This window comes from Dermacentor silvarum, chromosome 4 (assembly GCF_013339745.2).
Source record: "Dermacentor silvarum isolate Dsil-2018 chromosome 4, BIME_Dsil_1.4, whole genome shotgun sequence".
NCBI lineage: Eukaryota > Metazoa > Arthropoda > Arachnida > Ixodida > Ixodidae > Dermacentor > Dermacentor silvarum.
The window spans coordinates 15,627,601-15,753,264 of record NC_051157.2 but is presented as its reverse complement, the minus strand read 5'-3'; the positions used below and the strand labels follow the sequence as shown (position 1 = coordinate 15,753,264).

Below are 125,664 nucleotides of genomic sequence, written 5' to 3'. Positions count from 1 at the left end.
AATATTTCAGCCGACTCGGCTATCAACAGTTATCTTTTGCATGCCGAGTGTTGGGCTCCCATTGACTTCCGCAAGTGCGTGCAAAGAAGTTCGCTCCAGGTGTTGCACTAGAAAGCATACCGTACATTTCTCCGTCCCGAGGTCCAGGGCTACGTGACTCGCTGAGCTCTTCCAATGGCGATGACTCGCGCGGACATGACAACCAAGGGCACCGTAGCAGGTGCTCACAGGAGACGGACGGACCAGCGTCGCACAGACAGATGACGTCATCGGACAACTCGCGAATGTGGAGTATTATGCAACACCCCCGCCCAAGGGACGCTGCTCAATATCAGTTGCAAAGGCTGCCTCCGCGTGCGTCTCCGTTATTACAGGACGACGAAATATGGTTCGTCGGGGGGGGGGGGGGGGGGGAGAGAAAAACGGGGAAGGAGGTGGGGGTACGAATAATAGCGACCCACTCGGCTTCATACTCTTCCGCAGAACCGCAGAAATTGTTTACTTCAAGGACTCCGGGGGAGGGGGGGGGGGGGTTGTGCGTTCCCCCTCCACCCCTTCTTTTTTCTCCTGTCTCTCTTATTCGGCTCACCTGCAAGGGCGGTTCGTTTACCTTTTTTGTTTATTCATCAGTCCGTCTTCTCCTGGGCCTTGAACGCGCATCGATGAAGGAGAAGAAAGCCGACACTGGCTCGCGTGCGCTACGAAAATATTTGCGAGATTCTGCTGCTCCTGGGACGGACGCAAAATATCTTTATGTGCACACGCTTCTCCTGGCTGTTTTCCAGCAACGGCAAAGTAGAGGAAAGGTAGGCCGCTGGTTCTGGACCCACAGCTCTGCCAAGAAACGACAACGCTGACCGCGCGCTTCAGTGCCACCGCCAGTTTATTCAAGGACGCGCCACCGGTGTTTCCCGAACCGGCGGCCTTGCGGTGTCCCGATACTAGATCGGTCACACACCGAAAGCATATATCACGGCAAATCACAACATTTCGTGCAACGCACTTCCAGAAACACCTAGTCGAGAAAGGCGAGACAAAATGCAGCGCCACCTATGTGTACATAACAAGAGGCCTCTGCGGCGCTTGGAGCTGCATTGTCAGCACACATGGAGGCCCACGTTTCCGTCGCCAAGCGTGACGTGGCGAAAGCACGCGGTCAAGGGCCGCTGCTCGCTTACTGCAGTCGCCGCTTGGCTGTACGGGCTTGTCGGCCCGCTTGAGTGACGTGAGTGTTGAGAGTGCAATTAAGGCTTTACTTTTGCATAAGCACAAATCGCACGGGATCAGGCATCACAAAATCGTCGTGGAAAGTAACACTAAAACAAGAAAGGCACACACTTTGTCGAAAGTATGCCAACGACACGACAGGACCTAACTTGATGGGGGATTCTGTACGTGTCGCGACTGCAGCGCTCACACACTTTCTGAAAAGGAGTTTGTGCTGTCCGCAGTAGGAAGCAATGAGGAGCAGAAAGAAGAGGAGGAGCACGCGCAAGAGGAAAGGCAGGGCGGTCAACCAGACGACCATCCCGTTTGCTACCCTACACTATATAGGAGCAAGAGAAAAGCGGAATAGAAAGAAGAGGGAGTGAGCGAGGAGTGTTCGTCAATGTCTATAAAGACTATAGTATAGGACAGTTTTGCTGCAAAATGTACATGTTGCCTATTCACCCTTTTCGCGGCGATCCCGTGGGCGCTGCCATGTTTGATCACATGGTGACGCGTCCATTGCTTGCCTCAGCTACCTCCGTGTTTACAATGGGTGTACATGACGCCTGGTGCGGCTTAGGAAACCTCCGTTTCGGAAGATATCGTAGACGCTGACTGATAGAACGACACGAAGCTTTTGCCACAACTTCAGAGGACATGTAAAAGCGCTTTCGGAGCTTATTAAGCTTTGTCTAAACGGCGCGAGTAGTGTATATGGTGCTTATTCTAAAAGCGAGGCTAGACATGTCTTCCAAGCTATCCAAACTTTCCGCTTATGAATTAAATCAGGAGCACTGTGTTTTTCTTCGTTCTTTATTTGGTAAATACTTTGAAGCAGCGACTGGCCATGTTTCTGACTCGGTGAAATTCGTCGGTGCGGTCACTATCTGATTATTTTCTACCTAATTGCTCGAGCGTGTGCTCAGTTGCAATAAATTTGTTCTTGCTGCACACAAGGGTTGGAACGCAGCTGTTCTGTACTTTGCAATAGCTTGTAGCAAAGATGTATTACCACTAGTAACTCGCTTACTCCTGTGGATCGTCACGAAACATGCAGATTCGACCATGCGTGTGCTGTCGGTGTAGTCGCTGTCACCCGTGCTTTGGCGCATTGATTCAAATGTGCGCCCATTTTCATATTAACGCGACAGCGTTAAGGGCCCCGTGTCGCAGAAAATCCGGCGTCGGCGTAAGCACCGGCGTCCCTGGCGGATAAAATCATGCCGAACCACCCGACCGCGCAGGCCCTCCGCGGGGCCTTGGTGTTAGTGAACAAAAATTTGTCACAATAAAATCCGTCAGAAAAATGGTAAAGTACGACTTAACCACAACCTACAGACATGGTGGCGTCGGATTGTAATTTGAATGTATGAGAAAACATAATTCTAATTCGAGGAAGCTCAAACACAAACCCCTTTTCTAGCATTTCTACCATATACAAACAGCGGCGCGCTCGGGTAGGTTACTTACGAAAATCCTATCCAGATGGCGCTCGCATCCTCGGCAGGTCAAATTGGGACTTAGCCTGCCTAATGCATTTTGGACACGCGCGCGCGTCGGAGCAATAGCAAACAATTAATAAAATAATAAAAAAGGCCCTAGGGTCTTCACATTTTAATATAAGACGACTTATATTGCCCCTGAAAAAACGTCTTCCCAGCAATGCATTTGTTTAAAAGTGAAGCCGAATTTAAGGGGATCGGTGTAAGCTTGGTCTTTGTAAGCTGGCTTTCCCACGCTATTGGTTGCAGTGAAGCCTACTAAAAAAATGCGATGCGAACGAGGCTCGATAACGCTATCGCGTTCCACTCTTAAAGGCGAAAGCTTAAGCGTCCTCCAATTTTTTCTTAATACGTTGGCGATATAGTGCGTACGTTTGCGTGCTAGTTGAGGTAGATGTGTGTAGATAACGTGCGGGAAACTTACTATGCCAGGAAGCGGCGCTACTCCTTGTGTCATTGTTTAACGAACGCTACTCACTCTTGCCGACGTTCCGGGGTTGAAGTCTTTTCCTTGGAGGTTAGCGATACAACGCTGGCGGATGAGTGATTTTTTTTTTATGCACGAGGAAAGTCGTGCATCGCGAAGAGCCAGCAACACAGGCTGTCCGTATGTAGCAACGGTCCGTGAACTCGGTCGCACATATTCGTTCCATTCCTTAATATGCCAGTCACTATTTTTGCTGCCAACTACTGCACACGTCTTCAATCCATCGCTTCACATTATGCAGTATGAACGGAGCACAGTGCGTAAGCGAAAACCCAGTTGCATTTCCGACAGCTGATCGCACAGAAACAGGGCAGCTAGAAGCGGTGATGGTTTCGTATTCGTGCACTTTCGCTGGGGCAACGCGCGGCGCGCCGCCGGAAGCGCCATCTCGTTTCTCTAGAACAAACTGCTCCGTGAAAGTGTCAATACCGTTCTACGTTATAACTGGTGGCAGCTGTGTACACATACCTGCGCTGTCTTTAAGTCAGGAAGTCTCGTGGATGACTCGGCATTGGTGTGGAAAGACAGAATGTAATATAACGGGGGCCCGTTTCGTCTCGGCACAGTGGTGCTTAAGAAATAAAATGTTGGCATGTATAACGGATTGTAGCTCGAAGTTACAAAGTCCACGCGGATTTCCTCCGAAAGAAGGTTTGGCAGTTAAATAAAATTCCTTCTGTTCTGAAAGGTACATCTGGCACCATTACCATTTCGGCGAGGCCGCTTTTCAAACTGAGCGAGACAAAGAGCGAGGGCGAATCAGCAGACAACTCGAAGTGCAGAAACCATCCATTAACAAAATTAGTTTTGCGGTCACCCGGAAGGTGGAGGTAGATTTATTAAAGAGAAAGTTGGCATCCGCCAATTATGGGTGCCAACGTTTCCTTTCATGAACCTGCTGTCAACCTTGCGGGTTTTTGCAAAGCTAACTTCCGTGATCAATATATTTTGTTCAAGGTTCTGGAAGCAGACAAAGTTTCAAGGTATAAAATCATGGGACGTAACCAAGTGAAACAAATGCAGTTACCAGCGACATCCAACCACAAGTAGAAACCTTGTACCGAAGAGTTTCTTTTCACGCACCTGAATGCGTCTGTCATCTTTAATTTGTACTTCACAAAATCAACACGGGTGCGCGCTTCGTGCATCTCTATTTTTTCATAAGGAAGTTCATACACGTGGCTATATTGACGCAAACGGAACATATTTCACAATTACACACTGTAAGAGCACAAACGACGACAGACATGGTTACAAGCGCGATACGTGAGTATCAAGATGACAGCGCGCAAACCTGAGCTTGAAGGTACACTAAAGATAAATACTAAATCAATTTTGGTCTCGTATAGATCACTCCTTCAAAACTCTCCCTGCGTTTTTGCAGCAGCGAAAGATTGATGGTTGGTAATGATTGGCAGAGAAAATGAAGGCTACTCTCGCCTTATAGAATTTCGCGCCAAGGCCGGGGCATCGACAATGTCCACTGTCGCGTCACGTGTTTCGCGGGTATTTGGGTTTTCTTCGCACGAGAAAATTCCGCAAAAGATGCCACGTTAGGTGCCTTGTTTGTTTTCGAACACTATGTAATCACGTTATCAATGAACACTTGACTATAGTCTAGATAAAATAATGTCAAAATTTCTGAAAGTAACAATAGTTGGTTTGGGAATCTTAAAATTGCGGCGACACCTGACTTTTCATTTTTACGTCGCTCATGGAACACTGACACTCCGTTCACGGTTGGACGGACATGCGTATATGCAGCTCCAGAAGCGTAAATTGCCAGTATATATTAACACAATACTTCTCTTTAGTGTCCCTTTAAGCTGACCAGAGGCGGCATATAGCAGCGACTGTATATAACAACTCTGTATCGAGTCTGGCGTAGACCTCCTCACAATAACAGGAACGAGACACGTAAGAAACAACAGAAAAGGCACAATACGTGTATACAACAATGTCTCCCGTGCAAAATTGCATAGCGGTCACCCGCGATTGGCACATGTCACTAAAGCTAAAGAGTCTGACAGGGCGCGATGAAGCAGTAGCTACAAAGATATGAGGTAATACATAGTACGAGAATTTCATGCTCATCGTGCTTTTCAGCGCCCGAACTATTGGTACAATTCTAGTGACTGGACCACGGCAGCGAGGATTTAACGGCGACTTCGCTAACATCGACCAAGAGTACTTGACACTTGTTTGCTTGAAATGCATTTAAAGTTAAATCTAGCGCCGCCTGTATATGTAGGTAGTCTACATGATGCCACTAGCTATGCCAACTGGCTCTCAGCTTTGCGCCTTGAGCATTCCAACACTGCAGGCACGCAAATAAAGCTTCGAGGATGCATCACACATAATCACGGTTTCGACTGAAGTCCGCGGCGACATTTCACGTATTTATGACCAGTACAGTGTTCGAGGGCAAAGAGGCGCGGTTAACTGCGCATTTACTGTAGATGTCTAGACGCAGTGTTGCCACAGCGCCAGCAACGGCTTTGCCTACAACTCGCAAGCATAAGCGCACATACGCTCTGACGGCATCGTCCGCGAGTGTTATACAGAAATTGTAGCCGCATGTTGGCATCTTGAGCCAAATATCATAGAGGCCACATCAACCCTGTGGGCCAATTAGAGCTGACAAGATGGAGAATTTGACAATATGACGGAATTTGACAGCATTCAGAGTAGCACCCAGAATATGCGGTGCCGTTCAATGTTATAAACACGTTAAAAGCAAGCTAGATCGTTGTGAGAGATACGGCACAACGATCTAGTCTGCTTTTAACGTGCTTAAAGTTTGATCGTGAGTTGTCGCCGCGATGGCTGAGAAAGCCTGGTCTTTCTCTTTCCTTCCCCATTGCTTTCATTTTGGTCCCGTTTCCACAAATGGCGATGCAATGTAGGAATTGTATCCCAGGCCCACGAGGGAGGGGGGGTTTGTGACCTTCGTTCAAAAGGTGTCCCGGCACAACAAAACATACACAAGAAAGGTAACAAAAGATAAAAAGCGCGCACGATGCCCGCGCGTTGATCACCACACCGTGCTCACACATTTATACATCAACGTTTCGTCAGAGGTGTGACCATTCATAACTCGCGCTAACGTGCGGCGAAAAGCGACCGCAGAATGATCAGAACGCGGTGGAACCTCGTCACGAAAGGCGGAAACCGAGCGTTTTCGCTCTTCGCACAGTTCCGTTGGCGACTTGCACGCGGCGACCGCCTCAGAGGTAGTCGGACTTGACCTTGTACGCCCTCTTCCAAATGTCGCACAGGCACACCGTGCTGTGGAACCTGAAGAAGATGGTCAGTGGTGCCGTCACGTGCGTGATGATGGTCCAGGCCCAGAAACCGTAGAAGGTCATCTGAACGGGGTTCGAGTCGGCGCGGCGAGTCTCCAAGGTGTTGATGGCCCACATGGAGAAGTTGCACACTATGAGGAACGTGACCATCTCGCGGCCGGGCTTGCGATTGGCCTGGTCGCTGCTGCTGACGTAGCGGCGCGACGCGTCCAGAATGAAGATGGTCTGCAAGGAACCCTGGATGAGGCAGGCGAGCGCCGTCAGCAACGCCAGCATGGTGTTCTGGTCGAGCGTGAAGTGGCTGCCTATGATGCTGAACATGGTGTACAGGTACAGCCCGCTCTGGGCAACGATGAGAAGGATGCTGTCCAGGTCCGTGTTTCGCAGGCGGTTGTAACGCAGCTCGCGCACTTGGAACAGCGCCGTGGTCGTGGCTAGGGAGGCCAGGAAGTAGACGGCCAGCTCGGCGATGTGGGCCTCCATGACGGCCAGGTTCCGGTACTGCGGCTTGTTGATCAGCACGAAGAAGAGGATGAGGCTTATGATGGACAGCACGAGCACCAGGATTCCCGTGAAAAGGCCCTTGTTGGCCTTGGCACAGTCCACCTGGTAGTAGTGCCGCTGGCGTGGCGTGTGCACGTGTATGGAGCTGTCCGGAGTGTTGGGCACTGGCTGCGTCGAGCCCACGTTCTTCCACATGATGTACAGGATGCCGGCGCTAATGAGGCTGTACTCGATGGTGCAGGGAAACAGGAACGGACTCGCGTTCTGCACCAACTCGCCCATGATGTTGGCGCGGCGGCAGTTGTGCGTATCGTGGTGCAATCCGTGCTCGCCGGCCGACCTCTCGATGCGGTGGTGGTCCTTCGAGTGCGTCTCGTAGTGCACTGGGTTCAAGTGCTCCTCTTCCTCTTCGGACGCTGATGGCATGCGCAAGGAAACGAAGAATGGCACAAGTGAATGAACTGTCAGGTCCTGCGACGGCGGCAGAGCAGTACGAGGCCAACAAACTCACAACAGCGAAGGCGCTGACGAGATACCAGCTCTGTCTGGTATAAGAAAGACGACAACCTCAAAAGTACCAGAAACTAACTTTGCGCAGGGATTTACAGCTTGTGCCAAACGTTCGAAATATTCAGTTCGCACATTGCTACAAGCATAATACTGGTGCGAGTTGTGTACACTACTATGCAACGCTAAACACCTCGGCATCGGCCACAAAGGCGGCCTCAGAGCAAATTGTAGATTTTACTGATCTCACTTTGGATTGCTCGCGATAAACTTTTATGTCAACCTCAACAATCAGCAAGGTAAACAACAATATGAACTTATTGCACGCGCACTGACCAGAGAATAAACGTAAGACTGTCAGCCCATGTGACATCATCTCAATGAGACGAAGACAAATACACCTTATTAAATGTTCTTACTCAGATATGGACAATGTTCACAGTCTCACAATTGTTCACCTGCTCTAAACGGCATTCACAGCCGTCACGGACACAGCACAATGAAAAGCAGCACCGTCACGGACACAACAGAACGAAAAGAAGCATATATAGCTAGTGCATTAAGCGTACGGCCGTACAGTTCGTGAACCGTGCCCACAGAAAGAACGCTAAATTTCGTATGGTGTAGCGGGCACAACCAGTAACTGAGTGATGAAATACGATTCCCGAGGGAGGAAGTTTAGTTGGCCATTCTCAGTGGGAACTTGCATGCATAGGCTATGGTGAAATTAACAGTTTTATCGATGGGTGTGGTCCACTAAAGTTTGTACCTGACTGTGAGTCACTGTTATGCTCGTTTACATCATTTAAAACAGCACAAGTTTCAACGACAACCTTACACAGTTGGGAGTGACCTATTTCATTTCTGAGACTAAGAAACGAACAGAGGTAACCAATGCGATTCATTTCGACAGCACACCACAGGGAAAGGTTGGTCGCACAAAGCATAGCCCTCTGTCGGCACACAACCTGGCAATCACTAATTTAGAGACAGTTAGTGCAGACGTTGTTAGAAAAAAAAAAGGTCGCAGATTCGCCCCAAGGCGAAGCATTGATTGCGACAGTAAATTATTAGACAGCTATACGAAGCAAGGTTAGTCGTTTTATCAGCTGCATAACCTGCTGTAAACATTGGCTTACTAACTAATAAGCAAGTTGTCCCGCGCGCATAGTGCTTGTGCTTAAGAAAGGTGACCAGCTACTTACACAGAACTATTGTACAATATCACTAATCTCCCAATGCTGCAAATTTGTAGAAGATATTATTGCTAACTGTACACGCAAGTTCTTGGGAAATAGTTCTGCATTAATAGAGCACCAACACGGCTTTCGAGAAGGGTATTCAACAATAACGCAACTAATAGCGGTAGCTCACTCGTTCGGTTTATCTCTGATATTTTAGTAAAGCTTTTGACAACCTGCATTATAAACTAATTTTAAATCTTGAAATACTTGGCATCCCTAATATCTTTATCAAATGGATTTCTGCATACCTGACTAACAGGAAGCAGCAAACTGAAATTGGAGGACAACTTTCTGACAGTCTGCCAGTCACGTCAGGGGTACCACAGGGTAGTGTCCTAGACCCCCTGCTCTTCTTGGCTTACACTAACAATATTGTAAACGTAATAACTCCTGGTGCGCAAATTCGAGTGTTTAAAGATGATTGCGTTTTGTTGAAATAATTTTTTGTCCCGGTGATCAAACTGAGCTAAATCCCAACCTGAATAACATATTGAAGTGGTGCAAAGGGTTGGGAATGGTTGATAACACCGACAAAACTATCTTCCTCCCTATTACGTGTAAAACACACACACACACACACACACACACACACACACACACACACACACACACACACACACACACACACACACACACACACACACACACACACACACACACACACACACACACACACACACACACACACACACACACACACTGTGGGGATTGAGGGTTGCGCCGGCATGATTGCGCGCGCTTCGCCTGCTCTGCCATCCCTCGCCATCGTTCCCCGCTGGCCTCCTTCTCCGCCCGCGCCGCCTAACCGGTTCCCGCGGTGGCGCTGCGCACGCGGCGGTTGGCGGTGGGGGCGGAGCGCTGACGTCACGACGCGGCCGGTTGTCGGCCGCTAGCGGGGAAGCGTGGACTTCTCTCCGGGACCAGCGCACGGTACGTTCATGCTTTCCTCACGTCCGCCGACACCTTTGTGACTAGGACTGGAGCTCGCGCACGGTGCCTTTGCCCGTGCGGGGAGCGCGTACTTTGTGCTGATCCTTTCCCGACGCTAAGCCGACGAGCGGTGCCATTAGTGCTCGCGCGAGGTCGTACCTCGCCGAGCCGCACTTGCCGAAAGCCTAAGCCGAAGGATATTGCCCGTGCTCTCGCGAGTTGACCCATTGGTTATCGCCAGAGCAAGTAGCATAGCCGCCGGGACTTTTCCTAGCGGCGTGTCCCAGCTTGAGCCTGTGCTCTCGCCGCGACGTGCTATAGGCGCCTGTTATTGTATTTTCGCCCTGGTGCGGGACCCCTTTGGCTCCCCTCCGTGCGGGCGTTTGTGCAGTGCTGGTGCCGACGGTTTCAGTAAACGGATTCCGTCAACTCAGGGCTTTACTGTGTTTTTGCGTGCGTCGCTCGGTAGCCCCTTGCGGCCTCTGAGCTTGCGCGCGAGCGGTGCTGGAGGCGACGGCTGACGCGGCCCTGTGGCTCGCTAAGCTCGAACCCGCGGTGGTTGGTCTCCTGTGAGACACCAAGAACCCACAACACACATCTGTCTTTTACTTACAAACTTGGTTCATCCTCACTGAAAAATGCTGACAATTATAAATACTTAGGTATTATATTAACAACTAACATATCCTGGAATATACAAGTCAATAATATTTGCTCACCCACCCTTTCGAAAACTCTGCTTCCTAAAACAAACTTAGAGCCACCCCAAACAATGTTAAACTATACTATACCATTATTCGTTAATCAGACCCAAGATGGAATATGCCAGTAGAGTGTGGGACCCGCATACCCAACTAAACATTAAGTGCCTCGAAAGAATACAGACGAAAGCAGTCCGGTTTATGTACAACGAATTCTCACGATCTGACTCTCCGTCAGAAATGGTAGAGTGGTACTGGTCACGGTACTGGTCATACTGGTGTCTCATGTTTTGTGCTCACGAGGGTTTCGACGGGATTTTAGAAGCGCAGGCTCCTTTCCCAAACACATCACCCCTGAAGAAAGCCGAGTGCCAGGGAGCGCTTGTACCCATCTTCGACGAACCAGTGGGTGCCCGGCGGCCGTGGGAATCGAACCCACGACCTTCCGCAGCCGAGGCGGACACTCTACCACGAGGCCACGGTTGTCATTCCCTTTCTTAAAACGCGTCGAAAACCGTTCAGAATTGACCTTTCACTGCTTCGCAACCACGAACTTGCCATAGATCCATCACAGTATCTATCACCCTTACTAACCAGACCCACAAGGCATCATCAGGCTAACTCTCCAACACCTAATTTTGCTAGAACTGACACTTAGAAGTATTCTTATTATTGGAACGAATTAATCCAGACATCTTCTTAGTCTCTGTTACCACACCAAAGTACCATTGTTGCCCCATTTCACACACCTGTTATCGTAGCCCTATTACTGCAAAAATGTAGAAACAGTTTCCGTTGTTGTTTTGTATTCTTTTTATGTATTATGTCTTCGTACACTTATCTTGAAACAGATTCCATTGTTGTTATTTTGTATTTTACGACCTCTGTTATTATGTAAAGTATGTCTGTAATTTCGAAACTGCCCACCTGCTTGGATGCAAAGGTCTGCAGTATGTAATAAATAAAAAAAACTAAAAAAAAACCTATCACGAACACATCCTCACTCGAACACCGCGAACACTCTCTGTTCGAAAGCTGGCGTGGTGAAGAGCGGTAGCAGGAATTCCCCTTCGTGCTGCCTCCCGCTTCAACACATCGTGACACAGCGCGCAACACATCGCCCACGACACCGTCAGCTACCTCAGGTGGGCCAGCCTTCGAACTCACGGCAAATTTCTTCGAAGATAGGAAGCGCGTGGCCGCGCTTAGACGCCTCAGTTGGAGATGAGATGCGTACCAACTTGCCCCCTCACCGCCCCGCCCCTCCAAGCGCGCGCACCCTCCCCGCCTTCCTCACTTGCAAGCGTGAGAAGACACCTACAGCATACGGCGCGCGGCCGCGATGTTATCGCACTTGGACTTTGTACGGAACATCACGGCGACGCTAATGGCAGAAATTCGCCTGGAGGGTCCATAGGATTGCTATCGCAATAAAAACACAGTGAATGCGTTCCATTTAATGTGACTCACGCTAGCACGCAAACAAAATTAAACAGCACGTACCGATGTTCGGTATAGGATTGATGGCCATGGCTAAGAGGTTGGTCTCGTTCCTCTGGATGAAATCCAGGAGCTGGTGCTTTGTTTCTTGAATCAGGACGTGAAGCCACACGCAGATGTTGGCGGAAATCATGTGCATCAGGCCGAACCTCGCGAACGTTGTGAACTTGTTAATGGCAACCTATAAAAAAAAGAGCACGAAACCTATGTAATGTCTTTTTATGGGGAGCTCCAACCAGCTCGCCATAGAGAAACTTCCAGTGCTCAACTGGTCTCCTTGGTTAGTACAGTTATGAGTTGAAAACGCGAACATAACAGGAAAGAAACGAATAAGAACACCGTGTTGTCCTTTATTTTCTACGCCTAACTTTTCAAACCATGAATCATTACCAGACCGCTCAGCCTTCTGTCGTACTAAGTGGTCTCCGCGACCGAGTGCGCTGCATTTTTGTCTGTCTCTATATATGATGTGCCGCATATACTTTTCAAGGAAGTATCCATACTTCGCTCTGTTCCCTCTCTAAGAACGTTCATCGAATTGATCAATTTCAGTACGACCATTTGTAAGTACGACCATTTGGTCGACAGAAGTCCATGCTCACGGACTCTACTCGGGCTAACCGGGCCGGAGAACTTCATCAAACGCACTGTCGTGGTAGCAAAGATGCTTTCAAAGGGAAAGAGAGAGCGTAAATTTCGTATTACACGAAGAACTGCATCTTCGAAGATCGACATCTACAGGAACTGTGAATGTCGCGCATCCTTCATAATGTACATACACCGATGAGAAAAGATGTCCGGATCGCAGGTTTCTCGAAAAAAAAAATTATTCCTTAGTTTCTGAGACGTAGAGCTGAAGTTTTACGAGTGCACTGTGGTGTCTGTATGGTGAAGTTTGGACTGCAGTAGTTAATTTATGACCGCGTTCATATAAACTGCGACGAAATTCACCTTTTATTTGCGTAACCCGTTGGCCGTACACTTCTGCCCCTCACGGGTATACACGTAATAAACGTACATAAACACCACATGTTAAAGGGAGCTCAATGAGCTGAAATATTTAATACGAACTATTGCGTCGTTTACAGTGCACCAAGAAACCAAGGGGCGCCTCAAAATGCTGTGAGCGGGCGACAAGTAGTTGACCATTTTATGCTCATAATGGACAAGCGTGTCTCACAGTTTCTGGAATTCGCTCACCGATAATCGCCGGACTGTCAACCGGAGTTTAGCAACAGACTGAAATTATTTCGTACACGCTGCGACAGACAACGAAGAGGCTTTCGCAAGGTGCCCCCAGATCGTTGCCGTCGCATAGCTGAGCGCGCGGTTGAGACACAAAGGTGGCAGTTAACTCGCTTCATTGCCTTTTCTGTTTCCTCAATCAACAGAACTGGACGCACACACAAACGGCGATACGAAAAATGGGAAAAGCTGTATGTATTCCAATGAGTACGTGAGCAGACCCTCATCGAGCCGATAACCTAATGGGAGAGCTATCACTGGGCGTTTCTCGCAGGGCACACGCGTCAAAAATGCGGGAGCGGCGGCCCGACGTCACGCTCAACACTCCCTCCCTTCACCACTCCTCACATACGCCCGGAGAACAACGCCAGAGAGCGCACGCCCACTTCCGCCAGCATCATAAGAGAGAGAAAGAGAAAGAAAAAGTAGCATCAGCGAAGAAAACGATGTTTCGTCTTCCCCGAGGCATGCAGCTGCGCGAGTTCATTGACGCCGGCCAGCCAAGACGAAAATATCTCGGTTCGCGTAAGGTACCGCGGACGACGAAAACGGTCTAACCATTACAAGAAGGGGAAAGACGCTCGCGAAGGTTTATTTGGCCAAGCCGCGATTTTTTTTTTTTTTTTTGCCCTTTATGTTCACTTTTCGAAGGCGGTCAACAACGTTGCTATTTTAAACCAACGCTGTGCTGATGTTATAGAAAGTGCCGACGCCAGCGTCACTCGCTCGCACGATCGAACAACAAGGGAGTCGGGAGTCATACGGGCGTAATTCGCATAACTGGAGAGTCTCTGCGACGGCCACGCGTAGCCCAGTGCGTGGACTTTTTTTCCGTCTCTGTCGAGAAGCAAACGACGCAGATTCCTGTCTACATTAGGGGAGTTTTAGAAGTCGGGGACGCAAGCTACCGGGCGTACAAAAGAACGCAAAAGAGTACAAAGGCATGCAATAGGTACGACAACGGACATTATTAGCCTTTTGCTTAAGCTTGGGAACGCTCTTTCTAAAGGCCCCTATTTCTGCGGCGCGCTGACACTCCTACGCTGAAATGAGCGACAATAAGATCGAAGGGCTCGATTTTTCGTTAGTTACAACAGTACGAAGAAAACAGACAACGAAACCAGATTAACCATGGGGCGAATTAACTGTTATGTTTCATTGAAATGTAGAAATAATACGGAAAAGGAAGACGAGTGTGGTCGAAAAGACAGCTTGCCCCAGGTGTGAGCCGAATTCATATTCTGCTACTTTACGTGTTTGTGTGGCAGATATGCGACAGGGTAGCGCTTCGCGATTGTCGCGTGTTCACCGAACATCCGGGTACTACAACAATGGTTGTTATAAGGGCTTCCGTACTGCGTCCGCAGTGTCACATTGTCATACAAACTGTGTGACGTCGCTTTGTGCTTAAATGCAAAAAGTGTCAGAGCTTTTAACTGCCGTCGCAAAAAAAAAAAAGAGAGAGAGAGAGAGAGAAAAAATGTGCTAGCGCGCAGAAAAAAACATTGGGGCTATCTGTACGCACAAAGTATAGGAAACACTTCGTCGGCGCTGCATATCTTCCGCGTTACTCAAGAAGCACTTTGACAAAAATAGCAGAGGACACTGTTGCGAAGATTCAGCCCGTACGTCGTGCCTACTTACGTTGCAGGTGATTTAATTAATCACTTCGCAAGTCGTCTCTAATTGTGGATATTTCCTATCTACGTTGTTCCGTGTCACACGGCATTCGCTTGATCGAGATTTAATTGACATCTTGGACTCGTGGCTACGTGCCATTGTTTTACAAGGAAACAAAAACAACAAAGCTACTGAACACAAGTTCCGGGTTTCGGCAACGCTAGCAATCTAAAAATCCGCTTACCCTGGAGTTGATGAAGATGAAGTAGAGCTGAAAGAATGTGAATGCCATCCGCGTGGCCGGCGTCAGGCTGAAAAGAATGTTGTAGCACTTGGAATCGGACTCCATCTCGAAGAACTGGCCGAACTCGAGCCCCGAATAGATCATGCTCCCGGTTCCAAAAGCTGAAAAATAAAAAGGGCAACAATTGAAGATCTTGCTTTTGGCAACGCTATGAAACGAAACAACAAATTGAGCAAGAAAATGAAAACGAAAGAAGGGAATGGTCAACGAAGTGTCGAGGTTAAAGAAGTCAAGGTCGACGTACATGGTGGTTCAAATGATACTATAAATAAACTAGTTGGGCAATGCAGCCCAAAGAAGACCGGGCCAAAGAAAACACGGAACACTAGACGCGCGCTGCGAGCGCTGCATTCAGCGCTCGTCTAGTGTTCCGTGTTTTCTTTGTCCCTGTCTTCTTTGCGCTGTATTCCCCAACTAACTATGAACCAACTGGCCCAAGTCAAAGTCCTGCTTTATAAATAAACGTTGCTTATACCACTCTATTCAGTTTCCTTTTCATGTTCATTATTCACTCAGATCGCATCTTACTGCGTGTGGTATTTAACGCACAATTACGTCGGCCTTGTCTTGTTTAGCGTCGACACTTGGTTGACCTTTTTTTTTTTTTTTTTTTTTCAGTGTTTGACACTATGGAATGCGCTTTTTCAAGACACACACCCAAGTATGAGGCGACGCACTCGCGCGGCCGGCGGCTCTCCGCTCTTCCTGCTTCGTCCTGCTAGGCTTTCCTTCGTCCGGGATGGACGGATGGATAGATGCTATGAGCGTCCCCTTTGAAACGGGGCAGTGGGTTGCGCTACCAAGCTCTTGTTATTAATTTGTCTAATGTCCTACCTATCTTTAAACACACACACACACACACACAATCAACACACACACAAACACACACACACTGAACCCCCCATGATCAAACTTTCTGAACCACTACGCGGAACTTTGTTTTTGCACGCCTCCGTTGTTTGTACGTCTCCAATGGCCTTTTACGCGAAGTGCCCGAACTCGGGCACTTCGCGTCATCTGGCGAAGTGCGCGAAATTTAAGTTAGAAGGCACTTGGCGGAAGCACGGGAGAGGGCGACATCGACACAGGCAATCCCACATCGTTTACGGCTAATTATACTCTTTTTTGATTACATCCTTAGTTTATGACTATTGCTACGTGTTCTCACCATGGAGAGAAATAATTTGATGTCATTTCAATGTTCATAGACGACAACTACAAGTTGTCTAACCGACCGTTCTTTTTCTGGAAGAGGTTACAAGATAACCAGGACCCACATACGCCAAACCACGTATTAAACAAGCAAAGCATAAAAACATACAACATTACGTCCCTTTAGACAATCGGCCTTTGTACAGTGCCCCCACCCCCTTCCTAAAGATAGCTTATTTACATATAGATGATTAAAAGGTAAATAAATGATGGCATACGGGAGAAATATGAAGGGTTTGGTCGCAGTCATCGTAAATGCCTCACAGGTCTGCGTTTACTACGCGTAGAATACGACCACCACGCTATATAGATGACGTCATAACTAGGGAGAAAGATTCAGATAATCAAAGATGACCAACGCTCGCACAAATGTTAGGTGACGAACTTAGAAACGGGCGGCTACAATGTTGACGTTATGCCTGCAAGCGTAATGGCGCACAATTGCGGTCAGGTTCTTTTTTAGGCAAGTTCTCGGTGACATAACTCAGATCGAACACTGTTGCATCGATTCTAAGAACAGTCCCGCGCCGATGAACGGGGTTAGGCTTTCGCGCAATAATTCAGCGAGGCTCCCCACTTGGTGCGCGTTCGTGGGAACCACAACCGAGCAGCGGGGCCGGAGGTCTCAGGTTCCACGGACGCCGGACGCGACTATATACTCGGAGCGCCCGGGCAGGAAGCACGCTTCCCCAAAATCCGCCGCAGCAGCCGTTCGTCAACGTGTCAACCCGAGTGCGCCCCACACCGGTATAGCCTGGTCGCTCTCCGCGCGCCGCTTATTCTCCGCGTTGCCGGTGCCCTTCACTCTCTTCGGCTCTTCCACCGTTGGCGATTCACTTCTATGCGATAACAAGCCAATATAGTTATGCGGTGAATGGTGGCTATTTTCTCGAGAAGTTAACGTTGAGCTACCTGGCGTCATTGGATAATGAGAATTCAGAGCATTTCGTCGTCTGTTCTAAGGTATTCATAGTGTCCTTGTCTAACAGCGCCGCTATGTTGTCAACATAGGTCGGCGCACTCACTCATGAGTGCACTCACACATTTCAAAGGCGTAAGTGTGAGTGCGAGTGAGTGTGAGTGGAGGTGAGTGCGAGTGGTTGTCAACTCCGCGGCACGAATCTCAGACGCGTTACAGGCCAGAAAGGGGAGCCGACCGTTCGTGAGGCCTTAGCATTTTCAGCTCCATCGCCAGACAGTGTTCGTACAGTCGATTTCCTGGGACAGCATTTTCGATCAATGACACTTTGGGCTACTCCCTTTAGCGCACGCCGATTCTCTAAATCAGAGAAAGGGGACGTCACCAGTGAAATTCGTGGGGCAGACACACCACCCGTCGCCGTCACTTTCACATCGCGTGTTGACTGGATGGGAGGGGGCACATTTAGGTGAAGGAATCGGTGGGGGAGGGACAGGGACAAGTTGCTCTGGTGACGAGGGGTAGCCCACTCTAAACAGAATCGTGAGAGGACTTTGCCCCAATATTGATCGTTGTTCGGTTCGTAACTAGCGACAAGTGGTTATAAGGACTACATATCTTTGAACCATGATAAACCTTCTTATAAATATCAAGCCGTGCCAGAAATTGAAATTCCACTTTTATAGACAGCGTTCCTGAACAAGCGTAAGAGACGAAGACAATGGAACACATACGACGTTTGTGTTCCTTTCGCCTTGGTCTTTTGCGCGTGTTAATGAACAGTGTCAGGATGAACCAACTCGCCCATATCAAGGTATTGTTGCTCTACTTCTATCTTGCGCGATGTCATACGTCAATCTAGAATGATTGGCGGGGATAGAATACGGTCCGCTGTGTGCCTCGCGCGACCTGCCGCTATCGAGAACGAATGATAAATAAATAAATAAATAAATAAATAAATAAATAAATAAATAAATAAATAAATAAATAAATAAATAAATAAATAAATAAATAAATAAATTCTAATGTACAGGAGTAATACCTGGGCTACGTGAGCCACCGTATATTGGAGGGCGCCGGATTGATTTTGACGCCCACCTGTGGCTGTTTAGCGTCCGCCCAAATCTCATCATACGGGCGCGTTGTCACGTATCGTCGCTCGCGATGCCGACCTTACCGACTGCACCCAGCCTGAGGTAGAAGCTGCCGGCGTGCGTGGTGGCATCGTGCACGCGCTTCTTGGGCGTCGGCGGGATCTCCATGTTGGTGCCGCGCGAGCTGCGCATGCCCAGCAGGCGGCGCAGCTTATCGCCGAAGCTGTCGGTCAGGTGGTCCAGCTTGGAGTTGACCTTGTCGTGGCGCAGCAGGAACACGTACACGTACAGCAGGAATGCGATGCTGCCGAAGTACAGGTACAGGTAGAAGCCCTGCGGCACAACGAGGCGCTCATTGCCGTCACCGCGCCTCTAACAGCATCGCGTCGAGATGCAGCGGCTGTTTTATGGACGTATACGGCGCTCTCCGGTTATTAAAAGCAGGGGGATAGAAAAATGCGGGCATGCTGAATACGTTGTCGTCGCAGCGGCAGCTCCTAAGAAAATTATGCGATTATCGCTCGTAATATGTCTAATTAATTCCATTAACTAGCTCATCGCTTAAGTTATGCAATCGCACGTGTTGCAAATGCGGAGATGAAGCCTGTCAGTGATCAAGACAAGGTCACTCTGCAGGATTTGTGAGACTGCTGAACCACTTTAGAGATATCCGCTCCAAAAATTAATGGATAATGCATCGGCGTATACAACGCATAATTTCTCCGACGAAACTCGTGGGCTCCGAGATCGCAACGGCGGACCTTTGTAATCTCAGAGGCCACACGAAACTATACAGTTTTCGTCGCATCCGCAAGGGTTGCACGCGGCGCTGTCAGCCAATGCTATTATGAACGAAGGGATGCTCTTGAATGCGACGTCCAACGCAAATGCAAAAGAACGAACGAGAGCGACACCACAACAGCGCGCTCGATTTGCAACAATGAACGGTTGCCAAGCGACTACAAGAGCGTCAAGCATAGCGAAAATGAAGTAGTTGCGGGTGTAACATATGTGCACGGTGTTACACAATGGAACATAAAACAATGAGATGCCGTTTAAAGTCGACGCGGTGGAGCGTGCGTGTGCTTACCTCGTAAAACGAGACGGGTATTTTCTTTGAGATCACTTCAGCAAGCGGGAAGCATATTCCCATGATTACGAGCAGCTTGGCGTAGAGAGCACTCAGCATAATGACCAGAGAGTCCCTGGAAAATAAAGACACAAGGACCGTAAATGCACGTGCCCGTCACATCGGCTGTCTGCACTTTCTCGGTGATGGCGCGAAGCTATTCTGAGCATCATGCCCCCTTTCGTCCCCATCAAGTTGATCGTCTTTCGCAAAGCGTTTGTTGATGATTCGCTTTTTGTGTTTGCTTGCTTGTATGTCACATGCGTGCATGCGCTAAAATATTTTCTCTCTCTGCAGGCAACAAAGTGGCTTCTGACGAGATACTGCACCCTCGTCGGAAACGTTTATATCTCTCTTGTGCATCTCATTCAAGTTACGCTACAATTTTACGCAAAGCAAGACACGTCGCCTGCTCCGACAAAATATTTCCTTTCCGAAATTAATTAACTCATTTATTTCCAGGCTGGTTAAACACCTATGAAAATCACCAACTTTAGAAACAGCAAACTCAAAGAGTCTGTGTACGCTAATGAGCCCTTGGAGTTTACTCCCAAATAGATAACGTCGGCGATAATGCGTATGCGCAGAGCACAGACATTTCAGTAGGCAGGGCCGGTACCATCCGATAACTTCGAGTCTGATATTTCCAGTCTAATGGCGAAGTTCGCTAGACAAGAAGCAGCACATTTTTCTGCTGGCTTTCTAAAGTTAGGCATAATGATTTTTTTAGTAAAACGTACAGTCGGCCACGACACTTTACGGGACTATCGAAAAACTAAATTCCCGAGAAGCCTGGGCACATATCCTCGGGTCCAAGGTTTCAGTCGGTAGTAGTTTTTGCTGCCCACACTTATCTACTAAATTCGATACGCCATGCCTCTAACAAAGCAGAAATTAACCATTTGTCGAGGTACTGGTGTCCTAAAAACGTTTGTGGCCAACTGTATACAAGTGATTCACAAAGCGGACTCGCAAGTAGTCGCGCTGCTTTCGCATTATCAGCGCAACTTCGATAGCGTGCACTCACAGGTCTCCGTGCGTCCGACGCGCGCTGTACATCTTTCCGTTGCTGCTGGTGGGCAGGCTGCAGAGCGAGCCGCCGTACGAGCTGGCGCGCGACGGCGGGATCCGCTGGATGTCGATGGTGAGCGCGGGCTTCTTGCCTCGGGGGCTGTTGCCCGTGCCCAGGCCGGAGTCGTCGCTCGACTTGCCCGGTGGAGGAGGGCACACCTCGGCGCCGCCTGAAAGAAGACGAGGGGCAACGTCAGTACTCCGCTCTAACGACAGAACGTGTAGCTGAAAAAGTAAACGGACTTCACTTCTAAGCGACACACTTCGCGAGAAACGCTCGCTGTTGTGGCGGTCTCGTGGTACCAGATGCCACCGACGCGTACACACACACACACACACTGCGGCCGTGCTAGCGCCTCCTAGAATTTGGCTGAGTCCAATCGGCACTCGACAGGACAAGAAGGCAGAGCGTGTCCCCCGAATTTACACAAGCAAGCGAAAGGGCCGATTTGGCAGCTTTACGGCGACACGGTCATTGCATGGCTTTCAACCGCCACACGCGACCACCTCCGTTTTCGGTGTCGTGATGAGTCTTATTTTTCCACGCCCGAAGCCGCGATGTGCTTGACGCGCGTTTTGAAGGGGCCGTTCAAAAGGTACTGTAATTAATCATTTATGGTACTCTCGAGGAATTGAGGCTCCGTACCGTAATTATAGAGTCGACAGCTACTTAAAAAAGGAAGAAAGCAGGATTTTAAAAAATTCGTGTCATTACTCCTTGAGCGTACAATCTCCTCAGGGCAACAACTAGTTTTCCACTCCGCTCTCCTGCAGAAATGAGATAAATTTTCAAGGCAGCGTAATATAACGCTAAGACATCGGAAGGCATGTCGGAGTCCGAGGATCAGGAAAACTGCATCAGGCACCTAATTAACTGTGTGGTGTGGAATTTTATGTCAGTATCAGGCCCAAGTCACTATGCTTTGTTGCCAACATAAAAAGCAAGAGAAAATACAAGCGAAGTAACAACGAAAACAAAGTTCCAGACGCGTCCTCTGATGAAACATCTTTCTGCGGGTCTCGACGATAAAACGCTCCACATACTTTTCTTTCCTATACTATCAATGAATCTGTGCCTTGAAAGGAAAAGTTGCCATCCGCTAAGATAGCACTAAGCTGCAGAGAAACGCACACGAGGTTCCGAGAAACAAAGCTTTGCCGATTCGTAGAAGAAACATTCACCCTGGCCCGAGGACCCACCGAGCGGACTTCCACAGAATTAGTTTCCTTAGCATCTGTCTTTCTACAGGTTCTTCCTCCCCTCAACATTCCTTTTTCTTTTCACTCATTCAAATAAGAGAGAGAGCAAGGAGAGGAAAGGCAGGGAACAAAAAGGCATTCAAATAAACTTTCTAAAGTTTCTACGATTTTCAAAGCGCGGCTTTCTTTGCTTCTTGCGGCTGCTGGCCGCTGTTGTCTTGTCGATAATACAACAACCTTGGGTCGCTGGGCATGTACCACCTGGTTGGTGCCAGAATAGACAGCTTGGGCCACTGGATGTATATGTGCAACTGGGCTTGGGGCCCTGGGTATGTGAGCATTCTTGGCCGATCTCCCAGAATGGGTGGTGTGTGCCACTGGGTAGGTGCCCCAACAGACAAGCAGGACAAGAGGCAAGCAACGAAGAAGTAGGCAACAGAAAATCGAAGAGGTCGGCTACAGATAAGCGAAGAAGTCGGCAACGGAAGGAGCTGAGTGTGAAGCGAACAAAGAGGGACCAGAGCTTGCAATGGGCGAGGAGCATATTGTAGCGAAGTGACGCAGCAGTTAGTTTTCGGACGCATCAGCTCACCAGGGAGACGGCGATGAAGGGGGATGAGCTCTGGCAGCGGCAGGTGCAGATCGGCAGGTACGACGACAACGCAAGTAACATTTGAAGAAACTAGATTTATTTAACTTGGCATTAACTTGGTTCCTTAAAACTGTACACACGCATATTATACATGAAACGATGTCATACCGATCGTCGACGGCCTGCCTGACCGGCCTGGTCTCCCGAGGTGAAGTGGCGCCGTGGGCTGCTGTGTCCTTGCTCACCCTAAACGAATCAAAACCCCTTCCTTAAATGTGTTTCTACAGCATTCAAGGGGCCCGCGGGCCCGCGGGAGACGCAAGCCTCTGCACCAATCGCCTATTCAAGCCAATCAGGCAAGCCGTCGTGCTCCAATAGGGGCCAGAGTTTTCGGGACCACGCAGACATGGTCGCGACAATAGACCGTGAACAACAAATTTGGCCATGCCTAATGAACCTCCCCCCCCCCCCCCCCCCCTCGATACAACCGAACGTGAAGCGACTGCGCTACACGTGCACACACTCGTTTAAACCCGTTTCGGGATTCCTCAAGGTCAGCCGCGGCATACGTTCTGAAAAGTGAGGTGAATACATTTTCTAAGTAGTTCTTGCTTTTACCTCCTCGTTTATGCATTATATAGGGCCTCGGAGATGTGCCTGCCTCGTGTTCAAACCAAAATAAACGCCGTTCTACGACGACTACATGGAGCATAACCGACAACGGCTTCAGATAAGTTGCAAGGTCGTCGTGCTGAACTCATATGTCACCCGAATAGTCCGAACAAATACTAGGCTAGCATATGACTGTGGAAGAGCGGTGCGGTAGACGAAAGGTGAGAAAGAAGGCGAGAGCCACAAATTACAACAGTCAATCAGCACTCCGTCGGCTTAATATTAAAGTGCTGTACGCAAGGCGTCCAGCGCGGGCACGCACGCCCACGCACCCACACACAAGCGCACGAACTCGAGCACGCACAAGCACAAAAACTTCATAACAGGTAGTGTTGATTTCAGAAAGCGAAAGGCACGGACGAGCACGAAGACGATATAGTGTGTCGTCGCTTCACGTGTTGCTGCATTTCGTTCTGTTCGCAGTGTCCGGCAGCGAGACTTCACGCGAGGCGGTCGAGACAGAGACATCCTCAGGACGACGGCGGAACGTCCGGTGGTTGCGGTCGACGCCGGCGAGCTCAGCGGAAGGGACAAGCTTGCTTACCTACAGTCGTAATCGAAGACGCTCCTTACGTCGCCGAAGCGCGCACGACGAAGTGTCCAGAACCAGTCTCCACAGGAAGGCCCGCCTTTCCACTCCCCTCGTGAATCGGCGCGATTCCTCACTGTCCCCGACTGCTGCTGCTTAGCGTCGCACCCAGTTGGTGCGAGTGAAGCGGGGTGGCTCAGCTAAGGCCAGTGCAGCATGCTGCTGCAGGCGTACGCTAAAGGGTCGCGATCAGTACCGACGAAGCAAGACAAAGAAGCAGGTTCCTTGGCTCAGAGAAAACCTCGTGAAACACTTGTGCAACGAGTGGCTCGTAAACTTGGCAGTCACGCTGTTAAGTCAACTTGTCAAAGCGTAAACTCGACGCTGACAGCGAGAGATTGCATGGCCGGTGACAACGACGGTGATAGTAAGGAGCAGCAAAGAACTCACTGTTTCTCGTTATGCTTTTCTACAACCTTGTGGGAAACAATGAAAGTGTAAGAATTTGTGGTAAAACGACGCTGCTTGTCTAATAGGGAACGGACCACGCGGCCGTCGTAAGGCGCCACTAACACTTGCTTTGCCGTGGTTTCACAACTTTTGCAGTCCGTAAGTGATCCTGTGAACTTCGAACACAAGAAAACTGCCGCCTGTACAACCAGCGGCGTAGCAAGAAATATTATAGGGGGTGGCACGCACTTTACGGAAGACAAGGAGGATGAGGGGAGGGGGCTCTGTAGGTCGTGTTGGCGCTGGGCAAGCCCCATACAAACAGAAATTTCAGGGGATGGGTTACTTGAAGTACTAGTTTGAGAGACCGCTTATAGTGCTCATGTGCATCCTCCCGCGTGCACTCAGTGCTCACTCTCTTCCTCTTTGTATTCTCACTTCGCTTACCCTCAGTGTAGGGTAGCAACCCAGACGCTCGTCTGGTTGACTTCCCTGCCTTTCCTCTTCTTGCTTTCTGTCTCTCTCTCTCGGGAGGGGGGCACTTGCCCGGCTTGCCCCCCCCCCCCCCCCCTTTCAGTATCAGTTCCAAGAAACCAAGCGCCGTCAAACTCTGCCAGACATCTGCAGAAGCTACGCCCCTGTAGCTTTCGCTTCACTGCCGCAGGATGTTGTGCGAGTATTGCACGGCGACGCAGGTTACAGAGCCTAAGCACTAGACCACCGAGCAGCACCGACCTGCGGCCGCATTGGCGCTGTTCCGCTGGCTGGTGGAGGGGAAATTGAAGGAGGCGCTGCGCTGGATTGTGACCGGCTTGGGCCCCGAGGCCTCCATCAGCGGGCTCGTCTCCGGGCAGGCCGACGTGCCGTCAGGGCTTTCCGGCGGTGGCGTCGGCGACGACCGGTCCAGGCCGTCCCAGCTGCGACCATCGAACAGGAAAAGAGTGACGATAAATGCAAGGCAATTGCTGTAAGCTTCTGTCATGCTTCCACCGTTCCTCTAAACTCAAAGGATGACCACCAGTACGCATATTTAAGAAAAGGACGCTAACAGTACGCGGATCATTGCTTCGTCAGCAGTCAATATACCGCAATGAGAAGAACTTGCCAATCACCCTGCAAAGTTGGACAACTGGGAAAGCGCACCGTAAGGACGCAAGCATGCACACACATACAACATGCAATGCTATGTCAACCCGTCAGCATTCGTTCTTCTGTACCAGTAGATTGTGAAGAGTTGTACAGTGCGCTAGCCTTAATTGAAAACAACGCCGACAAGTTCGCGCGACTGTGTTCTCTCTCTCTCTCTCTCTCTCTCTCTCTCTTTTTTTTTTTCGTTATGATTTCTTCAGTAAGTGATGAGACGTAGCCTAAACCATTATACGGCGATAAGGACTCCTATATAACTATCTTCATTAAAAAAAACTTTTTTATCATTACCAGGAAACATCAAAACAATTATGCTACTGCACTGCGCTGTTTTCCCTAAACGACGCGGCAAAATGTAGTATATCAGTGGATGGCTCTGCGTATGCGGACGCACAGCTATATGGTGCAATCACCTCCGTGTTCCATGAAAAAACAGCCTGCTCACGAAACGAGCATCCGAGACAAGCGGCGCCTCACTACTGTTATCAACGCAGCGCTGTATATGGAGCACAGGGACAAGAGAAAGCCTTGCGTTTCGTCCTTTTTCTAGCGACACCATGGTGCTGTGTCACTAACATCAATTGCTGAGATTATCCGTGGCATGGACTCCGAAATCCTAGTGCGCGGCGAAAATCTCGGGACACCTTATGCTCAAGGGTAAGTAGCGAAGGCCTCCCGCCACTAGGGGAAGCAGTACCGCCACTGCAATTTGGCCTTTCGATCATCAATTAGCGTGTGTCGCTAAGAGGCAGCTTAAGCTAGCGTAAGCTTGGTGCCGCAAGAGGCTTCCATAGTGAGCCATACTTAACCCTTTCTCCTTGCTCGAATAAGCTTTGGTACCGCTGGTCTCATCTGCAAGTAAGATTTCAAATTGGTCAAGTATCATGAGACAGTGCACAGAACTCCTACATGCGTTCTTTTTTTTTTTTTTTTTTTGCATTCAAATCTTCTAACACTTGACTTTCCCGCATACACTTCCCCCCATTGTGCTAAGGTAAAATGCGCAGTGACAAAGAGCTAACATGAATGAGAAAACATGACACAGCAGAGATGTCTATACACAAACACCGCAGTTCAGCTTGGAGACGTTTCACGCTCACAGAGTTTTGCTATCGGCGACACTTTATTTACAGAAAGTGAACCAAGGCTCTGCGTCCTATTGCACGCTGCTCCAGATGAAGAGATTTTGCGCGCACACTCCGCGTTTTCTTTGCACATACGTATCGCGCACACAAACACACGCAAGCACCGAGACACTATATTTACAGAGCCTCATTGAGCCATCTGTCGTGTCGGAGTGCTCAAAGGGCGCGAAGATAGCGAGCGCGACGGACGAGATGCAGGCTTCCTCGCTATACAAACGCTCGCAGCTGAGCATGCTACCACACTGTGTGACCCGGTTTCCACGAGCCGATTTGCCGCCCACAATGGCCTTGCCACAGAGCAAAAACAAAAGAGAAAGGATAGTTTTCGGCCGCAAGCATTTCGCAGTCGCACGCGTGCATGTCTTTTTGTTGGTTGTTCGTCTCAAATAGCAAATGGGCTCAAAGGAGCCGCTGCGCTGTGGTATAGTCCATGGCACTATTTCGTTGAGCCGGAGATGAGCGTTGCTCCGGTGGACCAAGACTGCACCATTTTACATGCACGAATCTATATAGGGGAACGCTCGGCGCGTGTCTTGAGTATCGACGGCGAAGTCACACAATCTGAGCGATGGCGAGAAAGACGGTGGTGGAACTACGAGGTGACGATTAATTTGTCGCTAAACGGGCTGAAGTAATGAAAAATGTGGTGTAATAAGTGTCATTTCATGCTCACAGCTACTTCAGATACAAGGATTGGCGTTTCTTTCTCCCTTATTTTTCCGTCTCGCTATTTAATCAACATGTTTATTTATTTATTCTATGAATGGTAATGATTGCGGTAAGTATTTATGTTCCACTGTTAGGACACTTGAGCACGCTGACATTTATCAGGTGTGGATCGGAGGGATTGCCGTACGCCGGTAACCACGGAGGTCGATGGGGCAGAGAAAGCACCCGAATGTCTGCTCCTGCATGCAGCCGAAGAACAACCCACACCCGTCTCGCATTTACATAAGTGTGGAGACGCAAAGCACCCACAGATTTATTACAGAGTTATAGGTTATAGGGAGCGCAAGTCCAATGCACGCCGCTTGGTTTCCAGCAAAAGCCATAGAAGCCTACATAGGGTTCTTTAGTGTACTAATAGTAAGTGGTTCGTTGTGAGAAAGGAAAGATTGGCGGTCCTATTGGTAAGGTGAGAATAGGGGAAAGGCAGTTACAGACGTCACATGAAGGTATCTGCTCGGAAGAAGCGTTGCTTCTGAACAAATCATCATCATTAGCCTATGTCGTAGCAAATCAATTGTACGTAGATGAAATACTCTCAGAGACGCTCATACAATATCTGCGCGCTGTAGTATCGTATGATGGCTTTTTAAAGGACTCTATAGGAAGATGACGTATCACCGAAGTGCTGGCACTCTGACGAAAACACTTGACAGGCGCATGCGTTTTGTGACCACTTGTAGTATCGTGAAATGACCCTACTAAATACTCAATGCCGTCCGAGCTGTCACGAGATAAGTGATGTATCCGCGTGTTGCAGACACGGAATGTTTTTTTACAATACACGTGCAGGCGAGGCTATTGTATGATAATCACGAAGTCCTTCAGACGATTGACGCTCTGACGAAATGGTCAGACCGATTCCTGAGACTTATGCGCTCCTTCAGTAAGCTGAAGTGGTTCTACAAAAGTACTCGATGACGTCCGGATGATAACGAGAAAGAGGACATTTCCGATGTGCGTCGCAGACGCAGCTTCTTTTCTAGAAAAACCTAACATCCGTACAAAGGTATACATATCGCACAAAAAGCTGATAAACCGACGACGAAATGATCCGACAGACTTGCACGGCTCGTGCTAGGTGCAGTATGTTGGGAGTGGCTCGGCAGCAATCACGCATCAACGACATTCGCACGAAGTTAGCAAGGGGGGGGGGGGGGGTGCCAGAAAGGAATACACGTTCTGTGCACTTCAGACAGTGTCAAGGTATATGACCGTGCTTTCCACGGCACAGTCGCACGTGAAGGCATCCGTGTAACTCATCAAGTACTTCATAAGCCGTCCGTCCTCGTGATAAGATACTTACTCTGCGTGACTCCGCGCACTGTGCTGGTTCCAAAGTGAGCTCTATCAATATCACCTAGATATGTCTAGGTGGTGTTGGCTCTATAATGACAGATACCTATCGTATATCTGCGGTTGCATCCGTATAGAGCCCAGGTATACACACAGTGTACTCGTTCGCCGTACCCTCGCTCCTCGAAAGCTCTGCCCCGGTTTATCTGTCGCTATCTGGAGCTGGTACGATCGAGAGGAGGACCCGGGTGTGCCTCTAGATGCGCAAAACTCTTTTCCTTCTGACCTTTGAGCGAAACTGGCCAAGACGTCGCGCGTTTATCTTCATCGCTTTCCGCACCACTTCAGGAGGCGCCGAACGCGTCGAACGATAGCGGCCTACAGAGCAGATCTTCGCGGCGGTCGAGAAATAGCGATGCAGCGCGATAAGGCTCGCGGAGAGCGTTCACGTACGCACGTGCTGTGCGGTTGTGTCTACACGACGAACTGGCGATCGCGTTGCATCGAACAAGATTCGATAGCAGTACTGCGTGTTTGTTGCGTAGCACGTACGTGGTTGTAAACACTAGATATTTGCAGCTACTCGATCAAGCTGAGCGATTCCTAGACGATTACGTCACTACAGGCAGCCGGCCTTTAACAATGGACAGCCCCCCGCCCTACTTTACTAAAGCGCACGAGTAACGACAGCGACATCTGTCGATTATGTAACTGACGGTGTGTGCGAAGTAGGATTCTTTTACTGCGTGCAGTGTACCTGCCCCGGCAATCAAGCATTACCTCCGAAACTCTGAAGCTGCAGAAGACGTTGCTCTCATTGCTCCACCAATCGCCATGACAGCGCTCATTACAATTAATTCTGCGGCAGATATAATACTTAGCTTGGTAAGTGGGTCCATATATAGAAACAAATAATAGGCAAGCACAAAAACGATAGCAGAAAACAAAGGAGACGACGGAAAAAGGTGAGGAGTTGGTCTCTCAGAGACAACAATTTTGTTTTCGTTTCGGTCTCTAAAACAGTCGTACGAATCACTATAGCTGGCAATCATATATCGGAAAATTCGCCGACGCCAAACAACTATTATTATTAGAATGTAACGGTGCGACGTCTTCTGAAGCGGTCGTGAAGCGCATTAGGAATGCGCTAGGCCAGGAGGTCTAATAAGGCCACATATGAGGCCCGGACTGGGCCATTAGTTCCGTTGGAAGTGATAACTGTTATTTCCACCTCCTCCTCCTCTTCAGCCGCGATGCATACATGCATCAGCCCGAGAACACATTGACAGAGCAACGAAGAAGACGCGACGCAGAGGATGACAACGACTGATGTTGCTTATAGTGTTACTGTTACCGTGTCATTTGTCACTTGGTGTCCCCCGCCCCGGTGGCCCAGTGGCTATGGCGTCGTGCTGTTGAGCTCGAAATCGCGGGTTCGACACCTGGCACGACGGTATTGATGAGGGCGAAATGCAAAAACGCTCGTGTACTTATATTTAGGCGCACGTTGAAGAAAGTCAGGTGGTCAAACTTAATCCGGAATGCCCCGCTACGTCGTGCCTCATAATCAGATCGTGGTTTTGGCACATAATAAAACACCGGAACTGAATAGATTTTTTTTTCTTCGCTTAGTGTCGGGCACAAGAAAGGAAGGCGCAGGGCATCTCGTCATCCCTACGTTCTTCGTAATGCCGTCCCTACACGTCCTACACGTTTCGGAAAGATTGCTCATGCAAGTGCGCGCACAAACAAAAAACTTCTCAAAGCGTTTTTCTTTGGTGCCACCATAACGATAAAGTGAATGTGTACCCCACAACACACACACACACACACACACACACACACACACACACACACACACACACACACACACACACACACACACACACACACACACACACACACTTACGAAAACACGGTTCGAAGCGGGTCACCTCACACAAGCCGCTGACAGCGATGCAACATCGCTCAACGCCATCGTGCAACGTGTCGAGCACCGAGGAAACCACCGCCGGTGCTCTCCCCGATAAATCACGATCCGGCAACTCAACTAGCTCAGCGGAGCGCGGAAGACACAGGCAAATCGAGGATATACGGGTGAGAGAGCTTTACCGTACGATAACCGCCACTTTCGCGCAGCGCTCGGGCGATGGCGCACACGTGAAGCCGGCTTTCCAGGAAGACGCACGATTCGCCGCAGGCTCTCGAACTCCCCGTTGTACGCTGGCAGGCGGGGTGCCACCCAAACACGTCCAAACCCCAAGCTAAACCGCGCATTGTGGGACGATGGGCAATGCGCGTTCTTCCGCGGGAAGAAAAAAAAAAGTAATTACAAGACAAAAGCACAAACGTTGGAGAAGGAATCGGAGCCGTTAAAGAGCGTGGGGCAGAGAGGGGCAGTGACGAGCAGCCTGTCCTGCTGGGCGAAATAACCGACGGGCGCCCGCCCTCCCGTGGCTTCCGAGAAGAAGCACCGCGGGACGCCACCATACTGAGCCTTGGCTCAAGTTTAGGCCTTCCTGGACCTCCTTCCTTCGGCTTCTTTCATCCCCTTCACGATTTTCTTGTTTCTTTTTCGGCGTTTGCATCTCCTTCCTTCCTCATGCCTAGTCCCCTTTTCGTCGCTTATGTCCATATGCGCGCTGAAAAACGCGCTCTCTTTGTGGCGAGCAATCGCGAACGTGCCCTCGTCTCGAGAACGCGAAAGCGTCGGATGCGAGAAGCGCGTCATCTTATGCTCGCTCGCGTGGGCGGTGCGCGGCGCCGCATGGATTGGGGAGCACCAGGCAGATTCTCGCAGCAGCAGGAAGCGTTATTCTTTTGACGGGTAAAGTCTGCGGCTTTCAGTCGCTGCATATGCAGCCCTGACAGCGCAGAACGCGACACGTCATCCCGTTAGCGTGGGAAACGCAAATAACTCGTGTCGACGGGACACCTGGTTCTGTTGTGCAGAGTCGCAGAGAGCGTCTTTCAAAGAGCTGAATGGGAACAAACGAAAACAGAAGAAACGAGGTAGACTTACTATGCAGTGTTTGCGATATGTATAGATGTAAGCTCCTCACTAGACGCTATGGCATGGTGGAATTGCAAGAAACAGCGAAAGATCGAACAGGCAGGAATTAGGTTACGGGCAATTCCTGTGACGAAGCCCCGTTTAAATATTGTTACGTGCCACTTCCTTGGAGTAATAGAGAAGACGATGATCGCCGGAACGTTGAGCATTATGCCCCTCAATTCAATTGTGGGGTTTTACGTGCCAAAACCACGATCTGATTATGAGGCGCGCCGTAGTGGGGGACTCCGGAATAATATGGACCACCTGTGGTTCTTTAACGTGCACCTAAACCTAAGTACACGGGTGTTTTCGCATTTCGCCTTCACAAGTTATTCCCCTTCGGTCATCTTGAATATCTATACGTAAATAATCTGTACATAAACGATGCCTTACTTTTCACCTATTTGGCGATCGGTCACAATCACTGCAGAACAAAGGTCTCCCCAAACCACGGACTTATCGTATAAGTTGATCCTTCGTTTGTTTTAATACAAGTTGAAATGAGGCTGTACGATGGGTGTAATTACGCAGCAACGGTGAGGAAAAAAAAAAAAAAAAAGCTCAGCACCAAAAGAGTGCCCATGTGCGAAGACATCCTGGATGCCGACACAAGGAAGTAATTTGCTACATCAAAAGGGAAGGGTAGCAGCGACAGACATCGCTCACCTCCTCGCCTCTTATCAATCCTTCTCGCCCCTGGCACGAGGCTGGCGAGCACGACAACTTTGGCGACGGAGACAGGGTTTGTTAAAAGGGAGCTGGAGGCTGTTTAAGGATAAATTGGAAGTTCGATCAAACCAGGAATGCTTAATCGATCCTACGCTCCGTCCCGCCAATTCCGTGCAGCGAAGCGAAATCTACGGATCGTGCCAACCAATCAAGAACGAGAACCGGATTTACGTCACAGAGAAAGCAGGGAGAGATTTCTTGTCACTCGCTTATCCATCCATGATCCTTCTATTCAGCCGGCGTCGCACGCTAGGAGGTAATCGGTAACCAATGATTTTCCTTCTAGGTTGGCTAACACGACGTACCCGTTCCCTTTGCTGTAGTGCACGGGTTTGGCGACAGTTGGCCGCCTATAGATGTAGAGGATGCCGCGGGTAGGGTGTTGCGCAATCTGCAAACAGCCACAGGCCGAGTATCATGCCGCCTCAGAATCGATTTGTTTAGAGCGTGGAATTGATAGAACTGACCAGACCTAACGAAGGTCAAGCGAAAGCACTCAACCTGGTACAAACGCTGGATAAGCATACGTGCAAAAAGATTTCTTGCCAAAATTTACGCGCATGCTGCTTGAAACCTAAATAATCGGTTGTCCATGTCTCCACATAGAGAGAGAGAGAGAGAGAGAGTATTGAAAGCTGAAGATGTCAGCCCTGCTACACGCACGCGGGCATGCTACTTCAGATGGGGTGATTTAAATGACACGAAGAGGACACGAAAGATAATACAAAGACATGATGCGCATTACGAGAATGTCTCTACCATTATTTAAATAAATTATCTTTCTCTCTCTCTCTCTCTCTCTCTCTCTCTCTGATTTCAGCGCTGCAGATTTTGAGTACTGACTTCTTAGAAATGGTGCAAGGCACATAGTTATAGAAAACGGTATTTTCGGTACTGGGCGACTTCAATTTGACTATTACAATGTGCCCCCTGCAGTTATTAATTAAATATATAATATTCATACTGACGCTTAACGCGTCAATTCTTATGCACACGCTGCTGCTATGCAACTTAATCAGCAAAAATTGTCATATTGTTGTAATCTCCTCTACTGAATAATTTAAGATAGTCACCGAAGAAACACATAGTGTAGCATAGGTTTTTCGATAACAATTACTGGGTCTTTCTGCCTTTCTCCATATAAATTATATCTCCTCGCTACTGGGGCTCTGTGAATCAGACTGCAACCTAGCCGCGGTACCGAAAAAAAAAAAAAAGAGCTCCCTCCGCTATTTTTTTTTTTTTTAAGGGCAATGTTTTTCTTTGCGAGCTACCGCCACTTTTCCGGTTCGCCTAGAAAGCTTCGCTTAAATCTATAGGCAGAGCGCCAACATATTGCTGGACACACGTCTAAACACTCTGGCATGCAGCAAACGACATGTTGAACGTACACCAACAAGCCCAGATTAGGACTCTCGCGCCGCTACCGTAGGAGCCAATGCACGTAAAACGCGCCACGAGTCCACATGCAGCGGGCGAACGCACGGAATAAATCTGAATACGAAAGGAGAATATCCGAGAAACATAAACGCCGTTATACACTTCGTGTGGTGTCTCGCGTTTCACTTAACCCAGAGTACATAGACAGGAACCTAAAAACAAGAAGATAAAACATCACGTAGTTGCTTTGTGCATATGCTATGATGTGTATGCAAAACAGTCCGTCGAAAACAGATACGAAGTTTCGCAAGACCCACAGAGCTACGGAGGCAGTCCGCGTGCTCGGTTAAGCACGGTTGTTTTGAGCGCTTCTTCACCGAGAGACAAACAAGTACGGCAACACTATCGTGTACACCGTTTGTACAAGCCACGCATCACGATAAGACACCAAGGCGATAAACACTCCGCAGAATAGTCGATTCGCACATTCGTGTAATGTGCAACGGTGCCTATCATTGGGAGTCTCACGACTGTCGCTATATGACAATTCATTTTTCTATCTATAGCGACCCCCCCCCCCCCTCTCCCAAGCCAATGTCACCATGGCACTAAGCTCGGCGGCTTCATTAGGCCAATTACAGTGGCGTAACCATGACGGTCAATTGTCTCGACGTTGTTGATTCATCCCGCCACGGTCGCGCCAGAAATATTTAAAGCTGTGTATACGCATAACACAGCATCGAAAAATAAGAAAACAAATGGTCCTTTAGGCGGTAATTACGTCTAAAATATCAATTGTTTATTAACTGCCACGGTATGGGAATTTTGGCTACTGAAGAGCCCACTATCTCAAAATAGAGCTAAAGACCACCCATAAAAAGATAAGAAAAAAAGAGAACAAAGAACAAACACGAAAATAGAGAGCAGCTATAAATAAATAAATAAAAATAATAATGAGAATTAAGCTTTTTGATACTCAAAACCGAGAACACCCTTGATGCCGTATTTATTCACTTTCCGACTTACAAAAATGTGACTGACTAAAAAAATAAATGAATGAATAAGGAATTGCTGTACACATGTGAACATGAACATGCATGGTATAATTCAGCAAGTATAATTCAGGATGCGAGGCAAGAGGAACAACGTAGTGTCTTCCGCTCACAAAAAACCCTTTCAAAATATAACTTTGTAAAAGCGTAGGCGGTACTTACGAAACATAAAGTGTTCTGCCGCGCACCGCTAGTGACGTGGGTCTGGACATGGAACACAAACGGAAACCTTATGATGCAGCACGTATGACATCCCCCGCGGTCCCAGAACAGGTGTTTGAAACACAACCTCGGCGAAAGGTTTTACCCATCAGGACATTTCACAACATATATCGCCGATGTATACAAGAACCGGCAGAAAAGGGGAAAAAAAGAGCTTTGAGAAGGGAAGGGTAGGGGGTGGGATGTGGGTTAGTAGGTGAGAAGTTGAAGATGCTGCATCCGCACAGCACGTACCTCTTCAGGTTGCATTTCTTGTACTGCACGAGCCTCAACAGAGGGCTCGCCGACATGGCTGTGCGTTGCCTGCCTGTTCTTCAAGCGCCGTAAGAACGGGGTTCCCGACGCTGGGTCGGGGGTCGATGGGGCTGGACAACAGTCCTCGTTGAGCACCGTTGCTTACGGTGCCGACCGACCCTGACCGAGTCTCGCCGAAGGGGCGCAGCGTCGGATGTAGCACGTAACGGGGGCGCCGGGACGCACCGTTTGCTTCGACCGCAGCATGACGATGCGAAGCGACGGCCGACCGACTGAACGCGACACACACACACTCGGCTATATTCAGCAACCACCGTCAATGTCGCGCGATTGGTGCGCGGGCAGACGAAGCCGCGGGCTCTTTAATCCTTATCTCTGCCCCGTGGCCGGAGGGAGACAACGACGACGCCGGAGAAGGGAGTCCCGGCGCTCCTCGACAGGCAACCTGTTGCTCGCACCATCCTCCTCCTCCTCATTCGACCGTGCACGCGACCCGTGCCGCGTTGTGCACCTGTGCACGTGAACGCGCGGGCAGCAAGGTGCGTCTGTGCGTACGCCCACCACTCAAAGTCAAGAGCGATGTCCTTGGGGGAAAAAAAACGGAGGATGGACTCTGCGCGACACGGAGACACGTCGTTTGTGCACACCTCGCGGCGGCGGGCCGCCCGCGACGACAGGATGAGGCGGGAGCAGGCGGGAGGGGGTGGGGATCGAGCTTGGCAAGCGCTCGATTGCGGCCGGGGCGTGGGCTTTCCTGTCGAGCGCGAGCGTCTTTTTTGGACCGATAAGCCCTGTATATACGTGTGCTTGTGTGTGCGCGTGTGTGCGGGATGCGCGTCTAATTAATCGCGCGCGGGCTGCTGCGCCCCTACACACACGAGGCAGGCAGGCCCGACGAGTTCTCACGCAATCGCCGAGTGCGTCCGAAGCGCGTGCGGAGCTAGGCAGAAAGTTGAGAGAGAGAGAGAGAGAGAGAGAGAGACATTTATTTCATAGACCGCTGCAGAAAAACAGCAAGGTGAGGAGGGTAGAGAAAGGAGGAAAGAGACGCGGACAAATACCGACATGAAAAACATAATACAGGCAGGAGGCTTGAGTGAGGGGAGTTCAATCTCGTTGTGAACGCACGTGTAATGTGTTTCACGCCAAAATGAGGAAGCCAGAGGGCGAAGAAGAGCCCGCAACTAAATTACTCACTCTCCCTCACTTATTTTTCTTACATATCCACTCCCCCGGTGCTGATTGGACGACGTAAGACACTTTCTGTCACACCCCGCACGCCGCCATTCGTAGCCACTACACGCCGAAGCGAGCGTAACGAATGTGGAATTACGAAGCAAAAACTTCGAAGGTCTACACTTCGTGAAGAAATAAGCTTCACCGCACTGATGTAACCGCACTTAAAGTAATAACGAGTCAGCGAAGTTAACCAGTCTAAGGCCCTTTTCCGCAAAATACGCCGGTGCGTGACGAGAGAATTGCTCAGACTACAGATGACAGTCGTATGCGTTACCCTCTGTCATTCTGTGCCGGGAAATTTTTGAGGTAGAAATAACAAGAAAGGCTTATACAGCGGTACATGATTGCCTCGAGCACGCTCGAAGCAAACGCATTCTACACGCTCAAATTCGTGCGCGAAGCGGAACATCCCTTTAATAACAGCATCGTGCTAGTGCAACCGAGTGCGCGTGACAGACGGGAAATTGTTTCTCTTTTATTTTCTTCTTTTTGTACTCCTGCAAACAAGCGGAGTCGTCTGGCTCACCTCCGGGCTATTCAAAAGGTACCACGCACGATGTGGCGCATATTCGGCGGATTTCTAAAGGCGGGAAGAGGATGGATGCGGCCATTAAAAGCGTAACGACATGCTTTGACGATGTCGAGTATGAGAGCGGCGTACGCAACATTGTGCTTTACGTACGAGAACGTTCGTGCGCTTTGCGTAGATATCAGGCGTATACGCATGTGTAAGTGTTTCAAACAGAGCTTATATAGATGCGCAAAAAGCATCTGGCGTCAATACACGTCAGGAGCGCAAATATATATGTTGGCAGCAACTACACGAGGCGTATTTCGGGCGCATTGCAGGCGTCGCTCGGCGCCGGCGCGTCTAATTTACGTCTCGCTGAGACCGCGGAGTAATCGAGGCCAAATGTGCTCTATAAACCGTGTGGTCATCGATTGGAGCGGGCAACCCTTGGCGCGTATATAAGAGCGCGAAAGCGAGGCGCCGACGCGTAGGCGGGAAATACGCCCGAAATATGCCTCCGTGTAGGTACCACTGCGAATTTCCATGCGCACGAAGCAGCCCCGTGGATATTAGCGCAGTTGTCGGGGTGGGGAGTGTGAGGTCTGACACAACCGCGAGCAACATCAAAAGACGCAGACCAATTGTGTTCGTTGCAGTCGACGGGCCAATCGCACCATGCATGCTTACGCGGAATAGCGCAAAAGGACGAAACAAGCCGGGAGCGTGCGTACACAAACACGAACTATAGAGTGTTTACGCACAAAAGCGCGCGCGCGCCCTGCAGTGTGTGTGTGTGTGTGTGTGCCTGCGCCTCGCCTGTTTCGTTCTGTATAGAGCAAATCCCAGTAAACATGATGCTTAACGAACTACAGCTCGTATTGAGACTGTGGGTCAAGGGCTATCATTTGTCTGCGCGCGTTCCCCGCAATCCCCAAGCAAACCCGCAGCCTGTGTCATCCTTTAAGCCTTTCTGGAAGAAGCTTTCCTCCTCTGTCCGGATACAGAGGTCCCCAAAGAGCTCATTGCGGTTTGTTCGTTCAGAAAGTGAGCAATTGCCACACTTATACAGAGCGACTAATCCGGCCGTCAAATATAGGAGGCCAGGCAAATGAGACCTCGTAGGAGCCTTCAGTGGGTGTAATGCAAGGCTCCGCCAGTGAACCATATTCAGGAAAAAAACATGCAGTTTAAAATAATAATATTAATGAGTCGACTCGCGAAATCACTATGTATTCTTGCAGCAGCTTTCAGTTGTATATATAGTGCCGGTGACCCACGGAGGACCAGCAGATGTATAAAAAGAAGTACAAGGGGGAAATTTAGGAGGAATAAACGAGTAAGCTGTTCTTTTATTTAATCAATATCGTCATCGGTCTATTAATGGACACTGCAGGCTCGAAGATATAGGGCTCCAAGCGTTCTCCAGTTACCTGTGTCTTGAGTAAGTCAAATCAATCCGGCTATGTCTGTAAATTTTCTAATCTGCACCACTACAATTGGGGTCGAATTCACGAAGCTTTTCTTTTGCAAGAACATTTTGCCATCAGCCGGCCACCTTCGCTAATAAGATGTCCAGCATCAGGATTGGCTGGGATATGTTCTTACGGACAATTCTATAGCGAAAAAGCTTTTTGTGAGAACAGGAGCTTGCCCTCGACTATACGTTTCCCTTCCCTCGGCACCCATTCTGTTTATGCTCTATAGTGGACCACGTGTTATCTGCTCCACGCATTACATGAACTTACAAATGCCACGTCTTCCTCTCAACTCTTTTCATATGCCTGATCCCGTCATCCGCCTCATCCAGTCACCGTCACACCACTGGCATCCGTCACCAGGGAACGTTTCCTCGCCAGTTTCTCTTCGAACACAAGGTGCCGCCAACTTCGATGGCGATCGGTTTTTGACTGCTGTGTGAATCGGGCTTTATAACAGAGCCATAAGAAATCGGTTAATTTGATCAACAACTTCTCGACACGTTGTTATAAACATTGCTGACAGAACTGACGAGAACCACCATGCACCGCATGAAATGAAGATTCGGCAATTTTCGGCACACTGGCGAGTCCCAAAAAGTAAAACTTCGGCAGCGGGTGTTGTCGAAAGTGCAGACTGCGGTGCTCCTATGGCCTCCAAAATAAAACAAAGCTAAATGGGCGGCTTTATTAATTAATTAATTATTTTTTTTGGGGGGGGGGTGGATTCGGCTACACGATTTTTAAGTGAAAGCATCAGTGGAGACACAGGAACGTCTGCGGGTTGTCTAATTTTCCGCTCTGACATCTACGCTGCTTTAACGATGCCTCAAACGTCGGCACATGCCCAGAAGTGCGCGTTGTTTTGATTATCATCGCCATCATCAGCGTATACAATTATGTCCACTGCAGGACGAAGGCCGTCAGTGGACATAAATCTCCAATTCGATCTCCAATTACCCTTGTCTTGAGCTAGCTGATTATTATTATGTTCTACCAATATTGAGTGTAACCTCAAATTTACCTCATTTATTTTCGCAGTGGGTTTCTTTTCGATATTATCAGTTAGACAGCGTATGTATCCAGCGTAACACGAGAAATCATTCTTGTCGTGCGAAGTTTTCACTTACACAAGAGCGTGCAGTGGATTTCAGATCGCATTTCGCAAAAACTTGGCCATAGCGGTCCGATTTCTCGCCTCTTTGAACACAGGTTGCAGAAACGTACGTAATAATTTCTAGAAATATTGTATAAAGAACGCGATGACCTCAGCGTGCTTTGTGACGCACGACTAGGCCTACTCGCTTATAGAGAGAAGCTGATAGACCATGATAATCGAGTATGAAGAGGATAGCGAATGTTCATCAACCGTGGAGGCGGAGCGGCGGGACACGCGACGGCTGCGATCGAAGACGCCGATCTCGACGGTTGTGCGCGTGCAAATTCACATCCTAGTAGCACGCGCGGTAGTGCTGTTCCCCCGACTTGTGATTCGTCCCGAGAAGTCCTTCGCAGAATGCCTTGTATACACTTTGATACTCTTCCATGCGCACCAGTGCACTCACACACTTCCCCCAATGTCACCATCCACCAGCCTTTTAGCGCTTATGGCATAAGGAAACTGAGAAAGTGAGGTCAGCCTCAGCTTGATGTTTCTGCACGAGAACTGCGCTGGTTAAACTGGGCAGTTCAACCACAGCGCGCAAAACTTATTGCAATTATGGAGCACGAGGAAAAGAGAAGGAGGAGTAGGAAAAAGCAGTGAGGTTATCCAAAGCTCTACATATACAACAAAAGTCGTGCCCGGTTGGTCACTCTACACTTATAGGAGGGGAAAGGGGGATATACATAATAAAAGAAAAAAAAAAAGACGAGAAAAAAATTCCAGACATACCGCAAGTTCCCAATGAATGCAAACATCATTAAAAAGAGGTATCATTGTGAACACACTCGCCAAGGGACGTTCACTGAAACTCACTAGCATTCGTACAGTACCGTCTCTTTCAAGAAACGCACAGATCGAACGCACAGGTTGGAACCTAAAAGACGCAAAACTTGAGTTAGCGAGATATCAGTATCGACACGTGCGCGGCCACGTCGCCCGTAGATGTTAGCTCGATTTATCACAAGGACGAATGCTATGCATGATGCTTGTCGAGGGAAGAATGTTGATGAGAGGTGCATGCACAGATAATAGCAATAAGACGTGTCTAAATGCATTTAACGTTTATAATGCACCAGTGAGAAGAATCGAGGGAGTCGATTTTTCTCACCAACCACGTGAAGACAACAGACCAAAAGCTAGTTTTTCTACGAAGGACACTGTAGTGGGAAGCCTCGGGTAAATCTAGGCCACATTACTACGAGAGCGTATTTATTAACACGATTAACATTCTTAGCCTACTTCGGCCACATTGAGTCTTGAGTCGATCTAAATAGACTTTTTACGCCTCTCTTCAATCAAAAAAACAAAGCCTTTTCTGGTGCTGGGCGGATTCATAAGCGGATCACACGGATTTCTCAAGCACAGCAGCCCGACACGGTAGCATTGCTCCACGAATTCTTTTCTTTCTTCTTTATTACACGAAAAACAAAACTGAAAAAAAAAAAACAATGAAAATTATTAAGAGTCCCTCATGCTACAACTAAGACGATTTTAAGGCGAAAGCCCGAGCGCCGCTAACTCAGTGACACGACGACCACTTTTTTGCTGAGTCATCTTCATTCCAAACCCACGTTTTGCAAAGTCGATTTTGCAAGTCATCCTTATTTCACCGAACTCGGACCGTGACTCAGCACTTATTTTTGCTGAGTCATCGTCACTGAACACATATTATGCAGTCATTCTTGCAAGTCAGCCTTTATTCACCAAACTCAGACCGTGACTCAGCACTTTTTTGCTGAGTCATCACCCTGAAACCACAATTTAGTCATTTTAGCAAGTCATGCTGTTTTTTTTTTTGCAAGTCACCCTTTCTATGACTCACCAAACTCGACCTAGCCGTAACTGAGCACTCTTTTTGTTGAGTTACTCTCACTTGGACCCTCAAATTTCATATTTTTTGCAAGTCACTCCCCCACTCCATAACCCGTCGACTCACTCTTAATTCACACTTGTTTCACTCTTGATTCACCCTATCACTGCTTGATTCACCTTCATTCACTTTATAATCTCGGTTTTACTTCCAATACATTTGGTTTACTCTATTACTCCAAATTTCCAATTTTCATCACTCTTGATTCACCCTATCACCACTTTATTCACCCTCATTCACTCTCATTTACTCTTCGTTACCTTAGCTCACTATCTCATCATTACCTTTCGTTTGACTCCTATCATCCAACTAAACTCCTTTAATTCACCACCAATTCACTCAATTGTATACCCATCCTTTATCATTACATAATTATCATCATAACAATACTTACACTCATTACTATCATTAATTCTCGGTTCTTGGCCACTTTTCAGGTTTTTCGACCGTTATTCCGTTTTGTCATGCTAATTATCACAATTTAATGGCTATCACGATCATTTATCGATATTTATATTCCTCATGTAATTGCCTATCGATTGATATATAATGGTATGGGGTTTGTAATGATCTTATTGAGTTATCAATTTTTCGTACAATTTTTATACCGATTTCTTGTCGATTTTTGGCTCCACTTTTTCAAGGTCACCTCAAAACGAGACATGTACGGGTTTCGCCTTAATATATTAGAGAGAACATCGCTACGCACTCAAAACTCGGGTAACAACGCACATGCGTCCAACAAGTTCATTCAGTCCGGCCGACGTTTCTGCGCATGCGTACACACTTCTTACGTAAGCTGCACTTTCACGATAAAAGGATCTTGTAGATCACGGGCTTTCGCCATGTCGATCACAGACAGTTTAGATCGCCATAGGCTATAATATATGCGCCATGATTGCTCACGGGTAGCAATGGATTAATTATCAGCGTTAGCATACGTTAGCACCGGCGCGCCACCGGTGCAACCTAGGAGGTCGCGCACTAGATGGCGCAGCGTGTCCAGAGGGAAACACGAGGGAGGAGCCCGAGTTAAGGTCATACATACGGTGCCAAATTCAAATACAGTGTGGCGCTACATTGTTTCAATGCTGATCGCAATAACGCAGAAAGACGTCGTGATAAAGACATGCCAGAACATTTTTATTGCGATATATATATATATATACTCCAAGCGCATTTCTGTCGCCGGCGTCGCCGTGATGTTCCGTATAAAGTCCAAACACGGTAACATCGTCACCGCGCGCCGTACGCTGTATGTGCGCTGCCGCGCGACTGGTCGCGTGAGGCACTTGGCGGGCTTCTTTCACGCTCGGAAAAACACTTTTTATGTAGCAAGTATTGAGCAACAGAAAGCTGTATCGGGAGTATTTCATGGTGCTCTACAATTTTCTCTGACATCTAACTTTAATATTTGAAAATTTAATTAATTAATTAAGCTTAATTATCTAATTAGGCGGAATGCGACAATAATCTGAGTATCTCCGAGCGACAGAAACAACATTACCGCGGCATTTGCATATTTTTAAATCTTAGTGGGACACCCTATATATATCGGGTGTTCAAAATTAAGCTTTTCGGAATTTTTAAAAATCCCCTGTGGCAGGTAGCATAATTCTTATCGTTGAACTGGATTATTCGAAGAGGCGCACATTAGCAGCACAAGAAATCGAAACACATATTCAATTAACAAAAATTGACTAACGAACTTAATTACTTTACGAAACACATTGCAATTTACGAATTGTAGCCGGTGAGTTTGCAAGACGCATACACTTGAATTGAATTTCCAGGATGCATATGCATCCTTTGGGAAATATCTCGAAACTGGTGTCTTTTGACACCAGTTTCGAGATATTTCCCAAACTGTGGGACGAAATACATGGACGTTCCGGTTAATTTTGTGCATCAATGTATAAAATAGCATTTTGGTAAAAAAGTAAGTGGAACAGTGCATTTTTACGGCGAGTTTGATGGCGCACATCTCCAAACTGGTGTCATTCTGGAAATTCATTCCAAGTGGATGTGTCTGACAAGCTCACCGGCTACAATTCGTAATTGCAATATGTGTCGTAAAGTAATTAACTAAAAAGTTAATTAGTAATTTTTTGGTAATTAGTTTAATATGCGTTTCGATTTCTCGCGCTACTAATGAGTGAGTGAAATAACTTTTATTACAGGTCCGGCGAGGACGCGAACTCGTCGCGCACCCGGCTAGTCCCACGTCGGGACCGGCAGGTCTAGCCCACCAGCCCGGTCGCGGGCACACCGGACAGCCAGGATTTGCTTGTCTAGAGCGGGGCTACGCAGAAGCGAGTCCCACTCGTCCTTGCTGAACTTGGGGTATCTCGACCCGCACTCCCAGAGCATGTGTGCTAGAGTGGAGGTCTGCCCACAGGATGGGCAGGCGTCGTCGCGATATACGTCAGGGTAAACTTCGTGCAGAACGGCCAGACACGGATATGTGCCGGTCTGCAAAAGTCTAAGCGAAACAGCTTGCGCCCTATTCAATTTGGGGTGAGGGGGTGGAAAGACCCTTCTGGACATGTAGAAAAATTTTGTCACCTCGTTGTGAGTAGCGGGAGCATCCCTGTGGCCGTAGGGGGGAGGGGTGTCGGCTCTCCTTACAGAGGAAGCGCGGTCGGTGAGGTCGCGCGCAGCCTCGTGAGCAGACTCATTGAGGTTCGGGGGAGCACCCTCGACTCGCGCTACTAATGTCCACCTCATCGAATAACCCAGCTCAATGATGAGAATTGCATATGATACCTGCCACAGGCGATTTTTAAAAATTCCGTAAATCTTAATTTTGAACACCCGGTATTGACCCTTTTCGCGGAGCAGTTTGTTTTAGAGAAACGAGATGGCGCTCATGGCGGCGCGCCATAGCTCTCCTCAGCGACCACGCACGAATACGAAACCATTACCACTTCTACCTTGCTTCTGTGCGATCAGCTGTCGGAAATGCAACTGAGTTTTTGCACAGATTGAATCATGTGGATGGAAGACGTGTGCAGTAGTTGGCTGCAATAATAGTGACTGGCATGTTAAGGAATCTGTGTGGCCAAGTTCGCGGACCGCTGCTGCAACTGTCCGAACGTGTTTCCGGCACTTCGTGATGTACGGCTTTCCTCGATGATACAGAAATTTGCTCATCCGCCAGCCTTGTATCGCTAACCTTCAAAGAAAGGGCTTGATCCCCAGAACGTCGGCAAGAGTGAGTACCACTCGTTAAGCAATGACAAAGGGAGTAGCGCCGCTTCCTGTCATAGTAAGTTTCGAGCACGTTATCTATACACATTTGTCCCAAATGGCAGGAAAACTTGCGCCCGCTCTATCGCCAACGTATCAAGAATAAGTGAATGGGCGCACACTTGAATATATGTGCACTGTATACGCACAATAAATGACGGACTACACCTATGGTGCACGAATGGTCGAAGCTGAATGTTTCGTGATGGTCCACAAGAATAAGCGAGTTACTAGCTGTAATATATATTTGCTACAAGGTATTACAATGTACAAAACAGCTACGTTTCAAGCATTGTGCGCAGCAAGAACAAATCTATCGGAACTGAGCACACCCGCGAGCGATTAGGCAGAAAATAATCAGATAGTGGCAGATAGTGGCCACATGCCATGAAGGCATGGACCAAACGCATGCGTCGCTCCCTGTACTCCTGTCTCCAAAGAGGGGTAACAGAAGTTACACGCAGATTTCGTACATCACGTTTTACACAAAATTCAAGGACAATTCCAGAATTTCAAGGATACCGAAGGCCGCAATTCAATGAGGGGGAAACAAACCTTATTTGTAACAAACACTGAAAAATAGTGATATCTCCTTGTTATCTGTAAGCTCATCAGGTCGCTTTTTATAACAGAACTGATACCTGGGTTAGTTGGCTGAAATGCACGCTTTGAACGGCAGCACAAATCACAGACGTAGACAGAAAAGACGCATACAGAGAAGTACTCAGCGCCGTTCTTCTCTGCGTACATGTGTAGTTTGCACTGGTATTCAAAGTATACGCTTTTTATAAGTTGACTTTCCCCATTGTAATGATGTCAACCGCTTTCTGGCATGATGGTTAGTAGTGTCCGACTTAACCATAAGCCAAATAACGATATACTCGTCGTGCTAAAGCCAAACGGCTGAAACTTACTTTCCGCCGGGCATTTCTAGAGCTTATAGAGCTCGAAAATGAAGCCATGATGGTTGCGGTGTGAGCCAACTATAGCTATACAACAAAATGGTGGCACGGTTTGGTCGCTTGATCTAGCTTTGTCTAGCTCCACGATAGCACATGTGATTTAAACAATTAAGCCTGTTCTTGGTGGCTGTGGAAATGCCGCATTGCAATCGTTTAGCGACATTTTCAAAAGAAAATATGTAGGATTGTTTCCCGAGAGACTGTGTCCATGGCATAGCCTCTATGGGGAGTGTGTTTAACGCACTCCGCAAACTTGCGTTGGGGCTGACTTTCAAACATTCAAATTTGCTTTGAATGTTTGAAAATTCACCCCCAACGCAAGTTTTCAAAGAGCGCATTTATTTTCAAGTTTTAAGGGCCCTTGACTCTGCTTTTACAAACTGAACGGTGTTCGAGGATTTTAAGGATGCGTACGAACCCTGTACACAAAGAGCGAAATTACCCTTGTTTGTACTCTGCAAGAGATCGAGCGGAGTCACCACCTGTCTGTCGCACAATGGCTGAACCACGCATAGTGTGGTATGGCCTCAGAGATCGGCTGGCGCGCGCGATGGTGTGTATGGATGGCGTGTGGTGTTGTCTGCTAGCCACTACTAGTTTAATTGTGCGCGTACGGCGTGTATATCGTTTGAAGACTGCTTGTTCCGTGGTTGCAGCGCAGTCGTAAATGCTGCTATGAATTTTTTGACAATGTAGAGAAGCATGTGGCCTTGCGCTGGATTAAGATCAGTGACTTGAGCGCGCGATGCGTGTTCGTCGCGCCTCCCGTGCATCACAATCATTCCAATTTTACTGCGGAACTGTGTCTTAAGTACATCACACGCAAAAAAGAAACATCTGACGACGTTGTAAACAAATAATATGGTCGCTGCGAGGCCTGAATGCAGCGCTTTAGCGATTACTTGTCGCGATCTGTTGTTCATTCGTCAATCGTTTTATTAAGGAACCACGAAAAATGAACGAGGTGGAGTGAAAGTAACTCAGCCCCGCACGTACCCAGGCGGGGGACGGGGGGAGTATTAAGCGGCATACACCCCTCTATCTGTGCACTCCGCTGCCTTTTTCACACCTTTTAGATGGAGGTATAGTTATCGGCATCTCCTGGGGTGTGAAGGCCAGTTTTCACATTGATTCGGTGCCCGCGCGATTAACTCGAGATGCGTTCAGTTGTGTTGTCACCGTCTATTGCAACGGTCACGCGCATCGCTGTTGCTTCGTTAGTTCAACCTTCTTTTTTAGACTGATCCCGGGACCAGGAAAGGGATTCAGTTCGTAGTCAGCTGGTCTGTATGCTCGTGGAACGAGTTGCGGTCGGAGAAAACGCCAGTTGCGTTTAACATTTCCTTTTGCTTGATTACTTCCTCGAGTGACGGCTCGCCACGACGCTGGCAGATCCTCGGAACCACATACCCGTGATATGGGTTAGCTAGATAAGGTAGAAAATTAAAATAATCCAAAACAGCGTCCATCATCAAACCCTGCAATAACCGTTAAACCCATAAGCAGTATGAATGTATATCCCGTTACCACGTCTGGTTTTTCCCTAATTGTACGGGAAGACGAAGTGTTTCTTCTGTGGAACGCATCTCGCCCGTCTCTGTGTTTTTCTGGACTTCTAACTGCAATTGTGGGGTCTACCGCCCCGCATATCGCGGTGATGGACGGACAAGTTCACGGGGCCCCGCCTGGTTCCGGTTCACCGGCGGGCATCGCTTCGAGGAAGCGAGGCAACACGTCTAGTGAGAGCGAAGACACCGAGCTGTACTCCGCCTCAGGTGACGAGTCCTCGGAAGACAACTTTCAACCTGTCTTGCACCGCAAGGCCAAACGAAGGATCATGAACGCGTCTTCGGCGTCAAGTTCGACCACCGTGAAAAATGCGCCTCAACGATGGCCTCATTCCATCCTGTTCGTGCCGCAGAACACAACTGACAATCTGCGCGTGCTCAACAGGCAAGCACTTTCCTTGTATCTAGAAAACACCGTGCCGAATGAGATTAAAGATGTCAGGCTGAATACAAGGAAAAACATTATGGCGATCGATGTGAAGAACTCGAGTGCGCTGAACACATTGCAGCATATAACGCAACTGGGCAACATCAAAGTCCGATCCATCGTGCCCGCTGATGGTGCCACTGTAACAGGAGTCATTTATGACATCGACAACGAAATTTCCAATGCAGACCTGCCAATTCTCATAAAACCGGCAAGCGAAAACAACGTCATTGTGTACGTGGGCCGCCTCGGCAACACACGTTGTGTCAGAATAACATTCAAAGGCGACTGTCTTCCCTCGTACGTGAAGGTAGGCCACTTTCGCCACCCGGTTCGACCATATGTTCCGAGGCCTATGCAGTGTTTCAACTGCCAGAAGATGGGCCATGTGAAGGGCGTTTGCAGAAATTCCGCAATATGCCCCCGATGCGCCGAACCCCACCCAGAAGAAAAGTGCAGCGCAACTGCTTTGAAGTGCCCAAACTGTCAGGGTGCTCACAGTGCTTCTTCCAAAGACTGTCCACAGATTAAGAAAGAGATTTCTATTCTTAGACAAATGGTGAGAGACAGCTCAACCCACAAAGAGGCCGCTGAAAAAGTCCGACGAAGACGACGCCACCGTCGAAGGTCCTCACGACGGACAACGTCAACTTTTAAAGATAGGTCGACCGTTCATAGAACACAGCCAGCTGCTGCTCTGAGCGCGACAAACGCCGAGGTTGGAAGAGAGAAAACTGGGAGATCTCTCTCTACAAAGGAATGGCCACCTCTTACGCCTACACGACCTGTAGCAGAGCCACAGCAGAAGCCACCTCCTCCAGTACAGCAAGGTGCTGCATCGGATGACTTGCAGAATACAGATAAGCAAGTGGTCGCTCTTCTGCGACCCCTAATGAGTGCCATTCGCGTGTTATTGAACAACATGCAGACACCGTCAGCCAGAAGTGCACTTCAAGTACTGGACGCTCTGAGTCCGGTGCTGGCAGCCCTTGAGTAGACCATGGCTCAACAGCTACTGCCTTTCAGGGATGAGGTCCGAAAAGCAACAATTTTTCAGTGGAATGCCCGGGGACTGAGATCGCGCATTGCTGATTTTCGTCGGTTCGTTTACGCCCATATGTTTCCGATCATTGTCATCTGCGAACCGAACTTATCCCACACAATCAGGCTCTCTGGATATGAATCATTCATGTCATCTACTACTGGTGAAAACAGCAAGGTTATGGTGTTTATTCGTCGCAATCTCACTTACATTCACCAGCCCGTGGCTCCTCATGACGATAATCAATATATATGTCTAACAGTGAAAAAGAAGAAACTTACCATCACCGTTGTGGGCGCTTACCTGTCTCCATCAAGTCGATTTGATCAAACAAGACTACGCGACATCCTATCATCAACTCCTGATCCGTGGGTCATCATTGGGGATTTCAACGCTCATCACACACTGTGGGGCAGTACGAAGATCAACGCGAAAGGCAGACATTTGGTATCCGTCGCCCATGACAATGAACTTTTGTTGTTAAATGACGGCAGTCCTACGTTCTTACGTGGCTCCACGTACAGCAGCTGTCTGGACTTGGCGTTTGTCTCACGAAGCCTCGTCAGACGTGCTGGGTGGTTTGCAGATATAGAAACACATGGGAGTGACCACATTCCCACATACGTCAAAATAAGCGGATTATCTCCTTCCAAGATACGCGATACCATCCAAAGAGTGGACTGGACCAAATTTCAGTCTCTCATGGAAGAGCACTGTCAAGACAACATTTCACATCGTTTGGAAGAGACTATCAAGAGTGCAGTACAAGATACTATGTGCACTCTGACATGCTCTTCGAAGCTAACGGAATTTGATATAGAATTAGAACGACTTCGAGCAATTCGTCGACGTGCTGAACGAAGGTACCGCCGCACGCATGCAATGGATGATTTACGGACCGCCAGACGCATCCAAAAGAAGATCCAGCGCCGGTTAGCTAAGCTGGAATCACAAAGCTGGGCTGCGTTCTGTGAGTCTCTAGACCCTCGCAAGCCTTTATCGCAATTGTGGAGGACGGTACGAGGTCTCCGGACACTGCCCGTGCAGCGGTTTCCATTCAAGGCCCTAGCCCTTTCACAACAGCGACCGGATATTGACGTGGCAGAAGAGTTCTGCGCCAGATTATCCGGCCAACTCACTTCTCCCAACAATTTTCCGCCTTTGAGTAGCTCTCCACCACCGCGAGATCAACGCATGGATCTACCTTTTTCAATCCATGAACTTAAGGCAGCACTAGCTTTGTGTGGACGCACATCGGCTCCAGGACCTGACGGCATTTCTTACAGAGCCCTACGTCATCTGGGTGAGCGCGCAAGCATTGTTCTCCTAGAGCTCTACAATGAATCTTGGCGAGATGGCACGCTCCCGATAAGCTGGAAAACCAGTCGCCTGGTTCCACTACTGAAGCCTGGCAAATCGCCTTTGGAGCTCTCATCGTATCGCCCGATCGCTTTGGCTAGTTGTGTGGGCAAAGTAATGGAGAGAATGATCCTAGGACGCCTGGAGTGGTACCTAGAGTACCACAACATTTACCCAGAGGCTATGACGGGCTTTCGCCGTGGTCGATCATCAATAGATAACGTCGTCGACCTAGTCACCTACGTTCAGCACGAAAAATGCCGAAAGCGTCTTTGCGCTTCCTTGTAAACTGGCCTACACGAAAAACAGCGCGAGCCACCTTGAAGGCACTGCTGCGTTATTTAAAAGACACCGAACTCAGTGACAAATTGTGACTGTACACTGTGTGACGTAGGATGGGACGTTGACACTATTCAACACTAGAACGCCTTCGCAGACTGACAATGCCCACAGAAACAGTTCAGTTGTGTGTGTGTGTGTGTGATTTTTTTTTCTTTCCTTTTTTTCCCCTTTTTTTGTACTTATTTTTTTTTCTCTCTCTCCTGTCGCATCCCTTTACCCCTCCCCCGGTACAGGGTAGCCAACCGGAGATAATGTCTGGTTAACCTCCCTGTCTTTCCTTCACCTTTTTTTTTCTCTTTTCTTTCCCTAATTGTACAGCACTTTTCGTGCAAAATTGGCAACGGGAAACAAGAGCTGCAAGGAGTTGAGAAATTAGGCGATCTACCACGGGAGAGATCCGAGGCAACAGCGAAACAGGAAGGAAAAACTAAAATTTACAAATGTAACCGTTGTCTGTGAAAATATTTACGGATCATTTTTTTTTTTTTAGAAAGGAAGTAGTGAAAACGCCGCCGGAAGTGTAGAATGATTCCGTGTGTTTTTAATGGCGCCGCTACAGTTATAAGTCAAGCCGCCCGACGTAGGCACTTCTCTGCTGTGCGTATGCGGGTGTTTTTCTAACCTTCCGCGGTGGGCGCAGCACGCCTAGAACCGCAGCGTCCTGCGCTCTACGCGGTTGTACGGGATTGGCGGCCACGCATCGTTACGCAACTTCCCAAATAACAATACGAGTCGGTTTTGGCACTATACTTGGTAGAACAGTAAACGAGGGATCCAAAAGAAATGTGATTGCTCCTCAAATATATCTTTTTCTATAATTCCTCCACAGCTAATTCAAAGAACACTATACTAGAAATCTTTATTTTACACTTTCGCTTGTTTACTTGTCCTTACCAGTGTCCTTCCTGCGTTTTTATCCTGCGCGAGTCCATTTGATCTGGTTCCTTGTTTGCCAAGTAAAGGAGAATGTCACAGGTACGCCTGTGAGATACACCTCTCCTTATTTCATTTTTCTTTTGCGGGTTTACGCGCCTTTATGGCGAACCGAGGGCATTATTCACGTGTGTGATAGTAAAGGTACCCCCCCCCCTCATTTGCATATAAAGGTTACCCCCGCCCCCCGAAAAAAAAATCCTGGGTACGCGCCTGAACTCAGCAGTAAGAAAGAAGAATCTTAAGCACTCATATGATATATATAGACTATATATATATAGACTATGATATATATATGATACACTTGAACTTAAGCTCATAATTTCATGACTGTCGCTTATGATTAACCGAGCATCCGTAGCTGTCCCTGGGGTGTCCTTCTATTATGTGCATATATCCCACAACACAGCAATACTAATTTTGCCTCGCATGTGAATTCTGGCGCTTTGGTACTTTGATTCTCCGATACAAAATAGAAGCGGCAAAAGAGTATTACAAGAGGATCGTGTATAACATTGCAATCGTTAGACGCAGAACGTCATAACACTGAGTTGCTGGTGACTATTATAATGCGCTCTTTAGCGTGGCGTTGTTAGCGTCACGGAAGGTAGCGGTCATCTGCTTAACTAAAGAGAACAACTTAAGAAGTTTGGCCCTTAAAATATATTGGACCTTGTTCGCATCACTATTATGCAAGTAATCATGCACGGACAGCTTTGTGCTTAAATGCTACGTTTTTACTGTTACCGCGTTAAGAAGAAAAGTCCTGAGAGATAGAGAGAGAGAAGGGAGGAAGGGCTGCTTATTGGACCCTGGAGAGGCTTGCGTAGCGGAACGCCTAGCTTGCCACTTCGGAAGGGGATGAAGAGAAAATGAAATGATGCGTACATTCCACATAGCCTGCACACAAAATACACAATACACCATACATGCGCAACATGCAAACTGAATAGTGTCTCGTTAAGACCGTTGTCTCTCAGAAAGGTTCAAGGTGCCTTCGTTGCTCCCAGTGTCAGCACTCTTCCACATAGAGACTCGCTTCGCGGTGATACTGTCACGCATCACTCACAAAATATAATCTAAACATAGCTAAGTCGAAAGGCCGCTCGCGCAAAAGAGCGATTAGCCCCACCTTTCACTGACGCAAGTTCGTTAGCTATCGTGATTGGCCAATGCACGAGTCTGTCTGTGTATAGCTCTCGAATAGCTTCCTCAGTTCGGCCTCTTGTTCGATGACACCACGCGCCCCTATATATTTCACACCACCGCAACGTTTCTGTGCGACATGCAGATCAGTGAATGCACCACGCTTCATGATCAGAGCGCAAAAAAATGTCATGGATGGCCAGGCAGGTCCGTGGAGAGAGACGGCGCTTACCGAAGATGAGATCCGTCGCTTGTCCTTGGGTGGCAATGTATTATCTAGACTAGCAGGTTACAGTTAAGAATTTGCGTTGCAGGAAACAGGGTATATATTGGTGGCGCGACAATGTGCACGTGTACGTCATTGTCGTTGCTGGGAATCGGATGCTATGAGATCGACAGACTCTTGGTATCAATCGCGCTGGACGGCGCGCGTTCGCTCACAAACACATCGGCGCGTGCCAAGGGCTAGATTAACCGCCCATATATGCAGGCCAAGAAACCCGGCGACCGATCAGCACAGAGGAAGCGGCTAGTTTCAATCCAATGTAGGGCGCCTGGACGCGGCCTCGTGCCCTTGGTACTCGTTTACAGCAGAGAGCGTCCCCGATGTCGGCCGAGAAACGATTCTCGATCGTAGTGGTGCACCAGTGCGACCACGCAGACCTTTCTTTTCTACCCAAGCGATGCGCTGCATGGCGCAGGGAAAGCGATGCTCTTTAGCAACATTCACTGCTCGGTTCGAGGCATGTGGTGCTTGTGTGTGAAGCTCTAGGTGGTCTTAACATCTTCGTAAACTTATCGCAGTTTACAGAATTTACCAGAGAGAGTGAGGGACATGCGCAGCAACGGTATACCTCGTGACAACGGCGCCAACAGGGCACGAATAAACCCAAAGTGAACTGTGTGAGAACGCAAAGAACTATATTCATTTTACAGCGAGCGATATGACTACCGCGCACCAGGGGTCGCCACAGGTCTGTCGACATTGAACGCCTTCTGAATCGAGAGCAATCAGGCATCAGCCGCAGCTCGCAGCGCGTGCAACGTTCCGCCGAGAGGCCGGAAGTCGCTTATAGCACTATTAACGCGCGTGTGGAAGAGCATAGTAGTAGTAAATGTTATTTAGAAAGAACAAAAATTGTGCGATGAGCTGGGCAGAGAAGACGTGCTCTGTCGTCAAGTGCAAGAACTGCGTATGGGGTGAGACTGTGTGCGAGCTTTATCCACCTCAGCTGCACACTGAGTGTCCGTATTTACGACCGTTCGCCATGCACACCTTTCCGCAAGGTGTGCGCAACAATCTCTATAGTCAATTGCCGGCAACGACTGGCAACCGATTGCCGGCGATGACGTCCAGGCTAGCTCACACCACCTGCAGCAAACACACAACCTTACAGCCACCGCTGGCAATAAATATCACGCGATGTTGAACTTCGATAAGCATGCAAGTCAACGGTACGTCATCCCCACGCAAGCGCTTTCCAGCGAAGTCAAGAGTATAGAATAATAGGCGGGCACCACGAGTTTTCTCTCTGAGCCGAGAATTAAACAGCAAGCGAGCGATCGCTCAGCAACTTGCAACATTTTATGCTGATAGCAATTATATGTACACTCCCGGCGCATTTCTGCCGTCGCCGCCGTCGTCGTTGTCGTGAGATTCCAAGGGCGATAAAATCGTCGCCGCGCGCCGTATGCTGTTTGTGCGAGTGAAAGCTTGCGAGGGTGAGTCGGCGATCGCGGCTCAATCTCGCGCGCGCAATGGGGGGAAGCCAGGCGTTCTGTAGGGAAGCGGGAAGGAAGCGCTCCGTCTTCCGTCGCGCGCAATGCTCCGGGGGGAGGGGAGGGGGGGGGGGGGCGGTACGTTCTACTCCGGGCGGCCCCGGCGGCAGCGTGCGCCCGCCCGCTGTATCTTGAAAGCCATCTGCGACGGGTGAGAGTTCGCCGTGGGCTGTGTTTTCGCGGCTTAGTTCGCGTTGATGCGAGAGGCAGCACGACGGTGAATTCGCTCGCTGCTGCCGCTGCGCTAGCTCACTCCAGCGTTTGAACAGCGAGTTTCCGCGGTCATCGAGTGAGATGTGTTCAATGCTTGCTTGTGCGCGCGTGACACCATGCTTGTTCATTGAGTTAGTATGCCTATATGTTTACAAGTCTATACGGCCGATAAAACTCCTATCCTTATACTTCGTATAGCTGTCACTAATTTGCTATCGCAATCGATGCTTCGCCTATCGGACGAAATCGCGACTTCTTTTGTCCACGCTTACACGGATATATATTAATCTGCGCTAAGTAACCAGACAACCATTCCCAAGTTATGTGACCAGCCCTGGCGACAAGACTTGTGCGGTCGGAACCAACCACCGTGGTCGGAGCAGGTCACGAACAGGCTTTTTCTGCGCATGCACACGTCTTTTACCGAGCGAAGTTGTTGCATATACAGTTGACGATGACAACAGACGCACGGCCGTAACAGCCCTACAAATGCACTGCTGTAAACATTAGTATATAAAGGGTAAAAACAAACATATCAGGCTGGTAAGCCTGATGTTTGCCGGTAAGCTTGGTAAGCAACATAGCCGGTAAGCTTGCACACGATAAGATTGCAGCGCAAATAAAATTGATACATGAAAGGTATACTTACACTGTCTCTGCAGCTTTGGCCACAGCCCTGTGACGTGTATACGCACTCACTGCTCACTGTGGTGGCCGAAATAGCGGCTGCATGGCTAAACCATGCATGGGGCCGTCGTGGCCATTTCAAACAAGTGTGCAAGCGAGCAAGCGCCGATCAGAAGGCCCTGAATGGGGCGCTGTCACGTGAGGAAATATGACGGCGCCCATGTATGGTGCTTTAAATTTAAAGGTCTATATATTTTTTTCCTGTGGCGCCTAAAATGTATGCCCTGAGTTAAAAGTGATTAAAAAGGAATTAATTACTAACTAGAACACGCATAACTATAATAGCACGCCCATATTTTACTTGGCAAGTATTGCAACGACGCCGAAAGGAACAATAACTTTCGTATGCTTGATTTCTTTGATTCCTCCTTTGCGAGAACTAGGCGGCAACACAAGAACGTTCTCAAAGCGTTGTGGTTGAACAAATTGTCAAGAGTTGGCGCTAGCGCTACTTCGCCGTCCACGTATCCGATGTTCCGATATTCTGTAAACTGCAATGCGCATATTATAAAGTAAGGCTCACTGCGGACGCGCAAGTCCCGCAGAGGTAGCACCGGTCCCAGCAGCTACTGCCATGTTCCGCCATTATTTACTCTGCTGAGCACAGCTCCAGAGCTATAAAATACACACACACACACACACACACACATATATATATATATATATATATGTATGTATGTATGTATGTATGTATGTATGTATGTATGTATGTGTGTGTGTATGTGTATGTGTATGTGTATGTGTATGTGTGTGTGTGTGTATGTGTATGTGTGTGTGTGTGTGTGTGTGTGTGTGTGTGTGTGTGTGTGTGTGTGTGTGTGTGTGTGTGTGTGTGTGTGTGTGTGTGTGTGTGTGTGTGTGTGTGTGTGTGTGTGTGTGTGTGTGTGTGTGTGTGTGTGTGTGTGTGTGTGTGTGTGTGTGTGTGTGTGTGTGTGTGTGTGTGTGTGTGTGTGTGTGTGTGTGAAAAATGACGATGCCTAAGTTCGGTTACAATTTTTATTTCCTTTTATATATATATATATATATATATATATATATATATATATATATATATAATGTTGACGAAACATTGCATCAAAAGGCTCAGGCTGTTAAGCGTGAAATTTCTATGGGCTGAGATAACTATGGGCTCCTGCCGAGTTGTCGCACAATTACGCATAGTCTCGGCCCTCTTCACTATGATACGGTGTGTAACCGGTAATCACGCATTACTGAGCGCAGAAAACTTGATGCAGCGTAGGATAAGCTGTCCTGTCTATTCCATCTGTACGCCTATATGGTTTTTTTACCGCGAAAGCGCTTAGGGCCCGTGTCGCAGAAAATCCGGCGTCGGCAACCGGCGTGTGATCGCGGGTGGCGGAGAAAATCATCCAACCACATCGACCGCGCAGGCCCTCCACGTGGTGCAAGGTTTTGGTGAACAAAAATTGAATTTCTCACAGTGAAATCCGTCAGAAAAATGGTAAAGTACGACTTTACCATTCGGCGTCGGATTCACCGTCGGATTGTTTACCAATCGGCATCGGATTGTAATTTGAATGTACGAGAAAACCTAATTCTGCTACGAGGAAACTCAAACACAAACCCCTTTTCCAGCATTTCTACCAGACCTGCGCGCGTCGGTGCAATAGCAAACAATAAAATAATAAAAAAAAGGTGCTAGGGCCTTGACATTTTAATATGACCTCTTATATTGCCCCTGGAAAAACGTCTTTCCAGCAGTGCATTTCAGTTTAAAAGTGAAGCCGACTTTAAGGGGCTCGGTGTAAACTTGGTCTTTGTAAGCTGGCTTTCCCAAGTTCAGTGTTGCAGTGAATAAAGCCTACTTGCCGTATGCGAACGATGCGATGCGAACGGGTCCCGATAACGCTATCGCATTCTGCTCTTAAAGGCGAACCTTAAGCGTCCTCCAATATTTCTTTTTCTGTTGTGATGCAGTACCTACTCCTATGCAGCGCTTCCGATATGTCTTTGATTATCCGTGTCAGATTTACGTCCCTTGACGCTCATCCTAAAGAGCACATTTTGTTTCTCATGCGGACCTTTATAGGGCTGTTGCTGGCCAGTGGTTCTTGAAGGGTCAATATCGAGTGCCCTGTCGCTGATACTTCCGGGTGCTATGCAAGCCGCACTTACAACGACGACTTCGTGCCCTCGCGATGCCACCCGCCACAACACCAGCCTGGTTAACCTCCCTCCCTTTCCCTTATGACATCTCTCTCTCTCTCTCTCTCTCTCGTGCCCTCGTGCGCCCTGAACGACATGCCGCGCCGACCTTGGAAGGGATGTTCCCCTTATGGGCCATTAGCTCGGCGATCAAGGAGGCCGTGTCGTAATCACGAGCACTTTGCCGAGCTCCTGCAACCGCAAAGCCGACCTCTGGGAAAGGCGTGCAACGGCCCTCGCATCAACTGTAAGGTTCTAGCGCACATATATACTATACGCGCTGCGATACCGCGCGTGTACAAATCACCGCCGACAAACGAATTCGCGTTGATTTCTCCTCGTTACGGCTACACAGTAAGTCATGGCATCAAATATACCGCTGTCAGAATCACCTAATAAAGGGCAAAGTGATCGGAAAGCAAGCTTAATTAAGGATATACGTCGAAGGACGCTCCGCGTTGGACCAGTTTGGTCGGAAGTTACACACTCAGATGTTACTGCACAACCCGTTCAACTTTGCTCGTGTGAGGTCAGACTCTACGTTGGTTGCGGCGACGCCTATCGGGCCAAATAAAGAAAGAATAAACTTCATTTTGATTACCAGAGACTTCAGATCGGGTGCTTTGTTAGTGCCTATAATATGGAAAAAAGGAAGCGATCTTGCGGCACCAGCGCGTGCTTACATGAACAGGTCTGCAGCAGGATGACCATACTACGTTCACGAATGGGAGATGTGGTCGAACGTTCGGTTAAATCGCCAATACCAAACACGAAGCTAATTAGGACAAAGCAGAACAGAGTCTCCTTCCGTGAGCCTGCACAACTTCGACTTACACAATGGCATCGGCCGTGCCGAAACAGCTCCCTTGCTTCCAGTGGATTGCCCACAGGTCACGTCGACAGTATGCGAGTACATCGCTCTCCCAAGATGCCCAACCGAGCAGACAGCGGGGGCGGGGTGCAGAGTTCTGGCGCCAGCACGGCGAGTTTTCGACTCATCGCTCCCGGGCGAAGAAGAGCCCTGGGAAAACACGAAGGGAGGGAACCGATGGCGCGTATCCCGTTACGGCCAAGTCGCCAGGAGCATTCCTCGGCTTATCGACTCCCTGCCGCCCCTTTCCCTTCACAAACACTATACATTCTCAGATGAGCTAACGAGACTTACCGAGTCGTACCCGACGTGCCCCCACGAGGAGTGGCGCCAAGAGAGGTCGCGACGCGAACCCCGGCCGAAACGCCCCTCAACGTCGCAACATCTGGACGACAGTTCGTGCGATAGCGAGCTACTGGCCAACAAGGGTCGGCATAGCTGGACACTGCGACAGGAGTTCAGTGCAGCACTGCCCGATTCAGTAGCTGGGGACCACCCACTCCGAGTTTAAAGTTGCGCACATCAAGCAGCTAGCAACGTTTCTACCTGAGCGATATACTTATAGATTACTCATCAAGAAAAGCGCCAGCGTCGACACGATGCCGCGCCCCTCTTAGTGCGAGCAAATCTTACGGGAGTATGTATGTAGCGACGAACCGGACAAGAAGCCGTGCCTAATCTGAAGGGATGATACATCCCAACCAGGGACAGTGCTGCACGAAAGCAACAAGAAGCACCGCATGCGGGCTCTCCCCGCCGGAAACGGTAGATTGGCGCCGTGTTCGCCCGGTCGGGGAGCTTCAAAGGCGATTGCTTTCGAGGAGGGGGGTTCGCCTCCACATGCGCCGGAGCGCAGCGGCCGAGGCTCCCGTGCTGCGGGTAAGGCACGGCAACGCGCCATAACTCTCCGGGAGTTATATGGCATCTCCGCGAGTTGACGCGCACCGGCTATTTCAGAGTATACGCACAACGTGGGACGCGCGTTCTTCGCCATGAACGAGCTCGGTCACGCGCGTCAAGGACGTCAGATCCGCATTCGACGCCTTTTTTCGCAGCAAGGAACTGAACTATTTGAAGCTCAACAAGGGTGCGGCCTCAGTCCGGAGCGCCCACATTTCGGCAAGTCATCGCGTCTTCGTGAACGCTACAGCAACTGTATACTAACTTTGCGTAGGTCCCGCTCCATAAGGAGCTTTTTCGCCTCGCAATGCGCCTCAATATCTTCGCTGCTGAGGACGAGGTCGCGGTTTCGATTCTTGTCAGCAGCAGCCACACTCCGCACCTCATGAGGTCCTGGTTAAGAAACCAACGAAAGGTTAATCTGCATCACGTTTTATAATTCCGTTGAACTTTGAACCCCGATGTCGTGGTTATGGGTTCATATTATAGAGCAACATCATTCTTTCGGAGCCAGGTAGCCAAAACTGCGCATACGAAAAAAATAAAGAAAAGAAAAAGAAATAAGGAAAACTGCACGCGGAACAGATCTCAAGTCATGCGTCTTCCACCAAACCGTGCCCGCGGCGCCTGAAAAAGGCAAAATGGGAGCTGCCGCAAGGAGCGCGCATGGAGCAGATAGGGTCAGAAAGACGGGGCCGCGAGGTTACGTACACACTCAAGCACACACACGCACGACGGCTGTGAACGGTTGACTTCGGAAAAACAGAGGTCAGCACTGCACTAAACGCGCGCGCACACGAACACGCAACCGGCGCTTCCAAATATATCCTCAAGCTTGCGCGGTCGCTCAGTACCAACGCCGTTTTACGTGCCGAAAAGCGACGGCTTGGGAAAATACACACATTCGACGAGACCGCTCTCGACACGGAAGCGGCAAGGGCACCGGCCGGCCACTGCGGTGTGAACGCCGAGTGCAGGCATTGAGGGCATTGGCCTTGATCACTGCGCGCAAAACACCCACGCGTTTTGAGTGAACGGCGGACGAAATTGTGGCGCGGGAAAGTTCGAATAGATGCCGGAGTGTGCTGAATTAGGCTGGTTGGTATGCACGTTGAAGGGAATCGAACAGCGCAAAATACGGCACGATATAGTGAAGACGACAAGGTTAGTCAACGCCATGTCTGTCGTCTTCCCGGACACGACCGCCGGGTCACTATACGCTTCGTCAATTTCGCGGTGTTCGATTCCCTCTGGATGTAGCATTTTTGCACGAACTCGAATTACCAGCGCGTAGATACACGTACGGCTTAGAGAGGAAACTCAGGAAGATGACATTAGTTGAGATTACGAGGAGAGTTAAAGCGATGTCATGTAATGCGCAGAGGAGATAACCGGCTGTCTATTACAGAGCCACAGAATGCGTGCCAATGGAAGAAAAACGTAGTCAACAACGGCATATTTTATGGTGTGATTAAATTATATATCTTGCCGACATAGGGTTAAATATTAAAACAAAGCAACTGAACACATGTGCTCGGGAACAGGTAATGAGTATAAACGATTTTGCAACAAGTGTATGAGTATAAACGTTTTGCAACGTATAATGGGGCGCGCTCAAGAACTCTCAACGCAGATGGCGAAGCTTTTCCGGAGCTCTCCCACTTTACACCGCCCTTTTCAACATCCTCGCACAATGTCTTCGCGATCAGAATATATCAACCATAACTGACCGATTACACAGAAAACCGAGCAAACTATGAATCTCTCTTTCTCGATCTCTTACGAGTAAAAATAAAGTCTTACAATGGATATATCCCACGCGCTACAAACTGCACCGCCTATGCAAGAACATAACTTCAGTTAATTAACTGTACCTAAAGTACTACATCGTGAGATTGATGCGTAATTAAATAAGCTAACTGTGATGACGATCAATGCGCGCACAAAGTTAGTGAAAAGACAGACAATCACTCGCAGATGCCGGCATTGCCAAACGCAAGGCGAAATTCTCGAAGACGAGTCTCATCTGATCGCCCTCATCCAGCCCCATCAATTGAGCGCCCAAGGCGATTTCTTATCCAGGCAAAGCTCAGGAAGTCAGGCATGCAGATTACGCGTGGCGCGATAGGCGGCGGCTTCCTTCGAGACCCGCGCCTTCGACGCCGTCGACGACGATACCGGCCTGCGCCGACATAGGTAAACAGCGTCGACAACTGCCGCGGTAATGCTCGTCCGATAATACGCGAGACGTGACAGGCTTGCAAGTATCGGCGCCCTTGCAGGCTCACACGGCGGCGCGGGGCCGGTGGCTTTTGTTTGCGTTTGGGGTTTGCTCAGTTTCTGACCTGATTGTAGCGTATAGACGTGGTGGTGCAACGGGGCATAAAACCGCGAACAAAGTACCGACACGTGCGCAGCATATTACGCAGTGTATAGCCGTGAGATATGCGCGTCTCAAGGCTGCGCTCCCGTATATACTCGCGCATATGCGGCGCGCAGGAGGCAGCTAGCTGAACGGCCTGCAGAGGATGAAGGGGGGGAATTTCGATTAGGAAAAGCAGTGAGGCCGGTCTGAGGTAAAAGTCATCTGGCCATCCTACTCCGCACGGCAGAAAAGGAGAAGAATATGGCTTATGCGGGGTGTGTTTCCATCTTTCTTTTTTTTTTTTTATATTGTCAACTGAATTTCTAAAAATCACCCGTGGCATGTAGCAAAATTCTACGTACTTCTCGAGCTAATTACTGTCAGAGGCGGACATTACTCTCAGAAATCAAAATGAACATTTCACTAATTAACAAAGCTTCGCTAATTAACCGTTAAACTGATTACTCTAAGGTACAATGTAATTCATGAATTGTAGCAGGTAGCTTCGAAATTCATATCCACTTAGTACGAATTCTGAGGATGCACCATAGAGCAAATGTACTCATTGAGCTGGATTACTCAAAGAGACGGACATTACTTACACTAGAAATCAAAATGCATAATTGACTAAATATAAAATATCGCTAATCAAATTTGAAAAAATTATTTTAGAGCACCTAATGCCATACACGAATTGAAGCCAGTGATTTCGTAAGGCACATCCAATTGGAACGAATTTTGAAACTATAGCACCAGTGACACCAAATGACGTCATATATCCACTAAGCTATATACCATGGAGAGTGTTTCCAGTGTTCCGTGTTGTCAATAAACTCCAATACATTACACTGACAGCGGCTGTTCTACTGTATAATACACAACCTTTAGGTGGCATTCATACCGGCGAGTCGTAGAGGTCGCGCGACCAAAATGGTCGCAATTAAGGGTCGCTTTGGTCGAAAAGCGACCGTTCCGGGTCAGCCTCTGACCAATCACAATACATTTTCGGTGTGGCGCTCGATGGGCGGGTTGCGCTTGCCGATATGAACACCTGTCGCCGTGAGTCGCTCCTCGGTCACCAACATGGCGGTGGGTCGCGCGACCTCTATCGATGGACGGTGAGAACGCGCCTTTAAGCATAAATATGATGACTCTGCGGGATAGCTACACGTAGGCCGTGCGAAGCGGATTGCTATATATAGTTCACGCGGGAGGACCTCGAGCCTATCACTAACGCTTTCTGCGCATGCGTCGTAAATCACGTGCGCAGGCTATATACGACACGCGTAGAAAACAAACATTCAGCATACACACAAATGACTCTGGGCTGATTTTGACACGCAAGGGACATGTACAGAAACACTATCGCCCACAACCGCTGCACAAGAAAAGCGAGAAGATGGCTGTGTCGGCACTGCGCGCTCTTCTTCGCTGCTCGCCGCTTAGAACAAAAATCTGTGCAAAGTAACCCTTCAAAACTTGGCTACGTGTATTGACTTTGCCTTCTGAGAAAACTTACGCCATTAAAGTCTGTCGACGTTTTATTTTGCTTGCACGGAATGCGACGTCAGCGCCGCTGAATCTTCGTGACGTAAAGCTGTGAAGCAGAACCGGCCGTCTTGGGTAATTATTGCATATCCGTGCACATACGGGTCATTCTAGTGGCAGCCCGCAGCTGAACCGGGAGATATACCGTCCCCGTGTATAGACCAATCTGGGAAGCCTCGAGTGCCGCCCCGGAGGCCTCCTAAAAGAGAACGTCGGTGCGCAGTGGGCGATAGGCACCCACCCCACTTATCGGTGCCGTCTCAGCCGACAACGCTCAGTGTGAGGCCAGCACAAACAGGATTCGCACCAGACGATCTACATTGTTCGAGGTGCACGTGAACGAAAGAAGGCTTGAGAGGGTAACGTAACCTACGCAGCAGGAAGCACACGAGGACTATGGCATTGCGTGCGCCATTGCATGCGTCTTAAGCACACCGTATAGATTTTCAGCGAATACGCGCCCTTCTACTGCAACAACTCTAGAACACCATGATTCAGACTGCGTAAGGATGCGGAAACTCGAGACGTCACGATGTTCAGTACAGTGCTGCCTCGATCACGGTGGCCGATGACATCAATTTTCGTTTGTCTGGATTCTAGCTACAAAGCAACAAGCTGATGATGATGCTATCGTCATGCCCTTTGAATCGATATGGCCGCAAATAGTCATCTAGCTTGCGTGAGCAAATGAGGTTTTACTGTAAGCTGTGGCAATGTTCAGCATTGCACAACTCACCTTTCAACAGGCAAGAAGACTGGGAAGAAGCCGTCAAGAGCGACGACCTTCAAGTCCAGCTTCGGGCTGTCCAAAGGGCCTGCGAAAGGGCTGAAGATCACGGTCTTCCGCCCCCGGTGCAGGTGCGGCCCGCGACTACGACAGAGTAGTTCCTTAGGACAAAATAAAGTTTCTTGTCTGTCTGTTTGTCTGTCTCAGTGCTTCTGCTTTCTTTCTCTTTTTTGTATCTTTGTGTCTCCTTCAAGGACGCAAACTGAATAAGTTTTGTCTTGCGGATAACTTCCCCGTTAACCCCCCATTTCTCTCTCACTCTATCCAGTACAACCTGCAAGGCTGATGATGATGATTTCTTATGAAATGCTCTTTGGAATTGGGGTGGCGACACATAGTCGCCTGCGGCAAACGTATATGCGAGGGAAACAATCTTGCAGCGACATGACAGGGGATTTGAGGCCCGATTCGCAAATGTTATCGCTCGTAATCGCTTCTTAATTGTCACTGCCCGGTCGGTCGTCTTCACCATGCACCGCCTCGCTCGACGTCATGAATGATCGCGAGGTCCGTTCTCCAACAGGAATAGTTTGGTGAATTGCGGTTTTAAATACTTTGTAAGGATTATTTTCTTTCAATTCTACCCATTTCTTATCATCCGTCACGCCAAGTGGATTATCCCAGCGATTACGGCCGCGCACTGCGAGCCAATGACAAAAGGCCGAACAACTAGGCTCGAAAAAAAGAAAAAAAAAAAGAAGCAGATAAAATTATCGCTGCAAACTCTGGCCCCTGCAGACCGGAACATCGCGAGCCATAAACGTATACCACGCGGAAGCCGGGCGACAGCAGCCACTGCGGGGGAGCAGAGCCCGACAGTGTAAAGCACGGCGTCGCACGCACAGTAAAAACCCACCGGTCCTCTCCGCGGAGATCCCACTGGGCGACGACAGTAAAGATAACACGAGTGTTTCGGCTTTGCGTATTTTACGGTCGGGCCGCGCTCACAGTTTACGCGCGTGCGTACATTTCACGCCTTGGATAAGCGTATATCGCAAGGACTCGAAGCGAAAGCGTGGTGTAAGCGCGCGGCTACGAAACGACCGAGAAAACGAGGGGTCGCAGAACGAACGAGCAACAGGACGCGGGCTTCGTTCAGGCTGGCTCGGCGCGGTGGGCTGAACGCGTGCTGTGAACAGTGAACATGTGTGAGTGTGTGTGTGACGTTTGCGCCACAAAACTATAATACAACACAACTATTTGGGAGTACGGGACCAAAGGTGCTTCTGTGCCATTTGACTGCATGAGTTCTGATTCCCGAACCCTGTCGCTATGCAAGAGCGACACAACATAAGTAGAACACATCGCAGGCGCTGTAAGATACTCCCTCATAAGACACTAATTAAACCGAAGAGCAACAGGTAATGTAAGACCTTAACCTCTTGAAACCCGAACACAGCTATGGGATATAATAGCTCTTCAAGTTGTTGTTTATTGTATACTGGTATGTTATGAATGTGAAAAGAAGTATTCAAATACAATGGATAGAGGCCAAAAGCTGCATCTCCATGTACGTGGAAGAAGTATCCATCTCCTTTTGTTTGCTATAGTAAAAACTGCATTTTATTGCCTAAACACAGAGATGAAGATTTAAATAGATATATACGTGTATTACATTGCCATGTTCCTGCTGCATCCCGGATAGTCACGCAATATCAATGAATTCCGAACACACTTCAAAGGTGCTTTCCGCCGTCTGTGACAACACAGAGGTGTAATCAACGTAGTGTAGAATTTCTCGAAAGCGGAAGGCAAGGATATGAGTAAACGCTTTCTGTACAGTTCTACTTACACCGGACTTCATTTCATGAATGAATATTTAAAGTAATCGCTGTCAAGTGAAATTTGAAGAAAAAAAATCAAGGAAATGTGCAATATAATTTACGAGGGGTCTTAGGTAGTTAACAAGCAGTAACACGTGACAAAAATATAACACTTCATATATATAAGCAACACAAAATGAACTATATTTATTATCATCCTGAACAAGGTTCCTGCAGAGCCCCTTTTTAAAAACAGTACCAATGACTTGGTCAGTCTGATTATGTTATTGCTTACAGGACCAAGAGATCTTCCCCCAGTCTCCCAATAAAGCGGCCATTTACTATCATTCGCTACCTTTCCTGATGTATAGTCCTGAAATCCTGTGCTTGCACTGAAGATTTGAATAAACGAAACGTCTACAACGTAACTAACGTTTTCGTTCGCCATGCTCTAATGCACGCCTTTCAGCGGAACGAGCCGTCAACGCTCAGCTAAGCGTCCGTATTACGGTGTGCCGCCAAGGAAGCGCTGACCACGAACGACCAGCGGAACATGGCGGGGCCCCGCCAGCTGCATGCACCACCGCATCAGTACGGGAAGACCGAGAAACGCGCTGGGTCACACCAACACCACCGTCAGTGGCCATGACGTTTTGCACGCACCCACGCGACAGAGCAAATGGGGAGGCTGCTATAAAATACAGCAGATGTCAATGCGCGACTCATCTACGTAAACATGTGACACACGACGAGATACCGCTTGCACAGCTTTTACCGCTCACTAATGTGGCAACCTGGGAGCGAGCAGATTGCTTTGCGGATCACCGTCGTATCCCTGCATCAGGGGCTGCTATAAGCAGGCGGTGAGAGCCGACAAAGTACAGCCGCGCGCCGTTTTACGCGAATTGCCCAAACCTTGAGGCCGCGTGGGTATTGAAGCACGGCAGCTTGCAGGAACGCGTGTATTGTTCCTTACTTGACGTCTCCGAGCGAGCTGTCTTCGGCGTCCGTGTCGTCTTCCATTCTTGAAACGAGCAATGCAGCAAAGCGCAGCTCGCAATGTGCATGCCTCGCCCCTTTCCCTCCTCCGCTCTGTTCACGCACGATTGATGAGCGGAAGGAGAGCGCGGCACGGAGGAGCTTGTGCACTATACGCACATCGTAGCATAGTTGCATGCAGTACTAACAAACTATATACAAGGAGCAACGAGTCTTCGCCGGTGCGTTACGGCGCCCCGGAATATAGTACGTATACCACTAAAGAATTATTCGGTGCAAACTCGAGGCCTTAACATGCACAGCAGCTGGGACAGCCCCGCAGGAATTTCTCCTCTTTTTTCTGCATTGCATAGACCGCTTGAACCAATTAAGGCCTTTTATTTCCATATGTCTGAAGTGAAGTACCGCCAGAAGTAATAATAATAATAATAATAATAATAATAATAATAATAATAATAATAATAATAATAATAATAATAATAATAATAATGAAGTCCCCTGTTTCTTTCTCAAGCGGTGCAAGTCGGCGCACAACTTAGGATATGTCGTAGCCTATTTTCTAAAAGCAGGGACGGCCAACGTGAGCCCTATAAACACCGTCTTAATATTTCAAAGACTGCGTGTGCGATGAAAAAGTCGAAAAATTAAAAATTAAATTATGGGGTTTTACGTGCCAAAACCACGATATGATTATGAGGCACGCCGTAGTGGGGGACTCCGGAAATTTGGACCACCTCCATGGGGTTCTTTAACGTGCTCTTAAAGCTAAGTACACGGGTGTTTTCGCATTTCGCCAGCATCGAAATGCGGCCGCCATGGCCGGGATTCGATCCCGCGACCTCGTGCTCAGCAGCCCAACACCATAGCCACTGAGCAACCACGGGCGATACCGACAGGAAACGTGCCGGTGCTCTTTCCGAACGCTTCACTATACTGCTTCGTTGTCATTTCTGCGGTGTCATAATTAACCGTTCGCAGTCTGTGGGCTGGTCTGTCCGTATAGATCGCACGTATATCAATATAACGCGACCCGTTTCTCACTGTTAATTAAATTGCAGCGTTTCTATATACTGGCACGGGTGTAACATCGGCAACAATGTAATTATCGTTTCTGTGTCCATATGTCTACTGTTGTGGTGGCAAAATATTGTCTGGACGACGAGCAGACAACAACGCGGGCATATGAATACATTTGAACAGGCGTCCGTGCCATTTTTTTGGCTGCATCTTCAAAAGCGCTGAACGCAACTGTATACAAGTTCTGATGTACAGTGCATGCCCTACGGGAACCCCACGAAGACGGGAGGGGGTCTGCGCACCGCAGCCCTTTCCGGCGTGCATGATGCGGCGCGCCAAACGACGTCAGAGGTGTCGAGCCTGCCAATGCCTGTGAAAAATCGCTTCTGCATGCCTGCTCTACAGAGCGTTTCCACGCGCACTTCGCGACACACGCTGGGCGCAAAACAAAAGAGTCCCGTCTCAAGGTTTTTGAGAACACGCACTCGCGGAATAAGCTGCGGCCCGGCCGCTCTCTGAGGAACGCACACGGTTGCTTTGCATATACGCGCGTTCCTGGAAAAGCACGCGTCACAAAAGGTGAAGAACAGAATGATTCAGCTATACCACAGCCGCTCGATGAAAAATACACAAGCTTTTCAGTGGGAGATGACCCTTCGCGGCGGGAAATCTGAGGCTCGGTGGGCGATCATCCACCGGAACAAGGCCATCGCCGAAGAGATCATAGGGGCCCTGGACTAAGGCATCCTTTTCTATAACCCCTTCCCCAAAGTTAAATAAACTTTTCGTCATCATCATCATCATCGAACGGCCGTGGCTATCTCTACGGAGTGCACGTTGCGTAGATAAACGGGTCAGGCATACATGACTACATGACTATTGCAAGTAAACCATTGGCTTACTTGTTTAGTCCAGCATTAGCCCTAACAAATTTCAGACGGTGTTGCTTCTGCAAAGCCTCTATCTCGCTCTCTTTCTAAGGAGTTGTTGCAGACGACGCGGACTTCCTGTTTATTATGGACAAAAATGGTGACTAATGCACGTAAACGTGATATTAAAACTGCACCCGCAGTGAAATGCCACCGTTAATTACGTAGTAGGAAGTTTTAGAATGCATCCAGGAGCCCTCTCAGAATGTTCGCCTGGCGCCGTTAGGTCGCCAAAGTTGTTAAACAACGTTTTCCGCGCGCTGTGCAGTACTTGTCAAAAGTTTCAGTGTCACTAAGCACGTGAGCGGACCTGTCGTCAGAACGCGTACTCAGAGCCCTTCGGTACTTTCGTTGTTCCAAAGCCTCAGAGGCCGAGAACAAGCCGATTTTCACTCTCCCCAAAAGACGGCAAATTGAGAACCACACATGCTTCCGATAACTACTGCAATTTACGAATTCGAGCCGGTGAGTTTGCAAGACGCATCCACTTGAAATGAATTTCCAGGATGACGCCAGTTTCGAGATTTCCTAAAGTGTGGGACGAAATACACTGGGCGTTATAGTTAATTTTGTGCCTAATGTATAAAAGAGCTTTATGGTAAAAAAATAAGTGGAACAACTGTACATTTTTACGGCGAGTTTGATAGCGCACATCTCCAAACTGGTGTCATTCTGGCAATTCATTCCAAGTGGATATGCCTGACAAGATCACCGGCTACAATTCGTAAATTGCAATATGTGTCGTAAAGTAATTAACTAAGAAGTTAATTAGTGAGTTTTGGGTCATTAGTTGAATATGCGTTTCTATTTCTCGCGCTAATAATGTCCGCCTCATCGAATAACCCAGCTCAATGATGAGAATTATTCTACGTGCCACAGGCGATTTCTGAAAATTCCGTAAAACTTAAAAATGAACACCCTGTATATTACTGTTTTAGGGCGTGGTTTCTTGTTTCCTTTTTTTTTTCTTTCTTTTTTTTCCTTTACCGGACCCCGTCACTCGGATAGTGATGCGAGGATGTTTCCTTCTCGGCGTGCAGAGCTCAAGTGCCAGGACCTCAGGCAAAACACTCAAACCAGGGTCGATGTCCCAGACGTCAAAAACACCATATGTGTTCCTTATCAACAGAACAGAGACGCGTTGCATTCCACATGGAAAGAATGAAAGAAAGAAAGAAAAAAAGCTCTGCTTCTAACACAGCGATTTCGGGGTGAACGGCTCGGTTGTATCCGTCATGTGGTGTCTATAAATGAGAGCCCGCCACTCTCAATGGTGCTGGGGCCGAGGCGTTGTGCTCCAGAGCTTGAGCACCATGTTAATCTGTCGCATACTGCGCGGTCGCAATTCGGCAAGGGCGAGACAAAAGTACAGCTCTGCAATACGGTTATCACAGCTTCATGATAATTCAATCCTTTAAAGCGTTGCATCAGACATAAATGATCGCGTTTATCCTGAATATAATTTGAATTCTATCCTTTACCAAAACTTCCATGCACATCTTAACTTTTATTTAAGCATAATTTGAAAATTTGCCTGTATTAGAAGAGGTGCGATATATATATATATATATATATATATATATATATATATATATATATATATATATATATTAGTGAAGCAAAGAATCACAGGAGCCTGCACAGAAGTAGTTCAAAAAATAGAAGCACGTAGGGAAAACATAACAGGACTTTACTGACGTTTCGGCCGGGGTCCGGCCTTCATCAAGATGACTCTTGATGAAGCCGGACCCCGACCGAAACGTCAGTAAAGTCCTGTTATGTTTTTCCTACGTGCTTCTATTTTTGTATATGTATGTATATGTATGTATGTATGTATGTATGTATGTATGTATGTGTGTATGTGTGTGTATGTGTGTATGTGTGTATGTGTGTGTGTATGTGTGTGTATGTGTGTGTGTGTGTATGTGTGTATGTGTGTGTATGTGTGTGTGTGTGTGTATGTGTGGTGTGTGTATGTGTGTGTGTGTGTATGTGTGTGTGTGTGTATGTGTGTGTGTATGTGTGTGTATGTGTGTGTGTGGTATGGTGTGTGTATGTGTGTGTGTGTGTATGTGGTATGTATGTGTGTGTATGTGTGTGTATGTGTATGGTGTGTATGTGTATGTGTGTATGTGTATGTGTGTATGTGTATGTGTGTGTGTGTGGTGTGTGTGTGCGGTGTGTGTGCGTGTGTGTGTGTGGTGTGTGCGTGTGTGTGTGCGTGTGTGTGCGCGTGTGTGTGCGCGTGTATGTGTGTGTATGTGTGTGTGTATGTATGTATGTATGTATGTATGTATGTATGTATGTATGTATGTAGTATGTGTGTATGTGTGTATGTATGTATGTATGTATGTATGTATGTATGTATGTATGTATGTATGTGTGTATGCGTGTATGTATGTATGTATGTATGTATGTATGTATGTATGTATGTATGTATGTGATGTGTATGTGTGTGTGTGGGGGGGGGGGTTCGGCGGAGGTTGTGGGTTCGGCTTCCACAACCTCCGCAGGTTATGCAGCAGGGCCCAATTGTTCCAAATTAACACGAAGCCTTAAGTATGGTTCCTCTCAAATGGCATGTCTAGATTTACCAGCGTAAAAATGTCATTCAATCAGAAGTCGACCTCCATGAAGTCAAGGCTATGTAGTCAGCTGTCGCAATCCAGGCCTGCAGAATACTTCGGAAAGCTACAGCCATGGCAAAAAAATTTTGCTTTTGTGCTGACCCTTGAAACCATCTTATATTTCAGGAACATTTTGGCAATTGACGATCATTGTGGGAAGCAATTTCTTCAGCGAAGTATGCGGAGCGCTTTCACAAATGTGAGGTGGGTTAGCGCAAATGCACACTCCCCTTCATGTTTCAACAATCCAACAGCATAAGGCCAGTTCAAGTTCAACAAACAATACGTTATTCTGCTCGTTAAACACAGTAAAACAAAAAGAAAATTAAAATTAATACAAAGCCATCAATTTCTATGGATGACTTTGTAAAGGTGAACTGCATCCCTGAAAGTTCCCATGCCACAGCTAATCTTACTTCGAACTATTCTTGTCAACGCCTACTTCGATTGCGTAATGCGCTAAAAAAAAATCGAAGCTGTTAATTGCACATGCACGAAAATTGCCCAGGAACCGTCTAGCCGCGACCGCGAGCGTGAAATGTAAGCGTAGCAGGTGAACTTGAGATGTTTTTTGTGGCGTGTATCATCCGACATAGAGATAGAGGCTGTCCCCATCACAGGGCCCATCGGACAATTCGCCGTAATTGCGCTTTCAGCGATGCGACCTTGAAGGTAAATTGCCGAACCCACATCCCTTCGCTGAGACAGCCCGCACCTGAACTGTTACAACCGTCCTCCTCTTGGGTCCTGTGGGGCGTAACCGCCACGAGGCCGGAGAAAGTAAACAGAGAATGCTTGCTTGCTCGTTCCACACTTGCGGGGCCTACCCACTACGGAAGATTGGCCAAGAAGCCGGCGGTTAAAGGGAAGGGGGATAGAGAAAAAACCTAAACGAAAAAGCCAATCAGGTTGAAGTATAACGTTTATGATAATTAGGAAATAGGTTTAGCTGGCAGATACAGAAATAAAAATAACTAATTACAGAGAACGCCGTTGGCCCAACGTTGACATTGCTTTTCTCATCTTTCTAGCAATTTGGTAGGCGCGACGCCCCAGTAAGCAACAGGTCACACAGTTTAAGGCCAACTGCACTGAAATCTCACTTCTTGAGCTCAATGGGTAGAACACAAGGTAATCGCAGCAAAGCAAGAAGGCGAGCAACCAGACATGTCCTGAATTAGCAGCGTTCAGATATGCCTGGTAGTAGATGGCAGGCTCCCGTGGCGGTGTGTCACGCAGCTACACGATTGGGTGATTATGATGTCTATCATCATCCGCAGCAGCAGCAGCCTATATTTATGCCCACTGCAGGACGAAGGCCTCTCCCTGTGATCTCCAATTACCCCTGTCTTGCGCTAGCTGATTCCAACTTGCACCTGCAAATTTCCTAACTTCATCACCCCACCTATGATGTCTATTAATTAAATTATGGGGTTTTACGTGCCAAAACCACGATCTGATTATGAGGCACGCCGTAGTGGGGGACTCCGGAAATTTGGAACACCTGGGGTTCTTTAACGTGCACCTAAATCTAAGTACACGGGTGTTTTCGCATTTCGCCCCCATCGAAATGCAGCCGCCGTGGCCGGGATTCGATCCCGCGACCTCGTGCTCAGCAGCCCAACACCATAGCCCCTGAGCAACCACGGCGGGTCACCTATGACGTCTATAGACGTCACCTTTTTGTGGCATCTTTTTGGTCGAATAATCAGTCGATTATCTGGATTTGTGGTTTTACGCACATGAGCTGATAAAATCAAAATTCCCTCCTACCTATCAAAGAAGAGAGGAACGAGGGGAAAGATGAGGATAAAGGTGGTGATGACAATGAAGCGGAACAAGATGGCGATTAAAGTTATATGCATCAAGAGCCGAAGTGTTTATTAAACACTTGCGTCCAGTCAACTTTTGCGCAAGAAATGAGGGGAATATCAATTAAGGGGCGCATCGTTGGCATGGCCCACACGATGCCAAAACAACATTTCACGACACCCGCTTCCATTATACGTTCGACAGCACCAACGTCTCATTAAAGCCTCAAGCTGTGCGATGTTTCGCAAGCAGGCTCTCCCGCAAGTCTCCCTTCGCTTTTCGCATTCGTGGCCAAGGCCGAAGGACAGGCGTACGTCGACTTCATGAAAAAAAATTGTTATAATAATAATAAGGAAACGTATGAACAAAGCGGCCAATCTTTCATGACACTATTATTTATTTATTTTATATAAGTACATTTAGGTATGAAATATATATATCTATACAGAAGGAGGTCTCATATATATATCACAAGGTAAGGCTACCACATGACATCTATCACTACATGACCTGCTCTCACTATCACATCGCAACGCGCCCAACAGGACGAAAAGGACGAGTCTTTCTCGTGGGACGCTTGCGATAGCAGAATTCCAGTCACCTAAATTACGTGCCCACGACTTCAAGTCACTTCTGAGGGTGCAAATATAGCCTTGACGTACCTGCCACACCCATGAAAACACATTTAGATGAGAAAAAAAAAGATCTTATTCGCAGAACGCCAGAGTGGTCAGTTTGACCGAGAGTGCTCTATCTTGCGAAACTCTACATGATAGGGAAGGAGGAACGTAATGAGTGATGCGACGAACCCTTAAGGTTTAGAAATCCCGAGCAGATACTCTTCATTCGCTCGGGACTCTCCTCTCCCATTTATTCATTCTAACTACAAAACGGTAGTTTCATTGGAAAGCCATAGTTTACGGATTTAGTCAGACCCATTAACCCATCTTAACCCATTTATAGTTTACACGTCTTCGCTCCGACTGAGCAATAGAAAGATCAAAGCATACCGACTGAACTGTCAGGCACTACTGTACGCAATATCTCTTTATATATACCAATGAATGGCACACTCAAAGTATGACAGCGGAAGCATGCAAAGCAGACAGAGCACGACGGCAACGAAGCATCGACATAGGCGGAAAGTGGCGTAGTTGAGCTAAGCTAAGGTGCCAGCGAAGCAGTTCGACAGTTGCCAACTCACTTGCCCACGATGAACTGGACTTTTTTCCTCGGTCTGCAGTAGTCGCACCCAGGGCCGCTATTCAACGAACCATCGTTGCCGCATCGGTCGCACGGAAGCCTTCCCGACGTCGGCAGGCACCGGCTCAGGCGACGCACGAGAAGTGCCGACAGTCCGGCCAGACGGCCCGGCTTATCCGGAGACGTCACCAGCATGACAACCGAAGGTCGGTGCTTGCGGCGTCCGAAGCTCTAACACTGTCAAGCCCGAAACAAGCCACGGTAATCAGTCCCGCAGCGCTCCTTACTTTCTCGTCTAAAGGTTTAACGGTCTCGATCACGAAGGGTCCCGCGATCGGTAACCAAGCCGCGGACACAAATCCTTCATTTGCTGCATCGAAAGAAGTGATGAACAGTCTTAATGCGAGCGTAGCCTTATTCCTGCCATAATATAACCATCACAACGAAACACATAGGCTCAGCGCATCACTCACCCGCCATTCAAGATGGCATGGGGCCCAGTGAAGAGCAAAGGGATAGGAAGCAGCTCTTTTAGCGACGAGGGAGAGTTTCGAGACAGCGGAAGGTTTGGATTAGCCGCCCACGCTGTGACGCATGGTAAACGGCGGCTTTACAGATAAGCAATCCGCGCGAGGCAACGCACGGGACGCTCCCGGAAAAAGCGCTCTGAAGTGGCCCTCGACGAGCCCAATCAACCGGCGCTTTTATCGAGTGAGAAAACAACACCGCGAGTCTCGGTTCGGCTTCTTCAGGACGCCAATCTTCTGTGGCGAGCGGCGCGCACCACGGCAAGTTACTCGGCTGTTCAACTATAGCCGGACGCGACACGCCGCGATGGCACTTTCGCGTCGCCTTGAAAGTCGCAAGTTTCTCTCTCAAGGAACAAGACCCTTCGCTAACGAGCCCCGTAATTTGAACGTCGAGCTGGCATAAACAAACTGCCGACCTGCGTTCCGTCAAACATGGAGAGAATGACGGGTTAAGAGAGAAAACAAAAGGAAGCCGTGCTCCGTTCAATCACAAATAGAAACGCCAAGCCGACGCTTGCTTGTCTCGAGAGCAAAGGACAACGTACTCGGCGTGGCAGGGCGCGCACTTCGACGACGTTCTGTACATCCACATGCGCACAGATCGGGACGTCGCGGCGACGAGGTTGTCTCCCTATGCCTCTCGGGCGAGGCAGTCGCCAGGTCGAACCGTGAGATGCGTCACTCTCCACTTCGTCTTCTTCGCATGCAGTGTGACGTGTGACCGTGATAACTGTGGCGGCGGCGGCGAAGGCAACACGACCGCTGCGGTTCGCGCGCCGGCGGCCTTCCTGGGCTTCAGGCGCGTGCCGCGCGTCAGCAGACAAGACGCGTCCCGCGAGGAAACAAGTTCGCACGAGATCGCGACAGTGGACGCGCTTTCGGAGCAGGCGACGGCGGAGGCAGCGGCGCCTTGGCAACCGGCCGCCTCCGTTACCCCTCTTCGCTCTTCTCTTCCCCCCTTGTTTTGGCCACGAGAAGTCACGCCGCATCCGCGCCCCCTTCCAACTCCTTTTTGTCTTTCGCGTGCCCCCCCTCCTTCACGCGGGTCCCGTCGTCGTATCGGCGGGGCGTGTTCCTGTACGCGCACGCTCACGGCCAGTCGTCAATCGAGCGATCCAGCGTGAGCGTGATCTCTTTCCGGACCCGGGTGTGCGGTCCCCCCCGTGTGCCATACGGATGGGCAGAATGCGAGACCGCCTAAGTTCTCAATTGATCACGACTGGGTCGACGGACGACTTCTACCTGCTCAGCAAACATGGGCCTTCCTGCAGGCTCCGCCGGGCCAAACGCACCAAACGAACTGTCTCGAGGGAAGAAATTACGCCTCCTTGTTGGAGATGTTTCGAGAGAACGCTTCGACTTCATTTGCTTCTATTTTGTTCAGTGATTATAGCTAGTGAACAAGTTGCATGAAACAGCAAGCAAACTAATTAATCTTGGATCCCTCCCCCCCCGGCCCCTCTACCCGACCCCAAGGAAAGTAAATGAAGAAAATTTAAGAATTTACCTATAAAACAAAATAAAATGCATATACCCCAGAAAGCTGTACTCGCGATTCATATCGCGTTCCTATTTTCATCTAGACCGCACAGCGTCAAGACCAGAGGGCAAGATAACCTTCTCTTAATTGTAGAAAGATTATGTGGCAAAGTAGTGGAGATCACAGGGAGAGGCCTTCGTCCTGCAGTGGACATGAATAGGCTGATGATGATGATGATGATGATGATGATGATGATGATGATGATGATGATGATGATGTGGCAACGTTAGTTTACCTTCATTGCAGTTAATTAGTCTTCTATACCACTACAGTGTCTGAGAATATATAGGGGCTGTACTATCACGCTCTGGCCGCCACAGCCGGCACGTGCCCACATGTATTAAACTACCGGAAGAAAGAACTGTTACCTGACACTGCGCTCCACCACAAACATGAAAGCGGAAAACTGTCATCTACTTTGGAGAACCACGAATCCTTAAAAAGGTAACAGGTTGTTTCAGACAGAAGCATCGAAGTGAACAATTCGTCCTGGTGTGAGGATCGTACCCGGGACAAGGATGAATTTTTATTCAACTGCGAAGCTTCCGCCCGAGAAACACATTTGGATTTGCTGATGTTGATGCTGAGTCCTTTTCAACATGACACATACCCATGAGGGGGATTAATTGGCCCCACAAACTAGGAACTGTGTCTAACAATAAGAAAATTTGCAAAAAAAAAAAGAAAACAAATCTTATTTTATGAGAACATGTGACAAAATCTCACCAAAGGGATAGAATCCCTAGTAACGTAACCGGCTTGATACTTCTATAAACTTATAGGGAGCATTGCAAACTGCCCTGTGGCTGCGGCTAAACTGCACAGCTTTAATTTGGAATATTTATTATCCCTGCCAACCTGTGAGGTTTCAAATCGTAAAAATCCCGCATACGGAGGAAAAGGGGGGGGGGGGGGGGGGGGGTGTACAGGCGCGGGGAGTATGACACGCTTTCTGAATAACTTTGCTCTTTGTGAAGAACTTTGCTCTGAGTGCGCACCGTTTCTGGCATACATACGTAAGCGCTTTGATCTAACAAGCAGCAGCAGCAAACTTGGAGCAACAGAGACTGACACGCAACACATTGCCTTCAAATAGCGCTGATTATATAAGCGACATTGTTGTTGCCTATTTTGCCTGCTTCAGGAACTTGCTCAAGGCAAGTATCCCACTAGTGTGTACGGCGTCTTGCACAGCCCCAGGAAGGCGAGGGAACTGGCAAGGACTGGCCAAGAAACAGCCGGTTTCACGTGTGTTTTATTGCATAGCAATTATATAGACACTCCAGGCGCATTTCTGCCGTCGCCGTTATGTTCCGATAAAGTCCAAGGGCGATAGCATCGTCGCCGCGCGCCGTATGCTGTGTGTCCGAGTGACAGCGTGCGAGGGTGATCCGACGATGGCGTCTCAATCTCGCGCGCGCGAGGGAAGAAAGCGGGGAAGCGCGCCGCATTGCGTCGTGCGCAAGGCACCGGGAGGAGGGAGGGAGGCACGTTCTTCTGCGGCGGCTGCTGCGTATGGCGCGGCCGCGCGGGCCCTATGTTTAACATCAAGAAACGAAATAATAGAAATGACTGAGAAATTGCGAGAAAAGCATCCCTGTGGCCGAATCCTAGCAAGGACGCCCCGAAAGAGAGAATGAGTGGCGAGGTTAGCGATAACCCAAGTTGTCGAAGTGATAGAATTTTCTTTGCCTTAAAAATCGGCGACACGAGAGAGAGAGAGAGAGAAAGAAATGCTTAATACATTCAGGTATACTGCAAAACTGACATAGAGGGGACACAGCCAGACCAGACGTGTGCAAGTAAAAATTTTAACGCGGAATACGGCATCTCAATCTTGTAAAGAAAACTTCAAATTGTCTTCAAGGACACCAATTATTATTCCACGCACTTGCTTTGTACAGCTTCGTCCTACTATCAGATGGAGGACAATTTTGAATGATGATTTCAATTGGCATCCCCTTCGAAACGGGGCGGCGACAAATAGTCACCTATTACCATGCTTGAGCTAATCCGGTTTCACCTATAGATCTATTGCAGTCTAACGTGTTGCCTAATCTCTCCTTGATATTCTCTCTTTCTCTCATCATCATCCCCTTCTATTCTCTCTCCCTCGCCTTCCTTCTCATCTCTCTCACACATAAAATACGCGCGATGAACCTGAACCCGTTGAGGACTTTTTCCTAGCCTGCCGTTGCTTTACAAAACAGAAAAGTATACAAGTTTCGGTCCTACAATTAGCTCCTATAAATCTTATTATTCCAGCCAAAGGAACGCTTTCGCGGCCATTTGCGACTGTCTCCGTAGAAAAGACTACCACGGTAATTTGATTAAACAATAATTTATCCTTCTCAAAATTGCACTATGTCCCACACTGGCCAATCGGGCCGCCTTCATTCGTACTATACCCGGTGTTTGTTTACACTGTATCCGATACTTGCCAATCGGGCCACTTTCATTTGCACTATATCCGGTGTTTGTTTGCATTATATCCGGTATCGGTCAATCTGGCCACCTTAATTCGCACTACATCTGGCATTTGTTTGCACCATGTCCGACATTGGCCAATCGGGCCACCTTCATTCGCACTATACCCGGTGTATGTTTGCACTATATCCGGTGTCAGTCAATCGGGCCACTGTAATCTGGCATTTGTTTGCACTGTATCCGATAATGGCCAATCGGGCCACTTTCATTCGCACTATATCCGGCGTTTGTTTGAACTATATCCGGTGTCGGTCAATCGGGCCACCTTAATTCGCACTATATCTGGCATTTGTTTGCACTGTATCCGATACTCGCCATTCGGGCCACCTTCATTCGCACTATATCCGGTGTATGTTTGCACTATATCCGGTGTCAGTCAATCGGACCACCGTAATCTGGCATTTGTTTGCGCTGTATCCGATACTGGTCAATCGGGCCACCTTCATTCGCACTGTATCTGGTGTTTGCAATATATCCGGTTTCGGTCAATCGGGACACCTTCATTCGCACTATATCCGGTGTCGGTCAATCTGGCCAGCGTATAATCTGGCATTTGTTTGCGCTGTATTCGATACTGGTCAATCGGGCCACCTTCATTCGCACTATACCCGGTGTATGTTTGCACTATATCCGGCGGCTGTCAGCTCTCTGTCAATCGGGCCACTGGAGAAAGAATCGGCATTTGTTTGCACTGCCCCGTCCGATAATGGCTCGCATTAAAAAAAAAAAAAGAAAAGATCACGTAATGTCTCAGTTTAAATCACCGTAAGAATAATCGGGCAGCTTTCTTTATGTAGTCGCTTAGATTTGTAAGTATGCGCAACGTTAGACTCTCCCGGCATAGCATACACCAAATGCCGAGTCTCTTCTGTTATTGCCGCACCTGCGTTAAGCTGGTTAACCTCGACTCGGTAACCTGACTTGTCAACCGAGCTGCCATGGTGAAGTGGTTAGGTTACCCGACTTGTAAGCGAGAGGACGTGAGTTCGATTCCTACTTGCCGGTGCTTTTTTTTTTTTTTTCGCCCAGTATTTTTTTATTAGCGAATAAATGGTTAATTTAATTAATTCCATCTTCGAGGAGCACCGGAAAGAATAACCGTTACTCCTTGAGGACATCGGAAAAGAGCAACTGAAATCAGATGGCGCCACCGGGCCACATCTCTGGCCTTGGGCGCGCACAACTGTTAGTCGCGAAAGCGTAGCCGCATGGCGTTTAACAGCGCAGTTTGTCAAACGTCGAACAATATTCTGCTCCATGTGGAGATTAAGAGGGAAAACGTGTGCTGTGGTCGGACAAAAACTGTGATGGCGACATATAAGCTGTGGAACACGTCGATGTGTGAAATACACGCGCCACAGCTGCATCAAGACTGCCCGTGCCCGAGGCCGTTTTCCATGCACCGATTTCCTCAAGGAGAGAAAAACTTTTCTTCACCCGACAATGGCCAATGGATAGCGAACCTACAGAGAAAGAACTTCAACTAAGGCACTCGGCAAGAGTAAGCGGCAGATCATATATCCGATAAGCGAACGCGCTCGGCTTGCGGAATAGTGTATAAACTTTTCCCATCTTGCGCTTGCTATATCATTAAGGTCACCGTGATCGGGCCACCTTAATTCGCACTACATCTGGCATTTGTTTGCACCATGTCCGACATTGGCCAATCGGGCCACCTTCATTCGCACTATACCCGGTGTATGTTTGCACTATATCCGGTGTCAGTCAATCGGGCTACCGTAATCTGGCATTTGTTTGCGCTGTATCCGATACTGGTCAATCGGGCCACTTTCATTCGCACTATTATCTGGTGTTTGCAATATATCCGGTTTCGGTCAATCGGGACACCTTCATTCGCACTATATCCGGTGTCGGTCAATATGGCCAGCGTATAATCTGGCATTTGTTTGCGCTGTATCCGATACTGGTCAATCGGGCCACCTTTATTCGCACTATATCCGATGTTTGTTTGCACTATATCCAGCGCGGCTTTTCGAGCTGCTCTGTCACCGGGATCGGCCCACATTTTCTTGGAGAAAGAAATCGGCGCGTCCTTGCACGTGACCTTGATCTGACCTTTTGTCCGACTAGGCACAGAAATGTTTCGCATTAAAAAAAAAAAGGAGAAAAAAGAAAACTAAACCAAGCTTTACAGTTCATGGCTTATTGCACATGCTCCGGTACGTTTTAAAGGGTACAGATTACCTTAATCGGCGTATGAAATGTACTCTTCTGTACAATCTTATTGAATGCTCTGTGCAATCAGCAAAGAATAAATGCAAGTGATGTTCGTAGATGATGCGGATGCATACACTGCAAGGAGGCAGGCCGCGCGCAATGGACAGTTCCTGCGATATTACATGTCTTGGTCAATCCTTGCTTATCATTACGACGCATGCCCTCAGCGAAGAAGCCCGTCTTGAGAGTTGCGCGCCCGAATTCCGACGTTTACGCTCGGGCAAAGCTCCAACAACTGCAGTTTTATTTTGTTTTGTGCTGCGAGTTCTTCTCTTTATTACCTAATTGTTCTCGCGCCGTTGAAAGTGAAATGTAAACAATTCGTCAGCGCGTCCAAACCCTGGCTGGTGTACAAAGGTGGAAATACGTGCCACGCAGGGTTTACACTTCGGTCAATAGCCACCCCAACGAACACATTTTGGTCAAGATTACAGCGCTGTCGCATACACCTCGCGTAGCGTGAAATGCACGCTGGTGCAGGGCGACGCTGCGCTATAAAAACCTTCCATGTGGTTAATTTGCAGTTCTGACTGGTCACGCGCTCGGATGACGAGCGATTATGCTATAAATGCACGAGCGCGCCTGTGGGAGCCTCGTTCTATACGTGCACACATGTCACGTCATGCAAGTGATCGATCATTGCAAGGTGGACTGTTAAGCAAGTCATCCGCCAAAAAGCCAGAATACGATCTATTATGAACATAACAAGGACGATAACAGCCCCTCAAAAGGAGAGTAAAAGAGACAAAAAAAAAAAAACAGAAAGAAAACAGGTGATGCTCCATTTGAGGATTATAAGTGCCGAAAAAAAAAATGAAGCTAGCCGCATTTCCGGAAAACTAAACCCAAGAACGCTGAACGTTTATTAATAACCTCCGCTATAGAAACGTGCGCAACGATTATCGTCGGATCTAGAGCAGATGTTCCGGACGACCCGGAATCGTAATCGGAGCACGACTATAAGAAACGGTCATGAACGAACCGACAGCTGTTGCGAGCTTCCGATGCAAGAACTACAGCGCCAGCCGACGCACACACGAAGATCGCGTTCACGCATCTCCTGTGCCCACGGCGCTTTGCACCACGAGAGACGGACCAGCAACGGAAAGGGCATGGAACTCCGACGGCGTCCTCTTCGCATCATAGCATTTATACCAGGAGTGAGGGGAGGAAGCCCCCAGATGGTGCCTGAGCAAACAACGCTCTCGAAGCGCCAATGGCACGCCGATAAGCGCGGCAAAAGCACGCGCGCACGCACGCACAAAAGACACGAGGAACCCGAAACTGGAAAACAGCCTTCGGCGAAGCTGGATTGCCCGACTCGCAACGGGCCCCCTCCGTCGCCCACACAGTGGCCGGCACAGTGGAGAGGCGTCGCGACCGCATCGCAAATTCGAGCGCCATTAGGGGAACCGAGCTCACGGGCAGGGTGCAGCGCCGAGCCCTAAAGCGGCGGACTCACGAAATATCCAGCCAGGTCATCATGCCGATTGCAATCGTGACCCGTTGATGTCTCTCTTGCCCGACACCGAATGCGGGGACCAGTCGCTCTGCCTTTGCCGGTTCCCTCCTCGACCTACGCACTGCACCTGCTGGACGCTTGCGGAATATTCGTCCCGGCATGTATACTGCAAATCAATCTCCAGGGGAAGATTTGCAACGAACGAAGACAGCTCGCAGCGTGGCTTTGCTTGAAAGCAGCAATAAAGACTTTGTGACGTCACGTATTTCACGCGGTATCTTGGCGTACTTTTTTTTTTTTATATATATACCTTACAGGCCCCTAGAGGCATTGTATAAGGGGGGAGACTACAATCAAAGATAACTTATACAATGGTTAAAATACACATGAGAATACATAGACAAAAAATATCCGGTAAGAAATGCGTTAATATACAGTAGTATAGTGTTACAGTATGTATAAGGAACAAACAGCTGTTTGCGCTGTTTCAGAATGCAAAGTTGAGCTGGTGCTCTTTTTTTCCCTTCTAATTCTCACTGTAGTTCTCTCTTATTACAAACATTCTTCGGCCAGACGTCGCCAAAATATGTGACGTAACGGTGAGATGGTGCGGGAACTTGTGTAAGAAACAGCCTGTGGCAGCCCATTTTTCGTTTGTACATCCTCTCACGCGTAGTTCATTATCTTCAAGTGGTGATTAGACTGACCTATGTGGTGTACTTTGCTGCAAATCGCAGGAGTAATTTAGAAGGGGATCTTTAAATAATATGCACGCGCTGATATAAAAGCAGCATTTCAGATTATAAAAGGACTTGGCTGAGGGCATACTTGGTGTGTACTTGACATAGTTAATGAGCGCTAAAAACAAAAACAGCACTAAGAAAAGGGGGTGGACACAGGACATGCAAGCCCAAAGCACTCAAAAGCTTATTCTACAGCATCATCAAGAAATATATATACTTCATTCGCGCATGCGTAGATACAGGCCGCGGCGGCTTAGCGGATGTGTCGCGCTGGTAAGCACGAGGTCGCGGGATCAAATTTCGGCCGCATTTCGATGGGGGGAGAAATGCAACAACGCCCGTGTCCCGTGCATTGGGGGCACGTTAAAGATCCCCTGGTGGTCAAAATTGTTCCGCAGTCCCCCACTACGACATGTCTCATAATCAAATCGTGATTTTGGCAACTAAAACCCCACAATTCAATTCATGCGTAGATGGGTTAATGAAAAAGAAAGGCTTGACATAACAAATAATTAACGTACGCATCTGGCGGAGCGCGTGAGCTCTTGCGGTTGAGAGGCCATTGTTTCGGAAAGCTAGGATTCTCGGAAAAAGCAGAAATGAGCAAGTCCGCTTGTTACTGAAAGGATTTCACAAAAAAGAGAGGGGAGAAGGCTGCGTCAGTGAGCCTTCTTTTTCTTTGTGCCCAAAAGAAATCAGTTTACTCGAGGCGTATATTGTCATAGTCAAACTTTCCTTTTTTCTGCTTTCATTAACGCATCTGCACATGCGCGAACCATGTTTACATAGTTCGTGAGGACGTTGTGGAGTGAGTGAACAGTTGAGAGTAGGGCACTTGTCCCGTGTCAACCTCTTTTTGTTTTGTGCTGTGTTCGTTTTTAGCGCTAATAAATTATGTCAAATTTCCGATTAAGTTGTACCCTTCGTGGTGGCTCAGTGGCTACGGCGTTACGCTGCTGAGCACGTGGTCGCGGCTTCGACTCCCGGTCGCATTTCAATGGGGGGCAGGATGCGATAACGTTTGTGTGCCGCACTTTGAGTACACGTGCTAAAGAATTTCGGGTGGTCGAAATTAAACCGGAGCCCTCCACTTAGCCACTGTGTTCCTTTGGGACCATAAAAGCCGCCAATGAATTATTTTGGATAATAGCCACTTCTGGGTAAGTTGTGCACAACTTACGGGCCAGATACAGAACATGACGTCATCAAGATATGGCGAGGCTACAGTCAGCTTTAGTGTAGCGAAACAACTGCAGTGCCCCCCGCTCAGTTACCACCATAAACCAATCATTTGTCAACAAACAGAACGCAATATTAAGCATACACCTGGGCCTCTATCTTGTACGCGTTCTAAAAGCCGACGTCCAGTTTCGTCTCACGCGGTTGCCCAGGCCGCGCCGATATCGCGGCCTAGGCCACTCTAGGCCAATCGCGTGATGCGAAACCAAACGTAGGCTTTTCGAACGCGTACAAGATAGCGCCCGTGTACAGCCTTTTCTGAATATTCATGCGTATTCATGTTGTAAACCCTAGATAGTCAACGGTCTTGTCATTTCTTCTCACTGACGCTCGGTGAAAACACACCTCGTTTCCATTACTGAGCGGCGATACCACACCTATAGGTGCCAGGCGTTAAAAATAACATTACAAACATATAACAAGCTATAACAAGCGGCAGTGCAACATTTTAGAAAAAGAATATTTGCGTTTATGATATCGTATATACGTATACAGGCGGCCACATATAGCGATCCGGCGTGATGTGTCCAATGCAGACCTTCGCTCTGTCAAACTTGAATAGCACAGCTGGCGCACAGAGGACCCTAATCAGCGCTCTATACATTGTCCTTAGCTCTTCAATGGCTCGTTTGCTGCGCCATTCACCGTGTTATGTGAAACTTGCATGCAAAAAGATTGCTCGGCAGCCGCGTTTCTGGGTATATGCGAGCCCCTTTCCTGCAGTCGTCAATATTTGTGGTGCAAAAGATGAGGAGAAAGGAGAAACAAGGGGAGACAAAAAGCGCCTTCAATTTTTAAAGGGGCCCTGAGCCACCCTTCGGGCTTGATGAAATAACATAGTCCCGTTTCTAAGGGGATGCCATTAAATCATCATCACCATCATCGCTGGAATAGCAAGGTGTGGCAATGAATAGAGCATAGTACGTGCAAGCGTCTAATCAATGGGTGTAATGGCATTTGCACGCTTTGGAGAACAGGGTGTTATGGCAACTCAAAGCATTCATTTACAGGTGTTTTGGTTTGTGGAAATGCATTTTTCCTAGGGTGTGCGCGTGTAGACACAGTAAACACCCTTAAGGGGGTAAATTGGTATACAGTGTACGTGCTACTAGGTTACTTAGTAGTACAATTAACTACTAAAATATGATGGTACATTCGAGCGGTCATTTTTGAGCGATATATAAAGCACTCTCGTGGTGCGGTTTAAATTCGGCTGGTCGAAGTGGAGTGCTTTGAACATATTCACGGGGCGCGCAAGGTAAAAACCTGCAAGCAAAATGAAGACAGATCTGCGCACCTTAGCTCCGCTTATGATAAGGTGTAGAGGCAACAACAACACAATGGATACTGCCTTCTGAAATAAATTCAGTTGCAAGCTGGCGCTCCTTCTTTTATTTTTTATTATTATTTTTTTAACCTGGCGCCACATACCACGAATATGTTATGCTATGCACTAACTAGCTCAGCATAGTATACGCTTCTGAAGTCACTTTTACCGCAAAGTACCCCCCGCGTTGGAAAATGACTGACTCAAAAAACACGCCTAGACAGAGTAGTTTAATATGAAATATTTTACCTTTGCCAAGATAAATAGACCGAAGGTCAATTTCGTGCCAAATAAAAAGCTTACGCTACACCTTGAAATGATAAAGAAAGAGGAAACCTATCTCCTACAGCTGAACGCAGTGCTGAACACATACGAGCACTCCCGTGGTACGCCCATTTTTGACAGATGTCAGCTGCTTACGAAGCATCTGATACGTAAAGACTAAAGACATACGTTAACACGAAATGACCAATAATCCAACTGCACTTCCAACAGTTTCAATGCGTGTAGTCTACCAGGGTTTCTTACCAACCCCGGAAAAGAGCATGATTTCCGTTCTTAATTATCACCGACATGTAATCGTGAGCTTGAAACACGCTTCTGGTTTAGCACATACTAAGAAAAAAAAAAGAAGAAAAAAAGCGTACCGCGTCGTCGGCGCAACGCCCCATCGTTGCGCGCATCAAACATGTAAACAGAGGGAAAAGCGAAGAGTTAGTACGAGGCCGCACATAATCCATCCGTCACGACAAGCCCCTTTTTTGCGCGCGTCGCAGGGTCAGCGCAGGTCGCCGTCTGCTCTCAGCGAAACACTCGCATCAGTTCAACGCGCCGGCAACCAACAGCGACTGTCAACGGCAAAGAACACGCGCCGACAACACTCGGGAAGTGGGGGCGCGGCCCGTGCAGGCTGCTCAGCTCAGCCAACACCTCCTACATCAGCCAAACACGCGCAGGCACTCACTCTTTGGCGTTCTTGCCGGGGTAGTCCCCTTCGAGGTAGGGTTCGCTGGCACAGCCGGCCGACGAGTCGGACTCGAGCTGCTCCGAAGTGCCCGTGGACCCAGGGTCCACGGTTATCTCGGGAAGCATGACAGCCGGAGGCAGGTGCGGTGCGCCGATTCGCACGAGCTCGATGGCCGTCTTCTCCGAGAGGGGCTCCATCTCGATGTCGGAGTCGATGCCCCGGTCCAGGTCCATGTAGTAGGAGTCCCGCGAGCCGCTGGAGCCCGCGCGCAGCCGAAGGCTCAGGTTGATACTGCTGCGGTCGTCATCGGACGCGGCCATCGCACGGACGCCACCATCCGAGCACAAAAGGCTTGCACGACGAGCGACCACTCAAATCGGCCGCCGCGCCGCCACAGCGATGCTCCGCGGCAACGCTTGGCACATGCACGGCCACGCCGCACACGCACGCACACACCGCACCAGCCACGCCGCCTCTTCGTGAGCCAAGACCGGCCATCAACACCGCCTGCGTGACCCTCGGACGCTGGCGCCATCTCTCAACACTGGCTGGCACTTGCGTGTGATCCGTTCGAATGTGCTGTTGGATGATGCGACTGCTATGAACCGCGGCTATGGTGGCTACCGCGGCGCTTTGAATAGAAGCGCAATTCAACGCGCCATAATCTAACCGTAGACAGTGATGTGAGCTCGGTTTTGCGAAGCTGACCAAACTCTGCACATCTATTTGGCAAGTGACACGTCATAGGGCGCCATAGGTGTGCCAAGGCCGTGTGCGGCTGTCGAAGAGACGCACGGTGTTAAACATGTAGGTGTTCTGTAGCTGAACTCTTGGGTTCCATTCAAGCCAACTCTTGAGGTAATCACGTCTGAGTCTAATCAAATACTCTGCAGTCACAAAACACATATGTTTCAATTTCATCTAGGCGCAAATATTTGTCCATGCACGCATGCGGAACATCCTGAAAATTGGTGGTGGTAAGTGGTTCTTGAGGGAAAGGGAAAGGTTGGCGCTATCTTCTGCAGCCCTTGAGGGAGCACGGCTCAGCGCCAATGAAAATTGGAAATAAGCAAGAGAGAAAGAGGCAATAAAAGAACAAGGAGGAAGTGTGTAATTTTGTATTTGTTTCTCTCTCTCTCCCTCTAGAAAATGAAACTGTTCGGCTACATAGGCGTATCCACCGGGCCTCCAAATATCAAAAGTGTGTGTGTGTGTGGGGGGGGGGGGGGGGGAGTATGTCATTTGCGCCCCCCCCCCCCCTAATATTGAAAGCGGGCACTTACGTATCCCCTGCTTGGGCAGCGAGGATTGCCTTTTGTGCCTCGTGACGCGCTGGATTCGCCATATACGTTCACATTCCGCAGAAATTCTGGCGCTGGACAGTTCCCGCCGTAACACATTTCCGCTTGTGCTACTTGCATCATGCCCAGTTTTTTGGGACCGCCTAACAATATTTAAAAAAAAAAAAAACAAGCGTCTTGCAATATTTAACCTGCGGGCGATTGGAGAGGTCCGGCTAAAGTATTATAATCAATCGCGTCCAACGATTGGTCTTACTGCATGAAATCGTTGGATTATCAAATGCCGGGACTATTGAATCTCCGTCCAAAGATAGTCTACGTAGCGTTGCAGTCTAAATATATTATCGCCATCAAAATGTAATCAAACCACTTACAGGTCTAACTGCCAAATTTCATTGTGTAATCACGACTTATATATTCGTGAAAATTACCTTTGTCGAACGCGCAGCGCCATTTCAATACCAATAGAACACTAAACTGAATTTTTTCTAAAGGCCTGTGTGACTTCTCATGTTATCGATTTCATGTTCAGGCCGTTTCTAAATAAGAGCTACACTATGACTTGTTTCCTGGCAGGAGCAAGAACAGCAAATATTTCATATTTCGAAGAAATGAAGGCCACCTTTTGGTGACGAGTACCGAAAATTTGAACTGTGTAGGTTGCTTATGTGCTCGAAAAACAGTTACTGAATACTAGCTTTCTCCCAATTTTTATGCTTTATATACGGCATTTAGTTGCCCCCCCCCCCCCCCCCCCCCCAGTATACTCGGTTAACTATCTGGGGCACGGTGTTTATAGTTATTAAAAGTACGAAGCAATGTTTTGAGTGACGAGCGATATGTGTTTATGCTGTGTAAGTTCATTACAGCCTTTGTAGATAGTTACATATTGCAGTGTTCCAGGAATCCAGGGTGTCATACTGCCGCTTTCCCAGACTTCTAAAACAACTGCGTGAAATACGGACTTGAAATTCCATGAAAATAGGGAGAATTTTAAGCGCAGTGAGTTGCAAAACTTTCACTTTTATGCTTTAGATACAAGTGCTGCCGAATTATTAAACCCTCGTTTTCCCATGTGTTCTCGTGCATCACACGGGATGCGTATAGGTTAATTGTTTCTCCGGTGTCCTCGGTGAGCTAAACAAGGCATCTTGTTTATATCTGAGGAAATTTGCATTACACGGGGAGAATGTTTCAAACGAAACAGCCATATACGGGCAACTTTTTAAAGCATGCGATATAATTACAGGAAACTGAAACATTTAGTGCAACTGTGTGAAAAAAAAATAACAAATCTGCTTCGCTGGAAATCGGGTTGTAATGCTCCAAGGCCGACACATCTGCTGTCTTTCTTTCTTTTTTTTTTTCTTAGTATTGAGAGTAATTTAGGTTGATTGTACTTCGTTCTCGACAATACTATTGCCTTAACTAACGATACATTTGTGGTGTATGCTTCAGCAAGTAAAATTCTTTTTTTCATTAGTAAAATTGTCTGCCACAAATGTGCATTTTTTATGTGCGCTTTGCGCTCCTGTACACTCATTGCCATTTTTCACTGCATCACATATACATATTAGAATGTTAATACATACATGCTAATTCAAATAGTTTGTCGGGACCCCATGGTTAACCATGCGTTATTGAGAAATAGGTCTATGTCTGTTAAATATAAAAAAAAATGTCTGACAGATGCATATCCAAGCTTTTTCACTTACTGTAACAATAATTCGTTATATATATCGAATTATTATTACAGTAAGTCACTATATAATATACACGCTTGGCTTGATTCTCGCGTTCTCGGTATTCCGGATCGGCTCGGCAACGTCGCATATCGGTGGCTTTGTTGGCGAGGTAGGCTGGATGGCCACGAAGACGGCGATTCCTTTCCCGCCTGGCTTCAAGGCGCTTCTCTCGTCGAGCAGCCTCTTCTTCCAGCGTCAAGGTGCGCTAGGTCGAGTCATATCTCGGTAGAGCGGAGAAATTCCCGGGCGCCGCCGCGCGCACGCTTTCATTAGCGCGGTCACTTAACTATGCTGAGCACGTGCTCGGCGCAGCTATGACGTCGATGTCCAGGCTCCTCTCTCAACCAGCCTCAGCGTTGCACACCGGAATTTTGCCAAGCTTAAACAGCTTTGCTATTAAAATGCTCGGATTAAGGTCACATTTATCAGGGAGGTTCCTGTAAACAAAATAAATTAGTGGCTTTAAAAAGAAAATTTGGTAAATTTTGGTTGGGGTGGTAATCGAGCCACGGCTGCTCCACGGTTCTGGCTTACTAAAGATGTGCCTAGTGCGTGCCTGATAGCACACGTCACGTGGTCACAGAGACGCGCTTGTGCCAGTGCTCGCGCGTTCGTCTTCTTGTTGACAGCTGGCAGGTTTTCCACCTTCACGTTTTTAAAACATGTAACACTTTCTTACTTCTTTTACTACGAACTTCTAGATCATAATTTCGGCAGAGAAAGCGTCAGTGCATTGCTGTGCTAGGCCCGCGTGCGCGCCTTGTTCCTTCAAAACGTTCATCTTAAGGCGAAAGCCTTAGGTGGCATTGTTGGCGGTGTCCTTGGCGTGACCTTCGTGAAACTGCGCCGTGACGAAAAATGGCCGACGCCGCAAATGGTAAAACCACGTCAACAAATGCTCCGATTGACGTGACATTACTGAGGGAGGTTGCTTTAAACAAATGAGCAGCTTTGAAAAGAAACTTTGGTACGTTTCGGTCTGGGTGGGAATCGATCGAGCCCAGGTCTCCGGGGTGTGAGACGAGCACGCTTCCCTGAAGCCACGGTTCTCGCTTACTAAGGGTGCGCCTAGTTGCGTGCGTGAGAGCAAATGTCGCGTGGGCAGAGACGCGCTCGTGCCACTGCTCGTGCGTTCGTAGTCTTCCACCGCTGGCTCAGATGCCGCTCATCATGCCAGCGTTTCCATACTGCCCCTCCCTCTGCGAGGGCGCTGGCGACACTGGCCCACTACCAGTAGGTGCGGCTATTTCAGTGATCTTCGTGCGCTCCGATGGACAGTTTCCTCAATTTTTCATAAACGTATCTTAATTGTGACAAAAAGTGTGTCAAGTGTGCAATCAGGCTTTCGCCTTAAATTTTTACAAACGTGGAACACATGCTTAATTTTGTATATACACTTCTTTGTGTGTTTTACCATGAGTTGCCGCCTGTGTCCGTCCCTCGATGGACCACACGTCAGCAAGCGCGACGAACGTCCACTAATTTTTTAAAAGAATCTTTTAGAGAATACAATTTGGTTATAACGACAGCCGGGTACCAACGAAAACATTTTTACTCGAGAGCACGGAACCACTGCCACCACAGAGAAAAACCGCTGTTCACACCATGTTACCAGACTCAAACTGCTTTATTTCAACACACACGCACTCAGAGGTAACTGCCTGAAAGAAGAGAAGAGAGATAGCGCGCTTTCAAGCAAGCGTCTTCTAAAATTAAAGGTATGGTAAGTTCACTGGCAGTATAGAGTATAAAAAAAAGGAGAGAGAGAAATATGAAGGCAAAAGTGAGCACTACGCGTCGTTTCACATCGGCGGCGCCTGGGCTCCCATCTTTGCAGCCATCTTGGCCATGATGTTTTTGATCTTGGGGTTGGCCTGATACTTTCCGATGTTCATTGGGTTTCGACTGATATCTTGGAATGCCGCAGCCACTTCCGGATCCTGCCGAAAAAACACATCCGCAAAAAGAATTGTTTATGCACGTTTCAACGGTGTCCTTGCCTAAGCTCTTTCCTTACCTCTAGCGGGCCAATCGCGACAAACAAACAAAACTGAAGTTATGCAATTAGGGACAGTCGTGTGAAGATATCGAGTTGTGCTATTGCTATAAGCACTATAAGCAATTATACCACGCGCGAATCAATATGCATATACGAGCAGCGAGGACTCTGTTGTGCGCACTCTGTAGTACATGTTAACAGTTTGGCAACGTCACGATGAGCAGATAGTCGAAAATAGGGTGTAAAGGTACGCGTAACAGTTACGCGTATCCAGTGTCGGGTATTACCCCTTCCTATCTCTACCACATATGCCCCATTGCACAAGGAGTTCACCCATATTCCTTCTTTGAACACCTGGTACCTCACGGACATTTTGACCTTCAGGAATCGTCGTAAAATGCGTGGTATGATTACGGCCTGTCCCGCTGCTCAGAGCCTGCCGCGCACGGTACCGACACGATAACGCGCAAGGTTTGCCTGCCAAACACCGCTAATTCACCCACGTCGGCTCAGCATGTCTTACGGTCTGGCATGTTTCGTGAGCTACCCTCGCCCCGTGCTTCGGAGTTGTGTTTGCCTCTCTACCTGCCGCATATTTTATGAGGCGCGCGTTCCCCGCGGCTCAAGTTGTACTCGGCTCACCTGAAAAGCGGCCAAGATCTCGGGGTCCTGAAGACAGTCTCCCAAGCCGCCGGGCATGCCGCCGGGCATGCCTCCCGGGAAGCCCGGCATGCCGCCGAGGTCGTCGTCATCCTGCATCACATATGCGTCGCCGACAGTGTATTTCATATAAATGACCTTGTTCGTGACTTCCGACGCTGCCGATTTCTACTTGTAGTGACAAGCTCTTGCTGTGTTTATACCTTTATTATTTGGGTGTCTCATTTTGTTACATTGTATATTGTATAACCTCACCTGCTTGGACCACAGAGTGGTATGCAGGATTGTAAAGTTAAATAAATAAGTCAGTAAATTAATAAAAAATTTCCAGTGGCGATCTAGCGGTAAATGCGAGAGAAATGCGTTAGCATTACGTCGCACCTCTTTGAGGTCCCGGACTTTGAGGTCCCGGACTTTGAGGTCCGGACTTTTGAGCCCGGACTTTGAGGACTTTGAGCCATGATTTAAACCGCATTCACTCCGTTGCAAAGTGATGTTCAGGAGCTCACTCGACGCACGTCCTGCCTCTACGAGAAGCGCCGTGCAACTGACAGTGGCCAGGAGTAGACCACCGGCTTCCCGCACTTCACACACATACACTTTCTTTTTTCCACTTGGCCACTCCTAATGCTAACGCATTAATAAATGTCTGGTTGACCTATTTATTCGTCCTAATGTACCACAGAAACACGCGGGCTATGACAAACGCGGTGATGCAAGGTTCCCGGTTAATCTTGACTAGCAGGTTTTTTTTAAAGAGGCCATGAACCACCCTTCGGGCTTGGTGAAATAACATAGTCCGCGGGTAGCATACGCTGCAATGAGTATCTCAGCCAAGTTTTGCTGTCGTGCGCGGTGCATGGAGCTTGCAAGCTTCGGAGCGGGAAGTCACCTTTCTCTCAAATGCTCTCGTTTCAACAGAAGCCATGATCCTCACTCTTTTCTGGATGCTTTATTTCGTAATAATGCACATTCCTATACGCGGCTGCTAATAGACGCTGCGGTCGGCTACACCGTGGCCGCCGCGAGGTGCCGCCACGAGTCCACTTGCTAAGCTCACTGCTGCTCGCTGAGGACAGCCGCGTTTGGCTTACGTTTAGCGCGTCGTAGGCACCAAAATCGGAAGTCGAAGTATCTACGTTAACATTCCAAAATGAAATTTGAACTGTGACATTTCGAAGGTGGAGCGTTGTGGCCCAGCCGCCCTCCGCCGTAGCCTTCGCAGTGCAAGGCATTGAAGAAGGAACGGGAGCACAGCAGAGGCCATGTTTGGCAGTCAATAACTCCGCTTCTGCTGAACGCACTGAAGTACTTTTTGGGCAAAGTATTTCTGAACTAGCCTATTTTCACTTCAAATGCATTTCTCCACTTCGATAAAAAGCTGTTCAGGGCCCCTTTACGGTGCACCAGAAACTCGGCGAACGTGCGTTCTGCTTTCCGCCCCAAAGCAGTGCGGGCGCCACCGCGGCTTGTCTTCGAACCCGCGACCTCGCGCTCTGCACCAGAACGCCCGAGGTGCACGCACACACCACCGAAGGTCTGTGGTGTTTTGACTTCTGAACCTGCACCGAGACAAGCGAGATCGTTTCGCGGAGAAAAAAAAAAAAAAAAAAAAAAAAACGTAGCCGCACATATCCAGAATGCACCCCAGCTATGAAAGACACCGCGACGGTATTACCTGTGTCAGGCCACCGGCTACAACGAAAACTACTGTTGAGCGTTCACTGATCCCACCTTTGCCAGAAAGAACAGCTTTCACTCTTTCAATGAACAGCAGATAGTCAAATTTTCTCCTCAACTGCGATTAAATTATGCGGTGTAATGTGCATGCGTTAATGACGCGTTCGGCGTACACGAAGGTAACACTGTCCACCAACAGTGGACACATCCAAGCCAGTGAAGAGACCAATGACCGCTATACGCTACAAAACGTCACACCAATACAGTCCTCTAATCACAAACCAGGCTCCTGGTTAATCATTCTGTGTATGTACTATATGCATACGCACCAGCTGCTCTTTCTGCTGCTGCTCGTACTTGCGCTGCTGCTCCTCGCGCGCCTTGCGCACCCTCTCGGCGCGCTCCTTGAGCTCGCGCTCCTCGCGCTTGCGCTCCCACTTGCGCCGGTGCTCCTGTAGCTTCTTGGCCTGCATACGACACATTGACATCGCCCCTGACTGTCTCGCATTGCTTTGCAATTAACACACACACGCACATATCACATATCGCCACATATCATGCTTCATGCACATGCGTTTATGAGTAGCGTAGTCAGCAATATTGTTCCGGTGGGAGGGGGGGGGGGGCGCACCCGGTGTGCTACCCCCTGGCTACGCCACCGGCTGGCAATGCCATGGTGGAGTCAGCAACCTAAGTCATCGTCCATTGAAAGAAACATAAGCTGCAACGTGGCGAAATAAATAAATAAATAAATAAATAAATAAAAATATCTTGTGGCGCTTTGTCCAACCACAATGCGTTTTAAAATTTCAGTGTCGCGTCAGTGCTATCGTCGAAGGAAAATCATAAAAGCGCTGCACGATAATGATTATGTCGCTACGAACGCTTTGCACCAGCAGTTACGCAGAAATATGGTAAGGCACTGCAGCGCAACGTTTATAGAACCTGCTTCTATAAACGTTGCTGCAGCGTTCGCTTTGTGTGCTCTCTGGTTAAGCTCTGTGTCGCGAGATGTCGCTACCAGCGTTGTAGCTACTGTACGCCCTGTGGTGTCGCAAAGCTCGACCAGACAAACAACGCCAGAGCTAGTGTAAGTGCAGTAACAAAGTATTCTACTTCGCTGCTGGTGTAAATTTTCGGCAGCGGCGTAATCGCGGACACGCTGCTTTTTTTAATGTTTTTTTTCTTTCTTTTTCTTTCTTTTTTCTTTTTGTCGACAAGCTTTCACGAAAACGTGTTTATAAGGCATTGTGGCTCGACGAAGCGTCACAAGATGTCGCTTGCTGCAGCAGGACACCTGCAGTATGCTCTAACAAAAATCAGGACACCAATCAGCACATCCTAATGGAATGCGAAGGGTCACCCAGTGATAACCGTAGAACGTACACCTTCCAGAGGCGCTTGGATTAAAGCGGACGGAAGCATCAACCGGTGAGCAGTCAAGATAAGCAAGATACGTTTAGATAATTGGTGGACAAAAAGCAGGGAAGAGATTGCTCCGACCGGACTTGTTAGTCATAGCAGCCTTTTGAAGCGGGGAAAAAAAAAAAAAAGCCATCAAGGATATGTATACAAAAATGCTAGATAAAAAACATGTATAGCCTACCTGATTAAATCAAGCAGGCTAGGTTACTATTTGTCACCGCCCCGTTTCAAAGGGGATGACATTATATTATAATCATCATCACCTCGCCGGTATGCAACCATATATATCTCGGTAAACCGCAAACGGACAAGCTAAAAGCTCTCTCTAATCTCTAATAAGTTATAACCGATATCGTAGAGTGCCGTTCAATACGGTGGCCGCAGCGATTTTTGGCAGTCTTCCCCATTTCTCGAGACATCGCAACGAAATGTCGAGCAATGTAGGTAATAGAACAGGGATATGAAAGAGGCGTCGGGCCACACATTATACACACAGCTTCCCGCAAGCTAGGCTGTGTTGTGTTCGGGGGATTGGCTGACAAAAGCGCCCAGCGTTTTGGGGAAATTAATTTAAGGGGAGTACGATGCGCATTAAGAAACACTTCACAGCCGCGTCTGGGAGACTTCACTTCCTTCATTGTTTCTCAATTCCAGCATTGCTCCCTTTGTTTCGGATTGTGCTTCGTGACAGTACCGCGAGAAAAATTCAAAATTTCTTCTGGTGCGGCTGCATTGCCTGAAATTGGGACATGCATGTACTGCTTAGGACTAACACGCATACCCATGCTTTGTACCACTCAATTTAAGACGTCTTTTTTCTTGGGAGGGAGGGGGGGGGGGGGAGGGGGGAGTTTGTGTTCCAAAAGTTCGTTCGCGATTATAGATCTTGTGCCGTCAATCATCGACGTGCGCAGAAGCTCTGAAGAATCACGACGCGAGTGGCGTCAGAGCAACCAACAGAGGTGTTGCGCTGCGAAGACTGCAGTCATGAATGGTGACGTCAGGACACTAACATGGGTGTTCCTGTTTCAGCATTTAATGCGGTACGACGAGAAGTAGGAGTTGCCGATTTGTACACGGTATACTCTCGTTTTTTTTTTTTTTTTCGTTTTTTTTTAACTCACGGCAGAAAGCCAGGCAAGAGGACAGGCGTGATAGTTTTTTGGGAAGGCGCGCACGTAATCGTGAAAATCAGGGGTCTCAAGGAGAAATTGTAGAGAGTACAATGTACACACAACACCAATACAAAAATGGAACACGCATAGTTTGCGTTCTAACAATTGATTCCTGCAAATGTGTATCTCAAAACTTCACTCGCAGACATTATTGTTGTATAGCTCTGGCATTGAAAAATCCCTCTCACCAGACTTAATTGTAGCGCAGGTGCAAGTAAGATTACCACTTTTAAACAAGAACTTGGTCTTCCTTTTCACTGGCGGATGAAACCCACTGTATGTCGTTAGCAACATCCTGGAACAGCATACAATATTATTTGTGCTCTTTTTAAAGGTGAGCAAATATCACATTCATCGAATACGAATAGTAAGTATCGAATATCGAACAGTGAAACGCAGACGCATTTACTTACTGCATAAATATTTATTTCTGTATAATCACCAATTTTCCACTTTAAAAAACCGCCCAAGCACTACGTGCAGATGGTTAACCAGCGAAGCTGAAACGTGCGGCCCCGGTGTTTAGCGGTGGGTTAATTCCGACGCTGTATTGAAGCGTTTCTCAATTATTGGTTACATGTTTGTGTTTCTAGTGGAACGCAAGCACCAATGGCAGGCGGATGCTGCTAACCACGACGCCGAGCTAACTCGAGATATCGAACGCATGCGACCGACAAAGGCGAGCCGAGGAAACGGCGTTGCGGGCAGAGCAGCCTCAACCTGGCAATGGCGGGAACGCGTTCGCTAACGACGTCACTAACGGCGCTGCCAATGGCGCGCGCGCTTGGGTGCGACGTAGAGAACGACGTAACTGACGACGCAGCCAGTGGAGACGTTTAGCGAAACATAGGACGAACGGTTTTCTTAGAGCTAGCATGGTTGTAAACAAGCTACCCAAGAACTTACTGGCTGTAGTATGGAATGGAGCACACCACCAGCCCTTCCCCTGTCGAGAAAATGGGGGTAAGTGAAGCTTGTGTGTGTACCTGACCTACTACTTTTCCTTCCCTTTCATACTACTTGTCCTTCCCTTTCCTTCTACTTTTCCTTTCCTTTCGTGCAACTTTCGAGCCTCGGCTACGAAAGACCTCACGGTCGGGTCGGCACCTCTATATATGGGTATGTCGACAACGGTGGACCACCGTTGTCGCTTGCGTTCGATTACAGTGCCTAGAATATACTTCTAGGAACTGTAGTTCGATGTCTCGAGTTTGCTCGGCGGCGTGGTTAGAGCATTCGCCCGCCATTGCCGCTTGCGATTCTTCGAAATTAAATTGCTTAAAAATTAAATCTGCCCGTCACGTAAGGCAATGAATGGCTCATACCCCTTTAACTCTTTCCGCACGGCACCCATTGGGCATGGTTATCCCTCTATCGATGGTTTGAAACGCCGCTTTCGAGACCTTCCGCGCCGCTCACGGACAAACTACGCCTTCGGACGTGTAAGAAGAGAAACTATTTTTTTGTTTTCTAATCAGTTCGCTTTTTCCCCACCAGGTGGTGATTTTTAAACGCGCTCCGAAGTTTCGCGATCGTCAAAGCAGAACGCAAAAATATTCGCCTCCGGAAACGGCGCGCGCGCCTCGGGAGATCGCAGATATCGCGATTCCGCTGCCTCTGCGGCTGCTCTTATCGATATATCGAATAGCAGCGAGTCAGAGGACGCTGACTTTTCGTCAGACTGAGTCTGAAAGCGACGACGGCGCAAACCAGCCCGGAACATCGGCGACCGCAGCCCGGCACACCCAACTGTAAATTTTTGTAGCGGAATACCTGTTCAATGAAAAATTTTGATTTTTTTCGGAGATAGTGTCTAATAGACGGCAATACACTTTGCATATCTCATAAATTTCGCAACATTTTTTCTTAGTGTCTTGCACAAAGTTTGTAAAGACAAGCGTGTCTTTACAAACTTTGTGCAATTTTTATCGCACAATCTTGATTTTAACAATTTATATCTTTTTTATGACATACATCTCGTTAATAAAACTTTTATGCCTGAAAATTGCATTAATTTTGCTTTCTGTTTAGGTATTACATTAAATAGTAGTTCCTTCAGAAAAAAAAGAACATCTGCCGTAACATACAAAAACACCTATTTTCCGCATGGTAGGGCAAGAGTTAAGCAATGGCTCATACCCTCGTAAACGCGGTCTCCCCATTACGATGACAGAAGAGAAGTAAAATTCTACACTAGAATGATGAGCGGCAACGGAGCCGCCGACGACGAAGGCGGGAGCAGTGGCACGAGCGCGTGCCGAGCATGAGCCCGAGCGCAACCCGAGGGGCGCCAACAAGCCAGCTGAGAAAAGACGACGACGCTCGAGCCAATGCTGATGATGATAGTTTTCCGCGTACACCGACCCCGACACAAATGAGTCACTACAAGCTTCGCTTGAAAAACGCTAAATAAATGGTTGCCAAAAAAAAAAAAAAAACGATCAGAAGTTGCGGGAAAATATCTCTAATGTCTATCTCAGGACTTCACTCCCAGTAACCTGCTGACTCGTGAAATTATGGAAGCCAATCTGATCTTAAGGCTCGGTCCAGATTGTGTGAGTACTCAGTCACTGCCTGTGACTGATAAAGAGATTGACTTCCTAAGAAGGTGAATAGTTGCTGTCACGTGCTGTCGTTGATGTACATACATCAGCCGTTGTTATCACGAATACAATTTGTTGGAAGTTAGTGTTCTGTCTTTCCTTGTATTCTTCTCACGTACTTGCGCTATTCAAAATCCTTTAACATCTCTAATGTGTCGTTTATACATATAAGGAAGACAACTCAACGGCGGTTGACATCGAAGAAAGACAAGGTCTTCAGGGGCGTATTAATGCACCACGTGGCTTGTTGTTCCATGCATTTCCATGTATGTTATTTCCGAGGCAAGAGATGCTCCCCCACAAGACATTGTCTTTATTTCTTCGATGTCAACCGCTGCTGAGCCGCCTTAACTTCACCTATATGCCACCTTACCATGCTTTAGTACTATCTCACTCGTACCAGGGCCCTTCCTTTACTATTCGTTACTTTCCTTTCAGACGGCACTACCTTTGGGATCAGGTTACTTTTGCAGACTGCACTATCTCCGCGATCGGCCCACATTTTTCGTTCAGTAAAGTCACACTTCCGGTTCAGGTCTTAGGCGGTCGCAGTTTGAACGAGCACATCTGGACTTCATTTCGGCATTTTGTTACTAATTACGCATTATTATTACGCATACAAAGCTCTACGCTATCTTGATGGGTCTTTTTTCTATCCAAGCTTCATTTTGATGCATTTTTTTGTTGTCTTACGTGCACTACAAGGCCTCAAATTGTCCAATTTACAAGACAAAAGTGGTTAGATAGCCAGATCCCACGAACCTCAAATAGATCTGAACTAGCCTAAGAAGGACGCGTCTTCAAAACTACTCAAGTATTTTCGTGCCGTAAACACGTGGAAATGGCCAGTTGCGAGGAAAAGAACAGCGCGTAAAAGATAAAAATTCTACATGACTAGACTATATACGAAAAACACTAAATGACAGACTAGAAACAACGCTCATAGGTTGCCATGTAGGCTTCCGCAGCGAAACCGAAAGCAAATCCTTCATTACCCCTTTTATTCCTTGATTCCTTCGAAAGCTTTGGTCATTGTTGAACATCTGATAATTTGCGATACATTGTTTAGAAGATGGAGTACAGTAACAAAACATTAACAGTCTGTTGTTGCGAAATATTTGGTTAGTTTCCAATTTTCGAAATACGAATGCTTAGCGTGAAATATTCTATTCGCACTCGAAACTTCGGATATTCGCCCACGACTAGTTCTTATTGATAAAGTAATCAGAACTGAGTAATTAAACTTTTTAATTATTAACTTTACGGCCACATTGTCAATGCAAAGTTTGTAGAGCCCACTTGAAAGCATCACTTTCAGTTTTCGACGAGTTACTGTTATTTTTTTCGTGCTTAAAAGAAAGCCAACGAAATCAGATCAAAAGAAAAAAAAAAAAAAAACAAGAAAAAAAAGTAGGTTTCATCCGCACGGAATTCGGTTTCACATTCATACATGGTCCGCGTTAGCTGACACCTGGTCTAGCGCGAAAAAAAAAAAAAGCGCGAAAAAGAAAGAGAGAAAGAAAGAAAGAAAGAAGGAAATAAAGAAAGAAGGAAAAAGCTACCTGCGCGTCGCTAGGCTGTATCAAAGAGCGTTGATATGCCGAGCTTCCGCTGTCTCCTATTTTTCGCCGCTTCGGTTCTCGCGTTCCCTCTGCAATGAGTTAAAGCGGGCTAGAAGCCGAGGCACGAAAATTTACGCGCTTGTTTTCGTTGTTCGAAAGCCATAACTCCTTCAGCAGCTGGCCGCGAGCGAACTCGCGAGCCCTTCCGCAAACACTGGGTCGGAAACCCAACAAAAAAGGGGTTTATTGGCGGGGAAACAAATCCCCGTCTCGGCGCACGGACATCGCCGAAAGTTCCAAACGAAACGGGTCAACGAAAAGCATAACTGGAGCGCACTACCAATATTAAAGCGATTCTCGACCTTCCACTTCGCGTGGCGCTGAAAGTGCGTTGCGGTTACGTACGAGAAATAAGAGGAGGCAGAGCAGGGAAGCGTCATAACAGTGGGGAAACAAGAGCTGGGGGAAAAAAAAAAAAGAACACCACACGAATCACGTTTGGCTACAAACAACCGTATAGGCCAAAGTGTACTTAGGAGTGAAAGCCTTACACCCAAAGAATAATAACGGTGTGCTGACAAATCATTTATGGGCAGTAGCTACCTGTTCCAAATTTAACTTTGTTTCCGACATTTTCAAAGTGACGAGAATGCGTTCGCTTAGAGAATTTGCCCAACCAAAGACCACGCTCACTTTAAACCGGGACACACCCTTATAAAAGTTTGAGACAATGCGTCACCCTTTCGGTCACTTTCTGTTGAGATAGCTCGACGCATTATAGACACTGTCGCACTTTTGTCGACTGCCTGTTATCTCGACATGTATATCTCTATATGTTGACATAACATTGAATGTCACACGTCATTTTTTGCAAGGGCAGGCAGAGTTTCCGAGAGCTTTCGTACTGCTCGGGGAGTATGATAACACTCGAAAAAAAAAAAAAAAAAAAAGCGGAGTTCATTAAACATGAGTCAACCATTCACAGCCGCACAAAGCAGTTGGCAGCACTTCTCTGTTTTTAGAGTGCACAGTTCCGTGCCAACGTTTCGACAAGAGAACTTGTCTTCAGCGAGGCCAAAACAAAACCTTGTTGGCACCGGATGAGTCTACCCTCTCTCTTCCCCTCCGTTATTCTCTTTTCTTTTTTTTACTTCGATGCCATATGGGCTATAAAAGAAAGAAAGGACTGCGACAGAAGTATAACGTACGCTTCCCGATATTATTGGTCACGTGTTCGGCAGGAGAAAAGGCATACACGCGTATCTCCAATCGCATTTTCGGGATTCCACGGTGCTATAGAATTACATTCAGTCCTTTTTTTACACACTGCATCACTGCAGGATCTGGAGTTGGCGCGTCCGCAAGACGCACCCGGGCCACCCTCCGCCAAGAAGAATGCCCCTGAAACATCTTCTTTATCTCGTGCGTGGCGGACGATGCAAATTGCCGGCCACGCACGACGCTTACGCACAGTTCCATCGGCGGCGAGAGACGGGAGCCGAAGTGAGCGCGGGCGAAAGGGAAAGGTACCGCCACGGCCGACACCACGCACTGCACTGCGACGGCAAAGGGAAAGCCAAACACATTCCATCGTCCCCGAGTGGGACACACCTGAGCCACGGTCGGAGGAGGAGATGCTGCGGACGGGCTAAAACGAACAACACACAGCGCGCATCCTCTATACAGCAAAGCACGAGAAAGAAGAGATGAGGCGGCTAAGACGCCGCCGTGCATCCGAGCCTGGCACGGGACCAAGGGCCGGGGTCCCAAACTTAGGTTCTCCCCCTATCCTCTCGCCTTCCCCTCAGAAAGAGAGAGAGGGAAGGCGAGCGAAGGAGGCACAGAGCTCGAATCCGGAGCTCCCCCGAGTGCGGCAGCGGGCGACGGGACGAAACCGGGGCTGCGGGTAGACCCTGGGAAAAGCCCACGGTCGGGTTAGTGCTGGCTGTGGTGGAGCAGCAGAGCACACCGTGGTGCGACCGCGATCGATTCAACGGAAACGAAGGACAACAAACGACCGGCCGCTGAGCGGGAGGACGACGACCAGCGCGGAAGCGGCGACGCTCTAGCAGCGGCCTCGACATGGCACGGGCGGCGGACGAACAGAAGGTCAGCCTGGACGCCCGAGGAGTGCTCATCATGGTGGTCGCCCTGGGAGGAATCATCGGCCTCTGGGTGAACGGTGAGTGGTGAACGCCGAGGCGCCGACCACGACCCGCCGGCTGCGGCAACGTATACGCTACGATTGTGTGCGCGCTGTTGACCTCCTGGAAACGGATGCAAGGTCGGCTCCGACCGCTGCCGCAGGCAGTTATAGGCGCCACCTTCGTGGTGGTGCCTCGATTAGACGTTCGCAAGTATAACGGTCACTGCGGCAGGTTGATGGGTTATGGCCGCACGGTGGATTTGTCACCGCTGCTTTAGCGCACCTTTACACGTTGATTATATAGGTGTAGATGGTCGATTGACCAAAATGGGCCGGATACGTTCTGGAATCTTCAAATGACCACAGAGATAGCATAGCAGCGAGCGTTTTCTCCTCACTAACACCGCGAAGGATGTCACTTGTTGTTTGGATTATGTGTATATATAACCAGGCCATGCAGATGATTTGAAAGTCACGCGTTCAAGGATGCGCGCTATTGGGGGCTGTTGCGGACCACACACGTATAGGCATAGCGCGGAAACAAGCGCCACGTCGGGAAACTCCACATTCCGCACGGCTTTATTCCCCGATGAGGGTTGCACGGGGAGGCAAGGACATCGGTAGCCACGGCGACAGCGTTATAGGATACAGAATTTATTTATGCGTGCGAAAACTTTGAAAACGCAAGCACCGCAATTAACACATTGTGTTTTCACTCGCGTACAACCAACCACACGATTATCAAAGCCCAGAAAGTGGGCAGGGAGGCGCCTTATTGGAGCTATGCCACGGGCAACAAATTCTACCCGGATCCACACGGATCCGTGTGGTCCGCCGAGAGCTTGTGGACAGTTCCTCTCGCCCAGGGGGCTTGCTCGACAACATTATTTCTTCGGGTGATTGGCAACTCGCGGCTGCGTACGAACCCCTCCCCATTTGCGACACGCACGATCGAACCTAACAGTCCGCGAGAAAGCATACATCTACGAAGACTGTTTCAGATGAACAGTCGTTAGGGATAACGGCCAGCACATCCTGTACCGCTTCAGCCAAGTTCGCCTGTCGCAAAAAAGACTTTCCAGCTTACAAGGGCAAAGAGCCGCTGGAGCCGTATAGACGGGCCACCACAGAGGCCCATAAGCCGCGGAGAAGACGTGCCCAAATCCCGATCATGCGTAATGCTATCTTCCTGGCAGTGCGCCAAGGTCAGCCTGATCGGAACCGCCTGCTGCCCCGGAGAGCTCGCGACAACCGCGATTGCCCATGCGCGCCGGAACATTCCGCTATGTAAGGCGAGTACGCACGACTCGCCATGTTCCAAGCGTACAGAGGTTTTAAAGCTTCACATTCAACTATTATGAATTCACTAGTATGGTCTATTCTGACGCAGCCATATTACCAATAGCGCATTACTGTGACGCCGACACGAAGACGTTTTAAACAGAATAGGCGGCCTAACAGTTTCTTACGTGCTGAGCGAGGATGAATTGAAATTATATTGTGCTGCGCGGCTTTTTTAGGAGAGCAATTATATATAAACACCGGCTTGATAACCATTATTTAGCTGTCGAACATATACACCAGCTAAAACGCGGACTTACACATTTCAAGAATGCTGCACATATTGGTTGAGCATATCATAGCCTGCCGCCAACAATACTATACTGTTCCCGGCGACACTTCTGAATAACGATATTACAGTAATAGTACAGCCTGTGCGTGCTCTAATATTAAACGCAAGGACGAAGTTAGAAAGCGTCGTGCTCGTGGCGATGCAGAAGTCGATTTAGTTAAAATGGAACCCACAAAGTGTGGAGCGAAGTTAAACTTAGGTTTACATTCAAAGCTTTGTGTTCCGTCGTCAAGTCATATACATACGTTGTTCGTCACCGCCCCCCCCCCCCCCCCCCCCCAGGGATGATCCAACCAGCACATTTCGGCACACTGCGCATTTAGCTAACCTCCGCGCAGCTTTCGAAACCTGCATGTTTGTTCTCAGTACAGTCGCTTATGCCTCATTTTCTCCTGGAGTTGATGGAGTGCATCGCGTTAACAGTTGCTGCACATTTGAATTGGGATAAAATTGCGAGATCTCGCCAAGGAAAGACTCTCGGCACGACGGTAAGTCGGCTAAGGCATAGGTGCCGGGTCAAGGTGCAGCATTCGTCAATGAATAGCCCCAGTGGGTCACGGTGTCTCGGCGGCCATTCCGTATGCAAGGGGTGACGCCGACGCGCGGCCTCCTCCCGTCTCCGTCACCGCGCTCAGCCAGCAGAGCGGCGGGGAGACACAGCGAGTCCCGAGCGGGGCTTAACGCTATAAATACGCCCCCGACGCCCCAAAATAAAGCGGCCCACCACTTGTTCACGGTAACCGGGGGCGCTAAATGCCACCGCGGTCCCCTGAGCGAGGAACAGCGAAGCGGACTAATCAAGGCGTGTACGACACGCACAGACGCACGCACAAACACGCCGAAAACCTCCCCGAGCGTCTCCACACACAGCCGAGGACGGACTCTGCCCGACATGGGCAGGCGCCGGGAAATCGGGGAGGCGAGAGATATCCGAGACCCCGGCAGGAGGGTCTCCCTGTCGAGAGAAGCGCGGAATAGAACGCAAGCGGCTGCGAGCAAGGCTGCGGGCAGCGACGTCATATGGACGTCGTGGTTAGCTGTAATAGCAAAAGGTGAAGCGCTGACTGATTACAAAGCGCAGGCGCGGAACCGCGTATTTCCACTGGCACAAAACATACAGTGGTGCTGGTGCTGCAACGCAACAAATTCCGTCCTCTAAAAGGCTCCGGTATTACAAGAAAAAGGAAAGCAAGAACGGGGGACGCAAGTGGGCGGCCGACAATCTGCAGATCAGAAGAGTCACGCAATTAAACACACGTCAGATTTGAAATCACTGCTTTTTTACCGCGTACCTTGAAAAGAAAAACATAAACCATACTAAGTCAACCACAGAACTAATCAATTGTCTTGTAATCAATGGCCTATCAACATAACCGTAATTGCACTTGTACATTACACTTGATTTTCATAATTTCAAGCGCTTTCAGCCAACTCTGGCCGTTCATCTTCGAGTCAAAGTGAAAACACTGGAGATACAGCCCTCTGGACAACAGCGAGCACTCTGGAAAATATTACAAGGATTAGGTGCTATATGGCCCAATATGAATTCGAATTTTGAGAAAGCTTGCATGGTTCAAGGTGAGACTTGGATGAGAGCCAGCATAAAACTAGTAAGCAAGCTAGTGCAAGAAATTATATATATATATATATATATATATATATATATATATATATATATGCTGTCATAAACCTATAAATACAGTGGGAAATGTGGCTGTTCTTGGGCCCCACCCCACTGGCACTCGTGTTGCTCGAAATCACTAAAACAAAGAGGGGAACTGCCCCTCCTCCTCAGCTTCACAGCTTTGCGAGCCTTGCAAACGGCCCCAGCAACTTATCCTGCTTGTCATCAAGAGGTTCTGAAACTTCTGCCTTCTCATACTTTTGTATGAAGTATTTATCTCTGCTAATAGCATTGTATATAAACATATGTATACAGATTCTCTAATCCCTTCAAATATCTGTGCACCTTAAGAGTTATCTGCACACGTATGCCAGTCCAAAGCTCTTAATGTTGGGCCAAGTCAGTGCAGTTTTCTGTAAATTATTTTCAACGGTGTGAAGCACACAACATATAGACAATGCATAGACAATAAGACACACACACACACAAGCACTCGTCCAAACAAGACAGGTTAACATGAATATGGAGACTGAACATAACATCAGTGTCGAACAAGAGATGTATCTGGAGACGTCTCTATCTTCCTGTTGATCTGTCTCGTTTGGACAAGCTCTTGTGTGTGACCCATTTTTTGTGTTGTCTCCTTGCCATTGATGAATAGAATGTACAGAATGAGCCAGTCAATCACCATTGCTCCCAGAGTGAGTAAGCGAGTGAGCACGGGATCACTCTATTGGCCTATCACAGTTACGGGGGGAGGGGAGGGGGTATTCTGTATGTGTCCACCTAGTGGACATACATGTCAATTTCGTCTGCTGCTGAAGTGCTGATTGGCTGTGGTGCCTGGCTCCTCCTGAAGCGCACACAAGCCCAGCCTATCAGAACTTCAACAGTAGACGAAATGGACATGTCCACTAGGTGGACACTGACAGAAAGCTCCCCTGTTGTGACAGAGCCTGCTGCTGTGCCCTACTAACAAGGTGTGCCTGTATGTGCTTCGATTATGTGTGTACTCGCGTGCTCCATCCCTCTTGCAACATAAACACCCTGCCTTGTGAGTGCGTTTGTGCACTGAGATTTCATATAGCATCCGCGCTGCTTTTTGCAGATCCTCCTATATCTGTGCGTGCCTTATCGCGGCCTGTGCAGTGTTCAGGAACTGAAGAAGAAAAGCGGCACTTTTTCTTCCTGTGCGTGCGAATCATGGGCCGGGATATTCTAACCATTCCATTCCAATGCGCTTCATCAGCTGTCAGAGTGGCACTTCGCCTGGCTTATGAACAAGATGAATAGTAGATAAGAGTGGCATAGAATTGAGCAGTAGGAATCGTTACATTACAGCAGCCGTGATTTTGTTTAATTTCTTTTTTGTGGTGGATAGTGATTGCGGGGGGAGAACTATTTGCAAGAGACGTTTCCCCCCAAATTATTAACTCGACAATAAATCCTACAAAATATGCAGCTTCCTTGAACAGTGCGCAGATATGAATAAAACAAAGAAATACAGTGCATCACCAAGAAACATTCAGGAATGTGATAAGCCATTTTTTTTTTCCAGAGTTCATGGTGTCGGAGGACAACATTCCCGGTAAGACCAATTTTTGCAGGCACACACACTGGCCATAATACCACACCTGCAGGCCCGTCCACTGCAACCAAAACCAAAGAACCTTACTGTTGCGTAAACAGCTTTTCACCTCTGTAGGCGCAGGAATATGACAACAATATCAGAAGCATGCTGGCAATCGGTGACGCAACTCTAGGAGTGCCGACAGATCAAGCAAGTAACAGAAAGAGCCATTTAAACACAAACACTGCAAAAACCTGGAAAATTTGAACCGAGGAAACACAAAAACGAAAATGGAGGCAGTCACAGTGTCTACATAGTCAGGTAGCATTGTGTGCATTTTTCGAAATGCAAATCTAATAACAACAGTGAAGCGAATGCCAGAAAAATATAATGAGATTGACATAATGGCACTAAGGAAAACCTGAAGACAAATGCCGATTACACTTCGAACAAAAAATCATTCCTTCGATTGACAACGCGTCCGGTTTGGTGGTCCCCAAATAGTTCGATCACTTGGGCCAAGACATAATACTGGCGTAAACTGCCAGGGGTCCAAGAGCACTCGTTTCCATCAGGCTGGCCAGTGTGTCCAGAGATTGAACACAGTGAACAGTCAGCAATAGCGACAGAAACACCGCCTGAGAATTCTGCTAAGATTCAGCACAGGGATATCAGGTTCAGAACTATACCATGGGGAACACAGTGTAGAGACAGGAGGCAAGCCTAGAGTGAACAAGGATTCCCTTCTGGCAGCGGGCTTCGTGTACCAGCCGCCCAAGCGTGGCAAGGCGGTGGAGCCCGTGGTGCGCGAGCCCCCACGGCCAGTCCTGCTAACGGTGGAGGACTGCGGCAAGCTGGCGCTCGAGGCCGTCCGAGAGTATGTCGAACGACACCCCATCGAGAGGGACGACTCAGCAGAGATAACCCGAGAAGAGCCTGAGGACAAGGCTGCCAGGCAAGTACCCACCCACTAAGAAAATGCGTGTTCTTCTGGCTTGTTCATGGCTCCACAAGCTATCGGGAAAAGCATCTCTCTAACTCCACACAATAGATTTAGTATATCACATGGTTTCCGGCACCTGGACTTAAAGTTAATTTACATGAGCACAATGCAAGCGTGTCATGCTGGTATGTAATCGAAATGACAGACAGGGCCGACTACGTTCACATGAATTCGTTTTTCACTGCATTGGGGCAGTAAAAAAAATCGAATATAGCTGGTGGACGTAGGTTGCAACAAAACCCAGCATCACGGCTAGCCAACTGTGAAATGCTCAAGCTTCAGGTTCCGGGCTGTTAGCAGCGCAGCACTGGGTTATTTGCCCCCTTTGCACATAGCTCCTGTACGAAAAAGGTCAGTCTGACCAAACAAGAAATGTGCCTTCGAATTATGGACTTGTCCCTAAAACCAAAATTTCAGGAGCAGTGAGTTCAGCCGACTATTATGACTGTTTCCTAAGCTGGGAAAATGGGGACCAGGAAAAAACAGTCTGGTCACTGAGGCAAAAGTTGAAAACCGCTTCTACTTCGATGCAGTGACGAGGAGCCACCCGTGCTGGATGAATTCCGCAGCAGAGCCAAGGCTCGAGACGAGGACGCCGGAGCAGCTGGTTCTTCAGAGGAAATGCATGACGAGGAACCGCCCAAGAAGCAGGTCGTCGAAAGCGAGGAGGTAAAGGTCAAGCCTAAAAAGACCAAGAAAACCAAGAAGGCCAAGAAGACCACTGCCGCCTAAGTTGGCAGGAAATGGTGCCCTGTCTCACACCTTCACTTACTGCAATCAACCTTGGATTCCATCCAATCCAATCCCATCCCATCCCATCCCATCCCAAACGACACCAGTTTGCAATTCCAGTGATCGATTCCCAATTGTCTTTCAGTCACACGTAAAAAAGTTCACATTCTCCTTGATTTTGGACCTAGCACATGCAACCATGCCTGTTTCGAGATATGTCACACTGCTGGGTCGTGAAGATGCTGCCTGGTCGTTTCCCACGGCGATGTATACTGCCAACGACGGTAATGTTAAATAAAAATCAAGAAAAACAAATAGGAAGGCGTGCATTTACTGTCAATACATATTCTCCTCGAATCAATTGGCAAGCATCCTCTTCTATATTATATGTGCCTGCTTAGCCAATGACAGGGTGCAGGCTAGCAAACTGTTCATCAGGCTATGGGATGGCTGATCATAAGTCGAGGTTTGTTCCACATGTTCTGGAACTAGGATCAAAGGCAAGGGATAAAGTCAGACTGTTTCCAGGTGTCTGAGACAAGAAGAGCCTCGTACAAAGCCTTGATCCACAGCTATACTCTGCGGAAATGGTGAGAATTACAAGGCCGCCACAACAGAGATTGTGGGTGCACAGAAAATGGCAGGCCAGTTCCTATGATAACATGCAAGCAACACTATATATAGCATCCTGAATATAGTGGTCTCTAATGTGACTGAAGCATAGAAATGTTGAAACTTTTGTAACAAATGATAGGTCAAACACGAAAAGAAAGGGACTTTAACAGGAAGACAGATACATGGGGACAAAAGACAGTGCCTTGTCTTGTCCCTTCTCCTTGAGTATGTTTTCGAGTATCAGCAAAGTAAACAAGCGCATAACGCACCTATTTATACGATTTAAAACTTGTGCCATGGTTACAACGGTAATTCCAGGCCTGAAGCAGGGCTAGATACTATTAAAAAGATGTTTCAGCTGGCAGGTGCATGGTATATTGCTACAGACAGATGGTGCCGTAAAAGCACAGATGTATCTTCCACCGTGCGCTAACATTCCAAATCGGCCGCAGGAGGCCGACGAGGAAGAAGGCGAATCAGCAGGCCAGGAAACGGAAGAGGAAGAGAGCGCTGAGGCTGAAGTACATGGGGAGGAGGAGGAAGAGGAGGAAGGTGAAGAGAGTGGCGAGGAAGCAGTGTCAGAGGAGGAGGAGGAGGCTGCATCTGAGGAGGAAGAGGAGGAAGAAGAGGGCAGCGAGGAAGTGGAAGAGGAGGAGGAAGCAGGTGCGCTGGAGGAATCCGAGGAACAAGCAGAAGTGGAAAGGACCCGCACTGGGCCCCGGTCACGCAAGCACATCGCTGACGTACTCGGCTTTGCTGAGATTGGAACCGAGGAGGACAGGGAGGAAGAGGCACTCATCGAGTCCATCCTCAAGGAACTGAAGAAGCTTTCCGTGACCGCCATTGAGCCAATGGAGAAGCTCTACAAATTCAAGGACATCAGCACCAGGCTGCTTGGAGGTAGCTATCACACCATAGTCCAAAGAGTTAATTTTAGTTGGCTAAATCCGCATTGCATTCTGGAGCTTGCTTAAGCACCAAGTTTAGCCCATAAAGTAAATATCTGTCTCATAATTGAAAGGCCTGTGAGGCACCTTCATTACGATAGAGGCAAGTATACAGGACAACTGCTCATTGATTAGGAAGTTTCATTAGAAGAAGCATGTCCACATGGATAGTTCCATATGTAATGATTTTGAATCAACGGCTAGACCATCCAGTCAGAGGGATTCTTCACCGTACTCCTTTTCCTTGACTCAGATGCTGAAATATTCAACAAGCCTATGGCGCTTTTCCTTGGGCCCTGGAGCGCTGGCAAGAGCAGCATCATAAACTACCTGCTGGGCACTGAGCATACCAAGGCAGGCCTCAAAACAGGTGCGCAGTACTCATTATTCAATATCACAACAAAAGGAGAAGAGCTTCCGTGTCTGATGATATCGGTCCTGGTATGACGCAGGTCCGCAGCCGTCCGACATTGATTTCACCATCATTCACTACGCCGACAAGCTTCAGCGACTCAGCGGCACTGAAATGGCTGCACACTGGGCCTTCTCAAGCGTCCAAAAGTTTGGCCAAGGGTTCCTGGATCATTTCAAAGGGATCGGCCTGCCTCACCCACTGCTGCAAAAGGTATGACCAACCTCGAGTACAGCACAAAGAAAATTTTAAATGACCGGATACAGAAACACTCCTCAGGCCATTAATTATTAGGCCAGCCTCCACGACTAACAATCATTGCTAAGTGTGGGCCTTCCATTTCAGGTGACCATCGTGGACACACCTGGTATTCTTGACAAGCGCAAAATAGAGAACTACCCTTTCAACGATGCCTTCCAATGGTTCATCGATCGTGCCGATGCCATATATGTTGTGTTTGACCCGAGCAAGCTTGAAATAGGGGAAGAAATGGCAACTCTCCTAGACCAGCTGAAAGGTCGCGAAGGCCAGATCCGCTTCATTCTCAACAAGGCGGACTTCATTCAGCCTCACGACATCATGCGCGTCACTGGACAGCTCTTGTGGAATGTCTCTCCACTCCTGGGGAGCAGTGATGCGCCAATCATCCATGTTGTGTCCATGACTTCGAGGCCTTTCCACACTGGCACCCCTGCAGAGTTCTTCGAGGAGCAAGAACTGGCCTTGCTTGAGCATTTGCGCGAAATAATGGACGAGCGTGTAGAGAACACCATTTCTTTTGCCCGCAGACATGCCGTACGGGTGCGCAACCATGCAAAGCTTGTTGACTGCTTTCTGAGCACATTCTACAAGCAGAAGGGAATGTTTGGAAGCAAAAAGAAAGTAGCGGAACAGATTGCCAAAGACCCAAACAAGTACCACATATTCGAAGGGCTCAGCAGACTGAGCAACGTCAGTCGCTACGACCTTCCAGACCCCCAACTTTACTACAAGTTCTTCAAGCTGAACCCCATGTATGACTTCAAGGCCCTCACTGCCACCTGCACCTACTTCAAAGGATGCCCCCTCGACAAGCTGGACATTACAATTGCCTATGACTTGCCACAGCTATTGGGCAAGTACAATGACCAAACAAAACTGAAGAAGGACCATGACAAGTCCATGGCAGGACATGCTCCGGTGCCACTACCAACTGGGCAGCAACACAGCTGAGGTGCCAGAGCGTGAGCACCCAGATCTCTCACCTTGGACATGGTGACCATGCTAAGCTGCAGTCTCTGCATCTAGAATATTGCTTCCTGCCAGAAACAGTGCCTGCTACCTGCCAACAGCAGCCTTAACAAAGCTTTGATTCAGGAGATCCTGAAAGATCAACACACATGCAGTCAGCTCCATCATGTGTAGCACAGGAAAAATTCGCTAGATGCGGTCTCTGCAGCTTTGTGAATCACAGCACTGCTATCGGTCTTCAGTTTGTGGCACGAGAGAACTCATGAATTTGACTGGTTATGACTTCCGCTTTTTCTCACCTATTTGTAACCTAAGAAAATCAATAGTACTTTTGAATTGTTAGGCCCAACTTCAAGAACAAAAAATCTGATAGCACTGTTACACATTTGGTTATCTTTTTCAAATAGTATAGATCTGACACAATTAAGACCTCCCTTAGATCGAGTGCAATCAACTTATGCAAATAAATCACAATGTAAATTCTATTTGAAGTTAAAGAAAAAAACAATACTTCGATTAGACTGGTGCAATGAAGACAATCTCAAATACGAAAAGTCTCGTTACTTTCAGTGTTTCTTCACCTAATCAGAGGACACAAACTAATAGGTGCCTCCATGCATCACTTCATACAGTAGTTAAATAGTAACATTACTTAAATGCTGTCGTTCGATAACAACATTTTACTGTTCCTTCTCATAACTGGCTTTGTTTAAAACATTCAGTAGCAGATATTGTTCTCATTTATATAATAAATATATATGGCCTCCATATGCAAAACAAAAGGCAATCCACATCCTGCCCACAAGTCAAATGTATTTTGATAACTAATGGCACAAACCAGCAGGCAAAACAGGATGTTTCACAACATAAAGCAAATTAATAGTCTTAGCAATGTGCAACAGCTGGGTGTCAGCAGTGCTGGGACTTTGCGGATGGCTTCAAAAGTGCGCTTGGGAGGTCTACGCCAAACAGAACAACACTATTCTCACCAGCACATAAGTGCTCAAATGCTCACGGCACAGCTGGGGTGGCAGAATGTCACAAAGCTGCTGTTCTGAGCATGTATCTGGAGATTCCTGTGTCAAGAACACATTCCCTACAGGCTAAGCAGTGTGTTCCTCACAACAAAGAATATGGTGAATTACATGAATTCCGTTATCAATCAGGTGAAAAAAGTTTAAAAACTTGGCAAACAGTCACTGCATGCTAGCTAAATATGCCTGTTTCCCTGATTCTCACAAATTTTCCAACTTCATAGTATTTATATGAGTGCACAGTCTGCTCTCTCTTTTCTGAATTTAAAGCACACTAAATATCTCAGGGTTTCCTTCCTAGCTAAAACTGCGCAGGAAAATAATTAGTATCAGGTAGTGCAGCAAACAGATAAATCATCTAACCCTGTTGAATGACTATACTTTACTGATCTTTAGGCTTGTCCAACCCAAGAAAAGCTGCCATAAGAACGGTTCCAGCTTTACCCCCAAAAGCAAACGTTACAGATTAGCTGTTCTAGTCTGGATCTGTGATATACGAATATGGCTAAGCTGTCGGGGGGAATTGTCTTTTTTTTTTTTTTTCAGGGCAATAAAAATGTCCTTTACAAGCCTTCAAAGCTGTCTCTCTTCCATACCACTTCATTAATTCCCATCAGCTGCTGTTATCAGTTGTGTCACAATGCAAAGTAGAAAGATATAGATAGGATTGATTGATTGATTGATTGATGAGGCTTTACATCCTAAAACAGCATCAATAGGCTACAAGGGATGCTGTAGTAAAGGGCTGCAAGTAAATCCCAGCTATTCCGCGTACTTTAACAAGTGCCTAAATCAAACTGTACAAGTGCTTTCACACTCTTCCCCATCAGAATGAGGCCACTACGGGTGGGAATCAAACCCATAACCTATTGCTCAGCAGCAGAATGCCATAGCCACTAAGGTGAGGAATGTAACGTACAAGCCTGTCTATAAGATTGTTACAGTTAAACCTGGATACAACAAAATTGACAAATTACGACAGATTTCGTTATATGCAGGTTCGGCACGAAAATTCGAAAAAGAAATGCTTACCGTATTTACTAGATTCTAACGCGCCCTCGATTGTAACACGCACCCGTTTTTCGTGACCGAAAGAGAGGGAAAATAATCCTTTACAGTACGGCGCACCTCATGCTTTCATACAGAAATACAACTATCGCTCAAGATTTACTCCCAATACACTAAAGTTGCGATGAACAAAAACGTCCAGTTTCGCCCGAAAGGTGAAGCATCGATTGCCACAGCAAATTAGCAGACAGCTATATGAAGTAAGGATAGTAGTTTTAGCGGCCGTATAAACTTGTAAACATTCGCAGTTTAACTAAATTGGTAGACTAATGCCTAAGCACACGTACTACAGCACATGGTCGAAGCTACGGGAGCTAGGCTCGAAGTGCGTAGGAGGCGGCCATATTGAAATGCCGATGGCGATATGGTAGCGCAAATTTAGGGTCGTACTCAATTCTAATGCGCAGGCAATTTTAGAACCCGTTTTATCGGGAGGGGGAAAGGTCGAGCCCGCGGCGGCAAGATCGCCGGGTCGAGGGATGCAGGCCCGCCTTGCGCACGCTCGCACTCACGGACACGTGCACTCGCTCGCCTCGCAGTCGCCGTGAATTCGAGCGCGCGCGCCGCCGCCGCTTTGCATTCCGTCTCGGCGGAGAAGGTGCTTCCGGTTGCTGCTCGCGCAAAAATAACAAAATTTGGGGCAAAATCTCTAGGTTTGCGGCGGGGAAAATTCGCTATTTCGAGGGGGTCTCCTGCTGCCACTTCGTTACGTAGACGTCTCAAATACATGTGCTTCTATGGAGTAACGGCGGGGAATAGGAAAAACTTCGTTATATCCAGGAATTTGCTATATGGAGGTTCGTTATAAGCAGGCTTAACTGTATAAGAAATATAAGATTTACTTTCAAATCTGCATCTCCTTTCAAATCTGCACCTCCACAAGCCACACAAGAGCGTAATTGCAGACAAAGAAGATGCACAGAATACAGATGTTGATTTCAACTGATCCATTTACTACAATTATCTGAGATTCAATGCCCCAAAGCGACTCACAGTCTATGAAACACACCATAGTGAGGGGGCTTCAGTATAGTTTTAGTGCTCTGGGGCTCTTGAACGTGCACCCAAAGTATGGCACAAAAGTATTTTTTTTTTGCAGCCGGGAATCAGACCCACGACCTTCAGCTCCACAGCCAGTGAACCCCTGGGCGGGTATCCATCCAGCAGAAAGAGCCCGCTTCATTCAGCATAAAAGCCTCATGAAAGAAGACACAAATCAAGAGCTAAACTTTTAGTTCTTTTATTTATTACTACCCAAAAAACAGCAAGCACTTCAGGCAAGCAATGACAGATGAACAATCTGTCTTGCTTGCGCTTCCTTTCTTGAAAACTCTGAGCTGATTACTTTTCTGTCAAGAATGCTATGTCATGCTGATAATGCACATGCTGTTTGTGACTTGGAACTACAGGCCACGCAGCGTTAAAGAAAGGAAAGGCATGCAAGATAGACAACGATTATTGTTTAGAGCATGGGTTCTCAAAGTGAGTTCCGCGGAACCCAGGGGTTCCACAGGCCTCTGCTCGGGGTTCCGCGACCCACTGATAAATTTTCCCTGGTCCCGCGCTCGACAAGTGGCTAAAACGGCGAACACGAGGTGCGCTCAATCCAAGGAACCTCCATTACCCATGCCCGAGTGTCAAAAAGTACATGACAGTGCGTAACAGCAACGCGCGAACTGCACAATAAATACGCAAGCAGCTTGTAGCCACCCAGCCTCTGAAAATGGGCAGCGCACCTAAGCTTTCGCACTTGAATCTCGGAGGCCGTAACTTACCACCATGCGCATTTCTCCTATTTGTAGATAGGGTAGGTGCCGTTGGAGGAATAAAAAAATTTTTTTTAATGCTTGGATTACCGCAAATGTGCGCAGCAGAAGAGCAAAAACGGCGCTAGCGTCCAACCGAAACGAAGCGGCGCAGTCCATATCGCCGTGGTCCTTAACGGCAATCGTACGCGGCACGTGACTGACAGCATTGCCGGAGCACTTCGTGCCTAATTGCGCCCTCAAAGCCTTTATTCTTGCGTTCATCGCCGTGTGTAACACCGTGTAGGTGGCTAGCCGCGTGCTTTCATAAGTGCATAGTCGCCATCTATGATCGCGTCAATAACCACCGCAGTTTTGTTCGCAGCGGTTGCGGCATATAGTAGTTCCGTTTTCACTCGGTGCGCGCATCGGCTGCGTGCCTTCACAACTGCGTAGTTGCCATCTATGGTAGCGTCGATAGCGACCGCGGTTTCGTCAGCACTTGCAGCGAACGGTAGTTTCATTTTGACGGTGCGTGCGTCGGCCGCCTGCCTTCTGAACCTCAAGGTCGCCATCCATGATCGCGTCGATAGCGGCCGCGGTTTCGTCCACAGCGGTCGCGGCAAGCAGTATAGTTTCGCTTTGACTCAGTGCAAAGCTGTCGAAGAGCACTGGCTACATCGCGATGGACGGACACTTGTTGGCGAGCAGCCGACTCGCGCAAAAATAATCGGGATGCGCCCGCGTTGGTGCAAAGCGCGTCTCAAATGAAGACGCACGCCGCGAACGATGTCGCGAGGCCTTCGCCACTGCTAGCACTAATCAGTCATGAGATGATGAGAATTTCAGCTTCCGCACTGGTCTTGTGCTAAATAGAAACAAGATTTGCTGATTCATTGAGTAAATAAAAGCGTGTTGACATAGTTGAGCATTTGTTTATTGTTTTCTTGATACCCTCGATAATTCGACATTCGGTTAATTAGGACATTTTAATCCGGGGAGGGGGGTTCCTTGACATTTTATGGAGCTTCACAGGGTTCCCTGGAATGAACGTGCTTGAGAACCCCTGGTTTATAGACAAGATAAGCCCCATAGGCTGCTAACTTTTCTGAGAGTGTAGCACAAAGAGAGTGTAATAAAAAGGTATGTGAAGGAAGGAAGGAAGGAAGGAATGGCTGCTAAGACAGGCAATAGTATCTTGCTGTCCATCCGGCTAGAAGACAACAACCTTAGTAAACTGCAGCTTAAAAGGAGCCATCAGGCTTCAATATAGCCACCCTCGTCAGCAATGAGCTATACTCGCGGACAACTTTTCTTGGCTATGATGCGAAAGCTACTGGGGTGGAGCTTTTGCACATGAATTTGTATGCAATGTAGTCCTGGCGAGTTCAGGATAAGTTTCAGCTCCCATTTCTCCGATCTTGAATATCTCCTTTAGTTCAGTGAAGGCAGAGACGAAACTCTGTCTGAATTTCTTAAGCTAATCAACGTTTACACACAACCGGTCTGCGTCGGAGCCCTGAAGCAGCCGTATGACCTAAACGTTACAGAAAGCTACAGAAAATGATGCTCTATTTGAAAAACGAATTTCTTAGAACGAACTGTACATTGGATATATAATCAAATCTTGTTGTAACGAAGTTTCATTCAACACAAAATACCTTTGTTAATACGATATCCATTAACAGCACACACTGTAGTGAAAAAAAGAATTCGCGATCGCATCTAAGCTAGGAGAAGAAAAAAAAGAAAAAAGGGGGAAAAACAGAAGCATGATATAATGGACCAGCAATGGGTCTCCTGCACATTTTGGTGGCTCATCAGCAACATGCTCCACCGATATGTGGCACGAGAAGAGTAAGCGACATATGCATGCTTTGCACTGTTGCCAATACCAGGACTGGTAATGCGTAACTGTGCAATCAATGTGATCACATGGATTAGCATGGGAAGCACTCAGCAGTTGCTCTTACTGAGTGCTTCAGTTGCCAACCAATTTTTCCGACACAGAGGGGGCGGGGTATGCATACCTGAACTCTGCTACTACAGTTGAACTCGGATATATTGAACTTGAAGGGGATCATTAAATACAGTAGACTCCACTTAAACGAAAATCGAAGGTAGAGAAAAATGTGATCCGTTTATCCGAACTTTCATTTAAGCGAGGGATATAAAAATCACCGAAATTGATTTATTCAAAAAGCATCCGAGGGTTTTTATACTACTATGGTAAGAAACAAAGAGACATTACCATGTCCTGCTTTAGATATTGGAGCTTCATTTGCGCGAAGGTGTGTTCATTAGTGAAAACATTCTGCACAGTCCTCGCATTCAAAATAGCGCAGCTGACTTTCAACTGCCATCTCTTGCTGTCAGGTTCGAAACAGTAGTGCACACTGTAGCAGCAATACCTATGATTTTGTTAATCGAATCATGCTAGTCTTCGCCACCAATTTCACCTATAATATTTCAACTGTCTCTTCAAAACAGGTAACAAGGGCATCATCTGAGGTCCCTTATTCCTGACGGTGTGAATGAAGCAGCAGCTGTAGCCTGACTGCAAGTCTTCATGATAGAAACACTGTTGCAACTTCGGCATATTGATTTTGCCCAAGTTTCGTGCAACTGCCTGATGAATTGTAGTTTCTTCTTTACTTATAGCATCCCCATTTGACATGTTTGGCGGACTTTTCCTGTTCCATACACCAATGATGTTGCTAGTGGTTCTAAGTTACGTTTAACCGGAGTCTGAAAAGATGGGTTCTGTTTAACCAAAGTTTGCCAACATTGAGCCCATGGGAGGCCAACCAAAATTGATGCCATTGTTCCGATTATCCAGCATTTGCGTTTATGCGAGTTTCGTTTATCTGGAGTCCACCGTAGTTTGACATATCAAGAATTATAAATGTAAAATATGCCTATCTGAAGCTTTTTTGAAAACTGAATGTGTTGGACAGTCTCCCGAGAACATGAAAAGTGGGAATTCACCAATCCCACGCCCTGAGCCACTTGGTGAAAAGATCTAGTGCCATGCATTTTTTGTGAAGTACGTGTGTTGAACCGGTAGGCCTTTTTGCATTCTTGACGCAGTGTGGCGATCCTCTTTCTGATAATTAACGGCTGCAGGTAGTATACTACACAACACGATGGTTAGTTCTTTCTATCAGTATGCTTCACCACACGACACGGCTGTAATGCGGTAAAGCTGGCTGTAATGCGGTAAAGCTTACTAAAGCAAATCCAGCATTATGAAGCTCAAATAAGACCCTATCTACATGAGCCTTTTGTACTTTGAAACATGCACTTCGCTCATTTTTAATTCATGACACGTACTGCCTTTCATATTCAATACCTTGATAACATCTAGCAAAACAGTGCTGTTTCGTCAACATAAATATTTCCGGTAACACGAGAAGTGATCCCAGTTTCGTTAAGGGAAGCGCGCACTTGCAGGGACACAGCATGGTGCAGCGCTCAATATGTATATTGAATTTGGCGGTGAACTGAAATGTGATATGCGCATAATACAGTGTTATATCTTTAAACGGTATTTACGAGGGATGTCACAACTCTTCAATAAAGACAATAATTCAATATACTCGAGTTAGATATATGCGGGTTCGAGACTGTATAGCTCTCAGTCTAGCCCATGCATGTAATCTCATGCTCGATTACCGCTGAGGTTTTTGGGTACAAGCATACTGACAGCAAGCTTCCCGTAACTACTTGTTGCCAGCCACTATGCTGGCCGTTGGCAAATTTTCATCACAACCATTTTGCTAGGAAGTTAGGCTTAGCCCCTACTTCGGCGAAAGTTGGTAACCAAAGTTGTGATTCAGTGTGGGTCAACGTGGCGGCAACTTTGTTCAGAGTTGCTATGTTTGCAGCAATGTGCATGCAGACTAGAGCACTGCACGGGCCCGGGCCGGCCCGAAAGCCCGGGCCCGGCCCGGCCCGCGGGCCGGGTCGTCCGAAGCGTTTGTCGGCGGGCTCGGGCTTGAGGCCGCGGGCGCGGGCCGGGCTCGGGCTTGAAGCCACGGGCCCGGGCCAGACTCGGGCCCGCTTATTGAATGGCCTAAGTAGGCCTTCGAGCACACGCGACCGTTATGCATTGCATGGTTCAATGCATTCTGTGCCAAGCTGAAGTGACACGTGCAAGATGACTGTGATCATCATCATCAGCCTATATTTATGTCCACTGCAGGACGAAGGCCTCTCCCTGCGATCTCCAATTAACCCTGTCTTGCGCTAGCTGATTCCAATTTGTGCCTGCGAATTTCCTAACTTCATCACCCCACCTAATTTTCTGCCGTTCTGGACTGCGCTTCCCTTCTCTTGGTATCCATTCTGTAGCTCTAATGGTCCATCGGTTATCCATCCTACGGTTATCCATCCTACGCACTCAAATGGAGCTGGGCAGGCCATGTAATGGCCTGCCCAGCTCCATTTTTTCCGCTTAATGTCAACTAGAATATCGGTTATCCCCGTTTGTTCTCAGATCCACACCGCTCTCTTGACTGTATATCTTATCAGATGACTATATCTTATCAAGAAAACTAGTAAAACAGATGAAGTTCTCATTTTTAACAGCGGAGCTGTTTCAGCCGGGCCTAATGTGTCCGCTGAACCCAAAAATGTGGGCCGGTCCTGGCAGCAGTGCAGAAAGGGTCTAAGCGCAATGGCACATACACCTGTGAACTAGCGAAGCTGAGCCTGGATAAGTCTAACTAAGAATTGTGGGGACTAATGGCCTATCGATAGGCAATTGATAGCCAATCAATAGCTAGTCGAAACTCGATCAATAATCAATAAATTCCCGAAAATACTGGGGATGACTTGGTAGTGCTTAGCCTAGCCCAAATACGTGGCCAATACCTTACGATAGCCAATTGACAGCCAATCAATAGCTAATCGATAATGGATCAATAATCAGTAAATTAGGATAACTTGGTAGTGCTTAGCCTATCCCAAATACGTGGCCAATATCTTGAAATAGACAATTCGATAGCCAATCGATAGCTAATCGATAATCAATCAATAATAAATCAGTTCTGGGAAATGCTGGGGATGACTTGGTAGTGCTTAGTCTAGCCCAAAAGCCAGGACTAGCTAGGTGCCCATCATCTCCGCTGTCTCTTTAGCATTGCGCCGCCAGTGCAAGCTACGCTAATTTTTTTTCTTTTCCGCAAAAACGAACATTGTTTCCGCGTAAGGAAAAATAAATTATATACAAAGAACCACTCCTCAAACCATTTCCATGTTACCGCTTTTGCGATCGCACTATTACCAGTGTCGATACTATGGCATTATTTTAGCGCTAAGCCGAGGTACTTTTGTGCTTCAATGCATGAAACAGCGTTTTCCTGAAAAAGTTAACTGGAACGCCCATGCATTTCGTCGGACACTTTGAAAATTAATATCTCGAAACTGGTTCAGTCCTGAGAATTTGTTCAAAGTGGATACGCCTTGCGAACTCAGCGGCTATAATTCGTAGATTGAAAGATGTGCGGTAAAATAATTATATAAAAAGTTAATTCGCGTAATTATGTTAAATATTCAATTAGGCGTTTTGATCATCCATTAGGCCATCCATGTGAAAATTAGCTTGGAACTACATAAAACAATTAGCCTCCTTAGAGTGTCGTCGCATTAATGCGAAATCCTGAGATATGGTCAATTCCATACTTCAGAACACTCTACAAGCATCAGTCGTTAATACATTACCTACCATTCACTTTGAACAGATACAAAAATGGCAGGTAATTTCAGTAAGAAAGAACTCAGCTGACACTTTGGTCGCTTGTAATGTATCTGATGTAATTATTATTCTGCCTTTGTGTATGGTTCTGAGTATATAATGTAAATCCTGTTTCGTTTTCTTAGCAAATGTTGATCTTGTAAAATTCAGTCTCATGCTATGTTGTATAGCTGGTGTTGCGTTGTTTTGTATAGCTAGTATTATTATTGTAGTGTTGTTTAAAATGCATTCTGTTAAAACTTTTTCCAATCCTGTTAACTCGCCATGACGCAATATTCTTTGTTTTTCCGTTCATAGCTATTTCGTATATGAGGAATTCCAGCGACAGCTGGAAATATATGTGAATTATTGTGCATGTGCGCACACTGTTTGCTGTGCTATTGCCTTGCCTGGTCTTTTTGGTCACGTCAAGCTACATATGTAGCTTCTCGTCCAAAATGACCGTCCAGCATGCAAACTGGAGAATAAATTGATTTGATTTGATTGATTTCGTCGGACACATTGAAAATTATTATCTCGAAAGTGGTTTAGTCCTGAGAATTCGTTTCAAGTGAATACGCCTAGCGAACTCGGAGGCTATAATTCGTATATTGGAAGATGTGCCGTAATATAATTAATTAAAAAGTTAATTAGCGTAATTCTGTTAATTCTGCAATTAGGCGTTTTGATTTCTCGTGGAAGTAATGGCCGCCTCATCGAGTAGTTTATATCAAGGATTGTAATTGTGCTATCTGCCACAGGCAATATTTAAAAATTTGGTTCAGCTAAAATGAAACACCCTGTATATTTGCATGCTAAATGACATCATAGAACCATATCGTAGAAATCAAGGTAAGTGCATGCGCCCAAGCGGAAAAATAGCAGCACAGGCAATGGGCCGGATTACTGATGTTCCCGTGGGAGCAACAAATATTTCGGCCTTGTATTGCTTATATACTGCAGCTGATTAAACTTCGAGAAGGTTAGGCTGACAGATACGGTACAATCTGTAAGTAAAAAATGATTTTTTTTTCCTAACAGGCCCGGCCTGGTCATGCACACGCGGGCCCTAAGCTTAGTAATTAATGCCCGGGCCGGGCCCGGGCTCAGTAACACGGGCCCGGGTCGGGCCTGGGCTTGGAACCACGGGCCCGGGCCGGGCCCGGGCTCGGGCTTTGTATTACGGGCCCGGGCTGGGCTCGGGCCTCGTAAAGCGGGCCCAGGGCCGGGCTCGGGCCAAAAAATCAGGCCCGTGCAGTGCTCTAATGCAGACCATGTCTGGAAAATTGATTGGCTCACCGAACACCTAGCAGCATCCAAATTTTTTTTTTTTTTTCTGTTATACATTGCTTCTAGGGGTAGACCACAGTGCTACGTGTCCAAATAATCATGCAGCCCTAAAACATCAGTCAGTGACTGTATTTGACTACTTGCTGCCACAATGCATATTTTAAGCAATGTGCAAACAAAAATTTGCTTCACTTTAGCCGATACAATGTCGGAACCCGCACTTTTGGTTTTTATATAGCAGGCGAATACTATGCTGAAATAAAGCATGACCGATTAAATTTTATATTTGCTTCATTATATCTGTTTTTGTTGTATTGAAGTTTGACTGTATCTAACTTCGAGCACCTAAAACATGCACCATAAAAATGCCTGCAGCGGCATTTTTTTTTTCATGTATGCTTTATGGGCGTGTGTGTTTTCTTTCGACCATGAGGCTGGCATGCTTGACAGCATGGTCAGACATAACCAAGTATGGTGCAATACGACTTGTAACACGACAGAGAGCTATAGATCCTATCGAGTTGCTGTGTTAGGTTGCCATTGGGGAATCTCTGCACTGTTATCCAGGTTTGTTGTATTGTGTATAACAAACTCATCATGAACAGTTCATGAAAGTTCATTATACCTGGGATCAGATACTATATTGAATTGGTTGGTAAATCAAATTATTTTTAGCTCAAGAACCAGTTTGCTATATCAGTTCACTGTGTTGGAATAAAGAAATTATAATTTCCAACTGTCAAGAGAATCACTAAAGCGAGATAACCGCTTTTCCTTAATCTAAGCACCCATTGTCATTTCTTTCAAGTGACTGCGATTATCAATGTGCAGAGAATGCTTAGATTTGAAGCAAATATAATTATATTAATAAGTCTGAGAAAAAGGTGGCACTTACCTATGAGAAACTCAAAACAGAGACTAAATTCATTTCCAACCCAGCAAATGTGGTCATCTAGCACACTATACAGCACACATTTAGTAACAATCCTTCTGTTTTTGCTCCTCATGCCAAGTGGGTGATTTCAGCAAGAACAGCATGTCAAAGTGTGTTTGGAATGCTGCCATAGGGCTGTACTGGCCCACTGTTGCAGTGCAGCGGGAGTCTGTTAACTGAACATCCAATGTGACTGTGCTCACATGAAGTGGATGCTGATAAGCAAGCAGCAAGGCTACATACTACAGCAGCGTTCACCTCAAGCGGGAGTCTACTGTACCTGCCTTTGACAAGGAACAGTTGGCAGTCTGCATCTTTTCAAACAACATGCAATCAAAGGTCATGACAAGTGCCAAATCTCTTCAAGAATATGCTGTAAAAAAATGTCTTACACGCAAGGCTGAAAAACAAAAACTGGATTATAATAGCTGCAAACATGTGCAGTATGTCCAATAAAGTTTAAAAAATTCGAAGGCAACTCAACCTCTAGTGGACGTTGGTCAAAGACAATGCCTTCCTCAGCGAGTTGGGGTTGATAACAGGGCGAAGTCACTGTGCACAGCACCCTATCAAGTTGCCCCTCACGGGAGGGGAGTAGGAAGAGTGCTAGACTGTTTAACTTTTTTTTTTTTTTTGCTGCATTATCTTCAGAATTGGACCCCATTTTTAGACAGCACTACCTTTGGGACTGGCCCCCCGAAAGAGGCCAGAAAAGCACATAGCCAACACTGAAAAGTGGGGGGTAACTCCCCAAGAAAGACATTATCTTTAAAATTGAGGCTCTTTAATGTTTATAGCAGAAGAAAGCAGCCTATCTAGGAAAACAAAGGCAGTAAGAAGCTCACGTTAGGTGCGACTTCCTTCAGCCACTCGTTGGCCTCATCAGTGTAGTCCAGCCTGCAAGCTGTGGCCAAATCTTTTGCAGCTTCCTCCCAATGACCAAGGAGCCTGCAAATATATAAAAAAAAAGTAGTTAGTACAAAGTGCTATGACTGATTGCACAAAAAACAATATTTCTGTACCTATTTTCTAATAAACATTCAACAACACACTTTATTATTTTGCCAAAAAATTTAAATGTACTTCCAGTAGCGCACCCAGGATCTCTGCCAGGGGGGGGTTGACAGTTTGCCAATACCATCTAAACAGCACTAATTTCAATTTCTTCACGGGAAATTGTCAAAAACTGCGCTTTTTGCAAGTGCGCAGACGATTGCGCGTCTTACATCTTAGTTGCAGTAATTAATTGCGCAAGGAAAGAAAAGGGGTTAAACAAAAGGGCTAAGGGGGCTAACTCAGGCTAAGGTCGGCCTCAGGGGGGGTTACAACCCCCCCCCCCCCCCCCCTGCGGTGCACCACTGTGTACTTCTTTTGA

The 125,664-nt window shown here is 47.8% G+C and overlaps 3 protein-coding genes across 9 annotated transcripts in view; 1 reads left to right on the top strand and 2 right to left on the bottom strand.

The window, feature by feature from the left end:
• Positions 1-4,266: 4,266 nt before the first annotated feature.
• Positions 4,267-86,865, bottom strand: LOC119449513 (proton channel OtopLc). Of its 6 annotated transcripts, none has more exons than XM_049665275.1 (9): positions 74,962-75,192; positions 73,888-74,123; positions 24,662-24,843; positions 20,440-20,653; positions 19,374-19,488; positions 18,367-18,616; positions 14,999-15,159; positions 11,893-12,070; positions 4,267-7,423 (listed from the first exon to the last, which is right to left on the bottom strand). In XM_049665275.1, exons 2-9 carry the CDS (start codon positions 74,079-74,081, stop codon positions 6,426-6,428), a joined length of 2,292 nt encoding a protein of 763 aa, XP_049521232.1. In that variant the 5' UTR covers positions 74,082-74,123; positions 74,962-75,192; the 3' UTR covers positions 4,267-6,425. The 6 variants fall into 6 exon arrangements, with proteins under 6 accessions (XP_049521232.1, XP_049521233.1, XP_049521229.1 ...); XM_049665276.1 differs by lacking the exons at positions 73,888-74,123; positions 74,962-75,192 and adding exons at positions 34,618-34,659; positions 34,912-35,338; XM_049665272.1 differs by lacking the exons at positions 73,888-74,123; positions 74,962-75,192 and adding an exon at positions 86,417-86,865.
• A 4,208-nt stretch (positions 86,866-91,073) lies between these two features.
• LOC119449511 (hsc70-interacting protein-like) overlaps positions 91,074-125,664 on the bottom strand; it is a 91,643-nt gene continuing 57,052 nt past the window's right edge. Inside the window, exons 9-12 of one of the 2 annotated variants that reach the window (XM_049665271.1) lie at positions 125,135-125,237; positions 94,134-94,271; positions 92,107-92,217; positions 91,074-91,405 (exon numbers count right to left, since the gene is read on the bottom strand). In XM_049665271.1, the coding sequence (XP_049521228.1) occupies positions 91,268-91,405; positions 92,107-92,217; positions 94,134-94,271; positions 125,135-125,237 (490 nt within the window). In that variant the 3' untranslated portion in view covers positions 91,074-91,267. The remainder of the gene's footprint in view (positions 91,406-92,106; positions 92,218-94,133; positions 94,272-125,134; positions 125,238-125,664) is intronic. The other variant, XM_037712693.2, reaches the window with a different exon arrangement.
• On the top strand, positions 102,369-114,093 carry LOC119449510 (sarcalumenin). Its single transcript, XM_049665270.1, has 8 exons — positions 102,369-102,751; positions 107,531-107,560; positions 108,296-108,497; positions 109,079-109,214; positions 110,345-110,792; positions 111,093-111,209; positions 111,292-111,464; positions 111,597-114,093. Exons 1-8 carry the CDS (start codon positions 102,652-102,654, stop codon positions 112,461-112,463), a joined length of 2,073 nt encoding a protein of 690 aa, XP_049521227.1. The 5' UTR covers positions 102,369-102,651; the 3' UTR covers positions 112,464-114,093.

What these genes read in the sequence shown, in the direction of transcription:
- LOC119449513 (XM_049665272.1), bottom strand. Translation starts at nt 86,739, where the DNA reads ATGGCCGCGTCCGATGACGACCGCAGCAGTATCAACCTGAGCCTTCGG. An exon ending in CCCGGCAAGAACGCCAAAGA is followed by an intron (nt 24,844 to 86,416) that starts GTGAGTGCCTGC and finishes CGATGGTCGCAG; the next exon opens with CTGGGACGGCCTGGACCGGT. An exon ending in TACCCGTCTCGTTTTACGAG is followed by an intron (nt 18,617 to 19,373) that starts GTAAGCACACGC and finishes GTTGTGCCGCAG; the next exon opens with GGCTTCTACCTGTACCTGTA.
- LOC119449510 (XM_049665270.1), top strand. Translation starts at nt 102,652, where the DNA reads ATGGCACGGGCGGCGGACGAACAGAAGGTCAGCCTGGACGCCCGAGGA. An exon ending in CAGCACCAGGCTGCTTGGAG is followed by an intron (nt 110,793 to 111,092) that starts GTAGCTATCACA and finishes TCCTTGACTCAG; the next exon opens with ATGCTGAAATATTCAACAAG. An exon ending in CAAGGCAGGCCTCAAAACAG is followed by an intron (nt 111,210 to 111,291) that starts GTGCGCAGTACT and finishes GGTATGACGCAG; the next exon opens with GTCCGCAGCCGTCCGACATT.